This window comes from Macrotis lagotis, chromosome 3, assembly GCF_037893015.1.
Source record: "Macrotis lagotis isolate mMagLag1 chromosome 3, bilby.v1.9.chrom.fasta, whole genome shotgun sequence".
Classification (NCBI taxonomy): domain Eukaryota; kingdom Metazoa; phylum Chordata; class Mammalia; order Peramelemorphia; family Peramelidae; genus Macrotis; species Macrotis lagotis.
Window position 1 is genome coordinate 134,463,170 of NC_133660.1, and position 144,179 is coordinate 134,607,348.

Here is a 144,179-nt window from a genome sequence, read left to right on the forward strand (position 1 = left end):
ATTCCTTAAATGTTTGATAGGATTCATTTGTGAATCCATCTGACTGTAGAGATTTTTTTCTTAGGGAGTTGAATAATGGCTTGTTGAATTCCTTTTTCTGAGATAGGGCTATTTAAGTATTTAATTTCCTCTTCACTTAACATGGGCAACTTATATTTTTGTAAATATTCATCCATTTCACTTAGATTATCACATTTATTAGTATACAGTTGGGCAAAATAATTCTACATTGTTACTTTAATTTCCTCCTCATTGGTGCTGAGTTCACCTTTTGCATTTCTGATACAGGTAATTTGGGTTTTTATTTTCTTTTTTTTATCAGATTAACCAGAGGGATATCAATTTTTTTGTTTTTTTCATAAAACTAAATCTTGATTTTATTTATTAGTTCCATAGTTTTCTTGTTTTTGATTTTATTAATTTCTCTAATTTTTAGAATTTCTAATTTGGTATTTAATTGGGGGATTTTGTTTAATTCTTGCTTTAATTTTTTTAGTTGCATGTTTAGTTCATTTATTTCCTCTTTCTTCAATATATTTATGTAAGTATTTAAAGCATTTAAAGATATACTTTATTTCCTTACAACTTCCTTGGACAGCCAAGTCATAAGTTTTGGTATGTTGTCTTATTTTCATTATCTAGGATGAAATCATTAATTCTTTCCATAATTTGTTGTTTCATCCACTCATTCTTTAAAAATGAGATTATTTAGTTTCCAATCAGTTTTAGATCTATTTCTCCCTGGCCTATTATAGCAAGTGATTTTTATTGCATTATGATCTGAGAAGGATATATTCACTATTTCTGCCTTTCTACATTTGATTATTAGGTTTTTATGCTCTAGTACATGATCAATTTTTGCGTGTCATGTACTGCAGGAAAAAAAAGTATATTCCTTTCTATCCTCATTCAACTTTCTCCAAAGGTCTATCATGTTTAGCTTTCTAACATTCTAATTATCACCTTAACTTCCTTCTTGTTTATTTTATGGTTAGATTTATGAGAGTAGGGGGTTGAGGTCTCCCACCAGTAGACTTTTACTGTCTATGTCTTCCTGTAATTCATTCAACTTCTCCTCAAAGAATTTGGAGGCTATACCACTTGATGCATACATATTTAGTATTGAAATTGCTTCATTTACCTATGGTACCTTTTAGGAGAATATAGTTTCCTTTCTTATCTCTTTTAATGCTATCTATTTTTACAGCTCCTTTGTCTGAGATAAGGATTGTTATCCCTGCTTTTTTCACTTTAGCCAAAGCAAAATATATTTTGCTCTAACCTTTCATCTTTACTCTGTATGCATCTCTCTGCTTCAAATGAGTTTCTTGTAAGCAGTATATTGTTCTGGTTTTTGAACCAGTCTGCTATTCACTTATGTTTTATGGGAGAGTTCATACCATTCACATTAACAATTATAATTACTAACTTTTTATTGGCCTCCATGCTATCTTTCCTATGTTTATATTTTCCCCTTTTTTCATTTTATCCATATTCCTCAGTATTTTGTTTCTCCACCATTTTCAGTGTGTTTCCCCCCTTGTATCCAAACTCTTTCTTTCCCCTTTCCCTCTGCCCCCTCTTCCTTCTGTTAGTTCTTTTCCTACCCCCTCCCCTTTTCCACTTTTAATACTTGAAAGGTAAGTTTCTCAACTTAACTGAATGTGTGTGTGTGTGTGTGTGTGTGTGTGTGTGTGTGTGTGTGTGTGTTAACTTTAGGCCTAATCTGATGAAAGTAAGATTCAGGTAGTACTCACCTCCTCCTTTCCCCCCCCTCTATTGCAATAGGTCCTTTGTACTTCTTTATGTAAGGTGATGTACCCCAATCAATCTCCTTCATCCTCCTGTCTCTTTTCTGTTCCCCCTTTTTAAGGAGATGTTTTTAAATCATTCTATAAGAGTAATGAATAAGTCATGAGTGTCCAACACTTCTGGCTAAGTATATTCTCTCTAATAGAATTACAATTCTTGAGAGTTATGAGAATCTTTCTCCCAGGTGGGGATATATAGCCAGTTTCATCTTTTTGGATAGCATTTTTTTGATTTACCCTTTTGGGTTTTTTTTACTTTTACATTTGTCTCTTGAGTCTCCTGTTTGATGTCCAAATTTTCTATTTAGTTCTGTTCTTTTCATCAGGAAAACTTGGAAGTCTCTTGTTTCATTAAATGTCCATCTTTTCCCTGGAACAGAGGCTCAGTTTTGCCAAACAGTGGATTCTTGGCTGCATTCCCTTACTCTTCATAATATCTCATTCCAGGCCCTTTGATCCCTTAATATTGATGCAGCCAGGTCCTGTGTAATCCTTACTGTGGCTTAGACACTTGGTATCTAAATTGTTTCTTTCTGGCTAGTTGCAGGATTTTCTCTTTTATCTAATAGTTCTGGAATTTGGCCACAATATTCCTTGGTGTTTACATTTTGGGATCCCTTTCTGGAAGGGATCAATATATTCTTTAAATAACTATTTTACCCTCTGAGTCCATGATATCAGGGCAGTTTTCCATCACTAAATACTGTAATATAAATTCAGACTCTTCAATATTTTCAGGAAGCCCAAAGGTTTGATTGTCTCTCCTTGATCATTTCTCAAGGTCAGTGGTTTTGCTGATGAAACACTTAACATTTTCTTCTATTTTTTTTTTATTTTTTGGTTTTGTTTAATAGTATTGTCTCATGAAGTCATTGGTTTCCAAAGATTCCATTATTTTTTAGAGAGGACTTTTCTTCATTTACCTTTTGCAACTCCTTTTTCAATTGGTCAATTCTATTTTTGAAGGGGTTTTTCTATTTGCCCAATCTTTTTCTATTTTTCCAACTGTATTTTCCAAGGATTTTTTTTTATTGCAAGGTGTTAATTTTCTCTTGAGTTTTTCCCCCATTTCTTCCAAATTGTTTTTAAATTCCTTCCTGATTTCTTCTAGGAAGTCTTTCTGGGATAGAGACCAATTCATATTCTCCTCAGAAGTCCTAGATCTTTCTAGCCTAGGATTTGTGATTTCAAAGTAGTTTTCAACAGCCCCCCACCCCTTACTATTGGCCTTTCTTGATTTTCCTAGGATCTAGTTTGGGGTAGGGGCTGGCTCACAGTGTTTGGTTTTGAAAACCCTAGAGGCTTTGCTAACTTGGCTTAGTAACTCCAAGTGTGCTGGCCAGTAGGGGGTGCAGGTTGTTTTCTCTGGAGTGTCTGTGATCTTGATTTCAGGCACTCTCTCTAGGGGGTGGGGGAAACAGCAGGGTCTCAATTATCCTTTAACATTGTGGTCTGGTACCTAGGGCAATCTCCCTATTAAGTTGGGGGAGCTCTGCTGCCCACACCTGAGCTGAGGTGGGGGCAGGGTGGCTATAACTGTGTTTGTCTTGGGTAGGGTATGGAACTCAAAACCTGAGCTGAGCAGATTGAGGTCTGCACTCTGCAACAATCTGTGCTGGTATTCACCCTCCAGCCCTGCTGAGGCTCCACAGACTTTGCTTCCACAGCCAAAGCCTCCACTGCTAAGGTCAATCCTCTGGCTTTACCCTGCAACTGCCCCTGGGCTGACTCTCTGTTCTCCACTCCAGGTTCATCCACGGTCCCCTGAGACAGACCTTGTTGGTAGATGTTCTTCTCTTAGCTTCCCTTTCTGGGTTTTGTTGATCAAATTCCTGTTCAGAGGTTTCTTTTGTATTATTTCTGAGGGGAAACAAGGAGACCTTAGCACAGTGCCTGCCTTTTTCTGCCATCTTGGCTGAAGGTCAAGACATTATCTTAAAGATAGGACTAATTCCCTTTGAAGACATTTCAGGTAAATAATTTCTTCTAAAATGCCATATGTAGAGGAATATTTTCTGTCAATACTGAAGGTTTCCTCTTTGCCTTTGTTTGTTTTTTTTAATGTACTACATCTGGTGCTACGTGGAATCTTGACTTCACAATTAACAAGGCAGAGAGGCTTGTATAACAGTATTTCAAGTACTAAAATGATACTTCATCTTATCTTAGAGAGCTATAAATTTCCTTCTATCCAGGATGTTGACAGGGAGTTTCATATAAAAATTTGTAAATAATTATTTCAATACTTCTGTGGCTCTGTTGTGTCTTCCATGAAAATACTTCCTTTAAGAGGGCAACTTATAACAAGAGTGCACTTTTTATCCTGTGCAACTTTTGTCTATATTCCATAGATTTTTCAAAAGATTCTTAATCAACAAGCTGGAGGAGAATTCCTGAGGAATTTTTCATATTATGGAAATACCAAAGGAACATACAGAATTTTTGTTGGTTATCCTTGACTTTCGTCACATAAATATCACACCTCCTCTGACCCTACAGGACAAATCACAAGACATTTAAATTCCACTTTTCCTAATTGGGATTGGGTGACCTTAGACATGAACAGTTAAATGATACAGGAGAGAGAGTGCTGGGCCTAGAGTTAGGATGATTCATCTTTCTGAGTTCAAATCTGATCTCATACATTTACTAGCAAATTATTAACCCATTTGTCTCAGTTTAGTTTCTCATCCAAAAAATTAACTAGAGAATTCTTTTCCATTCTAGTATCTTTGCCAAGAAAATCTCAAATTTGTTCAAAAGAATTGGACACAATTGAAACACCTGAACATTTCCACCAACAACAATCATAAGCAAGCCAATTGACTTTTCTGCGTTGGCATTTTCTCATGTGTGAATTGAATGCTTTAGACTAGATGACTTGTAAAGACTTTTCCAGGTATATAAATATATATATGCTCCCATGGCCAGAAATGGAATTACCTTTATTTTTTACCATGCAATGGTACAAATTTTAGGAAATGAAATACATCTGTTTAATTTCTTCCATTGCTAGGATAATCACTTCATAATAAAAATGATACATCAAACAGAAAAAAGAGATCTAAGAGAATATTTTATTAAATAAAGCATAGGAAGAGACACATTTTGGAGGTTGAAATAATCTCTATATAATCAATTCTGGATTAACCAAAGTAAAGTAGGAAAAATTTTGCAACAATAATATAAAAAAGCAGAAATATAAAAAATACCTCATTTTTGATAGGACTCCATTTGCCAGTTATTCAAAGGACAAATGAAAGGTAAATCATGAATATGAATAAGCTACATCAAATCAAAATGACTTCTTCAATTTAGTGGCATAGTAGACATCATCAAGGGCACATAAAGCACTAGAAAAAGAAGTGAGAAAGTTATATGTTAAGATCAAATAATAATAGTGACTTCAAATACCAGCATTCATGAAATATAAGATGACCTAAAGAAAAGTCTGATTTTTGAGTTCAGGATTATTTTTTAATGAACGATTTTGGAAGAATGCATATAAGAACTGTATAACTGAGGAAGACTTTGGTATGTTACAGTCTACATTAGTGGAGAAAATAAACTGATGAAATCCAGACAAGTATCATCAATATTCTTCAAGTGTATATCACATAGTAATGATGATGATAGATTGCTGAAAATGGAGGATCATTTAAAACTGTGATTTTTATAGTGGATAATTGTAAAATTTTGAAAAAATATTTGCATTCTAGAGACTAAGATCCCAAAATGTTGTTACTTGTCAAAGATAACATAACTAATAAGTGAAAGAACTAGAATTTAGACTTGACTCATAAGGTACACTTTCCATTTTATCCAGCTCCCTTCATAATGGTCTTGCCTTTCAAGAGATTTAAAAATAAATTAACAAAAAGACTGATTGAAGACTAGTGTGGCTGTCTTTGCCATTTGATGTCACTTATTCTTTTGAACCTTGATTGGGTAATTTTCCATATATGCTGCTGTGAGAAAAACATTTTTCAGGATCTTTTAAAGCATTCTTTCTATAATAAACTCAGAAAGATCCTAATTTAACTAACTCCATTTTCTCCAGGAAGAAAAAGTGAATAGAGCTCCTCAAAAAGTCATATTTTTACGTTTGATTTGTTGGAGTGTTGTGAGCTGATCATTGTCACCTTTTGAGAGGAAAAATAACTCTTGATAAATTATCATTTATTTTATAACATATTTTATTTCTGTTAAATATCAGAATCTTGATAATACCATACAAACTTTCTAGGTCATACCTAAAGTCAACAAGGCCTTTCAAAGATGCTCACATTTCTTAGATTGCTGTATTATTCACACCTTCTGAAATTACCCAGCCCCAGTGACTCTCACATTTCATTTTTTTCCCTGTTTACTTTCAGAGTTCTCACTGAGAGAAACATCTCCAAGTGAAACAGCTGTTACTTGTTTAATACTTTCAAGCTCATTAGTTAAATCAATACTTCTATCTTTGGTTCACTGTTTGCAGATTTTCATGTGAAATAGACTAATGCTGCAGATGTGCCCCACAAGACTTCTATGAACTGATGCATAGGAAAGGAAGCAAGAGCAAGAAAACGTTTTACAGGATAATCACAATAAGATGAAATAGAGGAACAGTGAAACACGCCAGAACTTAGATTAATGCAATGCTAAATTATGCTTGTGATTTTAGAAGACTGATGGGAAAATATGTCCTTAGACTTTTGACAAAGATGGCGAACTACAGAGATAAATGAGACATATATTTCAATATGTGCAAAATACTCTGATTTGCTTTGAATGACTATATTTTGTTACATACATGGAAGGATTGATGTGTGCCTATAAGTGTTAGAGAGAGTTTATGTAGGAGGAAGTCACTGAGAAATCACTTATTCACTAGAAAATGCAACTTTTCTTGACCAATTTCCTTATATGATTCTTTCACAAATTTATATCATTTTAACAGCATCTTAATTTAGGAAGTTTCCTATATATCCCCTCAGACATTCATATGCACACATACACATGCAACAATTCATGAATTTTCCAATATTAAAGTCAAAACAGGTACATATTATGATGGAACTGAAGTCAAAGTTCTGTTCCAATAGGTCAATAAACTCAGCCTTTACAATTACCTTTAGGGATCCATATGAAGTCATGGACCTTTTTCAGTACAATAATTAAAACTTAGAAACTCACAAATGTCATTTCATTGTAAAATTTAATTTATAGTCATAAAAAGCAAGCTAAAATGCTTTGATTGCTTTAGCTAATCTGAAAGACTGCAAAACTCTATTGAATATAAAGCTATCCATCATCAACTTGGGCATTACCATCTTTATAAAATGTTCATTCTTCCCCAAATGAATACACTATTAAGGAGTCATGGAAAATCTAAGATTGTACAAAGGGAAATCATGAAAGGCAATATTATTATTTCCCAAAGAATGTGAACTTCCTCATTTCTTTTTTGTTTGTTTTGATTTTTGCTTTCTTTTTTAAATTGCAATCACAATAGAAGCTAATCCTTGAAATAAAAACATAATGATTGCTTTAAAAAAAAAAGCTCTACTTTTTTGTGAGAGGCTATTACCTGCCAGCAAGTAGCAAACCAGCACTTTAATTATCTAATATAACCAAGGAAATATGTTCCACATATCAAAATTTCCTAAATAATTTAAACATTAAATGTTTAATGAATATCAAGGAAGTCATGTTTTCATTGCTTGAATCATAGAAAGCAATTAATTGATGATTGATAATTAATTGTACAGAAAATTTTTAATAAGTTTTACATACTTTTTCCTACATCATAAAATGATAGTGTGAAACTAGTCTAACTTTGTCTACTCAGGGTCACTGTAATGACTAGTAATTTTTATGCTTTTCTGCATTATAATGTTCTTTGAAGTAGGTAAGTCTATTTACCTGTGCACTGCATGTCTTACAAGATTGCTTTAGATGTCTTGATCCCTTGGTGGGGGGTGGCTAGGTTGCGCAGTGGATAGAGCACTGGCCCTGGAGTCAGGAGTACCTGAGTTCAAATCCGACCTCAGACACTTAATAATTACCTAGTTGTGTGGTCTTGGGCAAGCCACTTAACCCCATTGCCTGGCAAAAACTAAAAAAAAAATTTCTTGATCCCACCATATTATATTTCCTCTCAATGTCAATGCTAAAACCATTCTTGCCTCTCTTGCTTCTAATGTAACATAATAAAGCACTTTACTAAGACCATTAAATTAATAAGCTTGTTTCCCAATTCTAACATTTTTCTAAACAGAAACTGAAATTTATTCTTTTTCCAAATAATAAAATTAATATCCAGATGGGAGGTTTGTTTTAGCATTAGAAAAATTCACAGTTTTTTAGTTTAGCCATAAAAATTATTTATAAATTAAGAAAAATGAGACAAAATAAGAAGTTGCTTCACATTATACAGATTCTTTTCCCTTCCCTGTCCTTTCAGCTCCCCCTACAAAGTCAAAATGAACATTAGAAAGTTCCCAAAGGAGTTTGAAATTAAACAAGACATTTATAAAACTATAACTAGTTTTGCATCTCTTTTCCCTCATCCCTTCACCCACCCCCAGCCAAGGCAGTGAGAAGGTCAGTATCTAGCACAAAAATCTTCTGTTTAAGAGAACGCATCCCTGAAGGACTCTAACAGGAAACCCTACTGAGAAAAAAGGTAAGAACTCACTAGTGAAAGAGGTGGGAGCAGACACTGAAGTAAGGGCCACATCACACCACTAACATTATAAGGAAATTTCAACAGTGGAATTGGGAAAGGGGGAATTTCCAAACATTTCCTGCTGTCAAAGTGGAGGAGATTGCAATACTCAATAAGTAAAGGGTATGGAGAAATCAACTCAGCTTAGAGCTATCAGCTGACAATGCTACTCTGGACTTGGAAGAATGGCTGAGACATCAGATCTTGGTGGTGTCCAAAAAAAAAAAGAAACACAATTCTTTGAATTTGGGAAATGCTCACCTGCCCCACCCTTTTCTTCTCTTTTGCTTACTGAGGGCTGGTGCTGTGCTTAGCTCAGGTCTCATGGGGCTGGAAGTTGCAGGGTTAAATGTGTAAAGGTAGTTCAGTTGTGTAATAAAATGCCTATTTGTGGCCATGGTTTGCCTTTCTTTCTTAGGTCTTCCTTCCTTCCTTCCTTCCTTCCTTCCCTTCAAAGAAAGGAAGGAAGAAAGAAAGAAAAAAGAAATATTTTTTATCAAATAGAAGCAATTTGTTTCAATTAAAATATTTCCACTTTGGGATATATTTCTTTTTAAAAAGTTGCATAATCCTATTCCATAAATCTTCAGTTTAATTTGCTTTCAGAAATTGTTATTGTACTTTGGATAAAATGGTAAAATCAATTTCATCCAAAAAAGGTGTATTAGCCACAAGAACTCAAAAGAACTTTATGTGGTTGTGAAAAATTGCAATCTAACTTTAATGGAAGATTTTTTTATTAAAGCCCAACAAGAGTTCCTATTAAGAAGAATATTTGCAAAATATTCTAATCACATAAAGTACATAGTTAACTTCTTTAAAGAAATTTTCTTGTTTAAAACAAGGACATTTTGATAATTGAACTGAACTCTTTCCAATGCTCCAGATAGTTTTCAATTTGGCATTCAAATATAGATGTTAAACACTAGAAAGGATTATGAGACATCAATACAACTTTACATTATTATCAAACTTCCAGCAAGCCATCATAACAATGAATTTCTTTGAGGGACCACCATTTTGATATTCATTTTCAGGAAGAAAGGAAATCATATTACTTAGCAATAGTGAACAAAGTTTATTATAACAAGAAAACTGAATAAGCTAATACCCCTTCTACAACTGTTCCAGAGTTTGAGAATTTACATAAAACATTAAAATACCAACTTAATTTTTATTTTCATTTTTATTAATGGATGAATACTAATAGAAACCAAATCTGACCGAAACTATAACTATGTATAGAAAAGATAAATCAAGTTTTTAAAATACTAGTCAACAAAAAAGGTAATTTTCATTATACATATATATAGATAGATAGATATATAATAAGTAGCATTTACATAATCCTTCTATAAACCAGGTACTGTGAAAAGTACTTTATCAATATTATCACAGTTTATCCTTACTACAACCTTGCAAGATAGATATTATATCCCCATTTTACAACTGAGAAAACTGAGGACAACAGAGTAATGTAGCTATTAAGTGTCTGAGGCTGGAATTTAACTCAAATCTTCCTTACTCCTGGTCTGGAATTCTTTCCACTGAGAGCAGTTGATATTGCAGGATTTTTTAAAAATGCCAAAGAAAGATGCATTAAAGTTCTTTAAAATCTTCATTTTTTTAAAGCCTCTGAATGGTTACATAAAAACAGATAATATTTCCAGGCTGATTCACTCTTGAATTAGATTTTTTTTAAAAAAAAGCATTTCAAGCCAGAATGCCTTCTCTTAAACTTGAATCCCACCAATTCTTATCTCTTTCCAAATCATTCTTTTCAGTTATAATTGGTTCTTCTTTTCTTTCTGAAAATCTCCTACAGTGAAAATTGATGTTGAAATCACCATATTTTATAAACAAAGTAGAAGTTGTTAAGCCGCAATATAATGTTGCCATAACATATCAGGCTTCTTTCTTAAAAGTGCATTTTGTGATCATTCATCATTTCATATGTGAGACATTTCAACAAATGACTCACATGTGAGCTTAGAACTTATGATTTAACTAACTGCAAATTTAATTATACTTTAAGTTAATGGAAATTTCACATTTCAAAAATATCTCCTTTTGAAACCACAATAACCAAGGAAAAATTAAGAATTTTTTTCATTAAATATGTAGAAACTACTAATTTTACTCTTCTGTCAGTGAACAAATGTTTATTAATTCCTTATTAAGGTGCAAAGCACTGTGCTAAATTCTGGGTATATAATGAATAATAAATATTTCTTGACTTCAAGCTTACATTGTAATGTGGAGACAACATGCAAAAACTGTACATATACAAAGGGTAAAATGAAGTGACCTGGAATTATTGTGATAATGGATTATATTTTGTTTCATAAATTAAATTACTTAGGTATCTTTGGATCATCCTATCATTTCATTATATCCAAGTCTTATCTTATGTAACTCTATTCTATGTTCTTGATTGGACACAGTCTGCATAATAGGAGATTTTTTTTATCATTCCTTTAGCATTTATGTAAACTAATGGTTGTCTATAAAATTAAACTCATTCAGTAAGCATTAATTTTTTATATATTTAAAATAATCATTTTCACTTTCATATATGAAGGAGGGAATTTATATATACCATTTTCAGAGAAGGCAACTTGAATTATATTTAGAGAAATGTTGATGAATTTGAAATGATCTAGACACTTCCTACCTAGTTCTCCTATTGCTGATGATACAGATGGCTGCCTGGGGTCAGAAGTACAATTGGTTATTTCCCCTACAACAGAACCCCTCTGAATCAATATGATGATGGGACTTTTAGTAGAGTTCTTTTATAGACTGAGGATACAATGTTATCCAAGTCAGACTTTGGAGAAATTTGCTAACTGACAAAATTGCCAGATGAGAAAAATATAAGATTAAAAAAAAGGCTTAGCTAAAAAACTTTTCTATATTCAACTATGTGACTGGGTCTTTAGTGTTTTGCTGTTTCTTTGAGGGGATTCCTGTGGAATCTTATTTGCCTGTTCCCAATCTGGTTAATCCTGATTTAACCAATTACTTGAATGTGATGATTTACTCATTCATTTTTTCTGTGGTTAATATGCTAAAACTTTTTTTAAAAGAGAAGAAATAAAGTTTGGTATCTCTGATTATTATAGTGAAGTATTCAGAAAGTGTATGCAAATGGAAGCTTGGATCCTTACTAATATATTATTAATGAATCACTCCTCAATTCTACTTCTTTAAAAGTTTATACATAGCATAATTAAAAATATAAGTTCCATACAGACTTATTCATTCAAAAGAGAGATAACATGGATATTATAGTATTTTTTAGTATAGTATAGTATTTTAGTATAGTATGGTATTTTTAGTATAGTATAGTATTTTCTTTTCCTCTCTCTCTATATATATATATCTTATAGATCATTTCCCCCAGATTGTACATTTCTTGTGGGCAAGGAATATAATTTATCTTTCTTTTCCTAGTAGCTAGACAAGAACTTAATGTATACCATGTATATCTAACAAGTGTTTGTTGAATTGGATTGATTTAGTGTCATAAAAAATACTTCTGAAGAAACCTAGAAGTTTCCATATTTCCAAGGAAGTAAAGAACATACATGAATATGCAAGGGGGAGTTCAGGTCCAATCCTTACATTTTTATATTCTTATTTTTATTCTATATGAGTTTCTCAATCATTCTTTTGAGAGCATTTTCTTTTTATGATCTATTTGATTACAAGTTGTCAATATTCATATATATATATATATATATACATATACATATACATATATACTAGATCTCTTATTTTATTTTCTTATTTCTTGTATCTGACTTTACACTATACATTTATAAAAACGTATCTTTTTATTTCCTGTGGCAGCAGTTCTCAACCTTTTTGATCTTATGACCTTTTCTACTCAAAAGTTATTGAGATCCTCAAACAACTTTTGTATATGTTGATTATATCTCTCAATATTTTCTGCAATAGAAATTTTAAGTACTTTAGTATTATTATGGAAATAGTTTTAACCCCCTGACACAATCTTGGTGCTCTCAAGGATCAACATATGACACTTTGAGAACTACTACTCCAAGAGAAGTAATTCTCCTTTTGTAAAATATATTCTTAAATATTTTATTTCCTTAAAGTTGGCTTTATTGACTTCATGTCATTGAAAAATCTTCTATAAATGCTGAAGTAGGTTCTTAAAACTAAAAAGAATAAAAGTAAGAAATGGATAATTTGCTCATATGTTTCTATTTTTCTTTGTGTTGAAATAATCACAAATACAAAAAAATTCTTATGACTCTCAAGCATGAGCAACCCTATATGACACTACCTTTTCCATCCTCTAAACTAAAGATCTAATTTCATATTTTAGCCCCCAAAATGAATCCATTTCCCATGAACTCTCTTTTTTTTTCCTTCTCCTTCTAGTCATTTCATGTCATTCAGACATTTGTCATTATTGGTTCCTCTTTGCTAAAATTTTGGATGAAGAAGTTTCCTTTCTCCTTATCAAGATCAATTCCTCTATATAAATCCTTGATCTCATCTCTCATTTTCCTATAGAAATTGACCTTAATATCATCCCAACCTTCTTTATTGTCAATCACTCCCTATTTTCTCCTCTACTGTCTATTCTAACAAACATTTCTCTCCCTTATTCTATAAAAAAAAACCAAAAATGAACTAACAATGATGATAATGGTGAAAATAACAATAATGAAAATATATTTTAATGCATTCTACCACTACTTATCTCCCTCTAGCTCTCCTCCCAACATGATTGAATCCTTGAAAAAGAGATAAGTTTAAGTAATTGTCTTCACATTCCTCTTTTTATGACATGCTCTCTCATAGGTTTCTTTTTTAGATCTCTAATCATTGCTTCTTAGCATCCTTTGCTGATTTTTCATTCATTTTTTAAATTCACTAATAATGGATAGTTCTTCAGGTTTTGTCCTGGACTGTCTTAATTTTGCTTATGGTTTCCATTTGATTAACTCACCAATTATCAGATGTTTATCAATTCGGTATAGATGATACCCAGACTTTTTATGACCCTATAGCCTTTTCATTTGTCTTCCTTTTTCAAGTTTCTACCCACTCAATTCATCTACTCAGTCTAGTCTGACCACAAATTTTGCCAATAAATCCAGTAGCCCCAATTACCTCCAAAATCAAATATAAATCTCATGTTATCAAATGGTCTCCTCATAACTTGGCTCCTTTACAATTATCTAGCCATTTTATTCTCTATTTTCCTCCAAGCCCTTGATAATTCAAGGCCTCCTGGAACATTATACTTCATCCACATTTGTTATTCCAGGTCCATTCCTCTTTCACTGGATTGTTCTTCTCACTCACTTCTGCCTTTTAGTTTCCATGTCTTCCTGCAAGTTTCATCTCAAATCTCCCAGTCTGCTGGAGACTTTTTCTAAGTGTCCCTCACCCCCAGCTATTAGTGCCTTACTCTTGCACAATAAGTTTTTCTAGTCTATATTTCTCTTTATGTACATTTTTATGTGTTTTCCCTATTAGAATGTAAAAGCCTTGAAAACATGTTGTATTTGACTTTTTATGTCTCCTTATCACTTAGAAGAGTGTCTGGCACAATATAAATGTTTCTTAATTAATTATCAAGATAACTTCCAGGGATTTGTGTGAGTAATAATGAGTTTAAATGACTTGAACAGGTTTACCCATAAAATGAGAAAGGTCATATTTGAATCTAGACTTTCTAAACACCAGTTAAGCTTTCTATCCATCCTATTATATTATTTCTGTTTAATATACCAAAGAAGGATTACGACGACCAATGTAATTCTTATTTTAAAAAGAAAATCAACTTCATTGCTGAAGTATCTTTGGGTTTAGTGTGCTTTGTTTATTCTACTTTATCTTGTATTTTTATTTGCTAGGGTTTGCTCTGAATTAAAAGATCTGTGTTCTTTATAAATATTAAATAATAACCATAAATGCACACTTTAACATAGGTTGACATACTTTCATCTAAGATTTAGCTTTGAATTTGATAAAGTCAAACATGTCATACTAAAGTTAGAACAATTATTAAATCAAAAAGATTTGGTGTCTAAGTGTATAAATGTATCTCAGTGGAGTGAGAAATATTAATTATGAGTTTAAATTTATTGTGAAATGTGTTAAAAAGTATCTAAGTGTCAGAAATTCCTAGTTCAAAGTTATTAGTAAAATCTCAGTAGCTATTTATGGAGATGAGTTTCTCTATGGGTAGATAATGTGAGAGGATCAAGTTAGGCCAGTGGTTCTCAAAACATGGTCCAATGATGTGGATTCTCCATCAAAATTTTTCCATTTGGTTAATAATTTCTTTAAATAATCTTTAAAACTTGATACAATATATTACTGCTCATTTTATGTAAATATTTTGTTTAAATGAATGAGTGATTAAATTCAGCAGAGTGTAGTGGTTGGATTTCCAGTCTTGCAATTTAAAGGAGTCAGGTATAAGTCTTATCTCTGATACATGCTAGTTATGGAACCATGGGCATTACTTCTTGATACCCTTAGGAATTCTGTAAGACAATAAATTACAGGAGTTGCAGTCCTAAATGGAGGAAGTGTGCATCCTGGTAGTTTCTTATACCTACGAAATGATGAATCTAGAGTTCTCTCTTTCACCTTTTGATAACTAGCTACTTTTATGAACTTTAATTTCCTTCCAACTTGGAGTTTCTGAGATTCCTTATGTGAAAATGACTTTTCTCAGTTATGTTTTTCCTTACTTCCTAATTATCCTTATAGAATCTGATACCCTTGACCATTGCTTAAATATCTCTAAATATATGTCACATTTAGACCAAACTCAACATATTCCAAAAAAGTACTCTTTACCCTCTACCCCAAACTAGAATCTGATTTTAACTTTTCTATATCTATGGGCAGTATTATTACATTTTCTAAGTCACCCTCACTTAGAAGTATTGCACTTGCCTTTAATTGGTTCCTATTCTTCACTCTTACAAAGTCAATAAACTGGAAAATTTTGTTGATTTGAGCAACACAAGCTATTTTGCATCACTTGCCTCCTTTCTGTTCTCATTGTAATTACATTAGTTCAGGCCATCATCACTTTTAAATTAGACTATTAGCCTGCTGACTTGTTTCTTCAGTCTATCCCTAATACAATTTATCCTTCCTACCTTGGTCCATGAATCTTCTGATTTCACTGATTTGATCATTCTTCAATGGATTTGAATTGCCTACCATCTAAACTACAAACTCATTTGTAATTCAATGCTCATCACAATCTAGATTTAAAATATTTTCTCAAGCCTTATCTCATACCATTTAACTTCCTATAATCTATCTTCTTCTACATTTAGCTAATCACTAAGCCTTGTTTTCATTTTGCCATTTTTCAACCCATCTGTGCTTACTTATTTCTACAGTTTTGCTCATATCTTCATGAGCAGAATACTTTCCTTTCCCTTGTTGCCTATTCAATTCCTAGTCACCCGATCAGCTCAACTGAAATTCTCTCAGCTACTTAAAACTTTCATAATCTGCATCAAAACCCATAAGTAAGGATTTACTCACCCAGACTTCACAGACTATTTTGTTCTGTAACACAAGTACCAGTACCACCACTACCACTTCTTAATCACAGTTTACTTTTAACTTAGCAAAATGTATAGCATATATCCTTATTTGTAATTCTTTAATGTATTTATCATATAATATTTTATATTGTACAAATCTGTATTAATGCCATTCCTTTATTCAAGCATAAATTATTTGAGGGTGGGGATGCTGATTTGTCAAAACATTGCATCACCCTGATTGTTATATATGTATATGTATATAAATATATATATATATAAAATTATACACATAGTAGGTACATAATCAATGTTACATTTTGTTATGTTTTTTCCTTCATAATTATGTTCTGCCTTTCTATATAGTGTATTACATCAGAGATTTAGAGTAGGAACGAACCATATAATCCTTTAGAATAAACTTCTACATTTTTTGTAAATAAGGAAATTGATGAAAGAAAAGTTAAGTACTTTTGGAATGTCACATAGGTAGTAAGTATGATATAAGATAAAATTTGAACTGAATTTCTCAGAATCCAGAGTCAGTTATTTTTCCATTAGGATTTAGTTCCTTTTTTTCTTTGCCTTTGTCATTTTCCCTAACCATCTAACTATTTGCTCTTTAAAAAAAATTTTAATTACATTTTATTTTGCCCAAGTTACATGTAAAGTCAATTTTAACTTTTTTGTTTTCTGTTTAGTTTTTTTATTTTTTGATGCATATAAAAAGTTTTCAACATTTCTTTCCAAAACTTTGAGTTCCAAATTCCCTCCCTTCTCCCTAACTTTTCTTGTTGAGAAAGCAAGCAATTTGCTATATTTTATATGTATGTAATCATGCAAAACATTTCCATAATTGACTATTTGCTCTTTGCAGGTATAGATTGTTGTTTTTCATAACTAGTATATTGCTTCTCAGTTCATATAGATTTAATATATTTACTTTTTCTAATTGTCTAAACAATTCCATTATTCATTAACTAGACTTCAGCTTATATTAAAGTCATCCTTAAAAATGTACAATTTTAGTATTACTGGAGAATGATGAAAAAAATAGAATTTCAGAGTTGAAAGTACTTTAGACTAGGGGTAGCTAGGTGATGCAGTGGATAGAGCACTGGCCCTGGAGTCAGGAGTACCTGAGTTCAAATCCAGCCTCAGACACTTAATAATTACCTAGTTATATGGCCTTGGGTTAGCCTCTTAACCCTATTGCTTTGCAAAAAAAAAAATTTAAAAAAAAGTACTTTTGTCTAAAGACTATGTTAATTATTTTTAATATATTTATTTATGTATTTCAAGTTCCTTGTTTAAAGTTGGGTCAGTAGAAAACAATATAAGTAGATATCATGTCAACCTCCTACAGAAATATCGCCTATAATTTGCATAATAATGTTATCCTCTCAGTCTTTTTATACCAACAGTCATTATAAAAATCCATTCATTTGAATTAGTGCATTTTATCTTTTATAAAACAATTGAAAATGTTTTTCACTATTTCTTAATCTCCCTTATACAAGGACTCAATCTAAAAAAAAGTGATTTCATTTATTCTCAGTTCCCCAAAAATGTTTTTCTTGGCAAGTAATATTGAATAGATTCCTTTTTGAGAAAAATAGAAACTACATAAAACTGTATTTCCCTTTTTGACCTAATGACACCAAATTTAGAACCAAATTCAGTGCCTGATGGTAGCAATCAGCTCCTTTCAGATGACTGGTAACACCAGATTTCTCTGTTTCTTTTACAAAATCTTCATTCTTTTTTTATAACTAACACACACAGTTTATATTATATGTAAAGTTGCTATAAATTAAGTTGCAACTTAATGTGTAAGTTGTCATAAATCTTTCTAAAAGTAGATAAGTGTATCAATCTGAAAGAAATAAAAATAATCATCCATTCCTATTTGCTAGATAGTTATCATTCAGAAGTTATTCTGAAAAAGGGTTAATTCTATCAACATAGGTTAAAATAAACAAATTGATAACCATAGATATAATAAGGTAGAAGATCAAAATGATTTTTGACTACATAATTGGCATGTAAGAAATACTCATACATAGATGTACACATGAATTTTTTCTATTATAATTTTCTTGAGATGATACAACTAATACATAATATATATGTTTCATTTGCACATATATGATATACATATGTATAAATATATGTATGCATGTGTGTGTGCTTGTGTGTGCATGTAGAGGAGATTACCATTCCATGAGGCAAGTTAGATCTATTTTCCAAGTTTGGTAGATTGGGATGGAATTTGCCTGGAGTTAAGTGTCATATGTAATTCATTGTTTTGAGATTTATATTTTGAGAGGACTAAAGATTACCATTATTGATTGTGGAGCTGATGATTCACTGGTTATACAATAAGGTGTGATCTACCTGTGGATTTATCCCTTTAGGTGACAAATCATGAAAGGACTATTTCAAGTTGCTTCTGGAGACATGGAGGACTGGGTGTTATCTAATTTTTCTCTCCCATCTCTAATCTCACAGTATCAATTATCTGTTTAAGCAAGCCTAAACTTAGGTTGCTGTTTGTTTTTTTTTAATTAAAGTACAGAGCACGTGGAGAAATATTAACATAGAAACAGAAACCAGGAGTATTATGTTATTGTTATAAGACACTACCAGATGAGGAACTCTCTACCAGTGATGGGCATCAATTTTTCTGAAATTTTCAGCCTAAGAGGGTGCCTATAGCATTGAGATGTTAACTCACTTTTCCAAGATCAAACAGCCAGAAAGCATTCAAGGTAGAACTGGTCCTGAGGCAAGGTGTCTTTCACTATGCTATAATGTTTTTCCTTGAGGGGAAGAATATATATAAATGGGAGCAGGATGAATAACATGTAGGGCCAGGGGGCTATAGTTGATGACTTTATAGTATAAATGTCACAAGAACTAGGATCAGATAAGATCTGGTTTGGAATCTTGTCTTCAACATTTTCTAGTGATGTGTTTATTTATCTTACAGGTTCATCAGTTTCCTCATGTGCATAAAGGGGAATATCCATAGTAACAATTTCATGGGATTGGACCAAGGATCAATTGAAATGATGCATGCATAATGTTTTATAAACATTAAAACCTTATACAGGGTGTCCAAAAGTCTTTGTGTAGTTTTAAGTTACAGAACTTCAATAAGACCTTTAAGATACCCTAATAACTAACAGCTGATATAAGCAGAAAGGGCTTTGTGGGTGCTTGTGTAAGCAATATTGGGTAATAATGGAAAATATCCTATATTTTAGGAAAAATTCTAAAATTTTTTCCCAGAAGGCACAGGACAATTGTTGGATAAAGACAGAAACTAAAACATCATCCAATCTTATGTCAGTTTTCTAAGATCCAAATAGGGCAAGTAATTTTTCCTAAAACCAAAGGAAATAAGTACCAGTCTGAATTAAACCCAGGTTTTGATTCCAAAAACTATGGTTCTCCTGCTCCATCATAATGGTCATAAAGACTATGCCTATCTATCCAATATATATATAAATAATATAAGTCAACAAAAATGTGACTTCTTATGTGTAAGAGCTATTTTAAGCATTAGTTATTTAATCAAATGAATTTAGAAATAACTAAAATAAGATGTAGAAAACAGACCTATAGAAAACTCTGCCCTTTTGATATTTATCAAATAAAATAGCAATTATAGATAATAGTTTAGTGTTGTTGAAATATCATGAAATTGCTGTTAGGAGAAGCAACTACATTATAAAATAATCATTTTAAACAATTGAACATATATCCTTGAAGACATCATTCCCAGTGATCAAAGAAAATTTGATCATCAAAGAATTTGATTGTCATACTGTAACTTTTTTGCTCTGTTAGGGAGCAACACTGAAAAGGCAATAGTTCCCAGTGTTACTCTCCATTCCAAATAAGGAAGTATTACAGGATACTGCACCATAAAAGAGAAAAGTACTTAGTTCTGATCAGTATATATTTGGAAGAAGTCAATAAGTTAAAGAATATTCAAAATAGATAAACTTACATATTGAAAGGCCTAGAGGTATGAGGAGGAGCTGTGGATAAATACTCTAGAGAAAAAAACCACCACAACAACAAACAAACAAAGCTCAGAGGAGATATGATAACTGGCTGTAAGCATCTGAATGATTATTAGGCAGAAAAGGGACTATTAGGTTTGTTCCACTTTACTCCAAAGGTCTAAACCAGAAGTTAAGAGTAGAAGCTCCGAAGAGGCACATTGAATCATAATGTAAGGAAATTGAAAGAATTGATTTGGCCCAGGATAAAATGGTTAGAGGTCATTGGCAATTCTAAGCAAACACAGAACCATCCATTAATTTAGTTGCAAGGTGGATTCTTTTTGAGGCATATTTTGCAAAATAGATGGATGTTGAGATCCCTTTCAATTTGGAAATGCAGTGATTCAGTGAGAAACAAAAATCTTAAATCACCTGAAGAACAAAGAAACAACACTAAAAATAATCTCTGAGAAGGACAAAAGCAACTTACAAAGCAATATCTGAGAGTAATTTTTAAAAATTATCTAGACTTGTGATTTCAAAGGCATAAGTAGCTCCTAACATGGAAAAATCACTCTACATAAAATAATATTAAAACAAACTGAAAATTTAGCTAATGGTACATTACTAGCAATCCCTACTGCCGGGGAGACTGAAATATCTAGCTGACACCTTTGTTAGAGTAAATGGATCTGAAATAAGAAAGACAAGTTCAAATCTGGCCTCAAACACTAGCAATGTGACCTGGGCAAGTCCTTCAACCTTCAGTTTCCTCAACTATAAGATAAGAATGATTAATAGCCCCTACCTCTTAGGGTTGCTGTGAAGATCAAGTTGAGATAATAATTTTGAAGTGCACAGAAATACCTAGGACATATGAATGATTAATGTGTCTTCCTATCTTCTCACCTCCTCAAACTAAGAGTTTGTTTAAGCTCAGGATTTCTGAGCTTCTAGTGCTTAAACTGATAGGATGTCCACATTTAGTCATTCACCAAGATAGTGAGGAGTTAACAGCATTCCTAAGGAAAGACAAATTGGCCTATATTGGAAATGGAACTGGTCAAAGTGATCAGTAATTGGACCTGTGAAAGGTCACTGTATTTTCTCAAAAAACAAATAAACAAACTAAAAACTAATAAGACTCTGACTGTGAGTATATAATGAACTTGAATTACAGTCAAAACTTCTACAATAATTGATATCAGTTCATTACATCCTTTCATTTACAGATAAGCTAAGACCACAATTAGAATTCTTAAAGCTCCATGTATCTGAGTTGACTAGAATCAATCATTTCCATGAAAGACTGGTGAAAAGCTGAAGGAAATTCGCTGAAAAATGAACCATTTCTATATTTATAGGAAAAACAAAAAAGCTTGCAAGTTGATTCAAGATAATGACCTTAATGAATTTGATGAGTCCTATGACTCTTGAATTTTTAAGACTGTCTTGTCTGTAGAACACTGACATTTACAAGATTGCCTCGTTGTGTGTTAATAAGGTAAAAGAGATGCATTCTCATGTAACCTTAAAAATAAAAATTCAAAAACTAAATGCTTATGGGATGGGGCAACTAGGAGGCACAGTGAATAGAGCACCAGCCCTGGAGTCAGGAGGACCCAAGTTCAAATCCAGTCTCAGACACTTATTAATTGCCTAGCTGTGTGACCTTGGGTGAGTCACTTAACTTCATCGCCTTAAATAAAAAAATACTTTTAAAAATCTAAAAAAATGCTTATGGGACCTACAAGAGAAAGAGTAAAGAACATTAGAGAGTCTCAGGAAGATACATACCACTCCATGGTTCCATCTGATACATTGTACAATCACAGATTTAGAGATGAAAGGAAACATAAGTCAGCTCCCTCCAAGCCTTTCATTTTACAGAGGAGGAAACTGAGGAAGAGGAAAGTTAAATGACATATTCCACCAATCATTCCAGTCTTTTTCATATCACTCCCATTACCATATTCCAGTCCAATAGGCTCACTTGCTGTTTCCCATAAGTGATATTTCATACCTATTTCTGAATTTTTGCCCAAGTGCCCCTTTGTATCTGGAATAAGCTCTCACCTTACCTCTACCCTCTAGAATCTTTAGTTTTCTACAATGCAACTTAAGGACTTCTTCCTTTATAAGACCTTTCCTGATCTCTACAGACATTATTGCTCTTTTTTTAAATCACATTATGTCCATTTCAATGCATTTTATATTTACTTGCATTCGCATTGTATCTCACCACCTTTAGGGGAAAAGTTTGAGCTCCTTCAGGCCACAGTTTGTCTAATTTTTGCCATTTACATCTCCAGTGTTTAAACAGAGTGCCTTGAATTTAGGACACATTTAATAAATCTTAGTTAAATTGAGTGTCTTAAAATGTTACAGGATTTTAATCCAGAGAGTTAACTTCCATTTCTGTGTTCTTTCTGCTTTAGCACACAATTTGAATTATGCCAGATCTTTGGGAACTATGTTCTAAAATCTGGAATGTACATTGGCATTTAAAAACAAATCTCATTCTGGTAAATAATAATAATACTCTTATTCTGGAAGGGTACTACGTCCCACTAATTCATAGCAAATCTCAAAAAGGAACAAACAAATATTCTTGTGAAATCTAATCTATGACCACTATTTGAGTCTTTTTCTCTTCTCTGCCTCCCACCACAAACTCATTGAGTATTCCTGCAGTTTCTTTAAGTACCATTTTATGGGGCAGAGAGTTTTGGTTCAAATTCAGAAAGATTGTATTTAAAATGTATGCTTGGAAGGAAAAGCATGGAGTTTAATTAAATTTACAGATTAGGAATGGGGATGAAGGTATTAAACAAATGTGACTGTATTACTGCATGTCTCTTTGAATTTGATTCAATCAGGGAGGTTATTTTCCAATGTTTTTTTTTTTTTGTATTTGGAATGGAGGCTTTGAAGTAGCAATGTAACAGAGAGAAATAAATGAAAAACAATCAGAAAAGCCTCAGAAGTCATTTATCAAAAATATGTAGTTCAGAAATAGTTGGGTGTGGGGAGTCCCACCTGTTGGAAATTAAATCAAATATGGACCACTGTGAATAAATAGAAATATTTCTATTTTGTCAGAAGTTAAGGATAAGTATTCAAAGAGACTACTGGTCACATTCTCATTTTCATGTTTTTCTTTAACTTCTTTGATGATGAGGTATATATACTTTAAGTATTGCCAGAATTAAGGCAGTATATATAAAAAAAGCCCAAATCCAAATTCAATAGTTTGTTAATTTTTAATATGGTGGAAAATATTGAGAGACTTTGTAGACAGTACAATTGTTTGTAACAAACCTGATTAGGGAAGGTTCTGATGAGAATCCTTTATGAAACAAAATGCATTTTAGAAAACAAATTTAGATTTAAAAAGTAGGTTTACAAACAGTACTTCAAAGTTTCTTCAGAATAAAAATTATGAAATGGAATGCAAAGTTTGATTCTAAACATTTCCACTTTTGAAACACACATTTGTTTGGGTGTTGTCCACCTTAATCCATCAGCATACTTAGAATGCCAGTAGGAACCAGAGGGAGAAGACACACAGCATGCACTACCTGTGGAATAGGATGGATTCTTCTCTCTTCATAAAGGAGAATACCAACAACCTTGAGGTCATAGATCTCCAAGATAATTAAACAAAGGTTGAATCAAGAAGGGGATGGTTATTAGCATATTTAGCCTTCTCTCAAATATGGTGCTAGTTTTCTCTTATCTATGACACTTATGATAGGATTGAAGAGAGGCAGTGTAGAATAATGGTTAGAGGACTGACCTTAGAGTCAAGAAGACCAGAATGAAGTCATTCTGACACATGCTAGCCATATAAACGTGGGCAAGTTACAATCTTTTAGTCCCCTGGACAAATCTAGATTAAAAAGCCAAACATCTATATATATTGATAGCTAGTTATAGAAATATTTGCTGTAGAAATAATAAAATTAAACAGAATTGCAGCATAAGCACTTTTAAAAATGATGACAAAAGAAAAAATCTAAAAAGAAACCACTAATAAGGGTTTCCTAAAACTGGAAAAAAAATGATTGTTTTAATCTGATAGTACTGTTCTCATTCAATAATAGTACTGAAGATGCTAGCACCAGGAATCATCCTGAAGATACATTCTTTACTTAGGGATTTATGAGACCCTGTCAAAGTCAACAACCACTTTATTTTTGGCACCTAAACGCAATTGTCAATTCAGTCACTTCGTGTTGAGGAAGACAGAGAGATGAGCAGGTTTAAGAGCCAGGATTGGAGAAGTAGATTCTGGAGACGCAGACTAGCTTTTGAGCTTATTGGGGAGGATGAAGAGTGACCTCAATAGGTTAGTGAATTTTGAAAGAGAAAGGGTAGTTGGGTTACTAAGTGACAGTGTTTCTTAGCATACATAATAGTAAGGGATGACTGAGGTCCAGAGATGTTGAGGTAATTACAAATGGTTTGTATAACTGTTAAGAGGAAAGTAGCAGGATTGGAATTTCTGTCTTCCTGATTCCAACTCTCTATCTACTATCCAATTTTACTTCAAAAGCAAAACCTGCCTATTTATTCTGTAGTCCTGCATAAGGAATCTTCCTGGGATGGTCAAAGGTGAAAATCCTTGGGAATATGAATCAGAGACATAAAAAAATCATAATATTGCTGACAGACTTCCTACTGATAGGGTTCTCTCAATAAATTAATCATTTGGCATTTATAAAGGATGTTCATTGTGCCAGACATCATTCTAGGTTCTAGAGTATAATAGTATCTATTTAGAAAGAACCTACATTTTAATGAAGGAAACAAGTACATATAAAAACGTATGCAGCATAAATACAAAGTAGTTGAATGCAAGATAGTTTGAGAGGGAAGAAATTAGCAGCTGGGGGATGAGAACACACCTCATATAAAAGATTAAATGAGCCAACTCTAGGAGTATGGTGTATGAGTGTTCAAGGAAGCCTATCACCTCTGGTGTGAGGACTTGTTGAGTCCTTTTCAGACCTGCTCATCTACATTTAGTATTCATCTGACACTCAATTCTCATCTGTGGCTCCAAGAAGCTGTAGCATGAGCAGTGGGCACATCCTATAAACAGTGTCTGCAGATAGATTAATCCAAGTTGAGGGTAACAAATGGGCCATAGACCTATCAGTGAGTTAGGGAGATGTCTATCCCAAGCACGTGAAAACTTCCCTAGTCAAATGATGAGAACTATTTGTTTCAATGGCCATGAGGTCAGCTGAAGCAGACTCAGTGACTTGCTTAGATCTTAGTCAGACACTAGAGACTCCAAAGTCATCCACTACAAACTGGACAAGCATCAATCATCTTGTCTTGCAACTGGAAGAGGGAGTAAGACTGACAACTTTGTACAACTCTGCTTCACTAAAATCCAATCCACCCAAGACTGAAGACATAATGTCATTGATCCACTTCAAAAATGAAGAACAGGGGTGGCTAGGTGGCACAGTGGATAGAGCACTGACCTTGGAGTCAGAAATAGCTGGGTTCAAATCCAACCTCAGACACTTAATAATTACCTAATCATGTGGCCTTGGGCAAGCCACTTAACCCCATTGCCTTGAAAAATATATTTTAAAAAGTGAAGAACAAAAAACAATTGGAGTCAGAGTAAATAGGACATCTCAGACTGTACTTTGAACTATAACCATCTAGGACTCACCATCCTTTCCTTTAACTTCCCTTCCCCTTTCTCAACTTCCTGTAAAGGGTACCAGAATCCTCCTATTTAACCCTACTCCCTGAATCCTTACTCTCACTAACTCTATATATCCAATCTGTTGTCAAATTTTTAGTATTAACAATATATTTCATGCATTTAATTCTTCTTTTTACTCACCTAGCTATGAGTAGAATCACTCATATCATCTTATCCAGACTATTGTAATACCTTTCTAAATTGGTTTTCTTGTCACAAGTCTCTCTCCACTCCATACTCTGCTTAAATGCCAAAGATCATGGGTCTGATCATGTCACCCCACCCCCCAAAAAAGTCTAGTGATTTTCTAAATTGCTCACACCTTACTCAGATAATTTTCTGTCTTTGCTATAGGACTCCCTCTTGATCCCAGACCAAGGTCCTCCCTCCCATTCTCTTTCAGTTTCTTTTTATATGTTGTCTTCCCCTATCAGATTGTGTGTTTCTTGAGGGCAGGAATACCCATGCCTTTCTTTGAATACCCAGTTCTCAACAATATCTGAAACATAGCAAATACTTTATAACTGCTTGCTGATTGGTTCATCCTACTATTTCAGTAAAACAGCCTCTCACTATATAATATCCTTTTTTTTACATTTTACATCATGCCAAACTAAGAAAGACAGAATAGCCCAATGAATGATGGGCAACTCTGGCTTCAGATATTGACTTCAGACACAATATCATATAAATCAGGTGAAAAATGTTTAACCTCTCATTTTGCTAAGAAACTTTCTAGGACTAAATGTTTCAGTTGATACACACACACACACACACAACACACACACACACACACACACACACACACACGTGAAGGAAGACTATTCCTTATTGAGAGCTCCCTATAGGGTTGAAGAAACAAGTCTAAAACTCTTTATTCACCAAAACTCTTTATTCACTCCCCCAAAATGAAATCATTTTACTATTAAGAGACTTCAAATTCTTCTTTTATTATGAGTAATAGGTTGTAATAAATAAGTTAATTTGCATTCTCACTACCACTATTTTCACCAGTTTCCACATTAACTAGAATTCTTATTTTACCCAGCTACCTCTAGAGATCTTTTCAAAGAATACCCCTAATAATAAATATAATAATAGCCTTGTTAAATATAGAAATGATGCAAAGGTATATTTCTAGATACAAATACATAGACCAATTATTCAATGTATGACTTTCTACTGCTGATTGTTGCTAATCTTCAAGCTCTTTTCTCTCAGTAGTATTATGACTTTGCAATGAATATTAAGTTTTCCCCCTTGTTTGTTCACTAAAGCAATTACAAGCTATTCCGTTTGTTTTGAATGAGTATTTTAGTTCAAGTATGAGAAGGAGCCTCTTAAGGCAATTGTTTTCTTTCATTTATTAATAAGTGGCCTTGTCGAATAAAGTTTAAGAGAAATAAATAAGATAATTAATGTCATTTAATTCATTTATTAAATAAAATTCCCATTAAAGTTCTTTTCTGATGCATCATTTTGAGGTGTTTCCCAGGTTTTTCTTGGTGATTGAAGTCTATGTCAAAGAAATACAAACAAGGGCAGGTTTTACCAATTTGGTAAGATTTTTAAGTAAAAAAAGTCATCTAAGTATCAATTTTACTGAATATGGAAAAGTTAATCTGTGGGTTAGCATTAGAATGAAATTCAGTAAATCTCAAATTTCATTATGTGACAAAGGACTTGGGATCTCAAGTGGTAAATCATATCTTGAAGAATAAGTACTTATTTTTTCTGTGTCTACTAAAATGTAATAATGGACCTGATAACTCTATAATTCTAATTAAGAGAAATTAAACATTTTTCAAAATATATTTTTATTTTGTTAAATATTTTTAATTATTAGAAATGAACATTTATTAAAAAATTTGAGTTCTAAATTTTCTCATTTTCTCCTTTCCTCGGAGACCTTACCTATCACTTGAAAAGTCAAACTATGATATCTATTAAACATGTGAAGCTGTGTATAAAATATTTCCTATTAGCCATGCTGCAAAAGAAAACAAAGGAAACAGATGAAAACTGGAATATGTATGTATGTATGTATGTATATTTATATATTTATATATGTATATATATATATATAAACTGTGTACTTTGAAGTATAGAGTTGTACATGTTTAAATGTATATATATATATTCATACATACATACATACACATATGTACAACTATATGCTTCAAACTACACACAGGGTTTATCCTCTTTTTTGAAGGTGGATAGTATTTTTCTTCATGGAATTTGGAATTATCTTAAACTATTTTCTTGACTGAAATAACAAACCTTTTATAATTGATCAACCTTACAATGTTCCTGTTGTTATGTACAATGTTCTAATTGTTCTGCTCATGTCACCATCAGTTCATATAAATCTTTCCAGCTTTTTCTGAAACCATTCTGTTTGTCATTTCTAATAGCAAAAGTAGTATTGTTGAGGTTCAGGATCCCCTCTCAAAGGGACTCAGATCCAGATTGTCTCTAAATCAAGGGAAAGCATTTATTTGGAGGATTATGCTTCCCAAAAGGAGGTTATTCTCCCAAAGGAAGTCAGCAACCTAACTGTGGAGAGGATGAACATTTTTAGGGGGCAAAGATATAGGAAGATGAGGCAATCATGTACATGTTTATGAGTGATGTATCTAAGAGGTTTAATATTTTCAGGCTAGGATAGGAATTTGCTGCCTTGTTGATGGGGTGGTTTTGTCTTGTACATGGGGATAGCGGGTGGGAGGTTTGGGGGGTAAGGGCAGAGAGGGAATAGGCAAGGTTTTGCATGAGGTTCAATGACCTCATCATCCCCCCCCACAAGGAATAGGAAACAAAATTCATATGAAGAACATGGATGAAGTTTCCATATTCATTAACTGCTTCAGGCTGACAAGGGTCACAGAGATGTGCCTGACTCACTGGAACCTTATGTTCTTGGGGAGGGAGATTATTTAAATAGAGTGTATGGGGAATCCAGGGGATACAGGGATGTTCCTATAGGGGTGTAGACATCCTGGATTATCACCTGGAGTTTATAGACTCTAGTTCAGAGAATATAATCCTAGTGAGCAGATTCAGGGTACATGGGTCAAATATGAAAAAGAGAAAGATGGATGATACATTGACAAAATCAAGGATGGATTTTACAAATAAAAGGTGACAAGGGAAGGGTGGTGATAGTAAAACAAATTCAATTCTCTTCCACTGAAAATATCTTATGAAGTCTGCTTCTGGGACCAGTTCTTCAGATGAAATCACCTATAGAGATTTTCTTCTCAGTTAAAAGAACATCAATGCAATTTTTTCCCTTACAAATAACCAATTGACTAATTGTCATGCCAGTACACAGAAAACTCAAACACATTTTTATATACTTGGTACTATTCATTTCTCCCTTTGGAGGTTGATATTCCACTAAGAAATTAATAATAGAATAGTTTTATAAGGATATGGATTCCAATACAAAATGAATTCTTTCAAAATTGCCAGATTAACTTCAATTGTAGCAAAAAGATTCAGGGATAGTAGCACATTCGCTATATATACCTTGAATAATCAATTTTAGAATAGTGCTTATCAAGTGAGTTAATTACATTTTAAAAAACATTTTTAACTTTTGGCCATGTTTTAAATGAATAAAAACCCTAGTTGAAAATGGTTCTCTTAAGACATTTTCAAGATAGACTATAGGTCATCCTTCTCCTGTAACTAACTTTGTAAATATTTCTTTTCTTAAAAAAGAACCGAAACTTTTAAGTTAAAGAATGATATCCTGTCATCACAAATCTGTTATAATTTGTCTAAATATCCCCATGACATTCTGAGAAATTAAAGGATCTTGATCAACACTAGAAAATGTAATGAATGTCAAAACTAAATTTAAACAGTTAGAATTTAGAGTGGTATAGACTAAATGGTTCAAATATTATAGTATTTGAACTTATTATAGTAATTCATCTTATTATAGTAATTCATCTTATAGTAATTCAAATTGCTTCTGTATTAAAACTATAAGATAAGGATTTAATAATGTGTCTCTATTGATCCTCTGACCCGATTATAGAAATTTGCAATAAAGATCAGAGATACAAAAGGAAATATTCTCCTATTTATTTATGTCAATTCTAGTCAAAAGTCATTTAAATGACCAGTTGCATTGAGCCAGATTTAAAGTCAGACACTGTATGTGCCCATCCCGGGGAAATTAAGTCAGCAGAAACTTATCTCAGCAATAACAATAGTCTTTCCCAGGAGAATACCACCTGCAGACTATGCATGTAAAACCCTATAAGGTTGCTGGCATCATAGACTGTTGACCTAACAGCATTCTTTTGATAATAATATCTGGAATCAGTCAGAATAATATCAGTTAGCATCTAATAATTAATTAGCAATGTCCAATAATCAAAGTTTCAGATGAATTCAGTTCACAAGGATCAGCTATCCTATATGATGAGTATAATCTCTCATTGGTAACAGCAAGATATTCACAGAAAGATCAAAAATTATCAGCAGTTTTTCAGAAATGATTTTGCTTTGAGGTATTTAAAAAATAAAGAATTGTTATATGTAAATACACTAATTCCAAATTTCATACAGCTATTTTATGAAACATTATCTATTTAATTCTCGAAAAGACAAATGTAGACTACTGTTCTTTGAACTTTGATAACTTTAAGCATTTTTCATATATCTCTACACATATTCTAATTCCAGTTTAAATGACTAAAAATCAGATTTACAAATTGGAGTGATACAGGACTCATGACATTACTTTTCACTAATGTAACATTTCTATACTAAAATCTTATATTTTAGAACATAAGCAGAATAAGAGAAGTTTTGTTGTTGTTGGATTTTTTTTTTAGGCTTTTGCAAGGTAAATGGGGTTAAGTGGCTTGCCCAAGGCCACATTATTAAGTATCTGAGATCAGATTTGAACTCAGGTATTCCTGACTCCAGGGCCGGTGCTCTATGCACTGCACCACCTAGCTGCCCACAAGAGAAGTTCTTAACTTTAACCTTATGAAACAAATCTTCCAGAACTGAATCTTATACATGTGATAAGTTCAAGCATTAATTTAACTCTTTGCTTAGACCATGGAATGGCAACAAATTATGACCAAAATAACAAGATAATTCCTACTTGCAGTTTAATACAGATATTTAGATGCTTTTCTATTACCATAATACTTAATAGATCCAGTATTATGATGACAGATTTCTACTTTTTCTATCCTGATAATAAAAATTTTACCATGAGAATTATAAGTAGGGACATGGTTAGAAAAAATATCAAAACCAGTCCTCAAGTCTATAACACTACAAATTTAGCATATGGATGAGTTGATAGATTTATTGCTTGAGAATGTCAATATTTCCCAAGGTAAGCTTCCCATTTGTTTCCGTAGACAGATATTCACTAGCTTTAGATCTCAGATGTTGCTTCTGAGCTGCTGCCTGCTGCTGTTTCTCTGAAAGCACCCATTTAAGGGTAGTTAAAAAGCATATCAAATCTAAGAATGAAACTCCCAAAAGAATACACAGGGTCTCGTTAATCACAGTAGGTTGGACATAATTATTATCAATATCAATATAATTATAATGGCAATATAATTAGTTGGATGGAAATTTAGAAGCTTTTTACAAATCATGCAAAGACTTTTATTATTTTTTTACCTTTCTTTTTTAAACAAAGCCCATTAACTATCAAATCAGGTGACCTCAATTCAGTTAAATGCACTTCTAGATTACCTTACCCAGAAAACTGTCTCAAGACATTGGGTATAATAATAAAAACCATGGACTGCTATGAAGCAATTACATCTAATTAAAGGAATAGTAATAAAAGAGTTAGCATTCATATAAAATTTGCCTTTTGCCAACCATAAGGGATGAGATCCTCACAACAATTCTGAGACGTGGGTGCCATTATTTTCTTCTTACATAATAGTAAACTGAGGTAAATAGACATAAAGTTCATGACAACATGTTTTTTTTTAGGTTTTTTGCAAGGCAAATGGGCTTGAGTGGCTTTCCTAAGGCCACACAGCCAGGCAATCATTAAATATCTGAGGCTGACAGAACTCAGGTACTCCTGGCTCCAGGGCTGGTGCTCTATCCACTGCGCCACCTAGCTGCCCCCATGGCAACATTTTAAATTTTAAGACCTAGTACTCTTCATACTTTGAAATTAAAAAAAAAGATTATTATCCATGAAATCATGTATTTCTATTGCTTAAGATATGTGGTGACAATTTCTGGATCTGTATAAACTTTTCCTCTATATCCTTAAAGAAATATATCAATCCTTAGTCCTCTGCCTCCTTTACCTGTCTTTGAGACTTTCCAGGTAAGAAGCTTGCTCTCTGTTTGAAGTTTCCAAATCCCATCCTTCCAGGCATCTCAAGCTACATATACTAGGAAATACATAAAAATTTCATAATCAATTTAAATTCATACCTGTTATTTTTAGGTTAGCTTAAAGTTTATTGGACTGAAATGGCTATAAATCATTGATTTGCAATTTACTGATTTCTAAAAACACCATTTTTTTCTTCTGCCATTTCTGACTTTTAACTATTCTAGCATTGGACTATACCCTGAAATCTTAAAAATAATGGCACCCTAACTCAGATGCTAATTTTTTGACTGATTATTCCTATTCCAACCTTTTAACAAATAAATCCATAACCCAAAAGAATAAAAGGGTAATTTATAATTAAAACAGTCTACTAAAATAAATTTTCAAATATTAGGCATCATCCTTATGCACATATAAACTGAGGTAACTGGGAATAATAATGATAATAATAATAAATTTAACTTAAAATTAGACCAGAATAAATTCCATTATACCTGTATCCAAATAGTATTACACAGAATCTTTAACTAACTAATTGACTCAGCTCACTATAATTTTTTTCTTAATTTGTTGCAATTCAGGTATTCCTTAAAAGATTAAGGTACTAAATATCCTTTGAAAATATTTTTAACCCTTGCAATAACTTTAAACAACTTACAAAACTTGGTCTATTCGAGTTATAATCAAGTTCTGGTATATTATTCACAAAAGTTGGAACAAAACATTTTCAAATTACTTTCTAAAATAAGTATGACTTTTCATGATAAAGGGTAGGACATTTCTGAAGATTCAGATAAATTAACTAGCAAGATACAGAGAGACATAGTCTTGTAGATATAAGAACTCAAGACAGACAAACAATTTAGCAATGCTGCTCATCAGTCACATAAATACATGCAGTTTCAAGATCACTCAGCTAAAAGTGCTCACTGGGAAAAGACAGACAGAAATAAAGATATCAACAGCAATAACCATAAAATTTTGTATTTCTATTTCATACTTACACATTTGCATACAGAGGAAACAATGTCTCCTTTTTAAGGTCTTGGTGGCCAAATTTGTCTCAATTTTTCAAGAGAGTCTAATGGTGAGTTCTTGTATTATAAGGGGTCTAATTGTGCTGTAAGCCCAGAATAGCTCAACTTCTCTTTACTAGCTATCTGCTTTCAGATGCTGCATTTGAAAAAATACAGGGTTCTCAAGCAGGATGTTCCCTGCCTAGAAAGGATCTGCCAGGTGCAGAGACTTTACGGTTGCAGAAAGACTCAAAAAATTACCCATACCCTATATGACCAGCTGCTAGGGTGCTAAACACCTATCCTGTGTTGCAGAGAGTAAGAGCTCGAGATATTCCTGTACAGAGTACCAAAAATGCTGAGGTTCAAGATATAGGTCATTTCTTAAAGTCACAGAGTTAAGTAAGTATTAAGGATCTGAAGTGGATTTGAACTCAGGTCCTCCTGAATTCAAGGCTGGTTCTCTATCAACTATACCACCTAGCTGATTCCACCTAGATCATTTCTTGAAAGAATTTAGCCTCCAACTTTCTCTAATTCAAAGGAAGTCATTTATTTTTTGGGGGGGGGATCACATTCCCCTGGAGCTGACTGGTCTCCAAAAGGGAGACAGCAAAACAAATAAGGAAAAGGTAAACTTTTATAGAGGGCAAAGTTGTAGGAAGATGAGATAATCTTGCAGATGAGATATGTAATAATGAGACAATCTTTTCAGAATAGGAGGGATTTATTATCTTATTGATAGGAGGTTTGTCTTGTCCCTGGTTGGGCGGGTGGGGGTATAGGGATTTACTGAATCCTTGCCAGGGGCAAAGTCCTTCACTGAGTTTCTACCCAAGTCTAACTTTAATAAGTGACTCTGGAGTTTTCTCACAGTATTTGAGTTTGTTTAGAAATGTCCTCTTCTATACTTGGCATCAATTACTTACCCTCAATAAAGGTTATCTTAAAGATATAAAATTTGCCTTCTCAGGACCTACTCTGTGTTCTCCTATCAAGATTTTTGCCTCAGTTTGTCTTCTTCCCTTAAATATCCATAGCCTTGCGCATGTCACCAAATCTCTTTCTGCATTACCATGATATATGTTTTTATACATGTGTACACTTTATTTTTGTCTGTTTGGTATGCCTTATGGTAATTTCCATTTTCCTTTAAATCCTTGAACCTAAGTATTTGCTTTAAAAAGAATCATACATTGGGGGTGGGTAGGTGGTGCAGTGGATAGAGCACGGACCCTGGAGCCAGGATTACCTGAGTTCAAATCCGGTTTTAGACACTTAATAATTACCTAGCTGTGTGGCCTTGGGCAAGCCACTTAACCCCATTGCCTTGCAAAAACTAAAAAAACAAACAAAAAAGAGTCATACAGCCAAATAAAACACCATGTCATTTGAAGGTTATTATTTTCATACTACATAGCAGATGATTCTTACAAATAAATTCTTTTCATGGCAAATTTATTTTTTTATTAATTTTGGGTTACCAGACTTTGTTATTTTTAACCTCAAATAATTAAAACATTTTCACAAAGTAATATATAGGATTTAAATAATATTATATTTAGTTCAATCACTTATGAATACCTTGGTTTTATTATTCAAGTCATAGGTGGATTAATCACAATAAGATGCAAATTAATGAGACTTGACTGTCATGAGCCATTAAAAAAAATACTGCACAGGCATTCTTTCTACTGTTATCTAATTTTGTGGTTGTAGCTAGGACTGGATTAGATGTGAGACTAGGAGGCAGTAAGGAGATACAAACTTGCATCTCCATTTTACTCTGGTTGGACTGTATACATAATATTTCAGGTTAAAAAGTTAAAGCTTGAAAGAACCTTAGTCCTTTAGTCATAAATCCAAGTCTCTTATTTTACAGATGTGGAAGCTGAGAATTAAAGATTTTAAGTTTTTTGCCCAAGGTCACGTGGGAAGAACATGACAGAAGTATGATTCAAATTCGTGTCTTCTGACTCTAAATAATGTAATCTTTTCATTGTGTCACACTGTTTCTCCATTCATACTTTATGTATAATTACAAAATTCCTATAGGAAAAATACCACACACACACACACACACACACACACACACACACACACACACATACACACACAGACATAGACACAGAAAATCAGAAAATAGAAATTTTTATTCCATGACTACCACTGGATTGTCTTCTCAAAACCAATATACAAATAGCTCAAGGGAAGAATTGTTTAACTAGTATTGAAAGTTATCATCTTACCATATTTTCAAATTTCTCTAGGAGTGAACATTCATGTATATATGTATTTATTTAACATATATGAAATATGTATATGAAAACTACTTATAAAATATTTGTAAAAACAAAAATTTGCATATGTGTTAACTATCTTATCTACATTTTATATTGTAAGTCATTGATTTTTGTCTGGGGGTCCTTGACAACATTTATTCTAACTCATTTGGCAGTTAAGGACATTGAATTTCAAGAGAAAATTGAGTAACATCTAAAAATCAAATAGAAAGTTGCAAAACCAGGATTTGTGTCTGTGATTTCTGACTCTAATATAATAATACAGTCCTCATAGAATTTCCTCATTTGAATTCCCTAGAAAAATTGTTTTGTTTTTTTAAGTTTTCTTCCTTTTTTTATTTTTGAATGTTTTCTTTTTCTCTTGATATCCAAGCAATATACTTTTTTTTTTTACCGGCCATCTCTCAACTCTTACTGACAGTTCTTAACACCTAGCACTCCTTTAGAATGAACTTCTCTGACTTTTGGTCTTTGTCCTTACCCAGATCCTTTCTGTCTACAAGGAGTAATAAGACCAAATAGTTCTGTCAGTGCTGTTTAACTTGTTTCCATTTTCTTATTTTTTTTTTATATAAAGTCATAAAATTTTATTTTTTCCCTTTAAATAGCCTTCTATACTTGGCATATATCTTTGTGACCAAACATCAATGAGATAAGATCAAAATGTTTGGGCAAATCAATTCATGGCAGGGGCCATTAACAGAAACCCGTGTGAATTGGATTTTATCAATAGCATGGTCCTAGTTCCAATTAGCCCTCACTACATAGGCAAGGCCTTGATCTCTGCATGGGACCACTGTGAATTGGTGCTCTGTGTACTTCTGAATAAAATGTCATCATTCATGAAATCAAAGGTCTTATAGTTTATTATTCATATAAGTCTTAGAAAATAAAAATCTTACAAACTCCACAGCTAACAGCTGCCCTTTTTTTTATATTCTCTTTTGGTAGTTCACTTAAAAAAAACAGCAGACTTTCACCATCTAATTCTTTGAATACATGAATCAGATTTTGGAATCAGCAAGATGGTTAGCCTCTCATGCAAGGGAATAAATTTGCTTGAGAAGACAGAAATAAAAATGAAAGCTATAAATTGAAATTAGTTTTTTTTAAAAATCAATACTAAAGTCATCTAACTCTGGGAATATCCTCCTGTGAAGTAATCCAATAAGTCTAAGATGCCCTATTTGGAGAAGTTTTATCACTTATCTCTTGGACATTTGTCAGGAAATGAGAATTCATCCAGAAATCAGAACTATGGTGACTCAAGGGATCTAAAAGTGACCAACTACATTATATGCTGAAACAAATGTAATTTTAGAGGCAGTGTGTACAGTTAATAGATATTTGGCCTTTAATTCAGGAAGATGTTGATTCATCTATCTGTAACACATTATTCTTTTGTCATCGTGGCAATATAACTTGACCTCTCAGTTTCCCAGGACATTCTCTGACACTACCTAAAAGTTGATTCGATGATCTACATTAGAAGAGTTACCATAGGATTCTAGATTTTTGAATTGGAAAATACTTTAAAGTCTGTGGATGCAAGAACTATAAAAATTTAGAAACCAAGCCAGTGAAAGAGTTTATTATGTATATATATTTTTTATAATTATGGGTATGTGGAAGCATTATTTGACATACAGAGGATTACTTCTCTATGGGGATATCTGAATAAATCACTCAATGTTTTGGAGATTATTTAATGTTTAATTTTAAGTTTGAGAGAAAAGAACTAAATTATCAGAAAAATAAAAATTAAAGGAGGATCATCAAAAGCTAAAAAAGAGAGTCAAATATATAAGCAGTATTTAATAAGTAGGAGAGATTAAGTTAGGGCATCATATTTATGTCCCACTGGAATTGATGCAAAAAATTCAGTCATTCAGGAATCACTATTGATCTGCCACTGCCCTTAGGATCAGTGTCTTGTATTTTAGGGGAAGAGAGACAAAGATTATGTAATCCTGTTGAAAATTGACTTTAGGGTATTGAGAAAGAATTGAATGTTATGAGCATGTTCCATATGTTAGACTTTATTCAATCTTCCAAGTGGTCTTTGGAGCATAAATGAGTTTTATATGACATTCATTCATATATATATATATATATATATATATATATATATATATATATACTTACTCTGTAGAAAAAAAACAACAACATTTTTTTGTCTCCTGAGACAAATCTGAGAATTTCATTCAAAAGGTCATTGCCTGTTTAAGTGGGCTTGGCTGTGTTTGACTGAGAAGAAGGTATAGACAGGCTTACTCCAGGGACTCATTAGTGTGATGGGCATTGGGATAAAGAACTGCTAGATTATATAAAGGCTACATGAAAACTTGCAAGCACTACAAATAGCAGAAACATAAGGCAGGTAGTTAAATACAATTACTCAAAAAAGATAAAGTACAGAAATAAATCATTCCATGTTTTGCAGATTTTTCAATTTACTTTTAAACTTGAGAGAAAATGACTAAATTATCAGAAAAATAACCATTAAAGAGAGATCAACAAAAGATGAAAAAGAGAATTAAATATATAAGCAACATTTAAATAAGTAGGAGAGATTATGTTAGAGAAACATATTTAAAATACCATGGACTACTTCACCCCTTACACCCTTATTATTGAATTAATAATTTTTGTTGAAGAAAAATCACAGAGTGAAAGGATCCTTAAATGAAAAGAGGTGGAATAGAGGGAGAGAAGTAATAAGTGATACATATTTCTCAAATCTATTAGTGAATAAATAGCAAAGGGATAATGACTCTTACAATACTTTGGCTAGAAAACAAGATGATGGAGAATGGAAAAATATACAGAAGTGAAGGATAGAAACTAGAAGAATGAAAGGGTTGGTGTTCTCAAATAATAAAAGGAAGAGGGTCTTACTGAAGATCATTATCATGGGAAAAGCAGTAAATACCTATGATGGAAAACAAGAACTTCATTATTGGTATGTATAATACCTTAGGGGACTTATCTCTTTTGAGTTTGTTCTATCTTAATAGATAGCATTATAGTTCAGGAGGAAGACAATTTAAGCACTTAAGGGTAGCTTAATGAAACAGAAATGGGTGGGGATATAAACCCTGAGATTATGTAGTACTGACACCAGAAGTAGAGACATTTAGGGGGATGATGGTAATAATAATGGACCACCCAATTTGAGGTACTAGTAATTTTGATCCTGGTACATTCTTTCTAGCCATATTGCTTCCTTCTTAAAAATACTTCCAAGAATAAAGTATAACTTCAAAAGGGGGTAACAGGAAGGATAAATGAAATTAATTAAATAGATATTGATAAAAAGAATGAATTTAACCCTCATGAAAGCTTTACTGGAATGGAGAACACAAAATTAACTTCAGCTTAAATCCCATAAGATTACAAAATATTTTTTAAAAAAAGGAATAAAGCAGGATACAGACCACAAATCAAAGAAAATATTTGAAAAATGCATAAGAAAGGAGGAGAGTTAATGTAGAAGAAAGCAGAGAGACTTAGGAAAAAAGTTTGAGAAAAAAACAAAATAAACAGGAAATGATAAAGTAGATGAAGGGAGATTTTGAACAAAATATTTAAACCAAAAGGGAAAGATAAAAAAAAGGGAAGAAATTGATTTCTACCATATAAAAAATTAATAATTTAAAGGAAAACCTCAAAACTGGGAAAGAGGTATTAGGGGAGAACCTTGGGACTGGAGTTGTATAAATTTATTTCAGAAAAACAAAAACCTAATAGCTATTTCCTGAAAAGGAGAGTTAAAAAATCTTTTAAATTTCTAGAAATATGAGACTCTCTCTCTATCTTTCAATAAATACACATAAAGATGCATAGCCATGGTTAACATACCCCAAATTGCCTACCATTTAATTTTCTTAAAAAGTCTGAATTACAAAAAAGATATATAGTAATATTAGATTTTTATGTTCCTTGCTCAGAGTTGGGCCAATAAAATGAATATAAATAAGAGGGAAATGCAGAATTAACAAATAGTTGAAAATTTAGAGCTGAAAGATGTATATCTTCTGCATCAGACTACTAGTGCATTTACATTTTATTCAGTATCAGTACTTAAGCAAAAATAGATCACATATTAAAGTGCTGTGATGATTTAAAGAAATGTGACAAAGGAAAAAATGCTTGAGTATTTCATTTACAGATTAAAGTAGGAGAAATAATGGACAGAAATATGTTTTATAGTTTATTTATTCTCTCCACACTAACCATGTACTTTATATTAACAATGACCCCCACCCCCTTTTTTCTGTTCATTCTATGAGATGAAGTCATTGAAGTTTTAGCAAAGTACTTGGCAAGTTCTTAGATAGGACTCAGTAAATCCTTGCCCCAAGGCTACAGACAATCCACTATTAACAAAACAATGGAACCTTGCTGAAATCTGAAAGAATTAAGTCTTTGAACTACCACCCTTTATCTATCTATCTATCTATCTATCTATCTATCTATCTATCTATCTATCTATCCCTAATTACCTCATCCCTGCTCTCTGAGTTACCATCCCCATCAATAAACACCTAATAACCTCATTTTCCTGCCTCTTTTAAAGCTCACTCACCCCTCAGTTGAGTTGCACTTCTTTCTTTGGGAGGGAAACCTATGCTAAGGGATTGTAATCCCCAAAAATAACCTCTCATGTTCGCTTTACATACTTTACTGCTTTACCATGATGGTTTGTCTTCCTTTAGGAAGGTAGCCTGCTTTTGGGGATCATTCTCCAAATGACCTCTGATCTCCCTATGCCCTTCTTTACTACTTATCTCCTGATTGTCTTCCAGTTAAAGCTAGCCAACTCTTGGAGAGAGAGTAATCCTCGTTAACCTTTTATGCTCCTATACCTTTCTTTTTTACTCATACTGTCACGGTGACATGGTCATTCATACAGTGGCTGCTGCTGATTTTCAACTACCTTTACTATTTCCCTCATTTTACTACTTTAACTCACCTTCTTTACCTTACTGTTTCCCTAAAGAACTTTGTGAATTAACTTGTTAATTTTTGCAGCAACCTTTGAATTAAAATTGCTTACCCTCCTAAATCAGACAACCTTATGATTTCTTCACTATAAAAACAAATCCTATTGATCCTTGCAAGCCCCCCTCTCCTGAGCCATTCTCCCAGTTTCATAAATACAATTAAAAAAGTAGTACTCAATACAAATAGCTCTCTAAGTAGTCCTGTGCTAAGTAGAGATTTAACAAGTAAATAGTATAACGAGTGATTCAAACACATCATTGAAACAATTATAACTTTAAATTTTTAAGAAAATATGTTATAAGCAGGACTTCTGGCCAAGATGGAAGAGAGAAGACAGAAACAGTACTAAAATCTCCTGATCTTCCTCCATATATGATATGAAACAAACCACTTAACAGAAATCTGATTAACAAAACCCAGATAGAAAAGCCAGGAGAAAGAATATCTTCCTCAGGATTTGTCTTCTGCAGTTGTGGGTGAGTCTGGGTGCAGAGGGCTGAGTCTGCCTGGAGCACAGGACAGGTGACAGCTTGGGAGCCTGGATCAGCCAGAGATTAGTGAGAGGTTGAGGATCTGAGAAGCAGACCAGTTTGATCAGCTGTGGGGCTAGAGCCTGGTCCACCAGAGGGTCTTGGGTCAACTAGAGAGCAAAAGGCATTGGTGTTGGCAGTGACCCTTGGGAGCTTGCTGGCAGGGGTAGAGGGAAAGTTCTGGTGTGGGAGAGCTTCAGACTCCTCTCATCTGAAGGAACTCAGAGTCCAAGCCTCCATTTCAGCTGAAGCCTCTTCCCAGTACAAACACAATTACAGACTAACTCTTCCCCAGGCTAAGGCCAAGAAGCAGAGCCAGCTCAGCTGACAATAGGAAGAGTGATCACCACCTCAGTCCAGGGTATAGCCCACCACTGACCAAAGACAAAAATATTTACCAGCTTCAATCACTCCCTCCAGGTCAAGGGAGATGGCCTCAATCAAGGTAACAGAAACTCCAGAGAAAGCAACTAGCACCCCCACTGGGCCAGCTGGAGATATGACACTGAGTGACCAAAACCTCTAGCACCCCCTACTGGCCAACTGGAGATATTATACTCTGTGAGTAAAGCCCCTAGGGATCCCATCACCAAAACTCTGTGAACCAGCCCCTCCCCAATTCAAAGTCTTAGTAAAATGAAGAAAGGACAGACAAAAGGAGGGTCCACAGAAAAATTCTTGGAAGGAAAAGGCCCTAACACAGAGAGACCTAGAAGCTCTGAGGAGAATATGTTCTAGTCTCCAGCACAGAAAGACCTCCTTGACAAAATAAAGAAGTTTAAAAATCAATTGGAAAATTTGGGAACAGAAACCCAAGAAAAGATTAACACCTTGGAACAAGAAAACAAATCATTGGGAAATACAATTGGACAAATGCAAAAAGAAAATAATTTTTTTCAAAACCTCAACTGGTGAAATGGAAAACTCTTTCAAAAATAGAACTGACTAATTGGAAAAGGAGTTGCAAAAGGTAAATGAAGAAAATTCTTCTCTAAAAAAAGGAGTCTGTGGAAACTAATGAGTTCATGAGACAGAAAGAGCCTGTTAAATAAAACGAAAAAAATAGAAAAAATAGAAGAAAACATAAAATAACTCATTGGCAAAACCACTGACTTTGAGAATAAATCGAAGAGATCTTCCTGAAAACGTTGAAGAGAAAAAAAGCCTCGACTTAATATTAGAGGATTTAATGATGGAAAAACTGCCCTGATATCATGGAACCAGAGGGCAAAATAGTTACTGAAGAAAGAGATCCTTAGGGTGGCTAGGTGGCGTAGTGGATAAAGCACAAGCCCTGGAGTCAGGAGTACCTGGGTTCAAATCTGGTCTCAGACACTTAATAATTACTTGGCTGTGTGACCTTGGGCAAGTCATTTAACCCCACATGCTTTGCAAAAAAACCCTAAAAAATAAAAAGAAAGAGATCCTAAAATTAAAACACCAAGGATTGTTATGGTCAAACTCCAGAACTATCAGGTAAAATAGAAAATCCTGCAAGCAGTCAGAAAGAAACATTTGAGATACCAAGGAGACACTATAAGGATTACACAGGACATGGCTGCATCAACATTAAGGGAGTAAAGGGCTTAGCATGAGATATTCCAAAGAGCAAGGGAGTTTGGAATGCATCCACTATTGGGCAAAGCTGAGTCTTCTCTTTCAGGGGAAAATATGGACATGTAATGAAATGGAAGACTTCCAACAGTTCCTGATGAAAAAAACAGAGCCAAATAGAAAATTAGTACATCACAAAGGAGGTTCAAACGACACATGAAAAAATTAAAAGGTGGGCGGGGGGTAAAGGAAAAAACTGCTAAACAATAAGATGAAACTGGCTATATCCTAGAATGGGAAAAAAAGTCTCATAACTCTTAAGAATTGTAACTCTATCAGAGAGAATATACTTAGCCAGAAATGGTAGACAATCATGATTTATTCATGAGACTGCTACCCATTGGAATGAAACTAGCTATATCCCTACTTGGGAGGAAGACTCTAACAATTCTCAAGAACTGAAACTCTATTAGAGAGAATATACTTAGCCGGAAGTGATGGATAGTCAGGATTTTCTATGACTCAGATAGAATGATTTAAAAACACCTCCTCCTTAAAAAAGGGGGACAGGAAGGAGATGGGAGGAGGAAGGGGATTGAATGGGGTAAATATCATTACATTAAGAGGTACAAAAGATCTATGGTAATAGAGGGGAAGAAAGGAGGAGGTGAGAAATACCTGAATCTTCCTCTCATCAGACTTGGTTTAAAGCAAACTTACACATACACACTCAGTTAACTTAAAAAAATCCTACCTTTCAAGTATCAAAAGGGGAAAAGTGGAAGGGAGATTGGAGACAGGGATGGTGAGAAACAGAGCAACTAACAGAAGGAAGGGAAGGAAAAGGGAAAAAAAGGGAAAGGGGAAAGAAAAGGGATGGGGAAGGCAAACACACTGAAGGGGGAGGTATTCAGAAACAAAATACCGAGGAATATGGATAGAAGGAAAAAAGGGGGGAAATACAAACAGAGGGAAGACAGCATGGAGGATGATAAAGTGTTAGTAATTATAACTTTGAATGTGAATGAGATGAACTCTCCCTTAAAAAATAAGCAAAAAGCAGAGTAGGTTAAAAACCAGAATCTTATGATATGCTGCTTGCAAGAAACTCATTTGAAGCAGAGAGATACATATAGAATAAAGGGAAAAGGCTGGAACAAAATATATTTTGCTTCAGCTGAAGTGAAAAAAAAGCAGGGGTAGCAATCCTTATTTCAGAAAGAGTACTTGCAAAAATAGATAGTGTTAAAAGAGATAAGGAAGGAAACTATATCCTCCTAAAAGATACCATCAACAATAAAGTGATTTCAATACTGAATATGTATACACCCAATGGGATAGCATCCAGATTCTTAGAGGAGAAGCTGAAAGAACTACAGGAAGACATAGACAGCAAAACTCTACTAGTGTGAGACTTCAACCTCCCGCTCTCAGATTTAGTTAAATTGAATCATAAAATAAACAAGAAAGATGTTAAAAAGTTAGGGATTAAGGAGTTAGGGAGTTAAGGATTGTTGGAAAACCTAGATATGATAGATTTATGGAGGAAATTGAATGGGAATAGAAAGAAATATAACTTTTTCTCTGCAGTACATGGAACTTAAACAAAAATTGACCATGTACAAGGGCATAAAATCCTAATAATAAATTGCAGAAAGACAGAAATAGTGAATACATCTGTGTCAAATCATAATGCAATAAAAATCATATGCAATATTGAACCAGGGAGACATAGTCCCAGAACTAATAGGAAACTGAATAACCTCATTTTAAAGAATGAGTAGATCAAAGTACTTATTATAGAAAGAATTGATTATTTTATCCTATATAATGACAATAATAATGAAACAAAAAAACCCAAACTTATGGGATTCGCTCAAAGTGGCACTCAGGGGATATATTATATCTTTTACATGAATAAATTAGAGAAAAAGGAAATCAATTAATTAAATATACAACAAAAAAATTAGAGAAGGAGCAAATTAAAAACCTCCAATAATATGTTAAATTAGAAATTCTTAAAATTAAAGGAGAAATTAATAAAAATAGAAAGCAAAAAACTATTGAATTAATAAATAAAACCAAGAGTTGATTTTATGAAAAAAACAATAAAATTGATAAATTTCTGGGCAATTTGATTAAAAGAAAGAAGAAAAACAAATTGATAGTATCATAAATGAAAAAGCTGAACTCACCACCAATGAGGAGGCAATTAAAGTAACAATTTAGAATTATTTTGCCCAACTCTATGCCAATAAATTTGACAATCTAAGTGAAATAGATGAATATTGACAAAAATATAAGTTGCCCAGGTTAAATGAAGAGATTTAATACCTAAACAACCCTATTTCAGAAAAAAGAAATTCAACAAACCATCATTGAACTCCCTAAGAAAAAAAATCTCCAGGGTCTGATGGATTAACAAGTGAATTCTACCAAACATTTAAGGAACAATTGGTTCCAATTTTATATTTATTTATATTTATATATATATTTATTATCTTTGGAAAAAAATGGGAAGACAGAACTCTGCCTAACTCTTTCTATGAAACCAATATGGAAGAGTTAAAACAGAGAAAAATATTATAGACCTATCTCCCTGATGAATATAGATGCAAAAATCTTTTAAAAAATCTTAGCAAAATGATTACAACAAGTTATCACTAGGATAATAGGATGCGACCAAGTGGGATTTATCCCAAGAATGCAGGGTTGGTTCAATATTAGGGAAACTTTTAGTATAATTAATTATATCAACAACAAACCTTTCAAAAATTATTTAATTTTATCAATAGATGCTGAAAAAGCTTTTGAAAAAATACACTACCCATTCCTACTAAAAACACTAGAGAGTGTAGGAATAAATGAACTGTTCCTTAGAATAATAAGCAGTATCTATCTGAAACCATCCACAAGCATTATATTCAATGGGGAGAGGCTAGAGACATTCCCAGAAAGATCATGGGTGAAACAAGGATGGCCATTATCACCACTACTATTCAATATCATATTAGAAATATTAGCTTCAGCAATAAAAAAAGAAAAAGAAATTGAAGGAATTAGAATTGAGAAGGAAGAGACAAAACTCTCACTCTTTGCAGATGACATGATGGTCTACTTAGAGAATCCCAAGAAATCATCCAAAAACCTACTGGAAACAATTAGCAATTTTAGCAAAGTTGCAAGATATTAAATAAGCCCTCATATATATATATATATGTATATATATACATATATATATATATATGTATGTATATGACTAGCAAGATTCAGCAGGAAGAGCTAAAAAGATAAATCCCTCTCAAAATAACCTCAGACAATATAAAATACCTGGGAGTCTGTTTGCTCAGGCAGACTCAGAAATTTTTGAAAACAATTACAAAACACTTCTGACATAATCAAATTTAAATAAAATCAAATTTAAATAACTGAGCAAACATTAACTGCTCGTGGATAGGTCAAGCTAATATAATAAAAATGACAATTCTACCAAAACTAAACTACCTGTTTAGTACCCTATCAATCAAAATTCCAAAAAAAATATATTTTAATGAGTTAGAAAAAGTTGTAAGTAAATTCATATGGAGAAATAAAAAGTCCAGAATTTCCAGGGATTCAATGAAAAAAAGTGCAAAAGAAGGTGGTTTAGCCTTACCTGATCTAAAATTATATTATAAAACATCAGTCATCAAAACTGTCTGGTACTGGCCAAGAAATATAGTGGTGGACCAGTGGAACAGACTAGGTGCAATAGCAGGAAACTATTATAGTAATTTGCTGTTTGATAAACCCAGAGAGTCCAGCTATTAGGATAAAAATTCTCTCTTCGATAAAAACTGCTGCAAAAATTGGAAGTTAATATGGAAGAAATTTAGATTAGACCTACACCTCACACCCTATACCAAGATAAGATCAAAATGGATACAGGATTTAGAAATAAAAACAATATTATAAGCAAACTAGAAGATCGAGGAATACTTTACCTGTCAGCTCTATGGAAAGGGAAGCAGTTTATGACTAAGGAAGAGATAGAGAATGTCACTAAAAAGAAACTAGATGATTTTGATTACATTAAATTAAAAAAGCTTTTGCACAGACAAAATCACTGTAATCAAGATCAAAAGAAATATAGTAAACTGGGAAACAATCTTTACAGCTAATGTTTCTGACAAAAGATTCATTTCTAAAATATACAAAGAACTAAGTCAAATTAAAAAAAAAAGTCATTCCCCAATTGACAAATGGTCAAAGGATATGCAAAGGCAATTTGCAGATGAGGAGATCAAAGCAATCCAAAGTTACATGAAAAAATGCTCTAAATCATTACTTATTAGAAAAATTCAAATTAAAGCTTCTCTGAGGTACCACCTCACACCTCTCAGACTGGCCAATATGACCATAATGGACAATAATTATTGTTGGAAGGGTTGTGGGAAATCAGGAACACTAATACATTGTGGGTGGAGCTGTGAACTCATCCACCCTTTCTGGAGAGCAATTAGGGAAAAACATATTGATAGAAAATTAAGGTTAAAATATAAGATTATTTCTATGAAAAGGGCATGATTTGATTTTGAAAAAAGTTTGCAATAGAATGTGCAGTATAAAATTTATATTTGAAGAGAAGGGTAAATGTAATAGCATGGTTTAATATGAGGGAATGATGAGCATGGCAAGAGAAGTAAAAACACTGGGATTCTAAATACCATGCCTTTCACATAACAGTAGTAAAAATGATTTATGTATTTATGAATTCCTAATTAAGAAATGTAAAGGAGGAGGATAATATACAGGAGGCAACATGGAAATTGGGGAATTCATGATACAGCTTGGACCATGGTTTGAAGTAATGTGAACTGTGGACTTCTGATGTAAGCTTGATTATAAGGAAAAGAAGTGAATGGTGTTTGATCTTCCAATTCTCAGCGATGTCAGCTTTGACTAGGGGCTCACTACAATATTAAACCAATTATCTGTCCCAGGTTTTTATTCTTTACTGAGCTGGTTATCTGTTCCATATGTGGATATGGACAATGGGAGAGTATGATGAGTTACTTTGTTGTCCAATGATTCCAGTCTTAACTGATTCATTGTGATCATTAGGATTTTCTTAGCAAAAGTATTGGAGTGGTTTGCCATTTCTTTCTCCAGATCATTTTTAACAGATGATGAATTGAAACAAACAGGGTGAAATTTGCTCCTGGTCACAAAGCTTGCATGTGTCTGAGGCCATATTTGAATGCACATAAATGAGTCTTCATCACTTAAGGTCTGGCATTGTATCTACTTCACCACCTAGTTGTCCTTTTAGGGGTATACTCCTCAGAAAGAAATGAAGTGGTAAGAAGTAGAGAATAGTTTGAAAGAAGATGCTGATTGAGGTTGAAGGCTTAGAATAGAAATGGGTTTAGTTTAGTTTTGGGACTTCCTTTGGTGATATCCTCAATGTGATTTATTGTGGTGGTTCAAAGGTACAAGTTTGTGGCTTATGTTGTTCGAATATCCTTATCCAGCATGTATCCCTTTTAGGGAATAGTTAAAGTGAAATCATATCCAATCCAGCTCTGTCAGACTCAAACCCAGTGAGTCTGTTTGTTTTTTTCTCTATCCTTAGTGAAAGTTGTTCCAGGAAACTGGGAAATCCACCATCCCTAAACCACTAAATAACTACTTTGCCAGATTCTGCTCTTCAATGTCACAGAAAAATGATGTATATCTTTTTGTGCAATATCTCCTACAGAATATTGTTAGTATATATCAGTTCAAGAAAATGTTTCTAACATGTTCTCTAAGACATTTTGTTTAAGATACCTAAAAGTAAAGTATTTTATTGTAGGGTTTTATATACTTTAAAAATAAAGTATGGATAAATAAAAAAAATGAAGAATAGGACATTTACTTGTGCTTAATTATAAATGCATATTTTACAGAAACTGACTGTGATACTTAGAAACAGGAATTCAGCAAAACAAATCTGTCAAGGAGAGTATCCCAGGAGGTTTAGTTACTGATACAGTGAATGGACCTTGTTAGAGGGTATCTTTACCTAATAGGTAAAGTATGAACCCCAAGGAAAATGAATTAGTAAGACTTCAATAGCCATATTTGTAATCTAGTTAGAGATTATTTGCTATATTTTAATGGAAAGGGAAATACAATAACTAATTTGCAACTTACTTTCTAATAAAACTATTTCAATAATATTTTTCACAGACATATATGCATTTAAAATAAAATATTAAAGAACCATATATGTATCAAAGATAAAAATATTGTTGAAATAGCTTAATAATTATGCATGCAAAATACATGAAAATATAGAAGTTTTAAAGATTATTTTATAAATAAATAAATATAAATGAATTTGTATATATGTATAAGTATATATATACATAATTTAGACATCATATTTCAGAAAACAGAAAAAGAAAGTGAAACAAAAATCCCTGGTAATTCCTAGTGTCTCCATATAGTCTTGCAGACTTTAATAGTAACTTTTGGATAGGTGATTCTCATCCAGCCCTACCTCCCTTCCATCACTGACAATAAAATCATTTGTGCAATATACACATTTTAAACCCTAAGAAATTTACTTTTTTGTTTCTGTATGAATTGTACTGATTTGTTTGTGTAGTATATGCCTATAGTTTAAGTTTTGTTACTTTTGTTTCTCTTTCTTAGAAAAAGCAATGAAAGTCTTATGTATATTTTTTCTCTCTACACTTTAACCACTGTTTCTGAAAAATTCAGACCTCAAACCTAAGTCATTTCTTTAATCTCTGTAATATGTTTCATATAGGACTCAGGTATTTAGGTAGGCATTCTATTAAGGATCTTCAATTATTTCTAAAAATTGATTTTCAACCCATTGGTTAAAGCTGAAAAGGAAGAATTGCAAAAAGCTACTATCAAATCATTTTATTTTCTGGGAAGGATAAATATCATGAAATTGAATTGTGTGGCAAGAAAGGGCAAGGTAATAGGAGTCATGACAGCAAGTCACATCCTTGCTAAGCCTTATCACTTTCCTTGTCCTCAGTTTCTGCATAAGTGAAATGGAGAGAATTACATTTTCTGTCTCTTGGAAAGTTTTTTTTTTTGTGAGGAACATTTCTTTGGAAAATTTTTGTATGACTATATTCAGTTGTGTGTTCTAAGGGAATTTAAGTTCTATGGAGTCAGAAACTATTTGACTTTTTTCTTTGTATGATTATATTATTGGCTACCACAATACTTTGCACTTATATAGCAAGACCATAATAAATGTTGCATAAATTAATGAGCATTAGTATTCTATCTTAGATGACTTATTTAGTAGCATGACAGTTTTCTACTTTATCTATTCCTTTTCATGCTTGTAGTTACACATTCTAAAAAGGAAGCAAAAAATAAAATCTGAACTAAGTCATTTAAAGTTGTTCTATTTTTCTTGATTGATTTCAACTGTATTTAGATATGAAGCTTGAGATCTGTCCCACTCTATCGGTTGTTTTTGATCACCTGGAAGAGGGGATTTATGATGCTTAATAAACTCTTATCCATGGAATCTTGCTATGAACTCTTTTGGATATAACTTTTTTTTCTTTTTTTGAAAATTTGTAAATGTTTTATTTGTTTTCCAATTATGTACAATAGTAATATGTACCTATCATTCTTGTAAGGTTTTTGAATTTTACAATTTCCCCCCTGCTTCCCCCCAATAGAAGGCTATCTGATAGTCTTTACATTGTTTCCATGTTATACATTGATGTAAATTGAATGTATTATAAGAGAAAACATAAACCCCACTCCCCCCCCCCAAGAAGATGAGAAACCTCAAAAACAGAGAGAGAGAGAGAGAGAGAGAGAGAGAGAGAGAGAGAGAGAGAGAGAAATGTACTTCAGTCTGTGTTCAGATTCCAATGACTCTGTCTCTGGGGTAAGTTGCTTTCTTTATCATAAGTTTACCAGAGAAGTTGCTTCAATATTTTTCCTACAGTTGCTATTACTAGCTGTACCTCCACTCTATTCCTCCCCACTCTCATTTATTATGTTCTCTATTTCACCTTTCATCCTGGCCCTGTCCAAAAGTGTGTTGGATATGAGTACCCTCTCCTTCAATCTTCCCTCTCTTCTACCAACTATTCTTCCCTTCCCTCCACCCATTTCCCCCTTATCCCATCCTTTTCTTCTCATTTTTACCTAGGGTAAGATAGATGTCTATACCCTATTAAGTGTGTATGTTATTTCCTCTCTGAGACATTTCTGATGAGAATAAAGGCTAACTCATTCCCCCTTGCCTTCCCCTTTCTCATTCCATTGAAAAGATGTTTTCTTGACTCTCATGTGAAATTTTTTAGCTTCTTCTTCATCTCCTTTCCCTTCCTACCAATACTTTCTTTTATCACCCATTAACTCCATATTTTTACTGTACTATACCATTATATTCCACTCCTTCTTATGTCCTGTCTATATATGCTTCTTCTAACAGCTCTTATAAATGAGAAAGTTCATATGAGTTATCAATATCTTCTTCCCATGCAGGAATACAAACAGTTAAATATAATTAAGTTCCTCATAGTTACTCCTTTTCTTCCACTCCCTCTACGGTTTACTAGAGTCCTGTACTTGGAGATCAAACTTTCTGTAGCTCTGGTTGTTTCAACAGGAAAGTTTGAAAGTCCCCTGCTTCATTGAAAATCTATCTTTTCCCCTGAAAAAGGATGTTCAGTTTTGCTGAGTAGTTGATTCTTGGTTGCCTTCTGGAATATCATATTCCAATCCCTACAAGTCCTTAATGTAGATGCTGCCAGATCCTGTGTAATTCTGAATATGGAACCTTGGTAGTTGAACTGTTTGTTTCTGGCAGCTTTTAGAAGTTTTAGAATTTTTTCTTTGATTTGGGGGTTTTTGGAATTTGACTATAGTATTTCTCGAAGTTTTCTCTTGGGATCTCTTTTAGGAGGTGACCAGTGAATTCTCTCTGGTTCTATTTTACCCTCTGCTTCTAGAATCTCAGGGCAATTTTGATCTATTATTTCTTGAAAAATGAAGTCTAGGCTCTTATCCTGAACATGGCTTTCAGATAGCCCAATAATTTTTATTTCAAGCTCAGTTGTTTTTCCAATGATTAATTTCACATTTTTCTTCTAATTTTGGACTTTTTTGGAAGAGTTTTATTTCTTCCTGATTTCTTGCAAAGTCATCAGCTTCCTTTCATTCCATTCTGCATTTAAAGGAGTTATTTTCTTCAGAGCTTTTTTATTTCTTTTTCCAGCTGGCCAATTCTGCTTTTTAAAAGCATTCTTCTCCTCATTTGCCTTTTCTTTTGCTGTTTCCATTGGGCCTAAAGTGGTTTTTAACATATTATTTTCTTCAGTATTTTTTTATATCTTTCACCATATATCTTTCATAATTTTTCTGCATCACTCTCATTTCTCCTCCCAATTTTTCTTCCACCTCCCTGAATTGCTTTTCAAAATCTTTTTTTGAGCTCATCCTTAGTCTGAGTCCATTTTCTATTTCTCTTGGAGGTTTTGAATATGTAAGTTTCAATTTTGTCATCATCTAAGTACGTATTTTGCTCTTCCATGGGACTACAGTAATTCTCTATGGTCAGATTCTTCTTTTTCTGTTGTTTGTTCATTTCCTCAGCCCAAGACAGCACTTACAAGGCTTTGACTTTTTTTGGGGGGGGGGACACCCCATAGGACCATTATTCCTCCAAGGTCTTATGCTCTCTTGCCTGTGCTATGATATGTAGATTGCTCCTGTACTTCCCTCTTCCCTGGAGCTATAAGGAGGAATCCACCTTGGTTACTTAGTGTGGAAGCCCAAACTGCAACCCGATCTGAGTGTAGGCTTGAAGCAGAGTCCTACCCTGAGGGAGAGCAGAGAAATCTCTGCAGACTTCCCTTACCATTTCTGGGGATGGAGGTTGCTTTCTCCAGATTCTCCCTGGAGATTCTGCAGCTTGTGTTCCTTACTCCACACTCATTCTGGTGTAGCAGAGTTCTCTCACCACCCCTTCAAGTTGTTGTTGGTGATCTCTGGGCTCTGTTGGACTGGGCTGACCTGGGCTGCGATGCAGCTTGGGCTGCGCTTGGCTTTTTTTCCAACCACTGGTCCTGGTGAGACACACCTTTCCTGCAGAATTTGGACTGGGAAAATGTATCACTCATGGGGTGGCAAGGTGGTGCAGTAGAAAGAGAACCAGCCCTGGAGTCAGGAGGACCTGAGTTCAAATCTGACCTCAGCTGTGTGGCCTTGGGAAAGTCACTGAACCCCACTGCCTTGCAAAAAAAAAAAGAAAATGTATCACTCAGTCTTTTTGTGGGTTCTTCCCCTTTAAATTTTGGCTAGAGTCATAATTTGTTGGTTTTTGGAGTTTGAGGGGGAAGGAGTTCCCAGGGAAATGTTACATTCACATGCCACCTTGGCTCTGCCCTGACAAAACTCTTTTTAAACGTTTTTTTCAGTTGACTTTAAAAGTATTAAGGATGAATTACTCAAGTACACTTTTATAATAGTTGTTTTCTAAATTTTAAATAACTCTATGATGTTTTAGAATGATAATTTAAACATTTAAGATTTCAGAATCAGAATTCTGTGATCGCTAGCTATATATCACCCCTTCCGTATCTTTTAAAGTTATGATTCTTGTCTGTGTTTCTCCAGAAATCAATCATTTAAACTCAACTATATGCTGAATGCTTTCCTTTATGGGTTACAACATAATATTTGAGGTGTCCATTCACTATCTTTCATTCCAGATGAATGATCATTATAATTCATTTTCTAGTAACATTTTTAAACCTGATACTGGATAGTTTTGTTCTTGATAAGATTATTACTTTTCTTGAATACAGGTAGTGTCAGTAGAATGTCACAATCTGATTGTACTTGTTATTCAACTTTCTAGTTGCCCTTTGGTGTGCTTTTAATTTTAATTATTCTATATGTAATACTCCAACACTAACAATTATAGAACATCACAGGAAAAATTTTGCTAAGTAGATCATCTTGTTTTATTTTAATTTGGTTTTTTTTCAGTCTTGGCTGAGATATTGGAGTTGTTTGCAATTTCCTTCTCTAACTTATTTTATAGATAAATAAACATGATTAAGTGATTGGATCAGGATCACATAACTAGAAAGTGTCTGAGGTCAGATTTGAACCCAGGAAGGTAAGTCTTCCTGACTTCAGACCCAGCATTCTACCCACAATGCCAGTTAACTGCCCTATCAAAATCATGGCATAAAGTAATTTGATATCAGTGAAGTGTTACAAAATTTTCCATACTTAAAATGATGAGAGCAACAGATTGGCTTGACAATTAAATAAGTATACCAGTTAATGAAAGTATACATATTAATGGACAAATAAGAATGCTGGGAATTTAGAAATATTTCATAATCTTAGGAAAATAAGTTTTATCTACCTTTTCTTTGACTGAATTTTTATTTGAATTATAAAATTTTTGAAGAAAGAAATTATTCATTTCTATTGTCAATCAGGAAAAAAATGGTGAGGCATATACATAAACTTGCTGTTTTAGTTGAAGGTAGGGAAGAGCTACTAAGATAGTAAAATTTATGTGTATAGTTCACACTACCATATTTCCAAATATTCTATTGTTTGGATAAATATACAAATTGTATTCTAGGAACATGATATTCAAACTTAATTTTTCCCAAATCTAAGTATCTTCAAAGATTTTCTATTATACCTAATTAATTAATATTTGAAATAATATGTAAGCTCCAGAAGAAAAATTTTTCATAGCTAAGTTGAGAAACAAGAATTTTTAAATTAAAATTCAAATGAAATAAAAGTATAGAGTATATATATATATATTCATGTATATATTTGATTTTTGCATATACATGAATACATATATATGCATATACATATATATATATATATATGTACCAATCATTTTTTGTTTCCATTGCATGAAAAGATGTTGAAAAAATTGAGATTTTTTTTAATTCAGGAGTTTATATTATTTTAAATAGTATGTTAGTGAGTGAGTTTAGTTGGTTTCTATATTTTAACTAGCTGTAGTTTTTATATAAAGTATTGGTCATCTGACTCCAGAATATTGTGTTGTTAGTCCCTGTCAGTGTAGGGAGTGGTTCATTTGGAATGAATAGATCTTTGTTTGAATCCTAGATCATTTCTTAATAACACCCATGCTACCTAAAATCATTTAACCTCTCTGAGCATTAGTTTGCTCATCTATAAAATGAGAGTTAGATACAGAGATAAATTTAAAATCTTTTGAGCATTTTATTTCCAATAATCTTTAGTGTTTTGAATGGTCTCAGTACTTGGCTAAGCCAGCTTTTGGCCACACAGTTAGTCTTATTAGAACAAAGAATAGGTTGCTTTTCTGAGCCTGGAATATAGGAGACAGTTTCTGCCCATGGGTCAGCTCTCTCCCCACTCCACCAAAAAAAAAGACAGTCTGGAATTGCATCATTCAAAATACTGGAGGCGAAGGCTAAAAGTAAAAATAATAATTTTATATTAAAGAGGGTTGGTGTGAGGAGACACCTTTTGCAAGGATACCAATTTATTTCTCTTTTTGAGAAAATATTAAAGAGTCCCATTTAAGAACTTTTGTGTTACACATCCAGAAACTAAAGTTAAATCACTGAATTTGGGGATTTATAAAAAAAATGAGAGTATAACTGGACTTAATAGCTATAAAACAAATAATCATTTCTTAATTTTCTAGAATTTCTAGGGTTCACAGATGATAAAAATCTCTTGGATAAGTATATTTTGGGAAAGTGACAGTAATTATTTCAAGACCCTGAAGCTCAGGGATTTAAACTCAGGGAAAGGAATAGACATCTAGTAATATGTTCAGAACTATAGACAGTTCCAAACATATTATATGAAAAATGACAGAACATTTAGCCTTGTGATGATCAGAAAGTGATTTAGAAAGTCAAATGTATATAAACCATGCTTTCCTTGCTATAGTGAAAATAACATTTGCTTCAGGCTTATTAGACAGACATTCACTTCATATCAAGGCAGAAGCCTCTATCTGAATTAATCAATCTGCTATCTGTTGTTGCAAAGATACATTTTTAGATATACTTCTCAGGGGGAAATAATCACTATAAAAATTTTCTATATGCATCCCAGAAAATATTGTGTAAAAATCTAGTACATTACTCAATTGGAATAAATCTTTATCAGGATAGATTACATAAAAGTTCTCATCTGTAAATGAAGAGTTGAACTTGAGTATCCCTAGGGCCCTTTTAAGTCCTAATCATGCATGACTCAAGGTGAGCCTTTGGAATTTTCCTTAAAAATGAATTTAATACAAATAAAAAATATTTACTCTCATTAGATAAACCCAGGGTGTTAGACATTGCAAAATATGAATGAAATGGTACAGTTAACCAAGTTTCTTTTGCAGTGTAAGTTTTTTCATATGATTATCAGGTTCATCTCAGGACCTATTGTACTATGTCCAAAGTAACAATGACACTCAAAAAAGATGAAGAAGTACTGAACCTTTCTAAGAAAACACAAAACTAATGTATGTTAGAGGAAATGCAATTTTGAAAGTACTCAGAGAAGGGTTGAGAAAATACATTCTTCATTTAGGGAGAGAAGTAGGGAAAATTCTGGGTACAGAATTTTGCTTACACTGTCAGATGTAGGCACTATTTCACTTGGTTTTCTTTAGCTGTGGGGGATGGACAGGAATAAAGTGATCCCATCATTTTTGAAATGGCAATGATATAGAAACACAAGACTTTATTGATGATAGATATGATTACTCACACTTGATCAACCAAAAAGGTTGGAAAACATCAATAATTATGCAGGTTTTAAAAGAGTCAGCAAGGTATAATTGAAAGAAACCCAGAACTGAAGTCCGCAGAATCTAGGTTTCATTCTCAACTCCATCCTTTATTAACTATGTAGCCATCTCTAAGTCTCTTAACCTCTCAAAGTCTTGGTTTCTCTATCTGTGAAATGAAAATGATGCAACATTTATGCAATGAACCTTAAGGAGTTGTGGAAAGAGTGTTATATAAATGTAAAAGTAAATTCCTACTTTCTAATTGCTTAAAAAACTTATGAATGAAATGCATGATTATGATGATATCTTTGATAAATACATGAGAAGGCAACAGATCTGCTTTCATAGTTGATTTCCTAAAATATACCAAATAACTGCCAATTGATTTGAACCAGATTAAATGTAATTGGGGAATATTTAATAAAATAAAATGCTAAAATACAATAAAAATATAGACAAAATGTCACTTTCTAAGAGTTCCTCATGTATGGATTTAAGGCATCATTTCTATTCCAGTTTGATACTGCTACTATAAATAATATAATACTTCAGTTATTGTATGGTGAATCCAAAGAAACAAAGAAAAATAAAAATGGAATTTTGAGATTGATTTTTAAATAAGGAGTCTTTCATGCCCAAAATTAGAGGAAGGGTTCCAATTTATCAGTCACATGCTCTTTGGAAGATTTGTGGAAAGACATGGGGAAGAACAGCAAAAGTTGAAAAAGAAAAACAGAGACCATAATACATTTACACTGGTGGATGGAATACCCATTCTGATAAAATAATTGATCCATTAAAGTAATGAATCACTTAAATAGTACATAAAGAAAATAAGTAAGTCAGAATGATACATTTTCTCTAGAGTAGGACAAAGATGAAACTAATGTTAAGTTAATATTACTTATTCTTTTAAGTGATCTTGTCACCATAAGAATAGGAAAATCCAAAATAGCTTTTTTATTTCTTACACTGTCTTAAAAATATTTCTCCATGTCTGTTAATTTCAACTCTCTATGCCTAGGTGGAATTCTTTTTGAGATTAAAACTAAGTGAATCAAAAGCACCAATTGAATCTGATATACTTTAACATAACCTGAATTAACTTAGATTAAAAAAACCCTAAATATGTGATTTAATTTATATAAAGAAACCCCACTTATCAGGCACATCCTCCACCTATACAGATTAGCATGTCTTGCAACATACGTTTTTAGAGTGTTGTCTGAGGAGGAGAGTTTGAAAACCTATTTTCTATTTATTATACTATAACACACTCCCTTTCTATCATTGAGTAGGGTACATAATCTTAAATTCTATTTGTAGAGTGAAACTGATTAGCAAATAAACTAAATAAAAGTCAATATCATATGAAAAAAATGACCTTTAAAAGTTTCAAACAGAATTACTTACATGGCAGTATACTGTATTTAACCTTTAAAAGAATAGTCATTTTAGACATTATGACTTTATTTTAAAAGAGTTTCAAAATCAATATGTCAAGAAATTATACTATTTTCATCAACACAGTTTTTTTTATGTTACTGCTGTATAGATTTTATAGTTCATTTGCCCCACCAAGAATAGGTCATTTACATAAAGTATTCATGCATCTTTCTAGTTATTTATTATTTACATTCCATTACAATTCTGCAATTGGAGAATTAAGAAGAGATTGACTATTTTCTGCCTGATCTCTGAATGGGGGAATATAATATTGAGTTGAAAGATATGAATTTGAGTCCTGACTCCAACAGTCACTCACTCTTTGACTGTTGCAAGTTACCCTAAATTTCTTATGTCTTGACAGAGTCTATATCTATAAAATGGGGGTGAGGAATATGGGAATACATTAATATAGAACCAGAATAGCATACTTCATAAAAGCTAGGCCTTAGATGAAGGAAAATGTGGTTTAAGTCCTGCTTCTGACCCAAAATAGCTTTATGATTATGAAAAAAATTGCATAAACTTTCTGTAACCCCAGGCAAGTTTGTAAGGCTCTAAGTTACAGTTGAATTGGTGATCTTCCTTGGTGGCCAAAATTTCTGTCCTTAGAGAGCTCCATGCTAATGAAGGGTCAAGAACAAATGAAGAAAAAAAAATAATTCTCCCATTTTTTATTTCATGGGGTAGGTACTTCAGTGATCTTATTCAAAAATGGATTAAAGATCTCATTTACATATGGGCATTCATAGAACTAGTGTAGATAGCAAACACTTTTCACCTTTGGAATCCATGAGATTCTTTCTAGAAATTCTACATAGAACCTCTCTAGCAAAAAGCATCTATTAAGTGCCTATTATGTGCCACTATTTTACATTAGGAAGATCTTTTTCTGATTCTCCAAATATTTCCAAGGATACAAATGTAAAATGCAGGCTAAATAGCTAATACACTTTAATGTATTTACATGATTAGCATGCATTTTTTTGTAAACTATAAAGTGGTAAATTAATTATTATTATTATTTAGATAAGCATATATGTGTTTAGATATGAATGACTTTCCACTACCATTCTAGGAATCAGCTTGGTATGCAAGGTTCTTTCCTTTCTGGATGTCCTTTCCCTCTCCTTCAAGAAAAATTCAGGTCCATAGCATACTGCCACATTCCAGAGTCCAGAGTGGATCCACCCCCAATTCTCCTTGCTTTGCCTTGCAATTTCCCCTTTCCTCCTGTTTTACTTTTGGAATCCATGCTCCCTTCAAGGATCAGCTCAATACTGATCTCTCATTTTATTCAATTGGATTAGATTTTGTATTGGGGCAGCTATATGGCACAGTCAAATGGAAGATCTGAAGTCAGGAAAGCTCATCTTCCTGAGTTCAAATCTGTCCTCAGATACTTACTAGCTAGATGACCCTGGGCAAGCACTTAACTCTGTTTGCCTCTTTTCTCACCTGCAAAATGAGCTAAAGAAGGAAATGGAAAACAACTTTAGTATTTCTTCCAAGAAAACTCAAAATAGGGTCACATTTGAAAGAACTGAACAACACCACAAATGGATGGACATATCTATGTTTGCCTCCAGTAAAGTGTATGCTCATAGAGAAGAGTGATGCTTTCACATAGAATTTAAAGAGATTCCTGAGACGCAGGTGATCAGAGGTAGAAAATGAATCTAGATCCCTTTGGCTCCAGTACCAACACTCTGTATCTTATACTGATCTTCCTGTTAACTTTAAATTTTTTATGTTATATATAAATCTATGGCTATAATTACTTTATCATTATTTATTAAGATAACCATAAGTAATTGAAAGTTTTTTTAATTTCCTAGAAAATAAGATAGTCTATGAAGTTAAAAAAAAAGTGATAATTGCAATGGATAACACTTGGTACTGTTCTTTTTAGTTGAATAGCCAATCTAGCCTTCTTTTAACCTTGTTCAACACTGAAAGACCCACTTGGTTAAGCCAATCTTGAAAGCACATTAGTGATATGTGGGTGAATGTAGGGAAGGTCTACAGAGACAAAATAAAAGCACACCTTGATGGTTTCTATATACTGCAGAAGAAATCAGTTACTTGTTAATGACCAGTTTAGTACACTTCATTGCTCAGGTTCATTATTACTTGATTGGTAATAAATGACAAGCAGGTCATTAATGTTGTTATAAACTTTATTAATTAAACAGAAATGGTTGGAAACTACCTTACTACCTAGAGCATCAGCAAATGTATCAAGGGACCATTAACTTAAAGCATTCTTTACTTCATACTCTATGATATTTTGACATCTAATGGGTGAGTTAAAACCAAACATTTAGATAAATTGTAGAAAACATGCTTAAAATGAAAGATTATAATAATGGTTCAAAATACAATCAATAGGATATTAAAATGTATGTGTGAATGTGCATATATATATGCATTAAAATTCAAAGATATATATTTAGATATTAATATATATATATATATATATATATATATATATATATATATATATATATACCAAGGCTTGAATTCTGTCTCTAAATATACAGGGTATGTGACATTGGATAAATTATTTAATTTTTCATTTTCTCTAAGAGACCTTCTATGATTATAAATAGCAGATGTCTGATTTCATTGGTAGGAGTGGTTTCTTCACTCTGGAATTTCCTATAGAATCAAATTATTGGCTTCCATATTTATGCATATAACTGCAGATACACTTACATGATAATAAATGTGCACATATACCACAAACACACATATGTACACATCTATATACATGTACAATACACCCATATATTCATAAATATACCCCAAACATGGATATGCAACACATATACATATTCATATACAATTTGTATATATCTCTATATATGTATAGTATGTATGTAAACAATATGTGTATCCTAGGATGGGGGCCAAATGTAGGAGACTGTGAGTCTGGTATTTGCCCCTCTTTGCAAGAAGAAGAGAAAAATCATCAATTACATTTCTACCCTCCTTCTTTTCCCTAACATTTCACCTCTTTAAAGATAACACATCAAAGTAAGATATAATCTCCCTTATAATTAACATTTATTGTTGAAGGAGTCAACTTCAGGGAACTCTCAATCATGCTTCTATTGAGAGCTATGAACTCCTCAAAACTACTCAAAGCAAAGAGTGATTCCATAGCTCTAGGCTTACTTTGCCTCCCAAATTTATCTTATTATTAGTCAGAATGGATGGTAAGAGGAGGGAACCAATATAATTCATCTGTATTCTCTAAAATAAAGAACATCATTATTCCCAATGCTAGGAAAGCTCAAGACTGGTAACAATAAACTATGGAGGCTAGGTAAAGTGGATTGTCAAAGGTATCTTAATGATCTATATGACTTGAATTCAGTTACTGAAGTCCTATCCACTTGGTTGTTTTAAAATTATTTCATTTGGAATGTGGAAATCACTTTTAAGGTTTGTGAACCCACATCAGCTTTTAGATTTACAATGTTTAAGATACTCAGAGAAGTCACATAAGTCACTGTGGAGCACACATCTGCTGATTTCCCACAAGGAAATAAATTTTTATATGTGAAGTAGAAAAGGTAGAAAATATGTTGTTGGTACTGAAAAAAATCTCTGTGCTGTTCTTGGTTTTTTGTCATATTTTTCTATCCTAGTTCATTAGTGTGGTCTCTGACATGATTATACCCATTCAAATAATATGTTGAAAAGAGTTTCCCTCCAGATGGTGATGTGCTTTAATATCTCATCATTTGAGATCATATTTTGATGGTTGTAAGAAAACTCATAGCACTGTAACATTTTCTAATTGAGATTCCATAATCATTCTTGGGGCAAAAAAAGACCTCAAAACATGTAGGACAAATAGATCAATGTCTATTCTGTCTATGATCCAAACTAGAGGGTGTAACAAAATATATAAAAATATATAGTTTATATAGATATTTCATATACATATATAAATCATATAGGAATATATATATATATATATAGCTATACATACAACAGTCAAATAGCAGGCACTTACTAAACTCTTACTAATTACTGTGACTATCCTAAGCACTGGGAAAATGAATTAAAAGAAAAAAATGCTTTTGTCCTCAAATTGCTTTTATTTTAATTTGGGAAACAGCACATAAAAATCATAAACTTCAAGAAAGAGAGGAATTATAAGATAATCTTGGAAGGGATAGTACTAACCAGAGTTACCAGAAAAGACTTCCTGAAGGAGATGACATTCAGTCCATATTTTGGGGACAAAAGAATTAGGAATTCTCGGAGGTAGAGTTGAGGAAGGAGAACATCTCAGGCAAGGGACTGAAACAGTACAAAAACTGACAGAACAAGATGGATAAATCATATGAAAGGAATGCAATGGTCTAGGTAGGCATATGAAAAGAAAAGCAAATGGGCTGATATGATGGCATCACATAGTGTGTGGAAGCCAATAGGATGGAGAAAGACAATGAAAGGAATGAGGGAACAAGTTGTGACAAATTTTCAATGGCAAACAAAAAACTTTATACTTGATCTTCAGGAAAATGGGAAGATGTTGGATATTAATAAGTAACATGGCTACAACTACACTGAAAGAAGCTTATTAAGTAGGATAGTAATGTGGTCACCGCTACATGTTAAGATCACTTTGATAATTATGGATGAATCAGAGTAAGAATTTGAGACATGGAAATTAATTAGAAAGCAAATGTGATAGTTAGATAAAAGATGATTGGGAATTGAGCTTGAGTGGTGCCTCTGAAGAAGATAACTATTTGAGAGATGTGATAGAGAAAGAAATCTGGAAACTGATTATATATGTGACAGGCAACTAGGTGGTGAAGTGAATAGAATCAGGAAGCCATGAATCTAAATTCAGGAATGTGCTAGTTGTGTGACACTGAACATTCCTGAAGCTGGAAAATGGAGATGATGAGAACATCTACCTCCCAATGTAGGAGATTCAAATGAAATAATTATTATGTTTATAGCACAGCACAAAGCACATGGTAAGCATTGTATACATGTTAACTATTACTATCTGGAGTGTAAAAGAGAGAGAGAGAGAAGTTAATATGTATAAAAAAGCATTATGGCTTTTCTGTGAATTCAATTGGCATTGTGTGTCCATCTGCCACAGACATAACAGCTGAACGTTAAGAGGAGAATAGACTGGATTGCCTTTTAAATATCAACATTCTTTTTGTGTTGTTTTGTAGCTACCAGTCATGGATGCTAGTTTTTGAAAAATAGAAACACCAAACAGTGCTTTAAAAACATATGATATCACAATAAATAATTACAAAGACCAAAGTAGTGTAAAGATGTGACTGAAGAAATCATATGGCAAGATTAAGAGATAAGAAAGATAATTCACATATTTTACTTATACCCTCAAGAGAAAGAAAAGAAAGTCCCTAGAATGTGGGGAGGAGGAATCCCTGTGGCAAATTTGTGGTAAAATATGTGCAAGAATGGATCAAGATGAATAGTATGAATGTGTTGTGATATATATTACTGGAGGGAATAGCTCCAATTGAAGACAGCATAGATGTATTTTAATGTTTGAATATTAGAGATAGCATGCAAATATACAGACAAATGAAGCAATTGATTCAAGTGCTGTGTCCCAGGAATGAGGTTAAGTGCTGAGGTTTCAAATACAAGCAGTTAAGATAGAGCCCTGTCCTCAAGTAACTTCAGTTGTAACTGAGAAAGATAATATACAAAGATAAGACAAGCTTGAAAGTGTTAGAGATTCTACAATGCAACAAAGTGATGTGGAGAAAACCCAGAGTGACAGGAAGATCAGATAAAGTACAAATAAGGAGAAAGTCTGTACCTCCACTAAAATCCTGTTTTAGTATGTGTATGATTGTGTTTGTGTGTGTGTGTGTGTGTGTGTGTGTGTGTGTATGTGTGTGTGTAAAAGGTTTGGAAGAAGCACAGACACTTATGAAGACTGACTACTCAAGTCTATATTGGCTATGAGATACATTGATGGAGGGTATATCTATCCATACTGATAACAATCATGATCTGTTGGAATATAGGAAAACACAAAATAAATGGACGATTAAAGAAAGTGAATTACCAAAGCTGCTAGTACTATAATTATGTTATTTATATGAGTAGTTAAAAGCAATTTATCTATTTAAAGTATTTAAATTCAAATCTATTTATTGAGCCAATTAAAAGCATTTTGAATAAGCAAAATCAATACAACCAAGATTAGAAGGAAAGTAGGAAAATGGGGATGGGGAAATACAGCAAGTTTCCTTGATAAAGGTCTCATTTCTTGAATACATTAGAGAACTGAATTAAATTTATAAAAAAAAATTCTAGTCATTCTCCAATTGATAAATGGTCAAAGGATATGAACAGATAATTTTCAGAAGAAATCAATGCTATCAATGATCACCTAAAAATTCTCTAAATCATTACTGTTAGAGAAAATTAACTTTAAATATATTTAAGATACCATTTCATACTTATCATACTGTTTAATATTGGAAAAAAAAGATATTGGCAAATGTTAGATAGGAAGCAAGAAAACTGGAGTACTAATGGATTGACAATGGAGGTGTGAACTGATACAAGAATTTTAGAGGAAAAATCTGGGACTATGCCCAAAGGACTATAAAACTATGCATAGTGATGGGGGGTGAGTGGGTAATGTGAATGTGTGCGTGTGTGTGTGTGTGTGTGTGTGTGTGTGTGTGTGTGTGTGTGTGTGTATTTGTGTGTGGAGTCAAAATGGCAGAATAAAGACAGACTTACTTCACTTTTCTCAATACTTTAGTTCTCCAAATAACTAAACTAGTACTTCAAAATGAATTCTTGCATAGCAAAAGAACTAATAAAACGTCAAAGTAAAACAAAATACTAGCAGAAGAAAACTTAGAAATTTCACAGGAAAGATCTTTCTTACTAGAGTAAGAGGGGAGCACAGTCTAGCATATGCTGTCTCTGGGAAGTCAGAAATAAAAGTCTGAGCCCCATCACAAGTCAGCAATGTGACCCTGAGCCCCAACACAATCCAGCAAGTCCCCTGCAAAAAGCAATGCAAACTAGCAGCAAGGTTAGGAGCAACAGGACCTATAAAAGAGCTCTCAGACTACAAATGATAAGGAAAGGTAAGCAACTGGTCAGAAGAAGATGACAAGGCAGGCTGGCTGGCACTGGGTAAAACTTCTGTTGCATTGTCTTTTCTTAGTTCTGGGTAACAGTCACAGGGTGAGAAACAGCACTACTGTATTAGAGCTACCAGCTTAAAGGGAACAAGGACCTTGGTCACAGTTCCAGAGTAGAAAAAAATACTTGTGGTAACTCACTGCCCAGAGTCCAGGACAGAAGAACAGTAACCATACTATTCTATATTATACCACATTAAAATAACCGAAAATTTACAGACCCCTAAAACCAAGTCTAAAAACAACAGAAACAAAAAAAGAAAAAATGCCTGAAATTACATAAAAGTACCCACTCCACCCAGAGGATAGAGTCCAACTTTAACTTGAAATTAAAAGTCAAGAAATAGGCTGGGAAAATGAGAAAGCAACAAGAACCTGTCCATAAAAAAATTACTACTAAGACAGGAAAGATTAAAACAAAAAGAAAAGGAAAACAATGTCAAAATAGATCATGAAAAAAAAACAAAAGAAAAATGTGAATTGATCCCAAGTCCAAAAAGTACTCATGAAAAAAGGTCAAAAAGGATTTTTAAAAAATCAAGCAAGGGAAGTAGAGGAAAATTGGACAAATAAATGGGAATGAGGCAAGAAGAAATTAACTTAAAAAAAAAGACTAGCCCAAATGGAAAAAGATGAACAGAATACTATTGAAGAGAAAAAATCTTTAAAAAAAGCCCAATTGGTCAAATGAAGAAAAAATACAAAAAAAAAATTGTGAACATTCAATAAAGAAAAAACTCTTGGAGATTTCTGGTCAAGATGGTGGAGAGAAGCCAGGCCCTGTGTTAGGTCTCCTGATCTTCCCTCATAAACAATATGAAACAAACATCTTAATGGAAGTCCTTTGGACAAAACCCAGAAAGAGAAGAGAGGAGAACAACATTTACCTCAAGGTCTGTCTTCCAGGATTGGGGGTGTGTAGAGTGCAGAGTACCAACAGCAAAGGGCGGGGGTGAGAGCCAGACTAATCTAACATCAACCTGGGGGTCTTTCACTCTGGGAACCAATTTGCTTTGAGAAACAACCAGAATGTAGAGGCTTGGCCGTGGGACTGACAGTCTGGGACTTATAGGAAGGGCTGGAGGGCAGGCTCCCCTACTGGCCAAGAGGAGATATTACATTCAGTGAGCAAAGCATCCAGCACCCCCTGCAGGCCATGTGGAGGTATTACATGTAGTAAGTAAAGTTTCTAGGTATCTCAGTACTAAACCTCTGTGAACCAGCCCCTCCCCTCAACACAAAATCTTAGGAAAATGAAAAAAGGCTAGCAGAAGGGGGACCCATAGAAAAAAAGACCTGACTTCAGAGAGACCTAGAACCTTTCAGGAGAATATGATTTGGTCTCCAGCACAGAAAGATTTCCTTTAAGAAGTCAGGAAGGAGTTTAAAAATCAATTGGAAGGGGCGGCTATGTGGCACAGTGGATAAAGCACCGTCCCTGGAGTCAGGAGTACCTGGGTTCAAATCCAGTCTCAGACACTTGATAATTACCTAGCTGTGTGACCTTGGGCAAGCCACTTAACCCCAGTTGCCTTTCAAAAACCTAAAAAAAAAATAGGGGGTGGCTAGGTGGTGTAGTGGATAAAGCACCAGCCTTGGAGTCAGGAGTACCTGGGTTCAAATCTGGCCTGAGACACTTAATAATTACCTAACTGTGTGGGCTTGGGCAAGCCACTTAACCCTGTTTGCCTTGCAAAAACCTAAAAAGAATCAATTAGAAAATTTGGGCAAAGAAATCCAAGAGAAGATTAACACCTTGCAAAAAGAAAACAAATCCTTGGAAAATACAATTGGATAAAATGGAAAAGAAAATAATTCTCTCAAAACGTCAAATGGTCAAAGGGAAAACTCCTACAAAAATAGAATTGACCAAATAGAAGAAGCTGCAAAAGATAAATGAAGAAAATTTTTTCTTAAAAAAAATGGAGTCTATGGAAACCAATGACTTCATCAAGCAACAAGAATTTGTTAAACAAAACCAAAAAATCGAAAAAATAGAAGAAAATGCTAAATACCTCATCAGCAAAACCACTGACCTCAGGAATAGATTAATAAAAGACAACCTGAAAATTATTGGTCTTCCTGAAAACATTGAAGAGAAAAAAAGCCTGGGCTCAATATTACAGGATTTAGTGATGGAAAACTAGCCTGATATCCTGGAACCAGAGAGCAAAATAGTTATTGAAAGACTACATCAGTCCCCTTCAGAAACAGATCCCAAAATGAAAACATCAAGGAATATTGTAGCCAAATTCCAGAACTATCAGATAAAAGAGAAAATCCTGCAAGGAGTCAGAAACAAATTAAATACCAAGGAAACATAATAAAGATTACACAGGACCTGACAGCATCAACATTAAGTGATTGAAGGGCCTGGAATGCAATATTCTGAAAAGTATGAGAGCTTGGAATGCAGAAAAGAATCCATTATCCAGCAAAACTGAACTTTCTCTAGCAGGGCAAAAGATGGACATTTAATGAAATAGGAGAGTTTCAACTTTTCCTGATGAAAAGACCAGAGCTTAATAGAAAATTTGGACTTCAAACAGGAGACTAAGGGACACATGAAAAGGTAAAATTAAAATAAAAAGAGGTGAAGGGGAATGTTGAGTCCCTTTCCTGGAATCTTATGCTGAATCCCAGTTCTGGACTCCCTCAATATTCCCCAGGTGAGTGTTAGAGGGGCAGGAGACAAGGATGACAAGGGAGACAAGCACTCCATCAAAATATCCAAGGGCTCCCACACACAACAGTCCCTAACATATCCCCCTTCTTGTCTTTTTTTAAAGCTAAATTATTACATAATGAATGCCACATAAATTGTAAACAAAAGTGCAAAAATAATATAGACAAATGTCAATTAAATAGTAAAAAACAATATTCCCAAATTCCATGAAATACAATTTATCCCCAACTTACAAACAGATTAAAAAGTTTTTTCTTTTGCCAACAAAAAACCTTTCAAAGCAATCAAATTCAAAATTCAAACTAAAAGTAGTAACATTTAACTTTAACTAACTATTTCAGAGTTTAGACACTAACACACTTTCAACACAGAAAACAACTCTTTTGTATTTCAAACTTATCAAAGTAAGATTGTTGGACATCCTGGCTGGTACCAAAATCTCAAAATATAGAACCATTTCCCCAACTCTCCAGGCCAGTGGAGAGATGTAAAAACATCCTATTGATGATCAAACACACATACACATACACCAAAATATTACCCATAAGAACAGGTTTCAGACAAAAATCTAAATTTCCCAATCCCAGAAAAAAAACTTTCCCTTTTCTGCTGCTTACAAGAAACTCATCTGAAGCAGAGAGATACATATAAAGGGGAAAAGGCTGAAGCAAAATATATTTTGCTTCAGTTGGAGTGAAAAAAGCAGGGGTAGCAATCCTTATTTCAAACAATGCAACTGCAAAAATAGATAGCATTAAAAGAGATAAGGAATGAAACTATATACTCCTAAAAGGTACCGCAGACAATAAATTAATTTCAATGCTAAATATGTATGCACCCAATGTATAGCATCCAAATTCTTAGAGGAGAAGTTGAAGGAGTTATAGGAAGACATAGCCAGCAAAACTCTACTAGTGGGAGACCTCAAACTCCCGCTCTCAGATTTAGATAAATCTAACTATAAAATAAAGAAGAAGGAAGTTAAGGAGGTAAATAGATTGTTAGAACACCCAGACATGACAGACTTATGGAGGAAATTGAATAGGGATAGAAAGGAATGTACTTTCCTTTCTGCAATACATGGCACACAAAAATTGACCATGTACTAGGGCATAAAAGCCTAATAATCAATTGCAGAAAGGCAGAAATAATGAATACATCTTTCTCAGACCATAATATACTACAAATCATATGCAAATGGGATTAACTCAACTATAAAAAGGAAGCAGATATCAGAGTAGTTTAAAACCAGAATCCTACAATATTTTCTTTATATAGAATGCATTTGAAGGATAGGCACATGTATGGAGCATCTGAAGCAAAATCTTTGTTTCACTGAAGCAAAAGAAAAAAATAAGCAAATATAGCAATCCTGATCTCAGGCAAAGTAAAAGTATAAATAGATCTAACTGATAAAGGAAACTACATCTTGCTAAAAGATAATATAGACAATTAAGTATATGAATACTAATATACCTATATACATACAAACATTTATACATGAATATACATATATACATCAAATGGTATATCATCAAAATTTATAAAGATAAATTAGATAGAGAAGGAAATAGATGATAAAACTACACGTCGAAGGGTCTCAACTTTTCCCTCTCAGAACTAAATAAATGTAATAACAAGTAGTTAAGGAGGTGAATTGAATTTTTTTTAATAATAAACAAAAATATACTTTTTCCCACTTGTACATGGAAACTTCATAAAAAAATGCCCATGTATTAGGGTATAAAATTTACCTTACAACAAAATGTGGAAAATCAGAAATATTAAATGCATCCTTTTGAGATAATAATGCAATAAAATAACATTTAATAAAGGGCCATCAAAACAAATATTGAAAATTAAATAATCTGATCTTAAAGAATGAGTTTGCCAAAGTATAAAACATAGAAAAAATTATTAATTTCATTGAAGAAAATGACAACAATATAAAAACATCCCAGAATTTATGGGTAGTAGTACTTAGGGGAATTTTTATATCTTTAAACATTGACATTAACAAAATAGAGAAAGAACAGAACAATGAAATGGGCATGCAATTTTAAAAAAGAGTACAAATTAAAAATTCTTATTGAACACCAAATTGAAAATTTTGAAAATAAAAAGAGAGATTAAAAGTAAGAAAACCATTAAATTAATTAAATAAAACTAAAAACTGGTTTTATAAAAAAACAAAATAGCTAACTCATTGTTTAATTTGATTTTTAAAAAGAAAGATGAAAACTAATATAAAAAATGAAAAAAGTGAATTCACAATCAATGTGAGAGAAATTAAAGCAATATTTAGGAACTCAGAGGTACACCGATAAATCTAAGTGAAATGGATGAATATTTACAAAAATATAAATTGGCCAGTTTAAAAGAAGCTGAAATAGAATACTAAAATAGCTATTTACAAAAAAGGAACTAAACAAGTAATGAATGAGTTCCCTAAGGAAAAAAATCCCCAAGAGCAGATGGATTCACAAATGAATAGCACCAAATATATGAAGAACAATTAATTCCAAAACTATATAAAGTATTTGGAAAAATAAGCAAAAGAGCCCTGCCAAATTCCTTTAATGACACTATAATGGTGCTGATACCTAAAACAAGAAGAGCAAATATAGAGAAAGAAATCTACAGACCAATTTTCCCAATTAATATTGATGCAAAATTTTAAAATAAAATAACAAGAAGTTTATGGTAATATATTATAAAGATGACGAAGGGGAGATTCATACCAATTATTTTGGGTGACTTCAATATTGGAAAATAATCAGTATAATTAATCATATCAATAGCACATAAGTGATAAGGCTGCCACATATATTGTCAGATCTAGCACAATGTTTGAGGCACAAAAGGAAAGTATAGGGAGAAGAGGTATTAATGTACCAATATCAAAAATCATATAGTTATCTCAAATGATCCTGAAAATTTTGGAACAAAACATAATACTCATTCCCCATTAAGAAAGTTAGAAAGTTCAAGAATAAATGAAGATTTTCTTAAAATATTAGGTACTTGTCTTTCTTGTCCTTCATTCTTGAAGAGAAGCAAAATGTTATAAATCTAGGAGTCAAGATACAGTATTTCAGACTATGGCAGATAAGACTAATACAAACTGAGAAAGTTCTTCCATAGATTGGGCACAAATAGTTCACATGAACTTTTGGAGTCAAGATAGCTCTAATTTGTGTATCTCATGTTTCTTTAGAGCAACTGCATTTCTATTTTACTCATACAGTATAATGCCGTCTTTAGTGTGCATGTGTCATGGTGGAAGATCCTTTACTAGTGTCGCCTTTGGTATGCAATTGATTCTGGAGAGATCTTGATAGTGTTTGTGAGTTGCCTCTGATCTCTTTGTGAGTACTTTCCCTGTTTGAGTTCTCTTTAAGACAGTCTTTTAGATGAACTTACATTTGGTATTTGAACAATGTGGCCAGTCCATTGGTGTGCTCTCTACAATAGTTTGAACATTTGGCAATTTAGCTTCAGAAAATACCTCATCTGGTATCTTATCTTGCCAGGGTATCTTCAGACTTTTCCCAAAACAATTTAAATGAAAGTGATTCACTTTCCTGGCATGGTGTTGGTATATTGCCAGATTGTTCAGGCATACAACAATGATGTGAAGACTTCATTTTGGTAGGTAGGTTAATACCTCTCTTCTCCCACACTTTCCTTTTGTGCTTCAAATTTTGTGCTAGATATGATAGCTTGAAAGTGTACTTACAAGAAATGAACTTATCCACGGCATTCAATATTTCTTCACTTGATGTAATCAATAATTTGTTCTAAATAGATGGTTTGGTTCTGGCTGGTGGGAGAAGTGCATATGTATGACCTCAATCAATTTACTTGTATTCTTAATGCTGGGAGAGATGATGAAGGGTGGTAGAAAAAACTGGAACTCAAAATTGTAATAAAAGAAAAGTTGATGATTGATTTTATATCTAATTAGAAAAACATAAAATATTAAAATTAAAAAAACAACAACTTGTGCATAAGCTTTGACACAGTAATACCACTACTAGATCTGTATACCAAAGAGACAAAAAAAAGTAAAGGGAATTATAATATTCAAAAATATTTATAACAATTCTTTTTGTAGTAGCAAAGAACTAGAAATTGAGGATATGCCCATTGACAAGGAAATGGCTAAACAAATGTGGAAGATGATAGAGATGAAATTCTATTGTGCTATAAAAAATGATGAGCAGGATGATTTCAGAAAAAAACCTGGGAAGACTTACATGAACTCTTGCAAAGTGAAGTGAGCATATGGTATATGTAGCAAAACTGTACAATGATCAATTGAGAATGACTTAGCTATTTCCAGCAATACAAAGATCCAAGCCAATTCTGAAAGATCTATGATAAAAAAAAAATGGTGTCCAGTGCCAGATAAAGAACTAATGAAGTCTAAATGCAGATTGAAGCAACTTTTTTTATACTTTCTTTACTTTTCTTGCTTTTGAAATGCTTAATAAAGAAATACATTTTGCATTATATTTTGCAGTTATCTCATAGGGATAACTGATATTCCATTTCTTGCCTTCTCATTGAATAGGGGAAGGCTAGAGGGAGAGTTTGATTTTGGAAGTATTTTTTAAAATTAAATTTTAAAAATAAACAAGATTTTTAAAAAATATAAAAAACCCAGAGATTCTTCTTATATACCTTATATACCTTCTTATATAACTAAAAGAAAGTGTTGTAGTGGACAGAGAGAGTTGGTCCAAGATACTAAAGGTTTAAAATCCCACCTCTCTGCCACATTCTGACTTTCGTGACTAGGCAATTAATTAGACATTCAGAACTCTAGGCAACTAAGAGCAGCAATGATACTTTTTCATTTTTTTCTCTGTCTTCTTAAGCAGTTTGATAACATATATGAGACTCTTGTCAGAATAATGTTTGTATATCCATATGTCATGTAATCAATGGGAAAGTTAAGTAACTACATTTTGATATAGTGATAATCAAAAACAATATTTCAATATATCAGCAACTTATGTAATATTATATGAAAAAAACCTGTGAATTTTATTAGTGACAAAGTCACAGGTGTAGTTAATACTATTATTTTTTCCACTTTCATAAATGAAGAAAATGCTAAATTTACATTTGGACATCAGTGATCATACAGATGTCTTTTTTCCCCATTCAAAATATATTTCTCCTGAAATCTACTTGTGGTTTCCTGAAGGGTTGAGATTATGAATTTCACTAAGACTAAAAGTTTAAGAACAACTTCAATATTGATGAGGAGAGCGGATCTGATTTTAATTGAAAGTTTCTATAATAATGAAATCATAATCTTTATACAAATGATAGATTCTTAATTTAAAAAATTATTTGTGAGTCACATTTCCAAAATATTTTGATGGTCCTATAAGAATAGTTGAACATTATACTTTTCAGAGACTCAGAAAGGAAACATTTTGAAAAAAATCTGCCTCCAAATTGGACCAATTATATCTGGCAACCAAGAAGTGAATTGAATTGAAATGGGTATTTATAGTATAGATTTACAAATGAAAGATCAAGAGTTATTCTAACTCCATAATAAAAAAATTATACTTTTCTTTATGTAAACTTTATTTCAGAGAAGTCCTCTTTGCTTAATTCTCAAACAGGGTGGTACATTCCTTTGGGATAAATTCAAAGATTACTTAGAAGTTAGTCATATATTTTACTGACTGGTTCAGTATTCTCTTAGATCAGTTTTTTTCCCCCTTGTGAATAGTTTAAAAAAAACCCTGAAATTTGTTCAAGTAACATTGCTGCAGACCAATAAAATCAAGAGAAATATTGAAGCTCAATTCTAATACTTCTGTAACTGCTAACTACAAAAAGGTTGTAGAGGTGATATTGCCCCACTAATCTGTTTAGACACATTTCCTTATATGGAATAACATATAGTACACAAAAACGAAAAGCATAAATTGAGTGACCCAGGACAGTCACACGGCTGCTTTTTCTGTCTTGTTGTCTTTCTGGTTAAGTACTAACTTCTGTACTGTAATGGTGAATGGTGGTATTTAGTTGTGGGAAAGTGTCATAGTCAATTTGACAATTTGTTAATCATAAAATAATAATAAAACTCTAACTTTTACTTTAAAAAAGAAAATGATAGATTTTGAATGTAAAGTCTATGAAAAAATAAATCAGACATGTGATTTAATTGGTATCAGGAAGTTCCAATACTCAGATTCCAATGAATAACAATATTTTCTCTGTACTTTATAACTAATCTAGATGTGACACATATCATCTTTATTTAGTTAAGAGATGACTCACTCCCCCTCCCATGAAAACAATTAAAAATACAACAAAGTCACTATGGATTTAATGCATTTAACCCAAGTTCAAAGGCTAGTGCTGTATTGTGAACTGAGAGGTAGTCTTGAAGTCAGAAAGAGTTCAGTTCAAGTCCTGTTTCTAACTCTTAACAATTGGGGAAACATGGGTAAACTTTTTGTATCTTGGAGAACTTTCTTAAGTTACAAATGAGTTGCTAACAAAGTTTCTGTAATGAATTCACATGCCTTCCTTTTCCTCCATTCCTCCAAAAATATCTTGACTTCAATTTTATGACTGTTTATATTACTAAACAAATTTGACTTAGTTATTTTTCAAAGTTCAATTGAAGGAATTACTTTTTCCCAAAGCCATGGCATCATGTTATCATTGGCATTTGCATGTTTCTTGTTCCCTTATAGACAAATTCTAAATAGTTCTTAACATAGTATGAAGAATAAACTATTTCTGCTGATCTATCTTGCCAAAAATAGTTGATATCTTTCAGTAAAGAGCTGTAACAAATGTCATTTTAAGTTGGTGATTTCACAGTTCCAAATAATTCTCTGTCTCTTTTGCTCCTGCCTTAACTTAAATGACTATTCCTCATGGATTTAGGTAAATACAGCCCTGAGGAATTAAGTGAATAGAAGGTATATGGATATTATTATGATTACCAATATAAAAGAGAAAATACCATATAATTTTAAAAATAGACTTACATAATTTATGAACACCATAGTAATCCATTCAAACAGTGAATGGAATAGATAAATAAAATAGGATGAAAGATACACTGTGAACAAAATTGACTGATTTCATTAAAAAACTTCCAAAGAATAGATGATGGGAACAGGATGGAAATAATGGAAAAGAATGAGACCAAGGAATGGTGAAGAATGGATAAGAAAGTGGTAGTCACAGGAGAAAAAGAGTTTCTTTTAATAGATAAACTTAAATATGATTCATTGTGGTCCACCAAATCACATATCTCTAAATTGCGTATTTCATCAACAATGATTGATCAACATCAGTTAAGGGATTTGAGTGGTAGTAAAGAAACTTATTTTGGGAAAACAAAAGCTTCAAGAAGTACAAATTATAATACTCAATCTGATCAGTCTGTCCTTAAAAAATGCTATAAGTCAATGTGAAATTAATCATAGAGTAATAACAATATCAATAAAAAATACTACTGATATTATGTTACCAATACAGCATTATAAAAAGTGCTTTAAAGTTTTAAAATTCTTTTACAAATATTAACTCATTTTATCCTCACAATAATTTTTAGAAATAAGTGCTACTATCATTCCCATTTTATACAACAGGAAACTGAGTTAGATGATAAATGATTTGTTTGGGGTTACTCAGTTACAAATTGTTTGAGGCAAGATTTGAACCCAACCCTTCCTGACTCCAGGTCCAGTACCCTATCCATTGTGACACCTAGCTATCTGATTCTTTTCTATTTTACTAATAGTTTATAATACTCACAGGTGGCAAGGTATTTTCTTCTTGATTCTCTTGCTCCAAATCTCGTTACAATGCAAACTGCAAATTTCGCATTTTCAGAAACTTCAAGTGTGAGGCTCAGTTTTAGGCATCAGTATTTGATCTCTTTTCAAATGAATGAAGACATCTGTAAAGAAAATATTATCCTTCATAGCTGCTAGAGTAACAATCTGTACCTTAGCTTCATGTCAGGCATCAATCAATCCTTAGAGCACTTACATCTTCCAAGAATCTCCAAGGGAACAAGAATCCATCAAGAACAATAGTACCCGTGGATGCCTGGAGGGCAGCCATCTTTTTTTTTTTTGTAGTTTCAAAGTAGAAAATGCAAGTGTGCAAAGTCTGCCTTATTCAGCATTGGCAAAATGAAATCAATAAAAGTTTTGCATCTTTGTGCTCTATTTGAGCTGAGTAAAATGTTCTGGTTTCTAGCTCTTAATAGTTTTAACCAGATGTGTCACTGCTCTGATACCCCACTACAAATGACAGACATTTCATTCTGAATACAGATGTTTAGTTTAGAGTCTGTATCCATGGTACACATCATGTTTCTTATAATCCTGGGACCTTTCATGCTTGAGGCTACAATTTATATTGAATTTCTGCATAAGGGTCACTCCATTAATTCTAATTAAGTAGTATTTAAATTCTATTTATAAAGGAGATACAGGAGTTAGAAGGAACACATTTTACAAATAACTAAATGAATATATTATTCTTCATATAAAATGTATAATTTAAATTTTTCCGAAGACAGTCTTGCTTCACATACTATTGACAATTATTTTGATTTTTTGGTGATTTTCATAAATTATTTAATAAGCATTTTATACACAAAAAGAAAAACTTCAAAGTTATGCTCTCCAACCTCAACTTGGCTTTCATTTCTCCTCTATTTCTTTGTTATGTTCACATGGACTATTGGTTCCCTACCTATGATAGAGCATTCCAAGATTGTATTGGTCTGATCACCACAGTCAGACACACTGTAATTTGTCTCAAACATAGTGATGTCATTTTGGTCTTCTTTGAGAAGGACTAGAACCAATTTCTGTGTTATATACTTAGAACTGAAGGAACTTTAGAGGTCATATAGTCCAGCTTTTTCATTTAACTGTTAATGAAACTAAATCTCACAGTGTCTTAAATGGATTGATTACTCAAGATTATAAGTAGTAAACATCAAAGGTAAGATTTGAACCCTAGTTCTCTTACTCCAGAGCTTAAGGAATTTCTTACTCTACCAAATGTACATTACCATTATGATCTTAGAAATTAACCTTGGGAACTTAGAACAATGGTTCTTAAAATATGATTTGAGAATCCTTTGGGTTCCTGAGATACTTTGAAGGTGCTTGCAAAGTCAAAACTGTCATTATAATAATATTTAGATGTTAATTGTCCATTTAAAATACTCCCTTTTCAGCTACACATTTGCAAGAGACTAGATTCTCTTCATATATTTCAACCAATACAACAGATTGTGACAGATTGACAACAGAAGCTGTAAAGAGAATAGTTTTCCTTTAAAGTCAGAGATAAAAGAGCTCTACAAAAATATGTAAATCAGTTCTACTTTTCTTAATTTTTTTGGTTCAAGAAAATATGATTATATATGTAACAAAAGCATATGTTGACGAGTGATTTTATTATTATTTTTAAATGAATTTCTAAATTAATATTTGAAATTTATTAGTTTTTATTTCTAACCCACATAAACAAAATATGTTTGGGGTCCTAAATAATTTTTAAAAATGGAAGAAGTCTTGATGTAGTAGAGAAAATATTGGACATTGGATGGAGAAATATGTGTTGACCTTGTCAAATAGTTACCCTTAGAGCTGGTCTTACCTTAACACTAACCTCATCCCTAAACTTGGTCCAAGTTTAAGGAAATGAGGTCAAATTGAAAGTAGAGGTGAAGGTCAATGAATCATTTTTTTTTTTCAAAACAAATGGGGTTAAATTGGCTTGCCCAAGCCCACACAGCTAGGTAATTATTGTCTAGGGCAGATCTGAACTCAGGTACTCCTGACTCCAAGGCTGGTGCTCTATTCACTTTGCTGCCTAGCCACCCCAGTGAATCTTTTAATAAAGTATCTTAACACTCCCTAGAAAGAAATGTTAATTCTTGTTTCCCAGGCACAATTCAAGCACCTATCCAAGAAACAATGAATCCCTGCCCCAGGTTGAAAGGATTAAGTATTGATTACCTCATTTTTGTCCCTTTAGCTACACTCCTGTTTACCTCACCTCTCCTCTCTGATCTACCTTCCTCTCATCTAAGTATACCTTGTATAACCTTGGGCACATCACTTAACCTTGTTTGCCTCCATCTAGGCCCATCTGCAGTTTCCTGATTCATATTTGACCACTGAGCCTAGATGACTCTGGAGGAGAAAGGCTGGTGACTTAGCACAGCACCCTCTCATTCAATTCATATTCATGTGCTTGTCATGTCATCACTTCCCTGATGTCAAGGTCATCCTTTTAGAAAGAAGGACAAATATTATTATGTGGGATAATTGCCACTTAAATTTCGGAGATCTCTTAAGGTATGAAGAGAAAGCTTTATTCATTTCTCAAGGAATGGCCCCCATCAATTACAGAGATTGAGGCAAAAGCAAAAGGTCCAAGAATCACATTTATCCTAACTTGATCCCCGCCCCCCCACTGACCCAACCTCTTTAATGAGGAATGTGGTTTTACAATCTAGACCCTTAAACTAATCCAAGGAAAAGAGCATAAAATTCAAACCAAAACCAGATTATCTATTCAGCCCTAGGAACTGAATGGTCATCAGGACTTCAACAGATTCACCAGTATCCCAGAAGTTGCTTAGTCAAGGGTGGAGGGACACATAGTTAAATATTTTCCAATCTATAATATTCTGTTGAAGAAATCTCAGACTTTATTCCACTCATTATCATCATCTTCCTAACCCTTTAAAAACTCACCCTCAAGACAATTAAATTGTTTGTTTATCTTTGTGAAACTAGCTTTTCTGGAGAATGATTCCTCTCCCCAGTTAAATTCCCATGCTCCTATATATCTTTTCTTCCTGTTTATCCTCTCATGGTGGCTGATGTTGTTATTGTTGCTGCCAATCCCCTGTTCTCTAGAGCTCCCTTAGTTTCTGCTAACCACAATAATAATTAAACAAACTTTTTTGTTCTTAAATCAAAAAACATTTTTACCTTCATTTTAAAATTTCTTCAATTTCTTCCCTCTTCATCACTGAGACCAAAAATTTCAAGAACTACTGACCTAGAGTTTAAGTATCTTACATCTGTTCTTTTTATCTAACCAACATATATTATACTTTACTATATCTTTTTGACTTTTTTTTCCACACTCCTTTTCTCATGACTGTTTCAAATCATTTTTTTCTCCCCAAAGCCTCTACCTCCCAACCTTACTCTCTAACAGGCATCACACAAACCCTTAACTCTGAATAAATATTTGTTAGTTACCTACTAAGTGCTTCCTAAGCACTGGGAGATACAAAGAAAGGTAGGATAGCCTCTGCCCTCAAGGAGTTCATAATCTAATATATAGAAAAAGAGCTAAAAACATGTATGAGATGTTACCTGGAGTGTCATGAATCCTGCAGTAAGAGGAGAGATGATCTAAGGATGAGAGAGTTTCAGAAATGATTTCAACTTGCTAAATAATGATTTCCTAGAGATCATGAAGTCCTTGAAAGGTGGGAAAAGATAAGATTTATTATGAGAGTTTTCCATATATAGTGTAAGATCAGGGAGAAAGTCTCCAATGTTCATCCTCAGTCCTCTCCAAGCAGAATAATGGAGGGGCTTTAGAGTCAGGGGGGTCAACTTCATCAGATGATGCTATATCCTACTTCAATAGGACAGTTGAGCTAAATCCAGTCAGAAATTCCTCAAATTTTCCTCTGAATCTTTTAAGTATTCTGACTCATCTTTTTCTTCAGGCTTAGAGTTCGATATAATCATCCCCTTTCTTGAAAACAACCATTCTATATGGAGTGGTCAGTGAAATAATGTATTTGAAAGGAAATTCTGGATTCAAGTCCTTTCTCAGACTCTTAAGAAGTACAGGACCTAGAAATCGTCACTGAAGCTCCCTGAAATCTATTTCATCATTTGTAAAATGGGAAGGTTAAGTTGAATAGCCTCTAAATTGTCTTTCTGCATTGTCTATGATCCCCTGTAACCTTGCTCTATGAATCATCACCTTTCTTTCTCATATTTTCAATTCATTCCTTGATTTTTATAGAGGGCCTTTTAATATGGAGTCCATATAATTGTTTTAAAAATATTTTGATAAGCACTTCAGTATGAGTTATTTCCTTTATAATTCAATGTATTTTATAACTGAAAAGTTATTATTCTGAAAAGTATTATTCAGAAAAGGGATCCACAGGCTTCATTAGATATCTGTGACCTAAAGAAAGACTAAGAACACTCCCTCTCCTGGTCACTTCCCATCAATCTATTAATATTTGATGGTCTCCCTTTCCCCAAACAAGCAAACAAACCAAAAAAAATTTATCCTTGACCTTTGTACACCCTTAGGCATTCTCACTATTTCCTCTCCAATAAAACTAGCTAAATTGATTTACACTTGTTGCAATACCTACCTAATTATAGAGAGTAATTTACTTTATTTAAGTGAACTCCTAAGGAGGGAAGCAGGAATCGGGCTTGCACAGGGATCAAGAACAAGTGAGGGCAGGGAGATAAAGAAATGAGAGTGGGAGAAAGAATACTAGAGTAGGGACAGGATAGAGCTTCAATGAGGAAATAAGGGAAGGGAGCAGGGCAGCACTTATTGATGTAGGCAGTAGAGTTGAAGAGGATGGAATGACGGTGATAGACACTAGATCCATAATGGGGTAAGGAGAGAAAAAAAGACATGCTGGAGAACAGGGCAAAGGTCTGCTTTCTTTATGGGTAGGAGACTTCAAATTCAGCCCAGATTCTCTCCCTACCTCCACTCCCATAAACCCTAACTTATCTTTTTTTTTTTTTTTTTTGGTTTTTGTTTATTACTTTGGGATTCTTTTTTTTTTAATGTGAGATGGGAGGCCTTGGAATCTGAGGCAGGAAGAAGGGAGAGAGAAAGAGAAAAGGATACTGAGAGAGAGAGACAGTGTTAGACAGAAAGAGAGTCTATCTTTTCCTAGTTTCTCATCAATTTAGTGTCCATTACTCAGTAACTTTATGATTATTCTCACTAAATTTTGCCTGAATCAAACAGATTCCAGTATTCTAGCAAAGGCTTTTATTTCCTTTAAAAGTCCTAAAGATGGGGCAGCTAGGTGGTGCAGTGTATAGAGCACTGGCCCTGGAGTCAGGAGAGTACCTGAGTTCAAATCCAGTCTCACACTTAATAATTACCTAGCTGTGTGGCCTTGGGCAAGACACTTAACCCCACTGCCTTGCTTAAAACAAAACAAAACAAAAAAGTCCTAAAGACTAATTTGCCTTTCCAACAGACACTGATTAAGTTCACAATTCCTTACCAAAACATTCAATATATTAAAAGTTAAAAGAAAAATTAAAGCAATGAAATTACTTTAATTTCCCTTCTGACCTTCAGTCCTGCTCCATCAATTGCCAATTGTACATTTCACCTCTATTTCCAGAAGATCTCTTAAACTCAGCATTCTAAACTAAAGTCTTTTATCTTTTCCTGGAAATCTCGGCTTCTTCTAAACTTCTGTTATTTTTCCTAATCATGATGGGGAAATGCCCTCAGGGAAATAGGGTTTAAAGCTGGATCTATGGGAGTTTGTTTAGGTGTGAAAAACTCACCAACTCTGACTCTGGAAGGTAAGAAAGGCTTAAATTTTAATTCACAGATCGTACAAAAGTTCACAAAAGCTAATAGCAAAGACTAAAGGGAAATAGTCATGCAATGTGACTGGGTTTGGACCCATGTGGATTTAGGGAAGAGGAGGGAGTCTTTTATAGGGAGTCTAGCTCACCTCCTATGCAGAGAGGAGTGGGGGAAGGGGATCAAGGAGTGACCCATCTGGATGTGACTGGAGTTAGACATCTCTCTTGGAAGGCCAAGAGCCAGGAAGGTGGAGGATCAATAGGGGGAATGGACCCAGGTTATTTTCTATTATCTTGAAGAATTTACATTTGAGAAGAAGGTTAAACTGAACAATGGAGAAGGAGTCGAAGGTTCACAGAACATATACAGCAAGCACAGTTGATAGTTCCTTAAAATTATTGGAAAGGCTAGACAAATATTTCTATAGTATTTCTCCTTCAGCACTAACACCCATAATTCTTAAACTGAATGCCTCACTCTCCATCAAGCCAGATATAATCAGTTAGAAGACTTTGTCATTTCTATCTACACAAAATTTCTTGCATCTTAACTTCTCTTCATTCACACAACTATTACCTTAGTTCAGGCTCTCATCACCTCTTTACCTAGATTGCTACAACAGCCACATTATCTATTTCCTTATCTGTAAAATAGGGCTTGTTTTGACTTAAAATGAGATTATATTTGTAATTTTTAATGCTATTATCATTATGATTGGTCAATGGTATTGGAAGCCAGATTGCAAAGGCTGAGGAGTGAATAAGAGTGCAGTGTCTGTAGATACTGGATTCCTCTGATGATACTGTTTGTGAATGATATTGTGCTGATTGCACTGTCTAGTATTCTGCAAATTTGTTGATGATTCTACCAAAAATTCCATTTTTCATCAAGGAGAAAGCATCACATTTGCATTCCAATACCTCAGACCTTGATATACCATATAAGAAAATGAAAATAATACTAAGTATGAAGAGATCAGCTAGATCAAACATACAAAGATTCAGCCTAATGGTGCACATTGAAAAAAGGTTCTATTGTGACACCTCTCCTTTCTCCTTGTATTCTGTCTCAGTGATCATATCAGACATCTAGAGTCAGAGAAGTGATACTTAAATCTATAAATTTATTTCTTGATTTCTCTCCTGAGATCTAGTACCTCATTTCCAGTGATTTGCTTAAAATTTCTAGCAGTTATATTCCACAGGCATTCCAAATATTTCAATGAGAATTCATTATTTCTGCTGCTTCACCTCCCCATACCATCATTCTTCTAATTGTTCAAGTTAGCAATCTCAGAGTCAACTTGTATTCACTCCCCTTCACCATCCACATTCTAAGTTATCCAGACTTAATATTTTCATCTTTCCAGCATCCTCTCATTCTCTCATCCTCTCATCACTGCATCCAATCTTTTCCTTCTCCAATCTAATCCTTACAATGCTGCCAAGGTGATGATGTCAGATTCTTTTATTTCTTTGGTCAGAGACATTTTGTGAACCAGCATTACCTTTAGGATGAAATGTTAATCCTCTGTTCAACATTTAAAGCCTTTAAGGATCTGACTTCAGTCTATCCTTCCAGTTTGATTATCCATTACTCTTATTCACTCACTGTCTTTATTTCAAACTCAGCTGTTTCTGCTTCATGGTCTTTCTCTAATGCATTCCAGATTCTCATATCTACCTCTTCTGTCCCAAACTCTGTTAATGACAAATCTCACATCTCCAACTACATTTCAGATATCTTGAAATGGCCATCCACTAGACATAATAAGTTCAACAATTTCAAAAGAGAACACATTATCTTTTCCCCTAAACTCTCCCCATCTCCTAATTTTGTTGTTACTGGTGAGAACAACAATATCTTCCTAGTCGCTTCAGCTGATAATGTAGGTATTATGCTCATCTCTTCATTATATCTCATCTCCCCCCCACTCCAATTTAATTTGTTACCAAGGCCAGTCAATTTTACCTTTGAAACATTTCTTGAATAAGCCCTCTTCTCTTCTCTGATACTGCCACACATAATTATTTCATGCCTGGACTATTGAAGTATCTTTTTTTTTAAATTAAAAAGAATAACTGGATTTTATTTTACCTGAATTATATAACAAGGATTTTTATAAACATTCATATAAGGTTTTTTATTGATATTTTATTTTTCCAAACACGTTATGAAAATTTTTTCCACATTCATCCATATGCCTATGTATATTTTTAAGTTTCAAAATTCCCTTCTACCCTCCCTTCCTACCCCCCACCCCCTCCTCAGGGGTGAACAATCAGATTGAATAAGGTTTTAAATTCCAGATTTTGCTCCCTCCCTCCTCTCCTTTTATCTTCTGACAATGGTAGGCAGTTTGTTATCTTTTATATATGTGCAATCCTGTAAAGAATATTTCCAAATTAGTCACAATTGTGGAAGAAAAAACAGATCAAAAGAAAAAAACCAAGAAAAAAGTGAAAAAATATGCTTTAATCTATATTCAGAGTTTATCAGTTCTTTAACTGGATATGGATAGCATTTTCCTCCCTAAGTTGTTTTTCTTTACTTGGATCACTGTGTTGCTAAGAGGAGCAAAGTCATTCATAACTGATCATCACATAATGTTCTTGATACTGTGTGCATTATTTTCCCAGTTCTTATTTCACTCTGGATCAGTTTGTATAAGTTTTTCCAGATATCTTCTCAAATCTACCTGTTCATTATTTTTCATTGCATTCATATTAGCTTGTGTAGTCATTGCCCAACTTCTGGGCATCCACTCAATTTTCAATATTTTGACAACACAAAAAAGCATGCTATAAATATTTTTGAATATGTAGGTCCTTTTCCCTCTTTTTATAATTTCCTTAGATATAAGCCTATTGCTGAACTAAAGGATATTCAGTTTGGTTGCCCTTTGGACATAGTTACAAATTGTTCTCTAGAATGATTGGATCAATTCACAATTCCACCAACAGTGCATTAGTGTCCCAATTTTCCCATAGTCTCTCCAAAATTTATCATTTTTCTTTTTTTGTCATATTAGACAATCTGATAGGTGTGAGGTGGTACTACAGTTTTTTTAATTTTCATTTCATAGTGATTTAGTGCACTTTTATATGTATTGGGTAGCTTTGATTTCTTCATCTTAAAACTTTCTACTCATTTGAGCATTTATGAATTGGGGAATGACCTAGAATTTGATTCAGTTCTCTCTATAATTTAGAAATGAGGCCTTTATCAGAGATATATACCTCAAGAATTGTTTTCCAGCTTTCTACTTTTCTTCCAGTCTTGGTTGCATTGGTTTTGTTTGTTCAAAAATATTTTAATTTAATTCAGAGTTATCTATTTTATATTTTATAATGTAATAATCTTGTTTGATCATGAACCTATTACTCTTTAGTTTCTCCTTAAAGAATTTGGATGCTATGCTACTTGGTGAATACATGTTTAATACTGATATTATTTTGCTGTCTATAGAGCCTTTAGCAAGATATAATTTCTTTACTCTTCTCTTTTAATTAGGTCTGTTTTTGCTTTTTCTTTGTCTAGGATCAGGAGCACTGTCCCTGCATAATAGACTCTGCTCCAGTCTTTTATCTTTATTTTGCTTCAAGTATGTCTCTTATAAATAACATACTTTAGGATTCTGTTTTTTGATCCATACTGCTATCTATAATTGAAATATCTTTCCTGGTGAGTCTTTATGCCTCAGGTCTCACCACTCCCATCTATCCTCCATTCAGCCACTAAAGTGATTTACTAAAAGTGCAACACTGACCATACTATACCCCAACATAAAATACAGTGGTTTTCTATTGCCTCCAAAATCAAATACAAAATTCTCTGTCATTAAAGGTATCATAACATAGACCCTTCCTATCTCTCCATTCTTCTTACCCTCTATTCCTTGCCATATATACTCTTCAATCTAATGATCTGCTTGCTGTTCCATAAAGAAGACACATTTTTGTCTTGGTTTTAGACATTTTCTTTTGTTATTTAATTTTTTTTTACTTATTTAAGGCAATGTGGTTAAGTGATATGCCCAAGGTCACACAGCAAGGCAATTATTAAGTGTGTGAGATCAAATTTGAACTCAGGTCCTCCTGACTGCAGGGTTGGTGCTTTAACCACTGCACCACCTAGCTGTTCCTGGGCATTTTCTTTAATTGTCCCTTATGGCTGGAACTTTCTCCCTCCTCAACTCTACTTTCATTAAACTTCTTTTACAAGAAATATTTCACAACCCTTCTTAATTCTACTACTACTACTACTACTACTACTTCTCTCTCTCTCTCTCTCTCTCTCTCTCTCTCTCTCTCTCTCTCTCCCTCTCTCTCTCTCTGTTAATTATGTCCTAATCATGCCATATATCACATATTTTTTTCATTCCCATTAGATTGTGAATTACTTAAAGGCAAGAACTGTTTTCTTGGGGGTTTTTTGCTTTTGTTTTTGCCTCCTTTTTTATCCCTAGGAATATTATCCCCCTTTTTATTCCCTGGAATATAATAGAAGCCTAATAAATGTTTGATAATTTATAGATTCATTGATTGCTTCCATACTTTTGGATAGACTACTATCTCAGCTTGTAATTTTCCCCCTCTTGATCTCTATTTCTTGGAAATTCTAGATCTCTTCAAGACTCAACTCTAGTATCTTCTCTTTCCAAAGTCATTTCCTGATTTCACCTCCTCCCCTTTCAGTGGATTCCTTTTAAAATATTGTGCATTTATGTTGTGCATATTTTGTATTTATTTCTGCATGTACATGTTATGTTATTCAAACAAGCTCCTTGAGAATAAGGATTGCCTCATTTTTGCTTTTTATTTCAAGTTTCTAGCAAACAGCTAGATATCTTGTTATGTGCTTTTATTTTGATTTATTGCCCCCAATCAAAAAAGTAGTAAGCATCTGAGCTGAGATTGGAACACAGATCTGACTCAAAAACAAGTGCACTTTCCACACCATGCTGGTTGTCATTTCAACATATTTCCTTAAATCAAAAATAAATTGATAGATTCATAGACTCTTTCTCAAGAAGGTGTTTTATTTTTAATTTTTAATTAAGGCAATGAGGTTAAGTGGCTTTTCCAAGGTCTCACAGGTAGGCAATTATTGAATGTCTAAGGCTGGATTTGATCTCAGGTACACCTGACTCCAGGGCTGGTGCTCTGTCCATTGTGCCATCTAGCTGCCCCTCTCAGGAAGGACTTAAAGGCAGGAGACAGAAGCAGAAATCCCACAGTGAAATTCCTCCAAGTAATACTATATAATGATTTCTTTCTCCCTCTGAGTAATATACTTTCTGAAAGGAATTCACAAAAATAATGTAAAATTCTTTGTCTAAAAATCTTGGAAAAAGTCAGCAATCTGGACTCAAGAAGGGATATTATTTTAATGGAGGTCTTTTTCTTTCTTCCTGTCTACTGAAGTTCTCAAGTATCCTCTTCCTTGATTTAAATAAGATTCCATTCTATTTTTGAAGCTACTCAATAGTATTTTTTTATGTATTTGCTCCCCTTGCTAATATAACTCTAAGCAAGTTTTTCATTGATTATCCAAAAACAAATAATTTTTTTTTGTTGTTGCTGAATGTAATAAAAATTATCCATCACTGAATGTGTGTGCCCCTAAGTAAATACTTGTCTATCTAGAAAGGAGATATTAACATACTGTGAGAGGTTCATCATTTCCTTTTTTGTTGATGTACATTGTGACTCACTGTGCCTTACTGGGCAATCTTTAAGGAAAGTTCCCCATATATTTATTTCCAACAATGAAAATTTAAAAAATATAATATGCAAATTCTCAATTGATGGACACAAAGAGTTAGTCTCGGTTTTTCAAATTGTTAGGACATGTTAAAGCTTTTGATCTAGGTTCTCCTTTTGGAGAAATAAGATTGACATCCACACCATGGTGAACATTGGAAGAAGCTTTTAGTGGTGATAGACAAATAGACTTCAGCATTTGTATATTTATCTTCTCTCACCATCATGAATTTGTCTTGTTCCTCCACCCACGTTGTACCTAAGAATACATTCCTTTTTTTGTACTTATTGATATCCTTTCCTGCTTTAAGGTCTTAGATCAGATTCCACTTCCTTTTTGAATTATTTTTGTCATTTTCTCACTTCCCAATTTGAAGTGAACTCTCCTTTCTTGAATTTCTCATGCCAATTATTGATATCTCTGATATTATTATTATAGTATACTTTATATTAAAACTATTTGTAGTCAATTCTCATCTTATTCTTATCAAGTCTCGGGCTTCTGAAGGTCAGGGATGCTGTCTGTCATCTTTTAATCTTTGCTTATTTATAGTTTCTGGCAATGGTCCATCATGCATATCTGCCTAATAAATGTTTGTAGGAACTTAAAAAGTATATCTATATAAGAAACATTTTATTTTTTAAAGAATGCTTGTATATTTCAAAGGGGTAGACCATATTCATATCAGGATTGTATATGTGAATTGAGAAAGCAGAATGGATAAGAATATAAACACTTTTTCTACAGGGAATTTAGAGATTTGAAAAAACTACATGAATTGATGAACCCAAATATCTTTAGAAGTTGTCATCAAAGAACATGAAAATGGAAAAAAAATAGTTAAGAGGAATAAACTCAAAAAATGCCAAGGAAGAGATGCTTGATATAGAAGGAATGAACAGAAATTTTGTTATTGTTCCTCTATGTTCAATTCTTTGTGATATCATGGACAAGTCTAAATCCATGTAATTTCTGTGCAAAGATACTAGAGTAAGTTAACATTTCCTTCTCCAATGTATCACCATTTATGAGTAACTGAAGCACATAGGGGTTAAGTGACTTTCCTAGATTCACACAGATTCATACATTCTACTTTTGAAGCTACTCAACAATATTTTTCTGTATTTGTTTCCCTTGGTAACATAAGTATCTGAGGACACATTTGAACTTGAAATTTCCTGATTCCAGGCCCACTATTCTTTCCACCTAGCTGCCCAAATAGAATCTTGGTGCAATCAAAATCATTTTCAGTCATAGGTGTATATAGAGTATAAATCTAACATGTCCTCAGGGAAATGTAAATAATTATTCCTTATATATTATATATTGGCACATATAGCTCATAGTTGATATATATGGCAATTTTCAGGGGGTTATGAAGAGAGCAATTTTGATTACAACTTGATTGATGGATCTAGTAAGCAGCAAGGAAGAACTAAAGAACTGCAACACTAAAATTCAAGGGTCCAAGTTGGCCACTGTAAATTAAAGTCAACTTATAATTGTCCAATAGCAATCTTATGTGTGAAATAACATGAAACCATATAAATGTAGCTAACTTCTCAATCATTTATATCTTTAGTGAACATTATAAAATACTTTCCCCACCAAACCTATTGGTAATTTCTTTTTGAGTCAGTGAAGATGCTACAGAGTAGGGTTAATACATAGAATGAGAGGGTAAGAGATTTGGCCCCTTGGCTATAGATTAGATAAGAAAGTTTCTGAGATCTAACTAGTAGATCTCAATAGGGGATGTGTTTAGTAATTTCATTCAGAATAGTTAATTTGTTTTACTGTAAATAAGAATGTTGCATAGTGTGTGTCTTACACTTTATATATATATTTCCTCTTCTTTTTTTTCCTAAATAAATTTCATAGAGTATCCATCCTCCACTCTCTTCCCCTTCCCCTAATTCCACCCCCTCTATCTCTAGGACCAGTTTTACTCTATCATTCAAAATCATGAATTTATCCACTCATGAGTTTAATCTCATTAGTCCAGTGGTTTAATCAATGTAATATGTAATAATGTACTATGAAATATATGTTAAAATACACATTCACACATGCCAGCACACTAGTGTATCTGCCATGAGAACTAGGATTATATTAAATAAAATTAAATATGTAATTAAATATAATTAAAATATGAAATTTTGCCCCAATTCTTTCTTATATTCTTATTTATGCATGAAGTATTTAATTAATTCATTCACAGAAAAGCAAAAGCTACCAGTTCTTCTCACTCTTTACAATTCCCTGTCATTACAAGCATATGCCACTTTCTGGGTTTTTAGAGCCAAAAGGAATCTAGACATTGATTTATTTGATTCATCCTTCTATATAATGCATTGTACCACTTTCCATTTTCTTTTATATCTTTTATATTTTAAAACAAAATTTATAAACTACCTCACCAGGGATTATATTTATAACTCATGAAAATTGGTGGTAGGTCAAAGTCATTTAGTTTTTATTTTCATAATTTTTCTGATATAAACCATAAGATACTCTATACTTTGTTCTTAAGAAATCTTCCATTTGATAGAGCATTCTAAGATTTCAAGATTTTTGCTTTGACAATGAAATGGAATCATGACACAACAGATACATTAATTCCCTTGCAATAGATTATTTTTAGGGGGAATTTGGATTAGCAAAGAGTTAGTATCCAAGGAGATGAAAAGTTCTAATATTATGCTTAATCATACTGTTGAGAAACTTGGGGATATGCTGCTTCAAATTCTTCATTGAGAATCACTATTTTAGGATTGAACAAGACCACAATGATCTTCTATTCTGAATCAAACATGAACATGAACCCTTTCTAAAATAACTAGCATAAATAAATGTTGATTGGGTTTACTCATTAAGACTTCCACTGATTGTGTCATCATCCCTTGTGGAGGAAGTCCCTTAAACTTTAGGACAGTTCTAGTTTTTAGGTAGGTTATTCTTTTCATTGAACTAAAACCTGACTTTCTGCAGTGTCTATTAATTGTTCCAAGTTTAGTCTTATAGGACACAGAGCAAGTCTAATCACTCTCCCTCAAAACAAAGCTTAACTAACTACATCTTCCCTTTTCCAGGCTAAACATTCCTTTTTCTTTCAAATGAACCTCCTGAAGTTTGATTCCCAAGTCTTTCATTGTCCTGGTTATCCTCCTCTGGAAAGATAGTTTGTCACTTAAACCTGAAGGTCCCTTCTGAGAGAGTTCACTCACCAAAGGGAAACAACAGTAGCTCATTTGTACATTGCCTACATACCTGCCCTAAGGCAGCCCTGGGATTTACCAAATAAAGGCTCATCAGTGAAACATAAAGGGAATTTTAGATAGCTACAAAGAAGAGCACTACAATATACCCTACCCTCTTATCAGCTGCATAGTATAGTGTAAATAGCATTGAATATTGCATTAGGAAAGACTTTGGGTAAAAATTCACCTCTAAAATTTAAACACAATTAAACTGTTTTCTGATTCATGGTGGACAGAATGTTGTACCCAGAATTAGGAGTACCTGAAATCCAATTCTACTTCAGACTCTTAATTTTTACATGAATGAGTTTATAATTTGCATAATGAGTTGTTTTTTTTTTATATGAGTTTATAGAGGGGTAAAAGAGATCATACTTTCCTGACTGTTTAAGCAGAAAATACTTTTGAAATTGGTGACTTTGGGGATAAATCAAATAACTATACCAGAAAAATGAGAGTCCACACATAAAATTAAGTTATCCTAAAAATTTTTGATTAGAAAAGAATTTTTGAAAATGTTATTCTTCCAAAAATATGTATTTATTTTAGAATTCTTTTTAAAAAATTGAATTCCAAATTCTCTCACTCCCTACATTCTCCTCCATAATCACTGAGAAGACAAACAATATATCAATTATACATGAGAAATAGTATAAAACATTTTTCCATATTAGCTATATCACAAAAAGCAAAAAAAAATAAAGAAAATAAGAAATCTATACTTCTATATATATTCAGGTTCATCACTTCTTTCTCTGGAGATGGACTTTTTTTTTTTATTATGAGTCCTCAGGTGCAACCAGGATAGAATAGAGACTAGAATAAAAAAGTATTCAGCTGGTACCTCATAATATTCACTTCCAAACAACTTTAAAATAATACCTCACATTGAATTCCAAAAGGTCAGAACTTACAAAAGTTCACACTGTGAAGTAATATTAAGAAAACAGATATCAGGCAGGTAGCTGTCCTGAATCTACTGAATACACCAGTGTTGGGACTACTGGTGATGACAAAAACAGCAGTCCAAATCTGCTAGAACAAGAAAAATAAATAGCCATTGAAAAAATGCATAGAACTCCTCCAGAAAGAAAATGAAGGACAAAATTTCCAAGGCCTATTATGACCAAATTCTAGAATTCTCAAATAAGGGAGAAAATAATGCAAGCAGAAAAAAAAAAGCAGATTTAAATACAAAGGAAACACAATCAGATTTACACAGGATTTATCAACACTGAAGGATTGGAGGACCTTGAATACCATATATCAGAGGGCAAAGGACCTTGAATTACAAACAAGAATTTAGTACCCTGCAAAATTCAGCATGTATTGGCAGGAGAAAAGACAGATGTTCAATGAAATACAGGATTTCAAAAATGTCTTGATAAAAAGACCAGAACTGAACAAAGAATTCATTGCTGAAATACATGACTCAAGAGATATGTAAAAAAGTAAATGGAAAAGGGAAGGAAAAAATAAAACAAAACAAATATAAGTCAAAACCATCAAATTATATACAACCCTATAAGGGAAGATATAACTCTTGTAAATCTTGAGAATTTTATTTCTCTTAGGATAGTTAAAGATTTAAATATAATTGAAGAGACTGGACTTAGAAGATAAGATATGGTTATAGTTAATTTGTGTCTCTCCATTGAATAGGACCAAGACAGCATCACTATGCCTGAGACAAAAAAGCCTTGATGAAAAGGTGGGGTGTTTAAAGTCACCTGATCCAGTTTCCTTTTACCTATTTTATTTCTACTTTGTTGACGAAGTTTAACACTTTCTCTGATGAAGGCATCATATGTTGAGTCATCCTGGATCAGTATCTCCCATACTTTACAATCAATTGTGAAGTTCTTAAGAGAGTTTCAGAGTGTCCCGGTATATAGAGCACTTTGAGAATCTATAATTAATTAAATCAGAAGTGATTTTAGGATCAAAGGCTGAGAACATAATACATACTCTAGTTATCAAGGGTTAAAGTACCCTGATCAAGGAGCTGAAGGGTATAATGTAGGAGAAAGTATTAGGGGAAGGGATAAAAATGGTTCATGAAATGCTTTGGCTTTGGATGATACTTTGGTTCATGAAGACTGTTTTCTTGGACAATACTTGAAAAGGGAGAAAGGTTAAAAATGATTACAATTTGATATAATTCATGACTCTTGAGAAGTATATTTCTAATGAGACAGAAGAGGGCAGTTAGTAACTTTGAGGAAATACTACTTATCAAACAATCAATCAATCTGTTATTATACTTCCATTGATAGTACTGTGAACTTATCAAGCAATCAAACAAACAATAATACTAGATTGATAAACCAGGTGAAGAGGCACATAGATCTGTTATTTTAGAGGGGGGGGGGAGGAAGGCTGTGACCACTGAGTAAATTCTAATCAATATACTTGGCCCAGAGAGGGAAAAAGATACATTCCCATTTGGGTTTAAAAATCTCTCCTGTTCTACAGGGAAAGTGGGGGAGGGATAGAAAGAAAAAGGAAGGACTGAAAAAAAGAAGGGTGAAGGCAGAAGTGAAAATTAACTGAGAGTTGAATTTTAAAAGAAAAATTAAAGGAGAAAAGAAGCAAAACTTTGGTGAGGAGGAATAAGAGGAAAAGAAAGAAAAATATCAATGGGGAAAGATAACATGGAGGGAAATACAGAATCAGTCATCTTAATTGTAAATGTGAATGGGATAAGCTCTCCCATAAAAAACAGAAACAGATAGCAGAATGAATTAAAAAACAGAATCCTACAATATGTTGATTACAAGAAACACATTTGAAGCAGAGAAATACACACCAGGGTAAAGGTAAAAGGATGGAACAAAATACATTATGCTTCAGCAGAAGTAAAAAAATAAAACAGGGGTAGTAATCCTAATCTCAGATAAAGCAAAAGCAAAAATCAATCTCATAAAAAGGGATAAGGAAGGAAACTACATCTTCTTAAAAGGCACCATAGATAATAAAGCTATATCATTATTAAACATGCATGCACATAGTGGTATAGCAGCAAAATTCCTAGAGGAAAAGATGAGTGAATTACAAGGAAGCATAGATACCAAAATTTTAATGATGGGGGACCTCAACCTCCCTCTCTCAGAACTAGATAAATCTAACCATAAAATAAACAATAAGGAAACTTAGAGGGCGAAAAAAATCTTAGAAAAAAGATAAGAGAGACCTCTGGAGAAAAATAATGGGGATAGAAAAGAATACATCTTTTCCTCTGTAGTACATGGCACCTGTAACAAGACTGACCATGTACTAAGGCATATAAAACTTATAATCAAATGCAGAAAGGCAGAAATAATAAAGGCATACTTCTCAGATAATGATACAATAAAAATTACATGAAATAAACGGTCAAGGAAAGATAACTCAAAAATTAATTGGAAACTAAATAACTTAATTTTAAATAATTAGTGGATCAAACACCAAATCATAGAAATAATCAATAATTATATCCAAGAAAATGATAGTAATGAGATATCATAACAAAATTTATAACATGCAGCCAAGACAGTTTTTAGGGGAAATTTTATATCTCTAAATGATTATATGAATAAAATAGAGAAAGAGGAGATCAATGAATTGGGTAGGCAACTAAATAAACTAGAAAAAAGAACAAATTAAAGATCCCCAAATAAATACTGAATTAAAAATTCTGAAAATCAAGTTAAAGATTAATAAAATTGAAAGCAAGAAGACCATTGATCTAATAAATAAAACTAAAATTTGGTTTCATTAAAAAACAATAAAATAGATAAACCTTTGATTAATCTGATTTAAAAAAAATATAGGAAGATAACCAGATTACCAGCATCAAAAATAAAAAAAGGGTGAACTAACCACATATGAGAAGAAAATTAAAGAGACAATTTGGAGCTACTTTGCCAAACTGTATGCCAATAAATTTGATAACATGCGTTAAATGGATGAATATTTACAAAAATTCAAACTGCCCAGATTAATAAAAGAAGAAATAAAATAATTAAATAACTCCATTTCAGAAAAAGAAATTGAAGAAACCTTCAATAAACTCCAGAAGAAAAAGTCTCCAGGTCCAGATGGATTTACACATAAATTTTACTAGATATGTGAGGAAGAATTAATTCATATTCTGCAAAAACTATTTGAAAGAATAAAGGGCTAAATTCCTTTTTTGACACCAATCTGGTGTTGAAATGTAAACCAGAAAGAATCAAAACAGACAAAGAAAATTATAGACCAATCTCCCTAATGAGCATTGAAGCAAAAATCTTAACTAAAATTTTAGCAAAGAGATTACAGCAAGTTATTTTTGGGTAATGTACCATGATCAGGTAGGATATATTCCAGGTAGGCAGGGATGGTTCAATATTAGGAAAAAACTTAACATAATTGAACATATTGATAGCAAAACCAACAGAAATCACATGATTATTTCAATAGATGCCGAAGAGCATGCAATGATAAAATGCAATATCCGTTCCTGTTTAAAAAATTAGGTAGCAAAGGAATAAATGGAGTTATCCTTAAAATAATAAGTAGTATCTATTTAAAATTATCAACAAATTTTTTGCAAAATAGGCATAAACTAGGAGCATTTTCCATAAGATCAGGGTAAAATAAGGATGCCTATTATCATCATTACTATTTTTCTTTATTTTTTTTATTTTCATCCATACACACATGTATATTTTTAAGTTACAAAACTTCCTTTGACCCTCCCTTCAGTGTCAAACAGTCAGGTTAGCATTGTACATACATATTTTTGATAAACATGCTTATAGATTAGTCATTTTCAGGATAAGAAATTAGAATTAAGGAAAAGTAATACATAAGAGACAATTTTTATGAAGTGTTCATCAGATTCTGAAGGGTTGTGTGTGTGTGTGTGTGTGTGTGTGTGTGTGTGTGTGTGTTTTCTTCCTCAGGATGGGGATAACATTGTCTATAGTGGGTCTAATACACTTGTTCTAGCTCTCCAAACTGCTGAGAGGATTTACTTTCATCAAGGTTGTTTCTCTTACTACGCTGTTAATGTGTGCATTTTTCTATTGGTTCTACTCCCTTCATTCAGCAACAGATCCCATAAGTCATTCCATGCTTCTCTAGAGTCAGACCATTTATGGTTTTTTAATAAAACAATAGTTTTCCATTGTATTCATGTACAATTTCCCATTTCCCAATTGTTGGGCATACCCTCAATTTCCAATTCTTTGCCACTACTAAAAAAAGCTACCATGAATATTTTGGAACATGTAGGACTTTTCCCTTTTTTCAATAATGTCTTCTGGATATAGACCTACAATTGGAATTTCTGGGACAAAGGATATGAACAATTTTATTGTTCTTCGGGCATAGTTTCATATTGCTCTGCAGAAAATTTGGATCCATTCATCACTCCACCAGCAATGCATCAATGTCTCAATCCTTCCACAACATCTCCAACATTGGTCATATTTTTTTCTCATTTGGACTAATCTAATAGGTGTAAGATAATACCTCATTGTTGTTTTAATTTGCATTTCTCTAATCAATGGTGATTTGGAGCATTTTTTCATATGATTATATATAGCTTTAATTTCTTCATTTGAAAACTGTTAATATCCTTTGATCATTATCAATTGGGGAATGACTTGTGATCTTATTAATTTGATGAAATTCTCTTTATATTTTAGAAATGAAAACTTTATCAGAATTCCTACTTGTGAAGATTGTTTCCCAGCTTTCTGCTTTCTTTCTAATTTTGGCAGCATTGATTTTTATTAGTGTGAAACCTTTTTTAATTGAATATAGTCAAAATCATTCATTTTGCAATTTATTATGAGCTATAATTCTTGTTTAGTCATAAATTTATCCTTTTTCCATAGATCTGATAGGTAGAGTATTTCTTTGTCTATTAATTTATCTATAGTGCCACTGCTTATGTCTAAACCCTGTATCCATTTTGACTTTATTTTGGTATAAGTTTTGAGATGTGGATCTATGCTTCGCTTTTGCCATATTGTTTTTCAGTTTTCCCAAAATTTTTTGTCAAATAGAGAGTTCTTATCCCAGATGCTGATGTATTGACTTTATCAAATAGTAGATTGCTATAATCATTTATTGTGATTTCATTTGAAACTATCCTAATGCACTGATCCAATAATCTATTTCTTAACCAGTACCAGGCAATTTTGATGACTGCCACTTTATAGTATAGTTTTAGATCTGGTAGAGCTGAACTGTTACCTTTTTTGATCAGTTCCCTTGCAATTCTTGCCCTTTTGTTGTTACAGATGAATTTTGCTACTATTTTTTTCTAGCTTGGTAAAGTAGTTATTTGGGGTTTTGATTCGTATAGTACTGAACAGGTATTTTAGTTTGGGTAGAATTGTCATTTTTATTGTATTAACTCAACCTAATCATGATCATTTGACATTTTTCCAATTATTTAGATCTTTTATTTTAGTGAAAAATGCTTTGTAATTTGTCTTGGGAGGTGGATTCCCAAATATTTTATGTTGTCTGTAGTTATTTTAAATAGAATTTCTATTTCTATCTCTTGCTCCTGAGTTTTGTTGTTCATATATAGAAATTATGATGATTTATGTGGGTTTATTTTATAACCTGCTACATCACTGAATTTGTTAATTGCTTCAAGGAGTTTTTTAGATGATTTTTTTGGTTCTTGAAGTATACCATCATATCATCTACAAATAGTGAAAGTTTTGCATCCACATTGCCAATTCCGATTCCTTCAATTTCTTTCTCTTCTCTTATTGATACAACTAGTATTTCTAATATTATATTGAAGAGTAATAGTGATAATGGGCATCCTTGTTTCATCCCTGATTTTATTGGAAATGCTCTGAATTTATTCCCATTATTGTCTTCTTCTGACTTTAGATCCTGACCTTTCCTGACATCATAATAGCATTTTATTTTCAAGTTCTTTTTTATGCTACTTGCTCATTTTTTCCTATGCCTTGGTTCTGTGTTTTATATTAAAGTTTGGTTCTGTTCACCTTGAGTTGGGATTGCACTATATCAAGCTTCGGACATTTGTGCTTCTTTGTTCAGATCTAGTTCTAGGGAGCTACTAGCTTTTGGTGCTTCCAAGGTGGTATGATCTGGGGCAAGGTGAGGTCTCTCTTCTTCCTGATCTATGCTCTATTTTTTATTTAGGAAGGATTCCTACTCTCCTCTCAATATTGGAACTATGACCAGGCCTCCTGCTCCCATATAACTGTCCACAAGAACATTTCTCCGTCTAATATTGAATCCTAGAATTATTTATGGGCAATAGAATTGCTAATCAACAGTAGTTGAACCCAGTGTTGGCAAACAGTCCTCTGCAATCACTTTCTCATCAGTGTTCTGATCCTCTTCCTGTCTCTGAACTAAAAGCTCCTGAAGCTGCTCCTGTTGCTGCTGCTGCTGTCTCCAAAGCTCAGCACTTGTGCTAATACTTTGCTTGGGTTGGCTCCTACTTCAGTGTCAAAAATCTCTCCTGTCACCTCCTGAATTGTCTGGATGAATAAAAAAATATCTCTCCCTGACCTTGTGTTGACTCTACTGCTCCAAAATTTGATTGAAATGTAAATTTAAATTTGTCTGAAGGAGAATGTTAGGAGAGTTTGACTAGGTTTCTGCCTGTAATCTGTCATCTTGACTAGGCTCATCTAAAAGCCATTTTTAAAGGCAATAAAGACCTCCAACAAAGAATTGAAGACTTAAAACATGGACTTTTCCTTACACTCATATTCCAGGTTTTTCCAGGAAAAAAAATTTGTCTTGCTTTAGGTTTATAGCTTAGCCTTTTATTTCATGTTGATACAGCAGTACAAAAATGGCTTCACAGCTTTTCTATACAAGAGAGGTCCTATCAATGATGTGTGACTGTGATGATTCACCAGTTTTCCTCCTTCTCTAAAAATGATTGGTGAGAAGACAGGCTGTTACCAGTTTTCTCATCTTCCATATCTATTCTTGTAGGTTCTTTGAGCATTATAATTGTTTGATGAAGTGAAGAGGATAGGTAATGAAGGTGAGGGGAAGTCTTGTTCACCCATGACTGATTTACAAATTTATTGGGCCTGCTCTCATGGCCTTGGCTTAGTTTGTAAAATGTTATCTGTAAATTGTTTAGAGTCCAGAAACTCACTCTTCTGGAGATCACCATTATCTATCTATATAGCTATTGCTCATTGGGAGTTTGAAGTTCATGGTTCAGGGAATAATACAAGGTTAGTAAATGATAAAACAAAGGCACTATTAAGTATGTTCATGGCCTGAATGTATAATTTCAGTGTCAACTTTTCTGAGGTAAATACCAAATATATTATACAAGTATAATAAAAGTAGAGTTTGTGTTCACTGCTTCATAAATTGAGGTACCATATTTTTGAGGCAGAATGTCAGTTAATATAGTAATCCCAGGTAAATCACTTAACTTCCTTTAACCACAGTTTTCTCATCTATAAAACAGGAACTATATAATAACTTTAGCACTTCATAGAATTTTTATGACTATAAAAGAACACAATGAATATCAAAATGACTTAAATACTTTACTTTTTAATTTTTATTGATATTTTATTTTTCCAAATATATATTATGAAAGTTTTTTAACATTTATCCATGTGCATATGTATATTTTTAAGTTACAAAACCTCCTTCCACCCTCCCCCCTGCCCTAACCCCCCAAATAAACAGTCAGATTAATATTGTACATATACATTTGTGTTGAGTATATTTACTGATTAGTCATTTTCAGTAAGAGGAATTAGGATTAAGGAAAAGAAATACATAAAGCATAATTTTTAAAAAAGTAAATGTGGTGTTCATCAGATTCTGAAGAATTCTTTTGGTTTTATTTAGTTTTTGTTTTGTTTTTCTTCCCCTGTATGGGGATATCATTGTCCATAGCTGGTCTCATAGGGTTGTCCTGGCTCTCTGAAATGCTGAGAGCAACTACATCCATCAGGGTTGATCATCTCACAATGATACTGTTTTGACTTTTTAAAATAAATGTCAGCATTATTATTGTCATTACCTACAAAAATAAGGACAGTTATGCCTCATTCAGAAGATTACAAAGGAGGTCAAATGATGCATCTGCAATATCTTGCAAATCTCAAAAATCTAACTATCAGTTATTACTATTATTACATTATTTTAGTTGTTGTTGATGCTATCCTTCTTATTTTCATGTGGCAATGGTGTTTGCCTTAACCACTTTTTTAATATATAAACAATTACACTATCAAAAGGAACAAATAATCCAGTCATTCAACAAGTAGTTATTAAGGACTTACTAGACCCAGGCACTGTGCTAACTGATGGAAATACAAAGAAAAGCAAAAGACAATTCTTTCCCTTGAGGAAGGGAGAAAAGAGTCTTGGAAGATGACTTGAGAGGAGTTGGTAACTTCCATCTTCAATTTCTCCTTTATGTGAGCTCTAGGAATTTCTCTTCTAATTGAAATGACTTATCTCTCTCCCAATGGAACAGTGTTTTTATTTTGTATTGTCTAGGATTTATTTTTCTAAATAGAGAATCACATTATATCGTGAACTCCTTGAGGGCATTAATGATATTTTTAATGTTTAGTACAGACCTGTTCATGGTAGGTACTTAAATGCTTTTTGGATTACATGATAGATAGATAGATAGATATATGACAGATAGATTTCTTTGATTATTTTCAATGAGTGTTCATTATAGAGCTGAAATTTTGTGAAAAGAGAGTCAAGATTTGGATATAAAGCTTGTTACCCCTTTCCCTATTATAAAACAATGATTATGAATTCAACCTGAATCTGAAAAATCTACCTCCTAAACTAGAATAATATGAACCAACAACTATAATTCTAGGCTGTTACCTTGGGGCTAGTATCTAGTCTCAAACTTCCTGTTTCCCTCTTGGCAAATATAAAATTTTGCCTTCAAGAAAAGGAGGAAGAGGGAGGAGACAAGAGTTGTGTTTATTTGCACATCCTGACAAATCACACAATGATATCTCCATGCTACATGTGGGGGACAGCCTTGCTACATGTAAAAAAATTGTTTTGAAAAACTCAAAATACCAGAAAGCTTAATTGATATTATCATTGCCATTTTCCATTAGATATTATCTGTATTATCAAAGAGTAATAGTTAATTGGATACTTGAAAGTACAAGATTTCTTTTAAGAGTCAAGGATAGTTTTTTGCTTTTACCTATTTGTAACCACAATTTTCCTGCCTCAAAAAATGCACTTAATCTTGTAATTTAACTTCAACCAATGAAGTAAATTTTTTAATAAAGCAAACTAATAAAATTAATAATTGAAGGAAGGCCTACTTTTCTCTTTTTCTCATTTGGCTGTTTTCACTCCCAGTTAAATCAAATTCTGTCCTTTCCCATAAACTTTGATAAAATGTTCCTTTCAAACGTTCTGAATCTAATGTTGTAGTCAAAAAATCATCCCAGGGTTGGCAGATGGCTCTAAGAAATCTGGCCAACTTGGCATCAAAAGACCTTATAGATATTCTCAGTTCTGGCTTTGAGGCTTTTTGATTAAGTAATAATTCCAATGCATGTCCTTGTTCAGTCAGTTGATATAATATTTCTTCTGCATTGTCAGAGTTCAGGATAAGAAAACAGGAAGAATCCCAGACTTATAATAATAATGATGGCCCAGATTCTACACAACCCAACAGGATAGGAGAGTTCTTAACTGCAGGAGACAGGAGGAAGCCCAGAAAGACAGACAGCAAATTGGACCATCAGAATGATCAAGTAATAAATAATGGTGGATCTTGGGGAAAGGTAACATTAAATCATGGAGACTAGGGAGAATAATACAACTCTCATTTGAAGAATAATTGAAATAGTGGGCAGGTAATTGAAACATATACTGAAGAACATGGACAAAGAAACTATTTATTGAAGTCTAGAGCAGGGGATTAGACACAAGGAATAAGATGAGAGGCTTATTACAAAAACCAGAGTAATGCTAATCCTGAATCAGAAGAAACATATTATGAAGCTGGAGTTCATTAGATTTTTCTCTCTCTGGGATGGGGTGATAGTAATCTAGTTTCACAGACTGGCTGAACTTCCATATTACCATTTATCAATCAATTCCAACTTTGTTTTATGCACAGCTATTATAGTCTACCCTCTACCTATATCCACACAGAATCTCACAGGACATGACATATGTGACAGAAACAGGAAAATGAAAGGAATCAATTTATGGCATTTTCACAAGAAGAGAATGTCTCCTTCTGTGACAAGGTTCTCTTGAAATATGTTTTCAGTTTATCTTAATGATAGGGGGTGGGAAGAAATTGTATATTTCTCCTGTATATTTTCTAGGAAAAAATAATAATCAATTAAAAAAACATATTTGGATATTCTAATGAATATATGATCTCACTGATATGTGTATTCCCCTAGGTGAGGCAGAATGCTCTCTATCCTTGTCTTATTATGTGTGATTTGTTTCTATGATTTCTTTTAAGTCCTCCACTTGGGACTCATGCCAAATTTTGGGGTGATTTCTCAAATTCTCTTGACTTTTCAAATATATTAATGGAAAGCAGGTTTTGTCCATCAGTTATTCCTCCCTTTCACCATATGAGTGACCAACCATTGTTGGTCATACATCTTAGCGATATCATTATACATCTTTTCCTTAACTGGTAAAGTGTTGCAGCCTGCTCATGCCTACCATGCCTCTCTCAGTTTCATTTGGTTTTATATTATGTATCATCCCTACTATAAATGTCCTGGCTATTAGTGGGCAAAGCAACTTCCAAGCTCTCCCAAAATGAAGGTATTTTGGGAATAGTTTCTTAAATACTTTGTTACCTTTTCATAGAACAGAATATTTTTGAAATTTATTCAAGATTTCTAAATAGAACTTTTAAGAAGTTGCATAGTGTGAATTTAGTGGACAAATTTCTCTTTTTTTATCTGATTGTAAGACCATTTAACTGTTAGTGGATTTTTCTTTTTCTTTCAAATAATTTTCTGGAATCATGTAGCATGACTAAAATATCATCCACAAAGTATTATATTAAAACCATTTCATCAAAGATGCAATACTCCTTTATTTATGCATTTTTATTTTTGTATTGCATTTATAAAACCTTAGATTTAGGGTTAGAAGGGACCACAAAGTTTATCCAATCCAACTCTCCCATTTTTAGATAGAGAATTTGAAATCTAGTAATGTCACATGAACTTGCCCAAGGTCTCAAAGCTAAGTGGTATACTTCGGATTCATAGTTAGACCTTTTCATTTTAAGTGCAACACACCTGTCTCTCAGGTGCATATTTACAAATTTTTAATAAATTAAATTAGTTTAATGGAGTAGTTAGAAAAACACTGAGGATGAAAAGAAAGAAAGCAAAGAAGTAGAGCATTGTTACTTCTAGAAAATAGTGCTGTGGGGAGAACACAAGCAATCCTTACCATATTTTGATTATTATCCACCACCTATTGCCATAAGATACTCACTGTATTATAATGGCTTAACATATATGTCTCAAATAAAAAACTGAAAATGACTTTAATTTAAAGATTAGTATCAGGTGGACACCAAAAACCCCTTACTTGATTTCTAATTAAAACAATAGCAAAAATCAACAAAAATTACAATAGATTTGAATAGTATTTTCAGTGGAGCAGTTCCAAGGAGGAAGCATTGTCCTAGATTATGATTTGGGCACACAATTGGTTCACAAGCATGAAAACCCACTCACTGATTGGATAAGTGTCAGAGGTAAGCAGCATGTTTTCTGTGTAACTTTTGTTGAGTTTAATGGGAAATCTTCAACTATAGTTCTGCATTTTTTTTTGGATATATACTCCATGGTGTCAACTGTAAGGCAATATGAAAGTTAAAAATGAATCCTAGATGCTAAACTTTAAGAAAACAGGGGAAATCAAGAATAATTCAGAGACAACTAAATTTACCTAATGATCTCAGAAAGTGGAGACTGAAGTGGGGATTGAGAATAATAACAGGAGGATGGCTTGGTAAATATTGAACAAGTATATTTCAAATCATATATGTATATAAAATATTTGCATAAATATAATATATACTTGCAACAAATATACTTGTTAGCTTTAACCAAATGTATATTATATATTTGTATTCTGTATAATAAATGCATTGCATATGCATATATGCTATATGTATATGTTTTGAATAAAGCTAATCACATGACATTTTAGATCATAACTTTAAGTTGGAAGAGTCTTTACTTACAATCTGATCTCAGTTAATTCAGATTTTTGTAGATAACAAAGTAAGAGCTAGATAGATAATTCTATTTACCAAGGTCACACACAAATAAGTGACTGAGCAAGTAATTGAACTCAAATTATCAGATTTAGGGTCTGGCATGTGTTCTACTACATTTCATAAAGAGTTGGTCTCTGTTCCCTATTTTTAATTTGTTGTTTAGGTGTTTTTCAGTCATGGCCATCTCTTTATGACCCCCCCCCTTTATATTTTTCTTGGCAAAGATACTGGAGTGGTTTGCCATTTCATTTTCCATTTCATTTTACAGATGAGGAAACTGAGGCAAATAAGGTTAAGTGACTTGCCCAGATAGTAAATATATGAGGGCAGATTTGAACTCATAAAGCTGAGACTTCTTGACTCCAGACCTAGTATTTTAACTCTTGTACCACCCAACTACCCTATTTTTAATTATAGAAAGACATTAGTAACCCTTTTCCTTCCCTTATAGAGGTGAAGAGACTTTTGTATTAAAAAAAATCATTAAGGGAGTGATATTGATAGGCAATCAGGGAGTCAGGCAAAAGATTTTTGGAAAGGATAGGTTCAATAATCCCAAAGTAAAATGGCAACAAAACCCCAATTAGGGAAGTTTTTCAAAATGTGAGTGGTTCTGATGATAAGATTTATAGATATGTTTTGATTTAAGTTAGCTTTCCACTAATTTTGTCCATGCTGGTCTTGGTTATAGAACAATATGCATTTAGCATGGTAAAAAGGACCTGGGTTTCCTTTTTCAGCTTCTACTGGCCTGTGTCCTCACCAAAATTCCTTGGAAATTCTCTCTACTTGAAAAGCTAGTTAAAAAAATCAACTTTGCCAGTTGAAGTGTAGCAACCCCAATGTAACAATTTTATTAAAAATAATGAGAAACTACAATAAGCATGTATAACACATAGAAACAAATCCCAATAGTGCAAAGTTAGATAATAGTCATCAGAATGTATCCCTTAAGTTCACAACTTTAGGAAATCTTCAGTCCACAAAACAAACTACAATAATCTTTTCAGTTACTAGATAGTATAGCTTCTCTTTCTGAATAGTTCGTTGACAAGTATGATTCTCATCATTCAGGCATCACTTGATATTTTATAAGAGAACTTGGGATCTCCTCCTTAGTCATCATTAGTATTGTTCAGTTTCTTTTGCCAAAATGCTGTCTTTGAGTATATCCCCTTTGTAAATTTAAAACTCCAGTGTCCCTTATAGTATTTAAAGTTTCTTGAGAGCAGGTTCATGGCTTCTTTCCCTGTCTTTCCAATGCCTAGCACATGACCTTGAATATCATAAGTGGTTAACAAATTCTTGCTAAATTGAATTCTTTTTTTTCCCTTTATACTCTCTAAAGAATATAATAGCTGTAATACAATTGATGATATTACTAATGTGATAGGGATAGGGGCTTAATAATTGACAATCTCCTGGGGGCGGCTAGGTGGCACATTGGATAAAGCACCAGCCCTGGAGTCAGGGGTACCTGGGTTCAAATCCGGTATCAGACACTTAATAATTACCTAGCTGTGTGGCCTTGGGCAAGCCACTTAACCCCATTTGCCTTGCAAAAACCTAAAAAAAAAGGACAATCTCCAATGAGAAATTGTCTCTACAGATTCAGTTAGATACCTTCTTGGTAACATATAGTCTTCAAATGATGTTTATAGGACTAGGATAATAAGTGACTTAGTTGTGTCACACAAAAGTATATGTCAGAAACAAGACAAAAACCTGAGGTCAACTTGCTATCCAGATCTGTAGGATGCCTCTGTATTATTATATAAATGCTTTCATTATATTCAAATTAGTCTGATTCTCTAAAACAGGATTGAATGGATAAAGGAAACACAAGAACTCAGGTAATAGAAAGAGGACTCTGGACTCAGAGAAGTCAGAAAATCTGAGTTTCAATCATTCTCTTCTCTGATGTTTGTTTCCCATATGATATTTGGATTTTTTTTAGTGTATCTGCCTTGTCCATAAAGTGAAATAATTGGACTAATTGACTCCTGATGTTTCTTGTACTTCTTGATCTATGAATCTGTGAATTATTGATAGTTGATAATAAATTGATAATTATTGATAATAAAATAGCATTTATGTAATTCTCTAAGTTTGCAAATTTTACATATGTTACTCATTTAGTTCTCACTACAACACAATAGGGGAAGTGTTAGATTTTATAATTTTTAAAGGAATCGTAGTCAAGAGGTTAAGGGGACTTGCCCAGAGTCATACAACTACTAGTATTTGAGGCAGGATTCAAACTCTGATGGTCCTGTTGCTAAGTATTGCAATGCTATCCAGGCTATGCACTAATATAATGTGACAAGGACCAGTTTTCAGTCATGATAATATTTAGGACTTTAAGGTGATCAGAGAAATGTTGCTAATCCCCAAACCATTTAACCTGAAGACCAGTTGACACATCAATGCTACAATGATTAGTTCAAAAGGTTTAATAAATCAACATAAAGAATCATTTTCTTTAAGTAGTAACTATTCTTAAGATATTGCAAAATAAATATTTCCTTTTGATTTTAAAATCTCAGTTCTAGTTTAAAGTTAGTTTTTCAAAGTAATGGGGAACAAAAGAGCTGTGAATAAATGTTTCAGGAGTTATATATATTTTCAAAATTGAAAATATTATCTGGAATAAAATAGTCTGTGCTTATTGAATTTTGTCACTGTCCAGATTGTGAAACTTGTGCTCTATTCCAAGATGATACTAACAACACTATTCTCTAGCAGCTGCCCATGAGTGTGCTTTGTTGTGACCATTTAGAACAAAGAAAAGCTATTTGAAACTGAATATTGCATCTCCTTGATGAAAATACCAAGGAAACTAGTCTTTTTCTCTTTGGTTAATTCTGATATTTCACTGATTAGATACATTTTAAATGACTAACACATGGATTGCTAGAAGTTCTTAACTAGACTCTATTAGAATCTGAGGGAATTCACTTCAATTTTCTTATTTGAGCTTGAGCTACCACACTACCCAAGATACCATCTACTTTCTATGTATTTCATCCCTGTTATCTCTGATGATATTCTGTCTAAAAATCAGAAAGAAAATAATTTTATTTTTTTCAGTAGCCTGGAAGACATCTTGTTATAATGAAGAGTGAGATTTGTTTGGAGTCAGAAAAACTTGAGGTCAAGTCTTATCTCTTACATTTACTAGTTATTTTACCATGAATGTGTCTTTTTCCCCCTCTCTGAGGCTCAAAGAGCTGTGAGACTTGTCAAGTAAGGTAAAACTATGTAAAAAGCATAAAGAAAATTATAGGTACCTCAAGTACTGTGGTGTAATTGTATTAGAGATGGAAACAATGTGGTACAATGGATAGAATGTTAAACTAGAGATTATGATAAACCTGTGTCCAAATCTGAACTCAGACATTTACTCTCTAGGTGACCTTGGGCATGTTAATCTCTGTCTGACTCAGTTTTCTGGTGAAGCAAGATTATAAAAGGTTTTAAATGTTTCATATGGAAAGAAGATGGTTTGTACCCTGTAATATCTTTCCCTGGTATGAATCTCTTTGATTGGCTCAAGAAAAACATCAAATGGGTTGAGAAGATCAGGGTTTATACATAAAAATCAATCCTTTGATGAGTTCAGACCAGAATACCCCAAACTAGAACAGTGATAGAAGATTGAAGTTCTAGAATTTGGATTCCAGTTCCAACCAAACATCTGGGAAGGACTGACACCTGCCATTCTCTCCGCTTTTTCATTCACTATACCTTTGAAGGTACAGAGCAATAGGAGACAGTGTATCCATCCCAGAGGAGACAGAAAGATACACTAAGAATAAACAAGGATAACTAAAGATACGGAGGAATATGCGGGGGGGGGGGGGGACAACTTCAGACTCTATGACATTATTTCCTTCTCTCCAATAAGAATGAGAGAATACCAGACATGGACTCCAGAAAAGAATGGCTCATCAGAACTCAACAGAAAGCACTATTGAAGGGGAACTTCATGAAAAATCCATAATGAGTTAAGAACTTTCAGTGTCAGGATATTTGAACCACCCCTTTGTTATATTTGTTCTTTTCATTGCACCTCACTTTCCCCATATTTCAGTCAGAACTCACTTTCCCCAGGAATCTTTTATATGCAGGGAAATATGAAGAGGACTGTTTTAAAATGGTGGTCTTTTGATTCTACTTTAGTGAAAAAAAAAATCCTCACTTTTTTAAAAAAGCTAATTAGCTGGCTTATGACAATAGGGAGCATACCTGAGGTGGGGAGGGAGGGTCTTTGTGTAGCAATTCAAGAAATAAAGAAACCCATGCCCTCAAGACTTCCTTTAGAATCCTGAAGGAAGAAACATTCATTAGTACTCTCATCACCCAGCCTGCCTGCAAGTCTAGATTGCAGAAGTGAGCCCACAGAAGTGCTATGGAGGCTTGCTGAAGGGTAATCATCAACCTGATCATATCAGGGCTAAGCAGGTAAGCTCCTAATATTATATATTTATTGTTAAAGAGATGGTATTGGTGATACAGTAGCTACTAAAACTACTGAAGAATCACTTGAAACAACTTAGTCTCTGCTTAGTTCCTGATATTTAATTCATTTTCAGTTTGACAAATATATCTTAATCATCTTATGTGTTCAAGGAATTATAGTAGGCTCTTGGAATACAAAGACAAAATTTTAAGAACCCTTTCTTTCAAGTAACTTACTTTCTTCAGGAAAATATACCACATACATATACATGCACAAATACTAATTAATGAAAAAGCACATACAAAATAGAGAAAAGTAATTTCAGAAATAAGAAAAAAGCAACAACTGGAGGGCTTGGGAGAGTTGTGTGGGCTGAACCAGGAGTGAAACCAGGGAATCTAATATAGCCTATGCAATGGCTAGGTAGGAGAAGTGTTTTACTTTATATCACCAGACTCAAGATATGGGATAATCCATCTGGAACAAAGAATATGAGAAAGGGAATAATATGAAACTGGAGGCAAATTAGTTGAGACTTTCATTGTCCATGGAAGGACAGTTATAAAGCAAAATGAGTCAATGAAGTTATTTAAGATGGGGTTGATAGGATTATACTAGTACTTTAGGAAGATTCTTTTAGTCATATAAGGATAATGACTTGAAAAAAGGCCTGAAATTATGGAGATGAATTAAGAAGTATTAGTCTCATCTATCCATTTATTTATTTATTCACTCATTTATCCATTTATTTAATTTTTTAGCCATATTCACATGTATATTTTTAAATTACAAAATTTCCTTCCATCCTCCCTTCTTACCCCCTCAGCAACGAACAGTCAGGTTTGCATTGTACATACATATTTTTGATAACCTTGTTTACAGATTAGTCATTTTCAGTATGAGATATTAGGATTAAGGGATAGAGATACATAAGAGAAAATTTGTATAAAGTGTTCATCAGATACTGAAGGGGTTTTTGTTTTTGTTTTGCCTTTTGTTTTTTTTCTCTGACTTGGGATAAAATTATCCATAGCTGTTTGGATACAGTTTTCTTAGCTCCCTGAACTGCTGAGAGGAGCTACTTCCATCAAGGGTGATCACCTCACAATTTTATTGTTTATGTATACATTGTTCTCTTGGTTCTGCTCCCTTCACTCAGCATCAAATCCCATAATTCATTCCATGCTTCTCTAGAGTCCACCCATTTATGGTTGCTTATACAGTATTCCATAATTTTCATAATACCCATAACTTGTATAGCCATTCCCCAATTGATGGGCATCCCCTTGATTTCCAATTTTTTGCTACTACAAAAGAGCTGCTATGAATATTTTGGAACTTGTGAGTCTTTTCCTATTTTTTTGATTTCTTCAGGATATAGGCCTAGAATTGGAATTGTTGGCTCAAAGGGAATGAACATTTTTATTGCTCTTTGGGGGAAGTAGCAGTCTTGATGAGGAGTGATAAGTTTCCAGGCTTAGGTGGTGCTATGTAACAAAATGGAACCCTTTGGTCAATGATAGTTAATATGTTCTTTTGATTGACAAATGAGTGGTTGAATTGTTCTCTTGTCTGATTCAGATGGATTTCTGGAAATTAATATCCAACACTCAACAAGAAATAATACTTATCAAAATCTTTATGGCAAGATGATGTGGTATATAGAGAACTGTTCTTAAACCCAAAGTGCCATATTCATATACTGACTCTGACACGTACTGACTTATGACCTTAGACAAGTCACTTAACTTCTTAGTACTCTAAGAATGATATAAATTTCAGATAAGGTACTATTCTGCTTTGTTGAAGAAGTTTCCTTCTCAGGGAGTTATTAATGCCAGTGAAATGACAGGTCTAGTACTTATCTCCAACCTTTAGTGGTTGGAAGAGTATTCTACACACATTATTGCATTTGACCTTCTTAACCACCCTCAGAAAGGTAGTGAGACAAGTATGATCATCCCAATTTTACAGATAAAGAATTTGATGCTGAGATGTTTTGAATGATTTATCTAGGCTCACATAATTATCAGGAAGCAGTCAAGCCCTTTAGCTAATGTTTCAATTCTTAGTATTTTGTTCTGTTTTTCTCCCCCCAATACAGGAAGCTGTTTTTAGATAGTGAACAAGATGTTTACTGTCGTTGTTGTTGCTGTTTTTCAACCAAACCTCCAGTAAGAAGGTTAATCATGAAAAATGATTAACCCCTTCCTATTTAAATACAGGGTCTCTGTGTATCAAAATGGAAATATTTAGTCAATGATAGTTAGGATGGTCTTTTGATTGTTAAAAGAGTATTTGAGTAATTCTGTTCTCTTATCTGATGCAGTTGGATCACAGGGGCACTAGGCCTGTAGTCCAAAAGACCTGAGTTAAAACTTTAGCTATTAGCTATGTGACCCTGGGTAAGTCATTTAGTCCATTTGGTACAGTTTTCTCACTTCTAAAATGAGCCGGAGAAGGAAATGGAAAACCACTGAGTAATTTGCCAAGAAAAATCCAAATGGGGTCATGCAAAGTCAGATACAAATGAAATATACATGTATATACATATACATATATAAATAAATAAACATAAAATCTATTTTTAGGACTGGGGTTGTGGAATATAGAAATAGTGAGAGAAGAATGCACTAGAAGCATGTCCCATTTTAGTACATTTGTATTCATTCATGAATGAGAATAAAGTGTATTATTAAAAAAATGTCCTTCAGGAACATAGATAATGAATATAATTGGTTTAATTAATGGGTGCTATGAACTTTTTGTACTATTTATATCATGAAATTATAATTTTCCTCCCAATTGCATATACATGGGAATAGTCAACTAAAATAGAAACTTGCTTTCAAAAAAGATTTAATTTAACTGTCTTTAACAGTTTCTAATTTAAGCACAGAAAAATATGAAAATTTATTTTCATGTTAGATGGCCATCCATTGTTTCATCACAATTTATGGAAACATCTAGCTTGTTAAAACTAAGTGTTAGATTATAATTACAAATACAGAACAGCAAATACAAGAGAAAAACAATAACAACAACAAAAAATATCAAAAGGATTCCATCTGGAAAATTCTGAGTATTATTCAGGAATTTGGACACTGGTATGTTGCTAGCCAGTAATAGAGCTAAACTAGAGACACCATATAAATCAATATGATTTGACCTAAATTATCCTGAACATTGAGAAAAGGACACACCTTTTACAATAAGTTTATTGGAGTATCTCAGAAAAAGCAAGCAAAGTAAAGGTGTGACCCACAAATTTCTGCCTGTTTCTTATATGCAACTTTTCTTTTCAGATAAGGATTTTCTACAATTCTTATTCTTTCCTGGAAGAAGTGAGACAATATGTTTGTTTGACTGTTTTCCACTATTGACAGTAGACAGAGACTTATAAAATAAACCAAAATCTGTGTTACAGGTATAGAAAGGAGAGAGTAAAAAAGTCAACAAGCATTGAAATTAGAGATAAAAAGATTAATAAATTCAACTGATTTTTCTCCAACTGTTCTAATAATTTCTTCTTACTGTCATTAATTTGTATCCCTTTTTCTTTCTCTCTGAGGAGGGTCATGCACCTTGAGTTTAACCATCTTTAGTAGTACTTTCCAGGTTCAGGTTTCAAACCCTCTTCCTCTAATGTCTGGTCCTGCTCAATACAAAAAAAAATCCTATAAAAATTTATCAGACTACCTGTTTTTATACCTAATTCCATCTGGAGTACCAATTGAAATGACTTTCTTCCATAGTCCTCGATGGCCATTCTTTAATGTGAATATATTCCTTCAATAAAGTTGCCTTGATTTATATTTTTTGTCTCCTTGTGTGCTGTTTTCTTCTTATGTACTTTGATATCTTGAATCTTACTAAATCTATAAGACATCAAGTTAGTTTAACAATTGAATTGATGATTTTTTGTTTTTATTGAAACAAAGGGAATAATGTGGAAAGCTATTTTTTAAAAAGCGTCAGGACCACAAAACATTTCATAGTATGTGAATAACTGAAGCTATATCACATGTATATATGTATTAATTTGAGCATCATAGTCTTCTTATATAACTGTAGATGGCATCTGAGAGGTTAAAAATCATTGAACATACATTTGATATATCATTAGCATTGAAATTATTCAAAAACACATGAACTATTTTTTCCCTAAAAGACTAAATACTACAAATTCAGTTTTATAGATCAGAGCAGATGGCTATTAAAAGTTAGGATATGTTAAATTACTATTAAAACAAAGTTGTTACTTTTCTAAGAGTGCAGTGACAGATGTTAGTGACAGATTAAAATTTTTTTTCCAATTTGCTCTATACAACCTTTTAAATAAATGTACATTTCAAGTTGAAATCATACATGCCCTAACCCTAAACCAGATGAAGTCTGAAACTAAGATTGGGAAAATATATTTTTCTTAAGTTTTAGTTGTTATTCCTCAATTCTCTTGATTAATCCTAATAGATTTTAGGATAAATCAAGTGGAATAAAACTATGTTGCAACAGTGGAGAGGGCATAATACACATATGCAGATATATATATGATCCATTGTTATTGTAATTACTACTATCAATATCAACATATGTATATATATATGTCTGTGCATGTGTATATGATCCATTGTTAATATCATTATTATTACCAATATAACTCAATCATAGTTTCTTATGACAAGCAAGCATGAAGGATCACTTTTCACATTCAAAAAGACTGATGTAACCTCTAAAATATAACTAAAATGATGAAAAGCATTTTGATGTTTGTTCATTTTTAATTCTAAAACATTATATCTATATCTATATCTTTCTACCTATGTTTATATATGGGGGTCTTTTCTTCACAAGAATCCAATCTCCTATCTAAATAGGGATTTTTTTAAATGAAAAAGTCTTTCTCTTCCTTTCTACACATCAACTTTGAAATTACAGTTACCAACTACCACAACCAGGTCAAGACAACTCCTTGTTTTTTTCCTTAGCTCCCTAGGTGAATTTTCCAAACCTAACTTTCCAAATGAGGAATAGGACAAGAGATGACAGGGAGTTGATTTATGGGCTAAGTGGACTAACTAACTTGATGAGGCAGCTAAGTCTGCCTTTTAGGTGGTTAGACAGGGAAGTATTTTAAATGGGAATTTTGTAGTTGTTATTTTAATGTGGACTACTAACTACAGCTGTCCAACATCTTGCTTTTTCTGTGGATTTTTTTGCTTATTTCCTAAAGAAATTTCTTCATGAAGGGCACAATTTTAGTCATTCCAATGAATCCTTAGACAAGAACTCTATTAAAAAAGCAAAATACTCACTGCTCACCTTTGATTCCAGGGGAGAGCCATAGGTTCTACAGCTTCTCTAGGTCTGACACATGGGGAGGCTCCTCTATACTCCTCTTCTGTGAGATGATATTTCTATTGGTAGCAGGGCAGTGCACCACAAGAATACTATTAAACACTTGCTTCTCTTCACTATATAACATCACTGACTTTCCAGTTGTGACAACTACTATTCTCTCCCATACTAACATTTAACAGCACTTAAAACTTTACAGAGTATTTGTTTTTAGCAAAATGATGTGTCCTCCCTAAAGTCATGTTATTTTTTGGGTCATACATGTCCCCACTTTGTATCAGTACTCTGAGTAAAGGGGTTGAATGAGGCAATATGGTTCAATAGACAGAATACTGACTCCGGAAATAGAGGAGCTACATTCAAATATCATCTCTGTCACTTGTTATCTTTGTGACCTTGGAAAGTTACTTTATCATTCTAGGTCTCAGTTTATTCATTGTAAAATGAATGTTTTAGATTAGATGACCTCCAAAAGTTCCAACTCCAAGGTCTCATGATATGGATTCTTCTATCCAATGGAACAAAAACAAAATGTTTATTATAAGGGAGAAATAGCAGGAGGAGATATTTTTACTGAGAGTAAAGAAATAACCATTTAAAAATCCTCTTAGGGTTATTCTGAGGATAAAATGAGATAATATAAATTACTTAATAAACTTTAACATTCATTAGAAATGCTATCTCATACTAGATTTATTTTAATAGGGGTGAAGTCTCAAGGAGAGTTTTATTGGGTTGTTTTTTTATGCATTTGCAAAATATGAAGTCATGAAAGTGATATGGCAAAAAGATAAATGGACCCAAAAAACAACTTACAATGAATGGTAGGAGCAGATGGTGAAGGTTGTATGTTACAAGAGAATAGAGACTGAAAAAAAAATGTTGTCAAAGGGGAGAGGAAAAGAAAAGAAAAGAGAAGGGAGAAGGCTGATAGATCCAAGATGCCATAGTGCAAGGTTAAGAACAGCAGAGTTTGTGCCCTAGGCCAGTGAAAGATTAGAAGGGGAAGACAGGATTTCCCTAGCCTCAGAACCAAGTACACCAAGCAAGTGTGAGAGTTAGGCATGAATATGAATGCATTTGACCAGAAGCCAGAGGGTGGACAAGATGCCCAGATAGGAGTGGACATTCAGGAGTAATTTGGAAGCAATAAGAAGCTATGCCTAGAAGGGACTGTTTGATATTTTTAAATCTCAGCTGCCTCTTACATCAACTATGAATGTTTTTAAGTAGATAAAACAACATGAAACTGAAACATGAGATACTTCAATTGTACCTGTATCCCTAAGCTCCCTCACAGTATGGTTCATTTTAGTTGTGCACCAAACTCTTTATGCATTCTCTATTTCAATGGCTAATGAGGGAAGGATAAGGTAATTACAGCTGACATGTTGTGTTTCAAGGTTTGCAAAGGGCTTTTTTTTGCAGCCATTATCTTATTTATACCTTTCAAATGATCTTAGATGATTATATAGGTATTTTAAGTCTCATTTTATAGAGAAGAAAACTGAGACTCAGAAAGGTTAATTAATTTGCTCATTGTCACAGGAAATTTGGGAGGTGAACTTTGAAACCACAAACTAAAAAAGAGAACAAATGTGTAAAGGAAAATTACTACCCAGAATGTGAAATTTTATCAAAGAAAGGTTCCATCCCTTTTTTATTTCTTTGCTTTTGAAAAATAACAGTTCTATGGCCCTGGAAGAGGAGGGGAAAAATGAAGCAGAGGAAGAGAAAACACATAGTAGGTATGATCTCCACCAGGTAAGAACTCCTTCTGAGTGATGTTAATAGAAATGCACCTTAAAAAAACAAATGGAAAAAATGGGCACCCTTTGACTGGAGAATGACTAAAGAAACATAATAAATTCAGATTACCATAGAAATATTTAGAAAATGATGCATAATGAAGTAAGGTGAACCTATTAAATAGACAACAACCACAGTAAAGTAAATTAAATGAAAGCTAAAATAATTCAGAATGACCAATATTGGTCTCAAAGAAGAGGTCTTCTTCTGTTTTTTGGAGAGGTAGAAGATGTGAGTGAAAAAGTCTTGCATATGGTTAGGCATTACCTCTGGGTTGTTTGATTTTTGCTTATGTTTCTTCATTACTTATGTAAGCCTACTTATGTAAAGCTTAAGGATGGGACACATCTGAATATGATTTTAATGTTAAAACAAAAGATGTCAATAAACAAGCAAAATAAAAAGCCACTTGAGACCACTTCATAGAAAGTTAATTAGAAATCCTTAGATTGAGGAGGCATGGTAGCCCCATTTTTCACATCTCCTGCACTATTCCTATTCTATGAGACATTATATTTAGACCCTAGGTAAATAGGCAAAAAAAGAATAAATATTCATGGAGATCTTATTTGGTGAATCAAAATCCCAAAGACTGGCAGAGATGCTCCTGCTGACACAACGTAGCAAGTGCTTTGCGTCCTGTTGGATTAAAGACTAGATTTGTTTCCTGGCCAACATCATGTCATGTTGAGTTATGCAAATTCTATCACAGAACTACAAACACAATGCAGCAGGAGCATTCCTTGGCATGGATGTCTTGCCTGCTTTTCCCCTGTAACCAATCTGATGTCTTGCTACAGATTGTTTTTCCCTGGAGGTTTGAATGCAAAGGTAGTTGAATTTATAATTCTTTTAAAATATATATGTGTGTGTGTGTGTGTGTGTGTGTGTGTGTGTGTGTATGTGTGTGTGTGTGTGTATATGTATATATATATATTTTTTTTCACCTTCCTTTTTTAAATGAGAATATGTCTATAAAGAGATATAAAATTTTAAAATTATTAAATAGAAAGGAACTTTAAAATGTCTTGAAAATTCATTAAAATATTTAGATTCATGAAAAAAAAACTGATGACTTAAAACTCTACTACTAATCTAAATGTCCAGATATTGAAGGGTTATTAATGACATCAATGTCCTGGAACAATGGGAAAAAAAGTAGATGGGTCAATGGGGTGAAGTTCAAGTATTTTGTTTTCCCTTCTGTCTACTTGTGGGAAGACATATCACAGCAGCATGCCTTCCTCTCTAAAGCTACTTTTTACTCACCCTATTTATCTTATATGTACTGATCTATATATATGTTGTCTTTCATTAGAATATAATCTATTTGAGGGAATGGATTTTTTCTTTATATTTCCAATGCTCAGCAATATGCCTATCAAATAATAAACACTTAGTAACTGTTTATTGCTTGACTGATTATCAAGTTGAATGTTGAAGGTATATAAACAGTAACAATGAAAATCACTCTGAAAGCTAAATACTTGAAATTCTGCAATGTACTGAGTGAGGTTGATTTTGTATTTTTCTTTTGCTTCATGAGTTGCCATGGCCAAAGAATTTATCACAACTTGGCCAGCCAGCATTGGTGAGAAGTTAATCCATATATAGCTGGCCCTCATTTCTGGCACTCAAAAAAGTAGCAATAGTCAGTTATAGGGATTACCATTCAAAAGCCTACAGTACATTACTGGCATTATCTTTGAGAGCCCAAAGTTACCTCCTTATCATAGTGAAGTTTTTTTATTTTTGTTTCATTTTTCGCAAAACAGTGGGATTAAGTGACTTTTCCAAGGTCACACAGCTAAGTAAGTATTAAGTGTCTGAATCTGAATTTGAACTCAGGTCCTCCTGACTCCAGTACTGAAGCTCTATTCACTACCCCACCTAGCTGCCCCCACAGTGAAGTTCTGAATTAGGATTTGTGGAGAGCTCTTTAATGCACCTCCTGTCTATTGGTAAAGACTTGATCATGACATGAATGATGCATTTTGGCCATAGTGAGTAACAATCAGCATAACTGAAATATTTAAATATTAATTCACACCAATTAGGAATCTAGTTGAAATTAAGAAATCTGGTATATCCTTTTAAGTATAAATCAGATTTCAGCAATCCACTTTTCTTTACCAAAAGCAGAATGATCTCTTACCCTTGGTGGAATAGAGTATAAATAACTTCAAGGGCATAGAATCTGAATTATCTTAGCCAGAAACCAAAATTCATTTTTTTTAACTACTTAATCTGGCTAATTCAAGTCATCTTCATACTTGTTGTGACTGCCCACAGACACACAAACAGATGGTGGAGATTTCATGCAGGTTACCTATCCTATGCTCTTAGTAACTCACAAAGAAGACACACCTTAATTTTTCCCAACCTTTCTAGGTAGATTCTAGGGAAGACAGATTCCAGGGGAAAGCACACACATTCACAAAGGATGATAATCATTAGACATCTGAGAATTTTCAGTCTTGTGTGGAATATGGATCAATTAAACTTAAATCAGTATTCTAAGTCAGGGAATCAGATCAAAATTGTTGATGCAGAGAATTATGAATGTAGAAAATTTATAATCAGAGACTAATTCTGTAATTTTTTAATGTTGTTAAAATTTGGGAATCTTGTTAAGGGTGTGGAAGGATCTTTACTCTTGAGATGTAAATTGACTCCTATTGTTTCATTATTTAATGTAAAATTTGTATCCTGTCTCCTCATTTCCAAACCCCCAGCCTTCAACCTTCTACCTAGTTTTGGTCATGTAAGGGGAGAGGGATTTCCCCCCTTTGCCCTCAGTGCCCAGATAAGGGGCAAAGCTATAAAAACTAAGCTGAATTTCTGTTGTCATTGGTCCTCTCTCTCTCTCTCTGGCCCAGTCAACTCTCTCTATCTTTATCCTTCCTCTTTATCTCCCTCTCCCAGTCTCAGTCACTGCCTACCAAGTAGGGTGCCTAGTCTTTTGTTATTCACATTGCCCTAAGGTGCTTCTTGACCCTCCAGGAGGAAAAGGTTTTTTAACCAGTTTACTTTGTTATTTTAAATAATAAAATCATGAGCACTTCAAAATCTCAGATAGCATGTGAATTCATTTGTCTTTCAGTGACCTTCATTTCTTGGTTATGCCAAAATTCTGTCTTTAATTGTTGACCCCACTAAATCCCAGCAGCAACATTGCATTCTTGTAGCCTATTTTCATTGTCAGAGTAGATCTTTGTGAGCAGAAGTATTAACTGATGAAAACAAATGGCACGATGGATGTATCTGACATTCATAGGCACAATGGGCATGGCTGACATGCACAGGCATGATGGCAACATTTCATCTGTGAAACTAAATGTTTCTACTCCCCTATTTCTATTATCATACAGTAGCTTTAATTATATTTTTGATTTTGCTGAATTGTGCTAATTCTGTTTCTATGTACAATTTTGTACTCAAACTTCTTTCCATTGATCCATATACTCAAACTTCTGGATGGCTATAATTTCCTTTTTATTTCATTGGGAGAAATTTCCATTATTGCTGATCTCAGATTAGCCCCTGTGGCACAATGGCAAGAATATGGTCTCTTATCCAAGACCCTAGGTTCAATCCTTACCTCAGATTTTTACAACCTGTGTGTCTTTTGGAAAGTTCTTTAATTACTCAATCTCTATTTCTTCATCTATGTAATGAGATATTTGGATTAGGTAGGCACTGAGGTTCCTTCTAGCTTGAAATTTATAATTCTATCAGGGATGATATTCAATTTCCTAAAAAGGCCATCAAAGATCTAGGGAAAAATGCAAAGTAGGTTACATTTGACTTTGACATAGAACTACTCAATTTTATGTGATAGTCTTCTTCCTAATCAGAAGTGCAAAATGATCTAGGACTTCCAAAAGTTCACCTATTGTATTCCTCCTATCCAAATTTCCTGAGTTACTCAGAGTTCCAAACTATTTCCTCTTTTCACCCTCCCTACCTTCTATCCTCATGTCAACTCCCATTCTTTTCTTTCACTGAGCTGATCTTAACTAGAAGGAAAGTAATCAGATACTATTAAACTATTTTGTACTTAAGTATCAATAACTGAAAGGCATTATTGTTCCAGAGGTGCGGTCATTTAAAACTCAAATCTGTAATTGGTTCAAATAAGTTTTGGTGATCTTTTTTTTATAGGGTTCTTAGCAAACCTAACAAATCAGAAAAACAGAGGTCAGCACCTTGGCAGCGTACTACTGAAAGTATGCCAATTCCTGTATTGATCTTACAACAATCTCTAAGATTATTCTTTGAGTTATATCTTTTGGGTAGGCTGTAGCATATAAAAGCAATATTCTTAAGAGCTCTTTCTCCAGTCTTGGCAATGTTCTCAAGTAGGTTTGTAGTAACAATAACACATCAACATTATAATGTAATCTCCTCCAAATACAGGTGGTAAAGTTTATGGTTCTGCTCATCATCTCAATTATGATTAAATAGGTGATCACCATAGAAATCTAAGCCTGGCTATGGCTTCTATCTTCCTATGAAATACAATGCTATTTCTATACTCATTAATCTTTCTTATTTAGAGGTCCTGTGCTGCTCCAGGACACTTTTATATTTCTTTCCCAATGAATTTTCTGCCAATTGCAAACAAAGCTTTCAGGAAAAAATAACACTTGTCTTTTCAATAAACATTTTGTGGGCAATTTCTTTGGAAAGGTACTTTCAATTAAATTACACCTTTAATTCATCGACCTGTCAGGTTACTCAGAAAATATTGTTTGTCCATAGGTTTGAGAAACACCTAGGTGGTGCTGAGAATGGAGGAATGGTCTGGGATCCAGGAATACCCGAGTTCAATCTGGTTTCAGATATTTAATAGATCTGTGACCTCGGGCAAGTCACTTAACCTCTATCTGACTCAGTTCCCTCATCTATAAATTTACTTCTCAAGGTTCTTCTATTATAAGGATAAAATGTGATACATGAGATAATATATGTAAATAACAGTCAACATAAAAGTGCTACATATATTTTAGGTAGCTAACTAACTACCAAGTAGTAGTGGAACTAGTAGTGGTAATGCTAGTAGCAGTAGCAGTAGCACTAGTAGTGGGCATGGGAATGGTAACAGTAGTAGCAATATATAACACAGCTGAGAATAAGCAAATGCTAAAATTTTAAAACTTCCTCTACCTCCCTTTGTCACATGCATTGTTTGGTACAATGATTGAAGCATTTTAAGAAGGTTGTAATAAATGTCTTAAGAGCAGGTGTAAAATCAAAGATTTACAATGCAAAGCAATATCAAGTGAAGTTAAATGGAGAAGTAGGTTAAAGCACTCTCTTTCCCCTTCTGAAGTCATTGGCTTAGATCCACAGTAAAATTATTTCATTTGCCATTTCCCCATGTGAATAATAGTTCAAATCTGACCCATTTAATTTTATAAAAATACCATGCAACATTTGAGATTCAATGAAACCTCCCATTAAAAGGCATACTATCATTACTATACTTTTAAAGTTTTTTAAAGGCAGTACTCAAATATATTGGTTCAACTGAAAGGCTTAGAAAAAAGTATGAGGTGACTATTTTAATCAGGTTATTGTATATCAATGACTTGTATTTAAAAATGTTGAAGTGGGGACAATAACAAAAACCAAACAGCTTCTATATAATCACACAAAATCTCACTCTTCCCTTTTAAATCACAAATATGCTTTAATTTTTAAAAATTTACCATCTAATGAAAAATATAATACATCATGGCTATACAATTTAATAGTCGTGAATGTTTTTAGGACCCAAGGGAATCACTTCTTCTTTGGTACAAAGAATTGGCTCTTACTCTTAGAGAAGAGTTTATTAAACCTTTGTAGATTGACACAATTTCTAAAAAGAGTTGAGCTCCTGTATCACATTCAGGAATGGTAAATAGACATGAAAAGACATAAAAGTGGGAGATAGATTGCCCCATATGAGGAATAGTAAAAAGGACAATTTGACTAGGTCACAGTTTATATTAAGGGGAGGAATGTGTAATAAACTTTGTAGGGTACTACTAAATTATAGAGAATCACTGGAGGTTTGCACTTTAGGAAATCAGTTTGGTAGTCGTGTGAAGCATAGATTGGATTGGGGAGAGACTTAAAGAAAAGAGATCAATTAACCAGTTATTACAATCGTTGAAGCAAGAAATGATGATGTTCCAAATCAGGAGGTAGCTGTGTGAAGGTAGAGAAGTGATGGGATACCAAAAAAGTTGTCAAAGTAGACATAACAAGATTTAGCAACTGAGTACCTGTGGAGGAGGATGGTATCTTTAGCAGATGACTGCTAGCATACTCTGTGTTATCTATTCCTCTATTCATTAAGTTTATATATATATATATATATATATATATATATATATATATGTATGTATATATGAAATGTTTTAGCAAGCTAGAATGGTTCAACTTAAAAAATATTTACCTATCCTTGATAATCTTAACAAGTGTATTCAGATGGGTAAGTTTAGCTGAAGACCACCTCAGGAAGCCCCAATGTCTTCCAGAACTGACATACCTCTTTTTCCAAGCTTATAGACACTGGTTACAGGTATCTTTGTGTAACTAAGGGAGACCCAAGCAGATACATATGAACCAGTTGCTTAGTTACAACCATACCTTTGCTCTGATTTCATGCACATGTTCAACTAATCTCTAGCAATAGAAAGCATGTCTGCTATACTATTTCAATAATCTGAAAAAAAGTCAAGTTCCACACCTGAAGTTATTGTAGTGAATATTGCTAAAAAAGAATGTGGAGTGTTAAGATAGAAAACAGTCAAGAAAAATGTTAATATGAATTTTCTGCACTCTAGATCTACCATTTGCTTATAATCATGTCATTTAGTTATACTTCTAAGTTTAGATAATCTGCAAAAGAATTATTTTTTCTCCCTATGCTCAAATCTGGCTCAGTAACTGGGTCAATTTCTTAGGAATTTATACACTAGAGTGTAATAATTGTTGAGAAACCATTTATAGATCTCTTCATTTCTTTGAGATAGTAAAATAACTAAAGGAAACCCTACAATAAATTGTTTCTAAAGAATTTTTGAAAAAAATTTTCAAAAGACAAGTTATAACCTCTCAGTAGTTATATAACAAACCACTCAAAATAATAGAAATTGAAATTAAACATATGGGATTTCATCCTATGCCACTCAAACTTTAAAGATAATAAAGACATATAGAAAGTTCCTGCATATGTATATATATATATATATATATATATATATATATGCATACACACACACACACACACACACACACACACACACACACAGAGAGAGAGAGAGAGAGAGAGAGAGAGAGAGAAATTGATTTGACAATGAATAAAAAATAGTGGCATTTTACTGTAATGGAATATTACCATTGTGTTAAAAAAAACATGGATAAGAAGATTTCAAAGTAACTTAGAAAGACTTGTATAAACTGATACAGAAGGAAATGAGCATAATCCAGAAAACAAAACACATTGTCATTGCAATGGTTTACTAAGTACTATAACATTTCTGATCTCACTAGTGGAAATGGGTAATTGTTGGAAGCAGCTTTAAGTACAGCATTTTTAAGTTCAGGTTCTTTTGGGAAAAGAATTAAGCCCTTGAGAGTCATTGAACAAACAACAAAAAGAAGGTTTCATTTGCCCTAATGGAATAAGGCTATGAAACAAGTATAGAGAGTCACATAGATGTGATTCCTCTCATCTCCTGAGGTGAGTCTGGTTACCAGGATTTGATCAGGAGAAGGATATGGTGACTTATGTGGTCTTAAAATATCTACCAAATTTGAGAAAGTGGCACAATCTATGCCCTTAGTTGATTAGAAAACAGCATTAGTGAGGAAGATGCACTCATAGCTGCGTCCTTGTTTTAGATAAAACATCCCCATGTTTGGAAATAAGCTTGCTCACAGAAAAACTAGTCCTATCATAATATTCTCTTTTAAAGATGTATATGATGATTCCTAAGTTCTGCTTGTCTTGTCCAATTCTTGATCATACCTTCCCATAAAATTGCTGCAGGGGGAATGCCTAATGACTACAGGATTTTCTTACACTCTTCCAATATTGCTGTTCCCAAAGGAACTAATAGACTCTGCATCAGTTAACCTTTTCCTTGCTATAATATTCAGCAAAACTTCTTTTTAAAATCATTTGTTTATATCCTTTTTACTGAACCATCTCATTTACTTTGAACTAAGCATCAAGGATTAAATGTCTACTATTTATACAATGTCACTTTGAAACTGAGGATATAAAAAATGACCTCATGGATTTTGTATTCAATAGGAAGACAGTAACATACTACTAGATAAGAAAGTAGAACATGTTGAAAAAATTTGCAAAATACATAGAAAGTAATTTGTGTGCTTTTGCATGTTGGGTCAGACTAACAGTTGGGGAAAATTCCTTGAGAGTAGGGTCAGTCTAGATGCTTCTATCTGTATTTCTAGCTTTTATCACTGTGCTCAGAATACAGATAGAAACATCTAGACTGACCCTACTCTCAAGGAATTTACATTCTAATTAGAACAGACAATGCCTGTATTTTTCTCATTTGCTCTAAAATGTCTCAAGTCTGCCAGTACACAGAATGGTGACTCAAGAGTAAGTCCTATATTAAAGGAACTATTGTTTATCTACTAAAATATAGTCAATTCCTTTTTGGGATATTTACTTTTTGATGTTTATATTTCTTTTTTAAATTTCTTTTTTAAAATTTCTTTTAAAATTAAGAAATAAAAATAAATATTTCCATAAGAAAGTTAAATAGGGAAAAATAAAATCGTGCATGAAACTTTAAATCTATTATGAATAACTTGCTTTTCCTTTTAAATATATAAGTTATCTTTCTTTTTTACTCCCTTTCTCTCCCTCTTCCTAGACCCCATATGTAAAACCATATCTAAATTCTTTAGGTTCTTTCTCAAAGAAAATATTCATGGTATTTATCTGTACAGTTTATAACTGTTTGGCTTTTTGGCAAAGATACTGGAATGGTTTGCAATTTCCTTCTCCAGTTCATTTTGCAAATGAAGAAACTGAGGCAAGTAGAGTCACCCAGTTAGTAGGTATCTGAGGCTGGATTTGAATTCTTAAAAAATGAATCTTCTTAACTCTAGACCATCACTCTATCTCCAGAGCCACCAATTGCCCTTTGGAGTTTAGTATATAACCTATAATGACTCTCAAGAAAGTATGTCCTTGTGCAGTTACTTACCATTAGTGTTACAATATGAAATGACCAAATATCCAAATGAATAGAAACCCAGATGAAGAGCTAGATACCCTTTAGAGTCAATTTCTGCTTATTCTTGTGGCTTATTTTCCTTCAAGACTAATTGGTTTTCTACTTGAGATTCATAAGCATCCTTTTTTCCCTTTTGCTATGTTTATGGAAAAGTTATTTTAAACTTTGATGAGTAGAGTACATAGACATTCTTTGATTACCTGAGGGTACACTTGTTTGGTTTTATTTATAATTACTTTATCCCAACAGTGATTGCTGAGATAATTCTTAAAAAAGTGATTATCCTGAAAATGATATAGCCAATTTACCTGATGAATAAAATACAATTTACTTCCAAATTGAAACTTTAAATGGATTGTAGTCATGTTTCTATTTACTGTATATTAAGTAAATCACAGCACAGGATGAATGAGGACTGGAAGGGGCCTCAGAGATCATTCTCTTTAACCCTCTCATTTTACTGATGAAAGGTTTATCCTTATTCCTGCTTAAATAATCAACTAAACATTATAAAAATATATTCATGTTTACAATCCATGGATAAGTGAGATTATTGTAGAGAACCATATGAATGAATACCAATTTACATGATCTTTGATAGGGATGTTGTATTATTTAAGTTGTTTCTCTAGTAACATTTGAATAGAGAAAAGACAGTAAGAGTATGGTTAGTTAGCAAGGATATATAGAAGGCAGTAGCAATAAAAGGGGCACTTAGATCACTCTCATAATGAAAGGACTTTATTTTTATTGAAAAGCTCAGTCACAGACTGAGTGGAAAACAAGTATAAAGCCAAGCAGACAGATGTGCTTAATCCTTATCATGAAATATTGTTGTTATGCTTATATCACCAAAATGGGCATTTTATCTATAACAATGTATCATATTTAGACAGTCTGGGAAGGTAAAAAATGAGTTCTTCCCTAAATATTTATTATTAACTAGGAACTTAAGACCTTATCTTGAGCACTTCTGATATATTCAAGATAACCATATGGTTAAGGACTCCATACAGATGTGCTCCAGTGGGAAACATATATTTATGCTAAAGCATCACCTGCACTGTATAATACATCAGACTACTTTCATGGTCTTCAGCCATCTGTGCAAATCTCTCTCAGCGTGACTCATACCAAACACTGACAGTGTCACTGAAATGATGAAGAATCTGCTCGAGAGATAGATATTCTGAATCACAATAATGCCTTATGGGTCATTTCTTCAATTTAATTTAACAACAACAGCAAAAATAGTGAGTTTCCAGGATATGCAAGGCCCTGCAGACATAAGGATAATCTGATTTTTCTTGAACCTATAACACTCATAAATAATATCAGAAATAAACTTATTGAGAAATTTCAGTTTTAATATTTAAAATATGTTATAATAAACTTTTCTACTATGGTTTTGGACTTAATATTCCTTTTACATCTTTTCTATTTTTAATCAACTGATCTGATAATTCTTTGCTATTTTTGACATTCTTCCTCTTCCTTCCCTAAATTTGCACAATTAGTCATATGTGAATAGTATAAAGGGGTGCTGGTCAATGACAATATACTGGAATGGGGGTTTGAACTGACATAGCCCCTATGGGATATTTTAGAACCCTGAAGAGAAATGGATCAATAATTCTCCTGGATTAATTGACTTAAATGCAATTGGAATTAGGGAAGATCCTAAAGCCCATGTATGGGCCACCCTGGCATATTCCTCTTAGATTTTCTTACTGAAATACATACAGATTTCATTGCCTAAACTAAACCTTCCCAAGTTCTTATACTTTTCTTTCTCTTGAAGCTGCTTTGCAGTAATGAAGTGTTTTGTAGACTTGGTATTTATATATTTTTTGTTTCCTTATTATTGTTATACCTATCAACCCTTCCCAATTTCCCTTCCTCTAGAATAAATGCTCCTTAAGAGCAGGTATTCCTTTTTTCAAGGGTTTTTTTTTTTGCTTTTTTTATTTATAGTTTCTGTCAGCAAATTCTTAATAAGTATTTTGGGAATTATGCATTTCTGAAGGAAATGATTGCATTCTACAATGGAGTAGAACATACTCATTCTACTGCCCCCTCTCCTAATTCAGCAGAGACATAGATTTTTCTATATCTTTCTTCTTTTATAGACATACTCCATGAATAACTCAGTTCTGAGATTCTAGACAGCAGAATCAAAGGTTAAGAGTTACTACCTTAATTGAGACTGTAACAGCTGGCATAACAAAATCAGTTAAGCAAGATTCTGATCTATGCTGAGATATGTTTTCACAGATCCCCCATAATTCATTCAATAAGCATCTGTTAATCACTTACTATGTGCCAAATACTGTGCTAAACTTTGGGGATCCTGAAAAAAGTAGGAACTTTTAAACAAAAAAAATTGGATGGTTTAGGAGCTGCATGCTAACTTATTCTCCTGTCTCCTTCTGCCAACTACTTTGGGAAACTGGGGTATTCTCTATATAAGGAAACAGGGTCACAAAATCATAGATTTGAAACTACAAGAAGCCTGAGAGCTAATTTTCTCAGCCCAAACAATATTTCAGGAAAGCCCAAGAATTGCTTAATTTCACTGTCTTCTCTCTCAGGAGCTCCTCCACAGCCTCATCCCTAATTGAGCCTTACACCCTGCTCTTTTTCTCCACCAGCACCCCTCAGTCAATTCTTTAGTTCTAGAACAATATCCAAGTCTGCCATTGTTACTGAAGATTACTGATCTATCACTCTTGGGTCCATCACTCATTCCTCTAACTCTCTAGAACAAAGTGCCCTTCTATGCCATCACTCCCCTGTGTGTTGTTTTTCCTATTAGAATGCAAGTTGCCTATGAGCAGTGACTATTTTTGCATTTGCATCTGTATTCCCAACTCATAGAAAAATTCATAGTCCATAGTGAGTGGTTAAGAAATTCTTCACTGAATCCAATTCCCCTCATTTTATAGATGCTAAAACTGAACACAGAATAACCACAGTTAGAAGTTTTTTGAGGTGAGATTTGAATCCAGGTTTTCTTTGCTTCATGTTCGGGGATTCTATCCATCATATATAGTTTTGCAAACATGTTCTGTGTTGGAGTGGCCCCACTATCATTCCCATTTATTTATTCATTAAAGACCCTTCCAAATCTGGCCTCCTTCTGACTTTTCCAATCTTATATCCCCTATCTAACCCCTCTTCTCTAGACTAATAGTATAGTCCCCATTCCTAAATTGCCTGCTCTTTCCTCTTTCTGAGCCCCTTCTTTACTAGTCCCTTCATTTAACTTTCTCTTATTTTTCCTACAATCTGAATTATCAAATACATACTTAAAAGTACAGTCCAATTTTCATGACTTGTATGATAAGCATTAATAAATTGTTATTGTTATAAATTGTTATATAGTAGGGACTTATTGATTGAATGAATGGATTAATAACAAATATATATATATATATATATATATATATGAGAAAAAAGGAGAAAAAATCATAATACTTTTTCAAGTTTGTAGTCACAAAGAGTTGAACATGACTTAAACAACAACAAAAATTAATTGTGAGTATACTCCCAATGCAAATAGATTCTGAGCTTTTCTCTTTTTTTACAGGGTGATCTTTGGAAGTTTTTGAGATTAAGGGACATTATCTCACTAAGTAAGTCATTCCAAATTTAGCAATGGTGATTCTCAAAGGATAGACAGTCAGACTATCACCAAGCTCAAAGTAAGAGATTTTTGAATTTGTAACTATTGCCAGTGCATAAGAGCCACTTACACAGCCTTAGAGAACCCAAGGGGAACTTCTATGTCACAATGAATGAGGTTTTGTCAGGAGATTTGGGTTTCATCTTTAACTATAATATGAATATCTAAGTTCATCAAGTTTGATAATCTAAATAAAATGAGGGGTAGCTAGGTGGTACAGTGGATAGAGCACCGGCCCTGGAGTCAGGAGTACCTGGGTTCAAATCCGGTCTCAGACACTTAATAATTACCTAGCTGTGAGGCCTTGGGAAAGCCACTTAACCCCATTTGCCTTGCCAAATCCTAAAAAACAAACAAACAAAAAACCCCAAATAAATAAAATGAAATCTTGTACAATTTGTTTTAATATATTAAGGACATATATATAAACATACAACATATATATTCACAACATTATATATATATATATATATATATATATACACACATCTATTCATCTATATACATATACACATACACAACATAAAGTAAAAAAGCTCTTTAAACCTGGGAATATGTTAAGCATGTATACATAGAAGAGTTAATTTAAAGCCAGCCAACTTCATCCTCCAAAGACATGCTGGCAAGTATGTTATTTAAATATTTGCCTGCACTTTTAATTAAGATCTATTAAGATAAATTAAAGCCACCTGGAAAGTCATCTACCTTTTCTGTTGTCATCATTTACAGTTTCAAAAGACATTAAGTCGGTATTCCTTTATTTCTCCTGAGTCATACCTAGTATTTCCCATGCAGATTTTACTAATTGTTACACAATTATTTTAGGAAATTTTAAGGTTGATTTTTTGGGGGGGGAAGAGGAAGGTAAATAGAGGATAATGATTGCCTATTTAATTTATAATACTTCTCATTTCCTGTCTATTTTAGAATGAGTCATCAGGGTAGGGGAAAGAAATATAGAAATTTGTCTAAATGTGTAACTTTATAATACAAGAATTAATTGGAAATATTGCTCCTATGAGTCCATATTATTATTTTTAAGAAAATTCTGGAAGATCCACCTGTGAATTTATGGTGGAAAATTCAAAACTGAAATTCCCTCCACTGAGGTAGATTGTAGGTGGTACAGTAGAAAGAGAGTTGGACCTGAAGTCAAAAAGGCTCGTCTTTCTAGGTTAAAATCCATCTCAGACATTTACTAGCTGTGTATCTCTGGTCAAGGCACTTAACCCTATTTGCCATAGTTTCTCATCTGTAAGATGTACTGGAAAAGAAAAGGCAAATTACTCCAGGATCTTTGAAAGAAAACTCCAAATGGGGTCATGAAGAGTTGGACACAACTGAATAACAACTAAACAAAAAAAGTCTTCCCTTCTTATGATATTTAAAATCTTTGAAAGTTTCTTGGGACCACTTGGATGTTATTGTTAGCTTTCAATGGCACCATGAGGTCTATGGGCATCTTCAGCTTCCCAAGGAATTATGTCCAAGCTGTTTAAATATATTTTTTCTATCACTTCACACCAGCAAAGGATATGCTTAGGAATCCTCTAAATTTTTTCACAAAATGTCTATTGCTGAGCTTCCTTACCCACCTAAAAGTTGATATCCTTTTCTTGATGTTGAATTTTTCTTTTACCAAGGACATTCAGCTAGGATATATCCTAGATAGAAACCATCTTTTTTTGCCTCCAAAGCTATCATATATCTACTCTGAATACTGGCTTAAAGACAAAACAAAACCAGAAAGCACATAGAATTTTGAATAGTTAGACATGGGGAAAAATAAGCATGTTTTTCTATAGAGAAGAGTTCCATTAAAAAGTTTTAATTTTGGGGGGGAGGGAATAGAATGAGAATGAATATTAATAAATTTCCTCTTTAAAAGACAAGGAGTTATATTTCTTAGCCTCTCTGCCACTAATAGAGCCAAGATAAATCAAATTTAATAAATTTGTGATAATGATTTTTCATGGACATCTCCAAAACAAATTGTTTTCAACTGACCAGTGCTCTCTTTTCCAAAGACTTCATATCTCACAATCAAAGCAATACCATCTGTATTTCATTTTTTACATAGAATAGTGCTGAGTTACTTGTACACAGCTTGGTGTTCTTATAGCCCCAGGGGAAATAAGGAAGGCCTGCTGAAAATTGTCTTTTTTTTTCCCCCTTGGAAGCAGTAATTCTCCATTTGCAAATCACAAAGCTCTCTGGGAAGGCGGGGAGAGGAAAGAAAAGTTTTTTTTTAATTTGATTTCATTGTACATTAATGTCTTCATGAAACTTAAGTCAAAGTAAATAATGTGTGCCACTAATAATTTTTGTCTTCTAACTAATGATTCTTTTAATACTGCTAGAATAATTTAGGCATTACTTATTGTGACTTGGAGCATTTAATTAATTCACAAATTTCTATATGAGATTGCTTGTTATATTTTACAGGAAGGGAATTGTTGAGTCTAGCTATCAATTAAACATTATTTTTATATACCTTCAATAATATGAAAATTTTCAGACATTCCTCTTGTTTCTCCATGTAAGACAAATTTAGAAAAACTGACTGGAAAAAAAATTTGACTGAATGATCAATTTCTATCTGACAATATATAAAGTGGAGGTATTAAAACTTAATGCATCTTTTATTTCCTTCAAAATTTCCCTGCAGAGAGGTTCTTATTGTAATTAAAAACTCCTACTGTTTGGTTTAAGGACAATATATAAGAAAGGTACTTGTATTTAATAAAAGGAATCTAAGATTTATTTTTTTAATTAACACATGAATAAGATCCTTCTTCATGTATGTCAAATAATAACAATAATATTAATAATAATCTATATATTGACTAGATTACATCTTATCTTCTGTATGTTATTCTAGTATTCTAGAAGCTATTTTCCTTTTTTATTGGTTCATATCTGACAATTTAAAAATACTTGTCTATAAAACAATAATTGACATAATCTAATTCACAGAATCTCTGAATTGCAGAGTTGGAGGGAAACTCAAAGGCCACATAGCCTTACCTTTAGTTAAACAATAATGTTTTCTACAATATACCTCAAAAACCTTGTATCCACTCTCAATGAAAGAGAACTTATTACATCCTAGGATTCAAATTAAATAGTTTTAATTATTAATTTTTGTTTAGTTTTTAATACCATCTCCTCCCAACTACTTTGTTACTTTTACCTCTTTGTAATTTCATTCCATTTCTAGTTCAGTACCCTGGGGTCAAGCAGGTCAAATCTAACTCTTCTACTACATAACAGATATTCAAATATCTAAAGACACTTCCATGATTCACAACCTGTCTCTCAAGTTCTTAACAACAGACATCAATTTCACACTATTGTAGGCATGTAAAAAACATACATATGTGTTTGATAAATCGAACTTTTTGTCTTTCCATTATCCTTGATGCTTTTGCTTACTAGGTAAAGTAAAATGTTTCCACTATTCACTCCACTATGCACCAAAAATAGAATTCTTGTTCAAAATGAACCACATTTCCCTTTTCATGCACAATTTACCTCTACATGTTAACAATATATATTTAGAAGACTTTCTCCAAATGCCTTCAAAATTCTGCCTTATAAATAGCTGAGAAGGACAATCTAAGGGTAATCTAAGGTTTCTTAGATTATCAATCCCTTTTATCTAGGAAGTGACTAGTAAAGAGGTTTCAAAATTCTCACTGAATGTTGGATTTAATAAAGATTTTGTAGAGAATGTCAAAGCATTATGTGACAATTTAATTATTATCCTTCTGTGACACATTATTTTAATAGTAGGTGTCCCAGGGGGAACTACATAAGCAATGCTCTTAATATCATTATTGAACCTATAAGTATTTGATCAAATTTGTCACCACACCAACCCAAGGACATGAGAAAAGGGATTAATATCCTGTGTCTCAAGAAAGATTATTCTTATTGGAATTAGTGATCTATCATAATCAATATATGTATATATTTCTCCTTTTACTCATTGTTGGCATCATTTCAAGTATCTTCATATCTGATTCTATATGCACACACAATTTCTATCCATATTATAATCACAGATCACCATTCTTCCAGTTTCCCAGTTTCCCAACTTCAGAATAATCTTTGACTAATAAATCTTCCTGCAGTCAGTTCTCAAATTTTCTTGATTCTAGCTATACACATTCCCTTCCCCCTTTTCCATTTATATAAACATCACCACCCTAGTTCAGGGCAAAATCTCAACTTGTTCATATTGTACTAATAGTCATTTTCTTGGCATACCTGCTCCCAGGCTCTGTCCTACGCTTTCATATATCTGTCCTAAATAATCTTTTTAAACTACAAGTCCGAACTTCTCATCAATGGTTCCTTTGGTTTTATAAGATACCAGACTTTTCAGCCTGGAATTAAAAAAAAAAAACCCTTCAAATTACAACTTAAGTTCTACTTCATATGATTCCCTTCATTTGCTCTTTGTTCTAATTAAACTATCCTTATCTTATTTTCCCTATACTTAGCATTGCATCCTCCAATTCTGTGGCTTTGCCTTTTGTTGTTGCTGTTGGATTTACTCACTTCTTAGAATACTTAGCTTCCTTCAAGGCTCAATTAGACAGGGAAAAGCTTTTTTTTTTGGTTATTCCTTAATTTTAGTATTCTCTCTCCCTCAAATTTGCTGCACAAGTAAATAAATCTATATAGATCAAATGTGGAACTTCGTATCAGGAAGGTAAGTTGAAATCCTGCCCCAGGGAAATATCTTAATTTCTCTCAGCTTCAGTTTCCTTGTTTGTAAAATAGATGTGATACTAGTGTTTTTTCTTACTTAAGAGGATTAAATGAGATATGTAAGTACATCAAAAAACTTAAATACCAGTTACTACTACTACTACTACTACTACTACTACTACTACTACTACTACTACTACTACTACTACAACGATGACAAAGATATTACATACTATGAAAACTACTACTAATTACATGCTATATACCTACAATTGAATTTAAGGGTTTTTTTTTCATTTTATCATTTACTCCCTATACCCAACAATAGTGTTTTTCACATAGTAAGATTAAAATATCATAGATAAATAACTGAAAGAAACTAAACTAAACTAAAAGTTCAACCTTATAATTTTATACAAAAGGAAAGTGAGGCTAAATGTGATTTGCCCAAAATCACACAAGCAGTAATCATCAAATGTATGATTAAATCTAGGTCTTCTAATTCTATATTCACTTCTCTTTACTGGTCCTCCAACTTCTCCAAATAAATGGTTATTCAATTCATAGATGACTACCTCTCAGTGGAATGTTGTCCAATATATCCAAGGATATGAGGTTTCATTGACCTAGACAGTCACAAATATATATGTGCATATATATATATATATATATATATATATATATATATATCACCCACCCATACCTAGGTTCCTCTTATCCTTGTCCTTCTATATAGTCACATTAGTCACATATAGGGTTATATCCAGTGTTCCAGTGCCTTCCTTGTATTCTCTTAATACTACTAAATTAACATTAGATATGTTATAATCAAATGACAACTTATTAACTGTGGTCGAGGCAGGATTTATATGTCATTACACTTTATAAATAGTTCTAGTTTTCCTTGCCACAATTATCTTCTTAATAAATGTTCTTGCACTGAAATGGAATTGAATTAAGGAAACAGTGAGGTACCTAGGATCACACTATTTGGAGGAATCAAAAGTGAAGATTACAGTGTAGATTTCTTTTCTCTTATTTACATTTTGTTTAAATCCCCAAAAGTTTAAAGTTAATGGAGTTGATTCCACTTCAAGAAGTGACTAATGATTAAAGCTAGTTTAGAAAAATCATCAATGAATTTAAAAAAATCAAGAGATGAAAGAAGAAAAGTTGTCTATAAAAACTTTTATGTCCTATACCATTGTTCAATTGTACTCTCATAAAAGTCTCTAAATTTTTCATTTCTATTGTCTATTGACAATATATGTCAACTTACTTGTTGATATCATGAGGACAATTCCTTTCTTAAGACATAATCTTCAAGCCCCAAAAGGCTGAATAAATATGACTTAAGGATGTTCTGATTCATAAACTTATCCTGTTTTATGAACTGGAATCCAGCCTTGGGGAATTTGCATAAAAATATTAGATTTTTTTAACCTAAGGTTATAATAATGAAAGAACAACCACACGGCACTTTGATTTCCAAAACAGAGAAAACACTCGACTGCATTCTTTTTTTTTAAAGGGGGGGGGTGGCAAAGCAATGGAGTTAAGAGACTTGCCCAAAGTCACACAGCTAGGTAGTTTCTAAGTGTCTGGAGTAAAATTTGAATTCAAATCCTCCTGACTCCAGCGCCAGTGCTCTATCCATTGTATCATCTACCTGCCTCCTGCTGCATTCTTTAAATCAATTCCCTCTAAAACCTAACAGACCATTAGTTGTCTGCTAGTTATTTGATGAAAGAGAAAATAAACTTCTCAATGAACAAAGTGAAAAAAGAGCAACTGATATCATTCTACCAACCAAATCAATATTGAAGAACAATTAGAGAGCATTTTTTTCCTAAGCACCTTTTGTTTTATTAAACTCCATCAAAAAATTTTAAATCATTATATAAAAATATCTAATTAAATGAAAAGATCAGTTGGAATGTGAATAGTTGTTCTATTTTTGTTATGTTTATATAAAGATAAGAAAATTTCTGATGTGTTGAAACAATTCTGTGTCTGCCTACATAGAGTTCCATAGTGAGAACTTCATTATCCACACAAGACATCCATCATTAGAACTAAAGAATAATTATTTTTCATCTGTAACTAGTAGTACTTGTAGCTGGTACTCATGTAATACTTTAAGGCCGACAAAGTAATTTGCTCATAAAAAATACTGTGCTTTGATTTCTGCATTTTATGAATGTTTCAGATGCTAAAATCACAAGAAACACTGAGGCTTCTAATAATCTTTCATTCTCCTCAAATTATCCTGTATTTAATATCTGTGCAACTATTTTACCCTATCCCTGACAAGTCAGTTAACCAATCAACAAATATTTTAAAAAATACTTGCATTATATGAAGCACTATTTTAGGTACTGAAAAAACAAAGAACAAATGAAAACATTATCTGCTCATAAGGGCTTATACTCTACCTAGGAAGAAAACATATATGCATACAAGACTTCCACATATCAATGTACATTTAAGACCTAGAGAAAACACCATCTTTGAGGGCTGAAAAATGGTAAACTGTGGGAAAGCAGACAAGTGTATATTTTAAACAGGAAAGTCAGGAGGCATTTCCTATAGGAGTCTTTTCATCATGTAATACTTTAAAAATCTGTATGAATCTATCTGGAGATGTTCCTTTGGCTCAGAGTATATTAAAAGTTGATGTAGATGTTCAAACTATTCATCAGGAAGCTAAGAATAAAAAAGAATGGTGACTTTTACCTCCAATGCCACCTCCTCCTAACTCCTTATGGTCTAAAGAAGAAAACACTACCAAATATAAGGGGCATATAAATGTTATTATGATGGAAATATTAGCAAGACAAATATTAGCCCCAGAAGTTTGGACTATGATAGCAAGAATTTCTCTTACAACAGATTACTTAATATAGAAAACTTAATTTTTTGAGAATTGTACTAGTCAAGCTAAAAGAAATGAAGCAGCAAGGTTAAGAATAACATTTAAAATGCTCTTTAGCACTGGTGCATGGGCAGGAGTAATTACACAAACCAGATATGAATTATAAATATATCAGCAAATATCCATTGCCACAAAACAGGCATGACTGATATTGCCTGAAAAGGAAGGAGACAACACTTCATTCACAAAAATAAAACAAGGAGTTAATGAAGATTTTGTACAATTTCTTCCTAGGCTGCAACAGGCAGTTGAAAGGGGTGTGAGAGATCAGACAGCTTGTTTCCTCATGGCTCCTTTATCTAGAGCTTGAAGTTAACTGAGAAGAATTAAGTAAAAGCACTAGCTAAGAGAGAGAGAGAATTGTTTCATGAAGACTTAATAAAATAAAATAAAATGTTAAAAATGTTAAAAAAGGACCTTATTTGAAGTTATAGAAACAGAGAAGTGACAGTGAGTATTTGCAGATGAGAAAGGCATGTGTTAAATAAACAATCACAAAAGAAATGCTACTTGACATTAAGAAAGCTTTGAAGAAGTGAATTTCAGAAAGACAAGATAATCAGGTCCATTTTAAAGTACATAATTTGATTATTACAGAAAATAATGGGACAATTGAAGATTTAAAAACAGAAGACTTCCCTCCTAGAAAAGATTTAGGGCTGTCCCCTTAAAAAGAAGTTATTTGGTTTACTCTAAGCTGAAGGGAGACAGGGGATACTCCAATTAGGCTGAGGAATTTCTGAGTGACTGCCTTCTCAAAAACTATAGCTATTTATAGTTAAAAATCAAGAAGTATTAAATATTAAAACCTTTGGATGGAAAAATGTATTGTGAAAAATGGAATGTTTTCTGCATTTTTCTTCTAGTTTCTTGGAGATTTATCACCTTTGGTGGTGTTTGTTTTTGTTTTCTGACTGGAGTGTGAGTGTTTATCTGGTATCCTGTTGTCTTTTTCCTTTGTGTAATGATTAAAGGGACCCTCTAGTGTGAGAGCAAAGTGGGGTTTCCCCGGATTTCAGGGATGCTTTGGTTTTAAATGCTCTGACTCAGTTTATGTGTCTATATGTGTTTGTTTTAAAATACAGGCAGAGGGAAGCTCACAGCTGTTTTTGTATGGTCAGGTCTGCTGTTCTCTGTGTTCTTAATGGCCAATCTTCTTTCCATTCTCTCTTTTCAAAATTAGATCCTTTTTTTTTTCCCCAAAAAATTCATGATTTGGTGCCAAAAAAGGAGATTTTCCTGAAAATCATGTTGGTTTTGGAGGAGAAGGGTTTCTATCATTTTCTCTTACTTTCTATTGCTTCTTTTCTGGTCTGATTGACAAACAGAGCTTTATTTACTGATTTGGCAGATTATACTTATAAGGGACCTAGAAGAAATTGAAATTGTCTTTAAAGTTATTTTCTTTGACTGGTCTTAATTAGCACATTAAAAAGAGTATTTTTTGTTATAATGTTTTATTGCTCCAGACTCATAAAGAATTAATGATATGCTAAAATAGATAAGGGTAGAATAGCCTTGATAGAGACTGGGAATCTGCCAAAATCACCGTCAGCACAGGCTTCTGAATTATATGCTCTTAATCAGGCTTTAAAATTTCTAAAAAGGGCAGAAATAATTTTTATAGATTCAAAATATGCTTATATGCTTTAGTTCATATATATTAAAAAATAAATAATCAAATAAAAAAATTTGGTTTAGCAGGGAATGATAAACAGTAAAGGTAAATAATTAGTGCATACTACCTTGATATTGTAAAATATGAGGAACATCATTTTTGTCAGTGAGAATAGAAAGCTCTTATAAGTTAGAGTATTGAGAAGTTAGATAAGATGATTTTGCAAACCTTTATATTTTGAAAAGGAAAATAATTTAAGGCAATTTTGAATACGAATTTGGAATTTATAGGATTATTAAGAGAACTATAAGGAAAATCTTGTAATCACAAAAAGGGATTTTAGAAACATCTGTCTCAAGAATTTTTTTATGTATTACAGAATTTTAGAGACTAAAGGGAATATACATTAATTGAAATGTTTTATTAGTAAACTTTGTATAAGAACAGATTTAGACAATTTTTTGAAAATGTAAAATTAAAAAAAGAAAATTTAAAATTGTGTTACAATAATAAACACAATGAATGAATTGAAGCCTCATCCATCACCTTTGTAAAAATTTGTTATAAGAAAATTAGAGAATACCTTGCCAACAGGCTATATCTCTCAAGGGCTTTTGGCCCAGAGTGATTGTAAAAAGTTGTGCTCTTCCACCTAGTGTTTTTTAAATGGAATATTTACATGTAAGATCAAAGTAGCTTACTTAATATCTATTGTTTAAGAAGAAGAAATTATATATGTATCCTGTAACCCTGGCATTGGTAAAAGTTTTACATTGGATTTTTGAAATTATCATATATATATGTATATATATATATATATATATATATAAAACTAAATTCATAGAGAATCTTATTCTCCTTTTGAAAATACGAGTGTATTTGAACAAAAAGAAAATTAGCTTCATAAAACAGATGTGAAAGAATTTTATGTGTAACCCATAGTCAGTTATAAGGTTAACTTTAAGATAATGAGATGTCAGCATGGAAACATTATGTTTCATATAAGTTAAGAATTTAATGTTTAATTTTAAAGAAGCAAAAATGGTAAACTCAGAAGAAGAGGGTATAAGAGATTGTGAAGTATGTCTTAACTACAATTATATCCAATGATATTGAATAAAGGTGAGGGACTTTGAACAATGATTGGGAAACTGAAAATTATGTAACCCATAGTTGAGTAACTTACTGATGAGCAAGATGTTGAAAAGTTATATGATCTACTTTTCTTAAATTAGGGAATTAATGATTTGTTGCTCTGTAGAGGTAATGAGGGGAAAATATCTGAAGTTATGATACTCTGGGTTTCCTGAAATTTTTAAACAATGTGATGGACCTTATTCTAGACCTGTAGGTCCAAGCACAAATGCAATAATAGAAAAGACATTACAAACTCCTTTTATATCAAAACAAAAGAATGAATTATATGCCCACTTAATGGTATTAAAAGAACAGCCATAAACCCTTAACATTTTTACAGGTAGTAAGTATAATTATCTTGTGGTCAGATACATAGAAACAGTTTTTATTAAACATAGCACTGATGAAGAATTATATCAACTCTCTGTAGAATTACAAGGAGTTATAAGAAATAGATACAATTCCTTTTTTTATTGAGCATATAAATTCCCACACTGGATTGCCTGAGCCCATATAGGAAGGTAATCATAGGGCTGATGAATTAACCCTTCCACTTCTTATAAACTTAGTAGAAGAGCAAGCTAGGCAGTCACACACAAAAATTTCATCAGAATGCCTCTTTACTAAGGAAAGAATTTAAAATCACCAGAGAGCAAGTTAGGATTATAGTAAAATCCTGTCAACAATGCATTCCATATTTACCTAACCCTCCAAATTATTCTAAGAATCCTAGAGGCCAGGTTCCTAATGAATTGTGACATATGCATGTGACTCATTATACACTTTTGGGATAAATGAAATTCAATCATGTTACTGTAAATACATTTAGTTCATATACAATGGCAACAGCACAAAGTTCAGAGGCTATACAAGGTGTGATTGATCATTTATTACATTGTTTTGCTATTGCAGGGATATCAAAATCCATAAAAACAGATAATGGCTCTGGATATACTTCTATGGCATTTAAACAATTCTGCCTATATTACAATATAAAATATATTACAGATGTTCCCTATAACCCCACTGGTCAAGCTTTAGTAGAAAGGAAACAGATCTTAAGAGATTTCTGGAAGTACAAAAGAAGGGGGAATATATAGGGACAAAAGGGAAACAAAAGCGGAGAATAAATATTGCCTTATATATCATGAATTTTTTAACATTGAATGATAAACAATTAACACCATCAGAAAGATTTTTTAATAAGGAAGGGCTTGGTGAAGTGGAGGGACTCTTAGGCATCAACAATGAAAATGACTTGGTCAATTATTAACCTGGGGTCAAGGGTACGCTTCTGTTTTGTCCACAGATGGAGAAACTGTCCAGGTACCAGAAAGAAACATCAGACCGTGTAGACCAGATAAATCAAGTAATACAGAAAATAAATAACTTACATTTAAGAGATCAAAAAAGAAAGGATAAGAGGAGAAGGAAGGACAGACCACAGAAAAGGAGATCACGTCATGGAAGTGGTAATCCTGAAACAATATACTACTGGCTAAGAAAAAGAGTCATGCATCAGTAAAACACATCAAAGACATAATAAGTATTAATAAATCATCACAGGAGTTTATGTGATGTTCAGGAAGACCTAGTATCTCTGGTGTGAAGACTTGCAAAGACCTTTTCAGAGTTGTTTCTCTAACTCTGGTATTCTCCTGTCACTCAAATCTCATCTATGACTCCAAGAAGCTATATTATGTGTAGTAGCCACACCACATTAAAGCCATTTGACTCAAATTGAGGTTAACTGACAGACATTGAATCCACCAGTGAATTGGGAGGGTATCTACCTCAAGATTGTGAAACCTCCTCAGACAGAATGGGTAATTGGGTTCACTTTGTTCCAATGATCCTAAGGGTTATAAAGTAGGTTTTGTGGACCATTTACAGCTTGATCAGACATCAAAAATGAAAAGGTCATCCATTATATCCTAAGTCAATAATCATTTTGGCTTTTGTTTCACCACTGAACTTTAATGACTCTGGAAGAGGAAATGAGGTTGATAACTTTATGCAATTCTGCCTCCCTTAAATTCAACTCTGGGCAAGTAGACATCACACTGTAAAGTCATTGTTGCTCTCTGAAAATGAAAGCTGAACAATAGAACCTCATAGTAATCAAGTGTTTGATAAATCCAAATATCCAGGTTTGGGGGTAAGAAATGAACATCTCACAAAAATCATTGAGATTAGAAAGCAGCCTAGAAACTAGACTGGAAACTAGTCATAGATCAACATCTCACACCATATAAAAAAGTAAGGTTAAAATGAATAAATAATTTAGACATAAAAGTGACATCAAAAATAAATTAGGGGAGCATGGGAAAAATGTACCTGTCACATCAATAGATAAGCAAAGAGCTGATTACCAGCCAAGAAATAGCAAATTGGGAAATAAATAAATAATTTTTATCAGATGAATTAAAAAAAGTTTTTGCACAAACAAAACTAACGCAGCTAAAATTAGAAGTAAAGCAGGAAATTGGGGAAATCTACAGCAAGATTTTCTGATAAAAGTCTCATTTCTAAGCCAAATTTATAAAACTTAAGATCCATCCCTAGTTAACTAATGACCAAAACACATAAACAGGCAGTTTTTCAAAAAAAAAAAAGAAATCAAAGCTAAAAATAATCATAAAAGGGCTCTAATCCACAACTGAATAGAGAAATGAAAATTAAATCAACTCTGAGTTATAACCTCACACTTTTCAAATTGGCTAGCACAACAGAAAAAGAAAATGGCAAAAGTGTAAGGGAATGTTGAAAAAATAAAACACAAAACATTGTTGGTAGAGTTGTAACTATCCGTTTTGGAGAATAATTTTTAACTATATGCAAAGGACTATAAAAACTGTATCTACTCTTTGACCTAGCAATATCACTACTATGTATAACAAAGAATTCAAAGAAAAGAAAAAGGGGCCTATTTATACAAAAATATTTATAGCAACTCTTTTTGAGATGGCAAAGAACTGGAAATTGAGATGATGCTTATCAACTAGGGAAAAGGTGAACAAGTTATATTATATGATTCTGATGGAATACCCTATGCCTTATGACAGCATGATGATTTTGGGGGAAAAAAACTGAGGAAGACTCGTATGAACTAATACAGATTGAAGTAAGAAGAACCAGAGAAACTTTGTACACAGTAACAAGAATATTGTAAGACTGAACAACTGTGAAAAAATTAGCTACTCTGATCAATAAAATTCCAAATGGCCTATAATAAAAATGTTATCTCGCTTCAGAGAGAGAACTGATGAACTTTTATTTCAAATTGAAGCATTCTTTTAAAACTTTATTTTTTTTTCCATTTTTGTTGGGGTTTTTTTGTTAGTATTTACTTCACTTTGTATTTCTTTGTTAATATGGAAATATGTTTTGCAAGGCTTCAAATGTATAATAAAAATCAAGTTTCTGTTCTAAAGGAGAAAGAGGGGCAGAAGGGAGAGAGAATTTGAAACTCAATTTAAAAAAAATGATTGTTAAAATCATGTTATTGAGAAATTACAAATAGATATCCACAACTTAAGAATCTTTTTCACTCAGAGAGATTCCATGATGCTTTCCAAGTCATGAAATATTGCTATGAAGAATGTGCCTTAATGGCATAGTTTCTAATAAATAATATGCAAATAAGTAAATAAGCAACTAAAACAAAGCAGAGCAAAAATAACAATTTAATCAGAGTATTTAGTTATAGCTGCATAGTATCTGGGAGATTAATTACCAACCTCCTTATTTTATGAATGAGGAAACAGACCTAGGGGGATTTAAGTGATCTGTCCAAGGTCATTTATTAATAATAATGATAATTAATATTCATATAGCTCTTATTATTTGTGAGGCACCATGTTAACCTCTTTTAATCCTCACAGTAATCTAGAAAGATGGGTGCCATTATTATTCTGAATTCATAGAAGAAGAAACTGAGGCAAACAGGGATTAAATGACTTCCCTGGTATCTCATAGCTACTATGAGTCATGACTGAATTTGAACTTCGATCTTCTTGACTCCAGGACCTGCACTCTATGTTTGTTCATATAACCAAAGAAATAACAAAGAAGAAGTAGATTCAAGTCTCCTGACTTAAAATTCAACCCTCTTTCCCCTGTGCCATACATCTTCCTCAAGTCTAGTCTTCCTACAGAAATATATTTTAAGTATATTTTAAATTTATGGAAAGCCTATTAAAGAAATATAATATCATTGTGCTTCTTCATCATTTTCCCCCTTTATATTGCTTTCAGTTTTCCAATTTTAATCTCAATGACATTTTTTTTATTCAAATTTGCTTTAGGACATATCATTTATCAGAAGCATATAGCATTTACCAGAAACCGAGTTTAACTGGGAACTTTTATTTCAAGTTCTTTCATAACTATTAAAATAACTAGGAGCCATTTAAAATAGGAAAAATCTATTCTAGCTTTATGCAGGTAAGGAAATCCAGAATTCTCTCATTCTCTCTCTCTCTCTCTCTCCCCCTTTCTCTATCTCTTTGCCTCTGCCTCCCTGTCTCCCTGTCTCTGTCTCTTTCTGTCTCTGTCTCTGTCTCTTTCTCTCTCTTCCCCATCCTCCTTCTTCTTCTAAATTTCCCATCCATCCTTCACAAGTTCTTTTACTGTACTTCTTTAGTTATAATCTATTATAATTCCACATAATCTTATCTGGTCCTTTTGTTCTTGATGATTACATAAAATAATAATGAAATATGTTAGACAAATGCCAAAATAGCATTCAAATGTTTTTTAAATATATAAACATATGCTAAAATACTTTGATGAAGCATAGTGAGTTAGAAACAGGTGGTTAGTAGCAATGTGAGCCAACTTGAAGCTGCTTTGGCAAAATATAGTCTTTTCCACAAAACAATCTCCTTTAGGAGATAGCTCAATTAACTATTTTCTGTTCCTAGTATTATTCCAGATTTTCTTTTGCAGAGTATTCTGTTCATAATGATTCTGAAACTGAATAACATTTATCTATGGAGGTATGAATTTCAACTGAAACTTCAAACAGGCTAATAATCAGTTGCTAAAGTTGGAGTAAATTTCTCCTCCCACTTTTGTTCTGAAATGAATATCAAACTTTAACAGTCATTATTTTGAGGGTGGGTCTATTTCTATAAAAAAGAAACTATACTAATTCCTATAATTTCTTAGTTTTTTGTTCTGTTCTAGGACCTTGGAACTCTATAGATAAGAATTACTCACAGTTTATCTGATCAATCTTTTCTTACTGCAAGAATCTGAGTTGACAGATGATACTAAGTCTTCTGCCAGAGGGATGGCTCAAGGCCAGCTGCAGATGCTTTAGGAAGCATACCAGCAACTACAGTGGAGTAAACTGGCAGCATCCAATCAGTTACACCAGAGGACAGTATGGGAGTAATGGTGATGACACTACTGACACCTGTGAGAGATCCTTAGTCTCATAGCTACATTTCCTTTTTGGAGATGAACTGTGGCAACCTTATCTGTC

At 33.0% G+C, this 144,179-nt stretch overlaps 1 long non-coding RNA gene across 2 annotated transcripts; it reads right to left on the minus strand.

Moving 5' to 3' along the window:
* Nucleotides 1-4,951: 4,951 nt before the first annotated feature.
* On the minus strand, nt 4,952-113,773 carry LOC141516248 (uncharacterized). 2 transcript variants are annotated; one of them, XR_012476650.1, is made up of 4 exons: nt 113,475-113,773; nt 75,539-75,683; nt 32,156-32,242; nt 4,952-5,164 (listed from the first exon to the last, which is right to left on the minus strand). It is a non-coding gene; the product is annotated as an uncharacterized LOC141516248 (long non-coding RNA). The 2 variants fall into 2 exon arrangements; XR_012476649.1 differs by lacking the exon at nt 32,156-32,242.
* Between the last annotated feature and the right edge of the window lie 30,406 nt (nt 113,774-144,179).